Here is a 144,179-nt window from a genome sequence, read left to right on the forward strand (position 1 = left end):
AACTACAAAGATACTAAATGTGGATATCAAAGCTTCTCAATGACAGAAGTCTCTTGAGAGCCCATTCTTATGATACGGAAGAACTAAAAATGGCTTCTTTCTCTGTGACTCATGTCTGATTTCATTTGAACGAGAAACTGCCCACCACATCACCTGATTACACGTGGTCATGTGAGATGCCTCTCTGCTCAACTGTTGAACTTTCCAGTGTGTTCACATCTGTGTGCAGTAAATGTCTGAATGCAGGCTCAGATAAATGAGGATTGTACTCTGGATCTCTCTCCGCAATGACCATATAGTAAAATATACAGCATCCAGAATGAGAAACCCCTCATGAGAGACCCTGAAAGCAAAACTGCATCCTAAAATCACACACACACACACACACACTCTCTCTCTCTCTCTCTCCCTCTCTCTCTCACACACACTCTGACACACACACGCTGACACACACACACACACACGCACGCACACACACTCTGACACACACTCTGACACACACAGAGTCAGACAGACGCACACACACACATACATGTCAACTATGTGATACTGTTATCTGTCATCATTTACTCACTCTCATGTTGTTCCAAGCCTGTATAAGATGATCTCTAAAGAGAAGTTAGGCAGTATGTTAATCTCAGTCACCATTCACTTTCATTGAATCTCCTTTTCCATGAAGTAATTCTGCCTAATATCTCTATTTGTGCTCCACAGAAGTCAGTCATACGGTTTGGAGTAAATAAAAACATGAAATGTGACTCTACCCTCCCTAGCAACCGGGACAATTTGGTTGCTTAGGAGACCTGACTGGAGTCACTCAGCACACCCTGGATTCAAACTCGCGACTCCACGTGTGTTAGTTAGCGTCTGTACTCACTGAGCAATCCAGACCCCCGCCAATAATGCCTTTTAACCTTGTTTTAACATCACAAGACAGCAAAACCTATGAATCTCTGAAACTGGTGTTTTGATTCGCGTTCCTAAGCCGAGAGTTACGGATTTGTGGAATTCAGACCGAAGCTGCTTAACACATGTGACAGGTCTTAAGGGATTTTGAAGTTGTTGCAAGGTTTCATTTAAAGAAGAAGTGGATAAGTGTTGTGTAATTGGGCAGATACTGATATGAGAACTGTTGCTTAATGATAATACACGGTTCTGATTTCAGTGAAGAGAGCATCAAAGAGAAAGTGCCACTGAGTCTTTTGTTTACTAATGAAAGACTACATCAGCATTTCAAAACATTGCCAAATGATCATGCCCAATGCGCCAATGACGGGTCAAAAATGCTGTTTAGGTTGGCAGCACATTAGGGTTTGGGACAGTGTGTAAAACCTGGTGCCAGATGCATTTCCACTTTCAGTGGCTGGATGATCAATGACACCGCAATGTGTACAGACACCCCAAAACCAGGCGTCCATGAAGCTACTACAGAGGGTGCATTGACTCTTTCAAAATATTGCATTTTAAAAAGTGGTTTATGTGCATTGTGCGTCATTTTAATTGAATCATTAATCAAATGTAAATCTCTATCAGTCCCACAAACAGTGGTGTGATAACTCAATACTAGTTCAGCATAAAGTAATGATGCAATATTGGATTTCTGACCAAAACTAACATTTTTATATTAAGAGGTCTTCTGGGTTGGCACCCCAAGTTGGATAAAAACACAAAACATCCAAGACTGCTCTGTCAAACCAAAATCAAACATATTAGATTACAAATATAGAAAGTTCAGACATTTCAGGAACTAGGCCGGACCTTATGACACAGCTGTTGCTGTGACCCCTCAATATAAGCATCCAGTTTGGCTTTATCCGAGGCTGTGAGTGCACATTTAACAGATTAGATGGGCTTATGTAACGAGGTCAGAGCTCAAATAAACTCTCACCCCCGTTGAATCTTTCACGAAGTAGCTGCCGCTGGATCCCTGATAGATGCGCTCCGGGTAGATGCCCTCCTCGATGGCCTGCTCCGCCTTCCGGATGATCTCCCTGAACTCCGGGTCCTCCGGGAACTCGTTCCTGTGTGGATCCCGGAGACACGCACCTCGATCTCGGTCCAGCAGCGGCTGCCGCTCTCGGCTACGCCCGGGACTCCCCGCCGGCAGACGCACCACGGAGCCCGGCGTGCCTCCAAATCCACCCCGAGGACTGGTCGGCTCGGCGGGCCCGTAGCTGAGTTCGTTGGATTCGCGGAGAGGAGACACCAGCGGGCTCGTTTCGTCCATGTCGGAGAAGGGAAAGAGCGGGGAAAGGGGGAATTATCCGAGACAAGAGTCCGTTTGTTACAGTAATGAAATGAAATGATGCGGCAACAAACAAATCACATGACAATCAGCTTCCGGAAAGAGGAGGGACTAATGGGTGAGTGCAGATGTACTGGCCAATCAGCGCTGGTAAATGAGCTTGTTTTCCCACATGCGCACTGTGATTGGCTAGAATCATCCCACCCACTTCGACCATGTGACAAAACACAACATGCCCAACGTGACCAGTTAATCCACTTGATGTGAATTCACAACATTTAGTGTGAATTATTAAATAGTTAAGTGTCACGATAACATAGTCAATTATTAGTTTAACCTAAAATCTAAATCTATAAAAATAATTAATTACATTTATACATTTGAAATAATAAATTGAGAACTGATACCTTAGTAATATTGAATGGTATCAGATATAATAACGCATGTTAAATATTAATAATAATAATTACTAATGATGATTATTTGCAAATGCATTAATATATAATTTATACATGGCTTATTATGTATTAATGTAAAATAATTATTAATAATAATAATAATAATTATAATGTATTCTATTAACAGTACAGATTTATGAAGATTTATATTTATCATATATATGAATATATAACAATAAAAATATTCATTATCATGATTACTAATAATGAATGTCAGATTATATGTTTAAATATTATTAAGTTACTATGTGCTTTAGCCCACTACGCCACCACCACACATACTCCATGCCAGTATCTTCGGAGGTTGGACATCCGTTTAAATGCTCAGGTGTATCCAAACCTGCACTATCCACTGGATACAAACACATACCTGCTATCCGGTACAGTATAATGCAAAGTCACTGTTAAAAACAACACTTTACCTGATCACAATACACCCAAGTATCTCACTTATGCAGGTGCTTGTAGCTACAGAAGCTCGATTTGTTTTATACATTTTGGCATTCAAAAATGTGTCTGACAGCATTTGATAACATAACACATACGCATAACACAAGCATCATCGTTAGCGCACACGCCTCCCAAGCCGGATGGGAGTGAGGTTTAGGGGGGTGAGTGTAACGGGGGCCAGCTTGTACGTGATAGCTGTGTAGTATGTGTAAAGCTCACTCCCCTGACCTCAAGAGGCGCATTAGTGACTGACGCTAGAAGCTGAAGCCTTTAGCCTCCTCATTAGCGTGCCCGCATCCCATGCTGGCTGACCCCGGTTTGAATCCTGCTTGGAGCGAGTTGAGCAGTTGGACAGACTTTTTAAGGTAAAACTATCACCCCCTTGAGGACTGCGGTTTGTTACTGCCACAGTAACGCAAGAGCACACATTGCAGTGAGGTGCGATGGCCAAATGCTCACATTTGCATCCGAATACTTGTGTAAATATATTCATCGAGACTTGGAAATAAAGAATGTTTATTGCATGGATATGCATCAAACACTTCTAAAAATGGCAGGGAATAATGTCCACAGTGAGCTACGAGCCTAAATAGCTCAATACATAGACGTTAAAATATCTATGCAGTGCAAAAGTCCAGCAAAAGTTACTGCATTTTGCCTTTGCACATCAGTACAGTATAGCATCATAATCACAGTCTCTCTGTTTTAGGACCTGTGTGATCCCTGCGGTTATGTTCCCATGTGGCACTGTTCCGGGAGCAGCTTCACAGGTGCCACAGAAAAAGATCCACTGGACAAGGTACCGGCCAGAACACACCAAAGAATGACACCTTAAAATGACAGTGTGTCTAGAAATTGGCTGCATTGCAATTTGCATACTTCTACTATGCACTAAAGTAGGCCATGCACGGCACTGGTAATGTGATTGCACTTATTTATGTAGTATGTACATTTGAGTTTATGCATATGGTGTATTGTGTCCACAGGTTTTGCGTCAACCCTCTTACCATCATATTTCCTGCTTTTAAAGTAACAGATTATTCCATACTGACATGGTCTTCCTTTCATCTTTTCACTTTATAAATTGACAGATAATCTGTAGACCACCATAGTCAATCCAACATCAATAAACTATTTCAAAAGCAGACTGTGATTTCAGTTGTTTGTTTCTGCACAGTTGATTGTGGCCTTCCCAGATTGGAAAGATCTTATTGTTAGTGACTCTAGGTTGCATTGATATTTTTTAACAACACATTTCAAATGTGTTCCTTAACGACAGCTATATGATTCCCCATGCATTACTTTAATAAACAACATTAGTAAATTAGTGTGACAGGCCACGTTTTAGTATCACGCTGTAATAATCCCAAGTGCGGAAGCGCGCGTGCTCTTCCTCCCCCAAGCACGCGAGAGCGGCGTCTTATTGGTCGCGCGTGCAGCAGGAAGCGTCTCTCCTCGCGTTGCGCAACTTTCACATTCACAAGCGACAACCTTCAGAAGCGGGGTCGCAACATTACCGCTCTGTTCCGCCTCCATTTTTCGGTGCACTTGAAAGCGTTTGCGTGCAGCACACCGCGCGAGATGGCCGCGTATAAGCTCGTGCTGATCCGCCACGGCGAGAGCTGCTGGAACCAGGAGAACCGATTCTGCGGCTGGTTCGATGCCGATTTGAGCGAAACCGGAGTCCAGGAGGCCAAGAGGGGTGGACAGGCCCTGCAAGGTGATGCTGTTTTAAATGCATGCGTTTATCTCGATATTCTCGTGTTCTCTTGTATTGCATTGGATTAGTGCGTGAGTCATTATACACAGGAGACAATCAGACAACACTACTGCGGCATTACAGGCCAGTGCAGACATGGATTTCACTCGTGCATCATTATTACTGGTGAAAAAACATATTCTTTAACATGTCCTCCTTTAATAATTGCCTTGCATGCACTAGGTTACATGAGTATCTTCTAGAGCCTGCTTTTGCATTGAATGCATGATTCATTAAATGATTGACACATGCACTGTTGCATCATCACCCAGAGACATGTCTGCCCAAGGATAGATTGTCTACTGTCCCTGTGTCACTATAAACCTGCTTTGACTTAAATACTGTAAAAACCTTATTGGTTGCAAATGCCTTTTATTAATAGGTTTCATTGATTTGGCCTGATACACTATTTTCCATTATAGAAATGCAAATAATGATATGCTTAAAACTTTGATAATCTTAGCAAAAAGTTAAATGAGCTATTTCAGTATTTATATACATTTTTCAAAAATGATGCCAATCCCACAGACAACAAACTATTTTTCCCCTTTCCACAATTTTGTTTTATTTGGTGCATTTAAGTGATGTTTAAACTTAACAAAGAAAATTAAAGGTAAATTTTTATCAGCTGTATTTCTATTTAGCAAAGAAGTGTGACCAGATTGTTTTAACAGTGTTTTTAGGATGCAGAAAATGTTAGCGATGAAATTAGCCTCAGCAAAACAAACAAGTCGACCACCTAATTTAAGACGTTAAAGGTGCACTCAGTCATTTCTTCTCCATTAAAGCTGCACTATGTAACTTTGTGCTCTCTAGCGACATCTGTGGTTGAAATGTAAAATTGCAAGACATTCGCTGAAGAACACATTACGTCCGTCGTGTTTTGACCAAGTGTGCCGCACAAGCCCTAAAAATTGAAGCATAAGTATAGGTCATAAGCCCCGCCTCCCCATGTTATTCAACGGGACGTGAGACCAACTAAACAATTAAATTACACTTCACGTATCTTTTTTCCAAAGATAGTTTCTGTCATTTACTGTCGTTTCTATCACGTTGATGTCATTTCAAGTGTTTGTTTTCAAAATAAGTTTGTTTTTAGTTATTTGATGCTATAAAAACGCTGCTGTGACATCATGATTGACAGCTGTGATTGACAGCTTCTCTGAGCGAAGTGATCACTGAAGCACCAACTGACTTTTTTTCGGGATCTTCGGAGGACTGAGGAGATTGGAGCTTTAAATTTAATATCTAAATTTCTATAATTAATTATTTCACACTGTCAAAAGTGCAGGGGCGTGTCCTTGCGATTGATTCAGCGAGAGTGAGGGCGGGCCTTGATTTCGTGGCTTTACTTCCTGCTCACTACTGCGCAGGTCTGGTCCCGAAATCGCAACTGCGCAGACTCAAGTCCCAAGATGTCAGCGGAAAAGAGCGAAGGGGCGTCGGCCATCTTTTTTTACAGTCTATGGTTTTGACGCGACTGCTCTGGCGGGTGAATCTCGTGATTTGAGGTTATTTGGACATCGCCTGTGTGTGATCATAACTGGGCGATATTCAGAGCCGCAGTTATAACGAGCTATTTTCATGTTGATAACATTTAAAAATGAAATATTACTTGCTTTGATGAAGATAAACAACACTCTTATTTACACATTTTTAATAAACGAATTGTACACTTTTCTGACACAGCACTGATTTATAGGAAACGGAGGACTCTCCTGAATCGCCACCAGTATATTTAAATTTGATTATTCAAGTGTTTTATTGAATATTAATGTTTGTATTGTATTATTAATTTAATTTTATGTTATTAATTTTGTCAACAAACTCAGTGATGAAAACGTTTGTTGACGAAAGACTTTTTGATTTCGTCAATGATAACGAAGACGAAAAAGGCGCATCATGAAGATTATTAAATTATTATCTTGATAATCTGTAATTAGAATAAGATATTAGACATGGATTAATTTAATCCAGTGTGTTGGGCATTTTATTAACCGCTTTAAAATGGGGTAAATAACTAATTCAAATGCATCCTATTTATACATCAATATATCCACAACATTTATGGAACAACTTGCATCTGCACAACGAAACAATTTAACATGTGAACTTGAATTAAATGATGCGCTAGTTAGAGTAATCATGATTTGCGTTGCGTAAACATGCAATGTAATCTCCTTTCAAAGGTAATGAATAAGTCTCTAAAGCGTGCAGATTTCAGAATACAGGCTAACTTCTGAAATGTAATTGTGTAAATGTAACTAATACTTCGGTCTATTGGTTATTATTTCACAAGCTCAGGTTTTTCACAACAAGGACCGTATGTACATTTATACTGTATGTTTGATACATGTTAACATTAGAAAATGTTTATAAATGTTTTCTAAATATTAGATAAAAGTTTGGGCTGTTACAGTTTGACACAATTTTGCGTTTCATCATTTAAAAGATATTATTATTGTTGATAATGGGGATAAAATGTACTTGCATCATTTTATAACGACATAAGCCAGAGATTTCGCACCAAATCAGACCTGGCAGCTCAAAATATGAATTAATTTTATGGGCTTACCGAAATGAATCGGGGTAAGGTAAGGACATTGTTTTTAACACTGATTGTTTATGTACTTGATCAAACATGAGATGAGGTCTCTAGTCATATCAGTGCCCTTATAAAAGCTGTTTTTATTCTACATGGGGCAGGGGCACCCTCATGGGGGCTGCCATTTTAGAATCACATGACCAGATGAAAACTACTCACTTAATCTCAGTACCGTCTTGTTATTGGACACTTTCACTCTTGGATTAAATTAATCATGGCTGACTGTGAATACTAAATTTCTACAGTGGCATCACTAACAGAAAACTATTAAATTTGATGCAGCATCCACACCACTAGGTGTCACTAAGTCCAAGATGACATGAGCAAAAACTTACTGGGTGCACCTTTAAAAATGGTCTCAGTGGAAGGCTGCATGCTAGGTAGGACGTGTCCTGTGAAGGCTGCAGAAAACCGAGTGTCCTCGTTTAAACAAGACGGCCTTCGTAGGACAAATGGAAACTGAACGTAATATGGTTGCTATGACAACACGCCACAGAGCGCTTTGAGAGAGAAGGGAACAAAGTCCCTTTAGAAGGGAATTTATGAGGTACATTTTAGGAGAGTTATAATGATGTAAAGAGAAAATAACAGCTTCAGCGTTCCAGTGCTTCCTTTCCAAATGGTAACCGGTTACAAAGAAATCTATTATCATTACCTTTAAAATGGCATTATACTGTGCCAGGGGTGGGTGATATCGCAATAGAAACAAGCAACCTGTTCTAAAAAAAAAACAAGCCCAATATAAGCAACTTGCCTCACCAAATTAAGCAAGAATAAGTTAAGAAATATAAACTAATAATTGAAAATAATGTCACAATGTTTTCTTCAGATGCGGGTTATGAGTTTGACATATGCTACACATCTGTGCTGAAGCGTGCCATCAGGACCCTCTGGCTGGTGCTGGACGGTATTGATCAGATGTGGCTGCCCGTGCATCGCACCTGGCGTCTGAACGAGCGCCACTACGGCGGCCTCACAGGCCTCAACAAAGCCGAGACGGCAGCCAAACATGGCGAGGCTCAGGTGAAGATCTGGAGGCGCTCCTATGACATCCCGCCTCCTTCCATGGATCCAGACCACGACTTCTACACCGCCATCAGCAAGGTGAGGAACGAGGAGGACTGAGCACAAAGTACTTAGCTCATCCATTTACACATGACTCCCTTTCCCACTTACAGTCCTGGTACTTTCCCTTAGTAACTTTCAGATGAGAACTCTTCAGATGAGAGGAGACTTTTCCCCTTTTGCATTCGCACTCACAAATTAAGCTAAAAATGTCCCCTAAAACGTCTTCGAGGATCTATAGTTCCTTGAGTGTGAAAGTGGCGAAAAGCACTTGTCCTGGGGAAAAGTACGTAAAACAGGCTTTAGTACCACCAGTGGGAAAGACCCTATGGTGTTATAGGCAATGCATTCCTTAAAATACCATGAAATCAAAATTGGGAGTTTTAGTCCATGTCTATTTGCAGGACCGCCGCTATGCTGACTTGACGGAGGACCAGCTTCCCTCATGTGAGAGCCTGAAGGACACCATCGCTCGAGCGCTGCCTTTCTGGAATGAAGAAATTGTTCCTCAAATCAAGGAGGGCAAGAGAGTTCTCATCGCTGCCCACGGCAACAGCCTGCGAGGCATCGTCAAACACCTGGAGGGTGAGAAAGCCCTGACGTTGAAACTATGTGTTCTTTTTAAAATCAGTGAATATGATATTGTTTCCCAAACGATCAGATTTCACATTTTTACCTGGCAGAAAGTTATACACCCAAAATCCCATAGACTTATATTGATGGAGGGACCCGAGCCATCAAACTACATGATTAGAGCTCACAGTTTTATAGAGACTTGGATGTGGGCCAGAAAGCAAGCACCCAAAAAACCTAGCAACAAGCAACACCCTAACATCCACCTAGAACACCCTAGCAACACACTTAAAGACCAGTCAGAACATCTTAGAAACTGCATAGCAACACCTTGGCAACCACAAACGACTCACTAACAACACCTTAAAAGCCAGTCAGAATATCTTAGAAACTGCATAGCAACGCCTTGGCAACCACAAACAACACCTTAAAAGCCAGTCAGAATATCTTAGAAACTGCATAGCAATGCCTTGGCAACCACAAACAACACCTTAAAAGCCAGTCAGAACATCTTAGAAACTGCATAGCAACACCTTTGCAACCACAAACGACACACTAACAACACCTTAAAAGCCAGTAAGAACATCTTAGAAACTGCATAGCAATGCCTTGGCAACCACAAACGACACACAAACAACACCTTAAAAGCCAGTCAGAACAGCTTAGAAACTGCATAGCAACGCCTTGGCAACCACAAACAACACCTTAAAAGCCAGTCAGAATATCTTAGAAACTGCATAGCAACGCCTTGGCAACCACAAACAACACCTTAAAAGCCAGTCAGAACATCTTAGAAACTGCATAGCAACGCCTTTGAGCAAACCTACAAAGCTGCACACACAACACAAACAACACCTTAAAAGCCAGTCAGAACATCTTAGGAACTGCATAGCAACGCCACAGCAACCAACCACAACACCCTAACAGTGCTCTAAAAACCAATAAGAACATCTTAAAAACTGGATGGCAACGACCCTGCAATCATGCACAAATTATGGGCTGCAACATTAGGTGCTGGGTTTGTAATCTGACCTTTGTGTGTTTTCTAGGTATGTCAGAGGAAGCGATTATGGAGCTGAACTTGCCCACAGGAATCCCCATCCTCTATGAACTGGACAAGAACCTGAAGCCCATTAAGCCCATGCAGTTCCTGGGAGATGAAGAGACCGTCCGCAAAGCCATGGAAGCCGTGGCTGCTCAGGGCAAAGCCAAGAAGTAGACTGAGACATTGTACATAGATGCCCCCCACAAGCCTCCTTTAAAATGCAATTTGAACCTAGAACCAAACCAGTGACCAATAATTGATTTGTTAATACTCCTGAGTACCGGGACCATTTTAAGGGGATATTTCACCCGAAAATGAAATTCCTCATGTTAGCACAAACCCATCGGTCTTCTGTGGAACACACAAGGAGATGTTTTGAACAATGCTGAGATGCTGCTCTTTACCATACAATGAAAGTGAATGGTGACAGATTGAAAGTCCCTGACCTCTCCTTTTGTGTTCTGTGCAAATACAAATGTTATACGGGTTTGAACAACATGAGGATGAGATTGTTGGGTGAACTTTCCCTTTAAGTAAACTTTTTTTTTTTTTTTTTTTCCCAGAAAAAGCCACTTGCAGACTTTACTCTCACTTTAACTGCTTGAGTATGTAAATAATACATGAAACTGAGCCAGATTCACACATTTGAGCTTTATTTTGTCTCTGTGCTGAAAATCAACAACCTCACATTTCAAATTAGGGCACTTGTGTTTAATTTGTGATGGCATTGCTTTGACAACAGTATCCAGGCAATAGCTTATTAGTGATTGGGAGGTTATCTGAAACTGCATTTTCAAAATGTGTGTGATTCATGCATAATGCCGAAGCCCTCTATCTTTATATATTCTGTGCTTTTAAAGGCACTTCTACAGAACGGTTTTCATTGAGGATGCTCAAGAGTCGAGATGTGAGTTTGATTGGTGATTAGCATCCGATCATATTCCAATGAGATTTTTGGAGATGTTTATGGAGCGAGATGGTTTTGTCCTGTGTGTGTGTGTGTGGTAAATGTCACTGTAATCCTGCTGTAGTCTGTCATTTTCACTGTATTTTAGCCTAAGTTTTGATATATTCCACAAACAGTCACCCCTATGTGAATCTGAAATTATATTTTAATGTTTTGCTCCAGAAAATGTTATTTTTCGCATATCGTCTCTTCCTTCGCATAGTAATTTGGATTGAAAATGTTGATTATTTTTGCTTGACTGAAAGATGCTGTTCTGTGTACACTGAAGCGTGTTTAGTGTGCAATCCTAATAAATGTTGGCTAACTTAAGCAGAAAGAAATTTGCATGGTGTTTGTGTTTTTTGTTTTGTTTTTGTGGTTCCTTTAGCATATTGGTTATATACAGTATCTCACAAAAGTGAGTACACCCCTCACATTTTTGTAAATATTTGATTATATCTTTTCATGTGACAACACTGAAGAAATGACACTTTGCTACAATGTAAAGTAGTGAGTGTACTGCTTGTATAACAGTGTACATTTGCTGTCCCCTCAAAATAACTCAACACACAGCCATTAATGTCTAAACCGCTGGCAACAAAAGTGAGTACACCCCTAAGTGAAAATGTCCAAATTGGGCCCAATTAGCCATTTTCCCTCCCCGGTGTTTTTTGACTCGTTAGTGCTACAAGGTCTCGGGTGTGAAAGGGGAGCAGGTGTGTTAAATTTGGTGTCATCGCTCATACTGGCCACTGGAAGTTCAACATGGCACCTCATAGCAAAGAACTCTCTGAGGATCTGAAAAAAAGAATTGTTGCTCTACATAAAGATGGCCTAGGCTATAAGAAGATTGCCAAGACCCTGACACTGAGCTGCAGCACGGTGGCCAAGACCATACAGCGGTTTAACAGGACAGGTTCCACTCAGAACAGGCTTTGCCATGCTCGACCAAAGAAGTTGAGTGCACGTGCTCAGCGTCATATCCAGAGGTTGTCTTTGGGAAATAGACATATGAGTGCTGCCAGCATTGCTGCGGGGGGTCAGCCTGTCAGTGCTCAAGACCATACGCCGCGCACTGCATCAAATTGGTCTGCATGGCTGTCGTCCCAGAAGGAAGCCTCTTCTAAAGATGATCCACAAGAAAGCCCGCAAACAGTTTGCTGAAGACAAGCAGACCAAGGACATGGATTACTGGAACCATGTCCTGTGGTCTGATGAGACCATGATAAACGTATTTGGTTCAGATGGTGTCAAGCGTGTGTGGTGGAAACCAGGTGAGGAGGACAAAGACAAATGTGTCTTGCCTACAGTCAAGCATGGTGGTGGGAGTGTCATGGTCTGGGGCTGCATGAGTGCTGCCGGCACTGGGGAGCTACAGTTCATTGAGGGAAGCATGAATGCCAACATGTACTGTGACATACTGAAGCAGAGCATGATCGCCTCCCTTCGGAGACTGGGCTGCAGGGCAGTACTCCAGCATGATAACGACCCCAAACACACCTCCAAGACGACCGCTGCCTTGCTAAAGAAGCTGAGGGTGAAGGTGATGGACTGGCCAAGCATGTCTCCAGACCTAAACCCTATTGAGCATCTGTGGGGCATCCTGAAATGGAAGGTGGAGGAGCACAAGGTCTCTAACACCACCAGCCCTGTGATGTCATCATGGAGGAGTGGAAGAGGACTCCAGTGGCGACCTGTGAAGCTCTGGTGAACTCCATGCACAAGAGGGTTAAAGCAGTGCTGGAATATAATGGTGGCCACACAAAATATTGACATTTGGGCCCAATTTGGACATTTTCACTTAGGGGTGTACTCACTTTTGTTGCCAGCGGTTTAGACATTAATGGCTGTGTGTTGAGTTATTTTGAGGGGACAGCAAATGTACACTGTTATACAAGCTGTACACTCACTACTTTACACTGTAGCAAAGTGTCATTTCTTCAGTGTTGTCACATGAAAAGATATAATCAAATATTTACACAAACGTGATGAGTGTACTCACTTTTGTGAGATACTGTGTGTATATATATATATATCAGCCACAACATTAAAATCACCTGCCTAATATTCTGTATTTTTTGTGTGTGTATTTATACTTTAAATTACTATAATTCACCATCATCACAGAGAAAATTTATGTGACTTAGTAGTAATTTGTATGAATACAGTACTCAAAATATCCTGTAATGGTAGACTTATGTAGATAAAATGATTAATTGAAACGAAAAAGAAAAAAAGACGTTTTTACATATAACTCGGTATTTAATGACCCTATGCACTTTTGGAAATGAAGCAGTAACATAATTTTTTGTTTGTTTTTGTTGCAATTTTGACATTATTATTAGGATTTTTCATAATTTTATTCAGAAGAAAGAGGTTAAGAAATACCAAAGAGATGTGGGCATAACTCCAAAAATGGATGAGTCACAGGGGGTGGAAAGAATGCATTAAACTTTAAATGCATTAAAGTGTGCCATGATTAAAGGGTGTAATGAATATGCTGGCGTAGATTTTGGTTAGGTGGTTGAGACAGAGGAATGTGTCTCCCCCATATAAAAATATAAACTTGAACATCAACTTTTGTAATATAAAAAATATAAGCTAAATGACATTTTCCTATTTTTGTAAACACTTTCACTGCCACAACAAAGATGGCGCTTCACATGCGCCACACGTCATAAGATGACCAATCAGAAGGCGATTTGGCTTCTGTCTAATATCCAATCACAACGCTCCTCCCGTTTCTTGAAACATGTCGCCCATGAAGCTGTGTGTTCCAGGTGCGTTGCTGTTATTAACTTGTTATATTCGCTTGATTTCGGTTTTTTGATATAATAATTTGTAGTGCTTGGTTAATTGCTTTACTTAAGCTCGGTTTGTCATTTCGTGAGCTTTGGTTTTAAGTTCAAAGCAGTTTGATCACAGTGTTCACGTGCAGCACAGTGTAGCATTGCAATGCTTGAGGGCTGATTCATCCGCACGCGCAAAACAGTTGTAAATTATACGTGAAATTATGAACATCAAAACATTTTCGACCGCAATCAACATTTGTCAAAAACTGATACTGATCATTTTTTGATCATATTGACATACTTTGAATAAGTGAAGTTATGGAGGTGTTTTGGGTTTAAAGACTCGTTTGGCGAGCCCTGCCCACCGCCCGGGGCGCGAACGCTGCTGTCATGCATACCTGCCCTGAAACAACTATGAAAACACTCACAAATGTGCCCGTACACGAACTAGAGCTGATGTGTGACTCGAGCTCTGTTTGTGCGGATGTGCCATCAGTTTGTACGAGCAAACATAATCGTGTTTTCTGTCATGCTCTCACAGTGCTAGTGTAGCGGAGAGTTTAAACGCATAAATGAAGCTAGCAAGGGCGTAGAATTGGCTTGAAAATTGGGGGGTTACAGCGTGAAGAATTTACATGTTTCCATTGATCATGGTGTAAATATTGGGGGAATTGTACGTGCTTGTTTTGATTATTGGGGAGGGGGGTCAAATGTACAGGATATTAATTATAGATATCATTAAAATTTCAGTAGTTAAAATTAAAATTCTAATACATGATATTAGCAATGGAGCTACAACCCCAAAAAGGAGAGCTTTGTAAATTATATTCACCCTTTGCTATTTCGAAAGCTCTACAACTGCACATTTTAAGATGTATTACTTTGTGAATTTCATTGTTTTTTAATGTACAGTAATTCAAATCAGATGATTGTGACATGCTCCCAAAAAGTTGGGACAGTGGAAATTTAAGACTAATAACAATTTGACAAGTTACATGTTACGAAAACATGTTAAACGGGTGATGCCATCATGTCATAGTCTATAAGGAGCCTCCAAAAACAGCCGAGTCCTTCAAGAGCAATGATCATTCAAGACTTGTCAATTTGTCAACAGATGCCTCAGCAAATAATCCAGCTCTTTCAGAACAATGTTCCCCTAAAACAAACAAATTGGAAGTATTTTGGGCATTTCACCTTCTACAGTGCACAACATAGTTAAAAGATTCAAGGAATCTGGTAAAAGTTTGGTGCGTAAAGGGCAAGATGAAAACCACTTCTGAACGTACGTGATCTTTGATTCTCAGACGTCACCGTCTTGATAAACCTCATTCATCTGTAGTGGATATCATGAACATGGGCTTGGGATTACTTTAGTAACCTTTGTTAGTGAACGCCACTCGCCGCTGCTTCCACAGATGCTAGTTAAGACTTTAGTGTGTAAAGGAGAAGCTGTACATCATCACTGTCCAGAAGCGCTGTTGACTTCTCTGGACTCGGCCTCATCTCAGATGGACAGTGGAACTGTGTTTTTGGTCCGATGAGTCCACAGTTCAAAGTTTTTGAAAAACACAGCCTTCATGTTCTCCGGGCCAAAGAGGAAAAGGACCATCCAAGCTGTTATTAGCTTCAGGTCCAAAAGCTAGTGTCCGTATGGGCCAGGGGTGTGTCAGTGCCCATGGGCACATCGGTGAGAACACCATGAATGCAGACAGATATGTGAACATTTTGGACCAGCGTTTTCATCAGGACAACTTCAAACCACCTACTGGCCGAATAATCAGATGGGGTGCTAGATTGGCCCGCCCGCAGTCCTGTCCATCTCCATTTGAGTATGTGTGGTGCATTATGAAGTGCATTAGATGGCAACGTACAATTGTGCAGCTGAAGACCTGCATAATGGATGGGGGGAAACTCCACTTTCTAAACTGAACAAACTTGTGTCTTCAGTGCCCAAATGCTCAATATGTTTTATTAGAAGAACTGAAGATGTTTTACAGGTAAACACTCGACTGTCCCAACTTTTTTGGAGCATGTTGCAATCATCTGATTTAAAATTCCTGTACCTTTTAAAAATAGTAATGAAATTCACAAGGTAAAATATCATATAATGTTTAGTCGTAGAGCTTTCAATATAGCAAAGGATTCATTTAAATTACAAATCACTCATTATATTTGTTTATTAGGATTTTTCATACTGTCCCATCTTTTTGGAATTGGGATTGTATTATTCGTGGAAAAAGTTACTTTTTTATTACAGTATTATAGTGAAAACATTTAATTCTTTATCCAAATTTTTTTAATTACATGCAAAAATACCCATTCTTGATATCCAAAATTTAATTTCAACTATTAAATAGTTTTTCTGTAACTGGTTTTTCACGAATATAATTTCATGCACTCCTGTTCAAAACTCAATCACAGAAATGAATTAATTTCATACTAGTTAAAACTCCAGTTTCATATGTACCACTTTCTTTTAAAAACAATAATTTATTATATCATTACATTGTCACTAGTGCGTCCATTCCTTATATATAAAACGTAAGTACAAATAGTTAAAATGCTCATTATTGATATCGATAATTTGGTTTCTACTAGTGGCAATGTTCAGACAGTTATAATGTCATTGTAACTAGTAAGAAAGCTCTTAAGATATCTTCAATTAATTAACATCTGAAATCCATTTCCAGATATATGAAACACCAAATCTAACCGGTCAAAGCACATTTACAGATTTTAAAAATAAGCGTTTTCATTTGCTGGAACTTCGCTTTCCCAGAACTTCCACAATGTGAAGTATTTCCCAGTGAACGTTTACTCGATGAGAAAAGCTGAAGGGAGGAACTTTATATATCGAGAGTTGACTGGTTTGTGAAAATGGTCTCTCTATATTAAACATGGATATTTACTGTTTGAGCAGGTGAAAGGCTGTGCAGTACGGAGGACTGTATCCCCGGTACCGGCACGTACCTACGGCACGGCTACATCTTCGCCTCGCTCGCGGGATATGTGCTGAGAAAGAACGAGGGAGAGGAGGTGTGTTTATTTAGCTATTGCGCAGTCACACTTTGGGGACTTCGAGCCTAATTCAGGCTTCACAACAATCCAATGGAAATTAATGTTATCCAAACTTTTCTTTTTAAGCTCCCGGTTATATCCGTGGTTAGAGAAACGGAAGCACAACTTTTGCCCGATGTTGGTGCCATCGTCACCTGCAAGGTAAGCCACATGAAACGTGACATCATTGGGGCGTTTAGTGAGAAACCGTCATTCCTGTAATCCGGACTGACACGCTTATCTTTTGTGTGTGACTGTCTGTGCCTGTACAGGTGACCAGTATCAACCCACGGTTTGCTAAAGTGCACATATTATACGTTGGGTCAACACCGCTAAAAGATCGGTTTAGAGGCACAATCAGGTAGTCAGTCCTTAATTATGACATTTCTATCCATCAAAGGTCTTTAAGTATGTTTTAAAAGCTTGTGAATATAATCAAAAATGCAATATCAACAACAACAAACATTTTGTTTATTTGTTATCTCCAGGAGAGAAGATGTGAGAGCGACAGAGAAAGATAAGGTGAGTTCATGACAAATGAGGCATATTCATTGTCATAAAACTGCTCTTTAATGACAGAAAATCTGTTTTATTTTTCTCTTCAGGTGGAGACGTACAAGAGCTTTAGGCCAGGTGATATCGTCCTTGCTAAAGTGGTATCCTTTAAATCAAACGTCAAATAATAAAGGAATATTCCGGGTTCAGTATAAGTTCAGCTCAGTCGACAGCATTTGTGGCATAATGTTGATTACCATAAACATTAAATTTGACTTGTCCCTTTTTTGGGGGGTTACTCCCTCTTTCTCTCAATGTGTAACGGCCAATTCCCAATGCGCTCTAAGTCCTTGTGGTGGCGTAGTGACTCGCCTCAATCCACGGAGGATGAATCTCAGTTGCGTCCGCGTCTGAGACTGTCAATCACGCGCATCTTATCACTTGTTGAGCACGTTACCGTGGAGAATAGCATGAAGCCTCCACACGTGCTATATCTCCATGGTAACGTGCTCAACAAGTGATGAGATGCTCGGATCGACGGTTTCGGTGGGGCATATCTCACCACGCGCCCCACCGAGAGCGAGAACCACATTATAGCGACCACGAGGAGGTTACCCCATGTGACTCTACCCTCCCTAGCAACCGGACCAATTTGGTTGCTTAGGAGACCTGGCTGGAGTCACTCACCACACCCTGGATTCGAACTTGTGAACTCCAGGGGTGGTAGCCATCGTCTCTACCACGGAGCTTCCCAGGACCCCATCCAGTGAGGCCCTTACAATGGAGGTTAATAGGACCAATTCGTAAACATTTAAAAAATACTCATGTTTCAAAAGTATAGCCACTAGACGTAAACAATATGTGTGTAAACATAATTTTAGTGCGATAAAATTGCTTCTTTGTAATGTTCGATCCAATTTAACTTTTTCAACTTTGTTGCCGTAATGACATAACGCTGCAAACCCCTAAAAACGTCAATTTAACCCTTTTCAGGTCATTTTTGACCTCAATAACTTTTTATTTTTTCAAAAGTTCAATGCTTGGTGACTTTTCCTAAACTTGTCACCTGAACACACCCAAAATTTGGACTAGATTCGATGAGTCTAGGTTGTTTTATCAAACAGACCCCCATTCGTATTGTTGGGGTCAAATTTGACCCGCCATGGGGAATGAATGGGTGAGACTGTAACACAATAGTTTTTTAATTTATCAAGAATATTAATATCAAGAAATCGGACACAACGCAGAACACACACTGTCATCTCCAATAGAGATCAGCCAATGCATGAAGCACTGAAGCCATCTGCTGGCCATAGATGTCATATAATTGTTATTATTCCAGCCGAAATCACCAGAGACCCCCAAAGCATGACATCATTTGATGTTTTGACCATCTTTCAGTTTACTGAAATTAAGTTTTTTTTAAGTGAATATAACATGAAATGTACTTATTTTATATAAACATGAATGGAGTAATTTAGAGGTAAATAAGGTCAAAAATACTTGGGATGCACCGATATCACTATTCCGATTTCGGATATCTCAGTATCGGCTGATCTGATACCAGTGTTGCATAACCAGTTTAGAATATCTTAAATATCATTATTGTGTGGAATTAATTGAGTACACTTTAACATGAGAAGAAACACAAACCTCTAACTACATATTATTTCAATATAAGCGTATAGATTATTAAGAAACACTTTATTATCACGTATACTGGATAATGTAGCAGCAACAATAACAGTAATTCCAGTCATCAAGTCGGTTTATTATTATTGACTTTTAATTTGAAATACAACAGTAATATATGTATATTGTGCACTTTTTAAACCATCACGCTTTTCTGAACTCTCCAGGACGTCCTGTATGTGTCTGTGGGCAAGGTCACAGTAGTTTAATTCGCTTTAATTCAAATTCTGGTCAAATGTTCCTCCGGTGCTGTTCTAAATGCACATTATAAGTGAACCGAAATATTGAGCATCTACATCTGAGATGTTGTTCTTGAGGAGCGCTCAAATATTGCGCCGTGTGTGTGTGTGTGTGTGTGTGTGAACAGAGCAGCAGCATTCACTAACTTGCTGGCGCTGCACATAATAAATAAATATATAATAAACAGCGTTTTGTGATTCACAGCTGTCGCACGTCTTCAAGAGGCTTTGAATAAAATGCATGAGTCACATGAACATCTTTAATGGTGTTTTTATGGTTCTTTTATGTCATTGTTTGAGCTCGACAGTAACGAACACGAGTAACACACAGTATTGGATTTGGATCGGGCTCATCAGTCCGGATCGGTGCATCCCTAAAAAATACCATAAAATCCCCAAAGAAATGCAGAACGTTGTGTTTTTTTACTTTCGTGATGAAGATGGTGTTATTCAATTTCCACTTGTGATGTTTCTTTTTGTAGCTATCAACATAGTCACAAATGCTTGTATTGAACCCAATATATTAGTAATATACTATATATCTCCTGTAAACGTTACTACCGGTACTCTAATATCCAGAATGTGTAACTGATGACCCTTGACCTTGGCTGTCAGATCTCTTTGGGTGACGTGCAGTCGAACTACCTGCTAACCACAGCGGAGAATGAGTTGGGTGTGGTCGTGGCCCACAGTGAGGCAGGTGAGCGGGTTTCTATATGTTTAGAGCGTTCTATGATGATATCAAATGTCTGATAATTTGAACACTTTCTTAAATCTTCACGCAGGTGCACAGATGGTGCCCATCAGCTGGTGCGAGATGCAGTGTCCTCGCACACACGCAAAAGAGTTTCGCAAGGTTGCGCGGGTACAGCCGGAGTATCTGCAGGCCTGAGCCACGCCCACCACACCCTTTAACCACACCCACTGGAACACACAGCTTCGAAGACACGCCCTCCTGCTTTACTCATGCACAATTCTCAGCCAAATAATGGCGTTTGGAATTCTGTAGATCAGTTGAATCTATTCTTCCACACTGCCTTTGAATTACGCATTATTCAGAATATAGTATTCTGGCATTCGTGATGCTCTCGGTGCGATTACAGTACAACATGTGTTCAACTGTTGTAGAGCCTCTAGAAGTGTTGCAGAACATGAGGAATTGTGTAAACGGTCTTCTGTTACCCTGAATGTCCAACGTTGAGAGCTTGTGTAAACACAAATGTACACCGTTGGAACAAATTATGGGTGAATCTCAACATGTCCAAGTCCCACTTCACCCCAAAATCTAAATATAATTCCAATATTGATAATTTCAATAAACAATTTTATACATTTCTCACCCAAATTCTCATCACCGTTGAATTTCATTAAGCAGAATATTTCTTTTCTTTTGGATTTAGTGGTGAAATGTGACCTACAGAGTTTGTGATGTTTCACAACGGGATTTTGAAGTAAAGTTTGAGTGCTAACGTGTGGCGGCACTGTTTTCAAACGCATAAAGCGCATGATAGTCATTGAAAGCACTTGTTTTCTCTTGCTGCTTTTATTCAGAATATTTGAAAATGTGTCTATGATGCTTTCCTTATTCTGTCCTTTTGTCTGTAAACGTTTGAGGTCATGTTTACAAGAGACAAAAAAAATAAAGTGTTTTATAGAATACAAATTTAGCGCCATTGTGTCATTTTAGTTTGCTATAAAGACTGAGAAACTTTGCACTTACAGGAAAATTCTGTGTTCATTACAAGTTCAGCTCAATCGACAGTATTTGTGGCATAATATTGATTACCCTAAAAGTTAATTTTGACTCGTCCCTCCGATTCTTTAAACAAAGCAGAAATCCGTGTTACTGTGAGACATGTTCAATGGAAGTGAGTGGGGGCCAATTTTTGAAGGTTAAAATACTATTTCTAAAGTATTTCAAGACATTATATCTGTGTTAACATGATTTTAGCGTGCTACAATTTCTTACAATTTTACAACTTGGTTGCCAAGACGATGTTATGTCAACAAACCCTAAAATTACTGTAAAAAAGTATGTAAACAACTTAAAAGCTCAAGTAATATACAAGATTAACAGAAGAATTAATGCAAGTGGTTTTATAACATGATAAGCTTCACATTTCTGCATTTAAACTTTATAACAATTGTCCCCATTGACTTCCATTGTAAGTGCCTCATCGTGACTCGTGTTTTGCTTTTTTTATTTAAAGAAAAGTAAGGACAAGTAGAAATAAATTTTTGTGGTATTCAACATCATGCCAAAAATGCTGTGGATTGAATTTGTATTGAACCCGGAATATTCCTTTAAGAGTTTACCGCCATATCAAATTACATCATCTGCACTTTCACAAATCTCAAAAGCATAATGCATATGATTATATAACTCTTTGTGATTGAGTGCCTTTTTACTATACCTACAATTGTTATATGAACAACAGGAATTATAGATTTAAACGGGCTGTACGTGATTTTAGCCGTTGGGACTTCGACGACACCAGCCGTTTATACGCGTTGAATTTTAGCGCCAATTGTACAAAGGGGCCTCAGATTGTTCCTGGCAGGCAGTTGAAGGTCTAACCCCGCCCCCACCCTAATCCTAACCAAATGGTGCCTGTAAGACTGAGAAGCCTGCCAGGAACAACGCATAGCACCTGTATGTCATCGCGAATTTTTAGCGGGTTGAGTTAGCCACGCCCCCTCTTGATTAGCTAAACATGTTCTGCCCGCGACATTTCGCCGCTGTTTACCAAGACTGGGGCAGTTAAAGAGACAGGTGTGATATTTCATCCCATCTATTTCAATTATATCTGACATATAATAAGGACGTTTTCAGCATGTAAATTTAATAATAATATAAAATAAATATCACTAACACGATAAAATGAACATCACTTCCTTAAACCATCTTTAAATGGTTTGTTTTCAAAGTTTTTCTCTTATGTGAAACTGTATTTATGAACATTTTAGTAAATATTGCATAAAACAAGTGTTTGTTCCACTTTAGAAATGTTGTGTACATCTGATTTGCTGTTGTAAAATTGTATTATGTTTATCAGCATTTATATCGGCCATCCTGCTCTATACATGTCAGCCATTGAATATCCCATCTCGGTTGACCACTAGTTATAATGACTTATTAGGAAAGTGCTTCTGGAATCTTATAATACAAAGATGTTATTTAGACCTCAAAGTTAACAGATATGGACCAAAATCTGCCAAACTCCAGTTTTGGGGTCTCTAAAATTGTAATTAATTGTAATGAACCAATTGCTGTGTATTTGTTTTTTTGTTCTGCGTGAATCGTGATTTTCATTATTCAGTGACTGGTTGGTTAGAGACGTAAACACATCAATAATGTGCCAGCTAACAGCTGGATTAATATAACGTATTTGCCTTTCGTGTGCACGACACAACAATGAAGAGACACTTCTTATTCGTATCATTTATTTTGAAATATAAACATTAAATATAGCCAGAAATACAACCATTTCAAGTTTGTGCAAGTCATGAAATCTCCACTTGATAAAGCGAAATGCAAACACATCTTTCACCCTGTTCAGACATAACCATTACAATAGTGATGCTATGTGTATACCTTAAACTGTGCAAAGGATTATGGTCAATAAGCGTGCAAAGTTTGGTGAAAGAGTCACATTTATTTGTGATATCAAAACAAACAAACAAGCAAACAAACAAAAAAAAGATGCAGTTTAAAAAGAGACCAATTTAACAATTTCATACAAGTTTAAATACGCAAATTAAGTTATTTAAAGGGATAGTTCACCCACTCACATAAAAAAATTATGTAAAGGCATAATAAAAATAATCCATAATACTCCAGTGGTTTAATCCATGTCTTCTGAAGTGCTATGATAAGTGTGAGTGAGAAACAGATCAATAATTACGTCCTTTTTTACTATAAATCTCCATCTATGACCAGCACCAACCAGTAGGTGGCGATATGCACAAAGAATGCTAATGGCCAAAAAGCAAAAGAAGAAGAATGTGAAAGTGAAAGTGGAGATTTATAGTAAAAGAGGACATAAATATTGATCTGTTTCTCACTCACACCTATCATATGACTTCTGAAGACATGGATTAAACCACTGGAGTCGTATGGATTACTTTTATGCTGCATTTATGTGCTTTATGGAGCTTCAAAGTTTTAGTCACCATTCACTTGCATTGTGAAATATTCTTGTAAAAATCTTAATTTGTGTTCAGTAGAAGAAAGAAAGTCGCTCATCTGGGATGGCATGAGGGTGAGTAAATGATGAGAGGATTCTATTTTTTGGGTGTACTGTCCCTTTAAATAAAGAGATATAGAAAGAAATAGACTTTGATTATATTTTTAAAAGTGGAAAGCAGGAATATTTGCATTAACTATAAGGCTAGGAATGAATTAATACTCTCTCGTTTTTTACTCCATTACTGTTGTTCTCTTTCCCTCTTTAATTCACTTCTCTCTTTGATTATGTAAATAAATACAGGCCCTCATCAGTGTGTGATTTAATCTGAACACTTTCTGTCATTTGTCCAAAGTGCTTTGAAGGTGAGCCACTTAACAGCCGAAGTGATTCATTATTTGCATTAAACAAAATTGTAAAAATACTGCAGGATCTGGCCCGCCCCCTGTCAGACTGCTCAAACAAATAGAGCAATGTTTTGATAGCGCCACAGTGTTTACACTTTTTGTGGGCATTAACCTACAAATAACTTATCACAGTTGACTCTGAGCAGAAAATATTTTAGCCTGCTCCCCACATTGAGAACCTTTAACTTTTATAACAAAATCATTTCCAAATGATCAATATGGAACCTCATTAAAGTCCCTTTTGACTCTGTTAAGTCACCCAAAGTGCCGTCTTCATGAGGGAGAAGGGGATGTTATTGCTACGGCAACCACTCTCACCACAGATGCCTCCCTGTGAAGTTTGGAGGGGCAGATGGGATCTGAAACACAAAATGTGAGGTGCATTATATTTGGGTGTTTGTGTCTCTGTGCAGTTTCATTGACACAAACAGATGTCACTGTTCCTGGTTCATTTCTTTTTGGCATAATGTTCATAACCACCGAAAATGATCTCAACTCGTCCCTCAGATCGTAACTAAACAAAAATCATGTTTACAGTAATGTACATAAAATAGCAGTCTATGCGGCCAGCTCATATTCTGTTAAAACACTTGAATTATTCCGTAAAAACCTGTTTATTCTTTAAGCTTTAAATTTGTCTATATTGTACTTTTTGAGATTGGACTACTTTTCTAGGAAGCTGAAGCTCTGTTTGTGCACTGTAGACATAATTTCTGTGGGTGGAGTTTACTGGTATCCTTATGCACATCATGTAAAGGAGAAGCTCATCCAAAATGAAATCCTCTCATCATTTACTCACCCTCATGCTGTCCCAGATGTATTTGATCTTCTTTCTTCTGCAGAACACAAATTAAGATTTTTAGGAGAGTATTTCAGCTCTGTAGGTCCATACAAGGCAAGTGAATGGTGACCAGAACTTTGAAGCTCCAAAAAACACATAAAAGCAGCATAAAAGTAATTCATACGACTCCAGTGGTTTAATCCATATGTTCAGAAACTATATGATAAGTGTGGGTGAGAAACAGATCAATATTTAAGTCCTTTTTTACTATTAATTCTCCTCCCTGCCCAGTAAGTGGCGATATGCACAAAAAATGTGAATCGCCAGAAACACAAGAAGAAGTATGCGAAAGTGAAAGCGGAGATTTATAGTAAAAGAGGATTTAAATATTGATCTGTTACTCACTCCTATCATATCACTTCTGAAGACATGGATTAAACCACTGGAGTCGAATGGATTACTTTTATGCTGCATTTATGTGCTTTATGGAGCTTTAAAGTTCTGGCCACCATTCACTTGCATTGTGTGGAGCAACAGAGCTGAGATATTTGTCTAAAAATATGAATTTGTGTTCAGCAGAAGAAAGAGTCACAAACATCTAGAATGGCATGAGAGTGAGTAAATGTTGAGAGAATTTCCATATTTGGGTGAACTGTCCCTTGTGGTAATACCTTTGAAAGTGTGTGTTTACCTTACCACATGTCAATCAACATATACCAAAAATGCTGTTGATAGACCTTAGCGTGTTCTGAAACATGTGTGTGTGTGCATGTTTTCACCATAACACACACTCACCGTTCCTGCATTCATGAGCAAGGCCATCTCAGTGGGCTGATAAACATGACTGCGAAATGGCACAGCGGGTCGTATCAATCCGTTATGGAAACCTCCAGCCTGCAGAACTGCAAAAAACACCATAAACCAGAGAGACCAACACGCACAAATGTACACTCAGAAATAAACGCATGTGTTTGTCAGTACCTGCACTGTGCTCCTCTACAGAGTACGCCTGACTCTCTGTGTACGGAGCTCTGGGATTGGTCGGCCGCTCGTCGTCATGGTAACCCTGCAGTGTTGTAAGCTGAGGGGCATCGTAGTAGTTTTGCCCCATGTCTGCATTCCTCTGAGCGGCTGGACGCAAACACAGGTGGGCTTCTGGAATGGCATGAAATAACAACAGCACCCACCCCTCTGTTACCAAGGCAACTGCCAGTGCTGGCTCATCCCAGTCCTTCGCAACGTTCACGATGGCAGCGTTGCCATAGAGATACAGCCCGAGCCAGGCGACCCAGAGGAGAAGAGACGAAAGACACGAGAGAAAGAGCCAGACGCCGTTACACCTCCATTTCATCCTTTTCCGGTTTGACTCCTCCCTGTTGCCCCCTCCGCACAGCACAACGGCCAACGACAACACAGTAGCCGCCAGCAACAATGCTAGAGCATAGCTACACACTAGCACAAAGTCAAAAGGGAGGTAATCACATGCTGCATGTCCCTCCCGGACCACCGTAAGCAACAGCCACTCTCCAGCGATGACACCCTGGACCGCGGTGAGTGCGAACGCCACCCCGGCGAGACAGCTCCCAGCTGGGCTCCGCCTTCCCATGGCTAGCTTCTTCAGTCGCACCCCCTGCACCAACAAACACGAGAAACATAGCGCAAACAGCACCCCCCAGAGCCCACGTCGAACCACGCAGAGCACCTCGCCACGCCCCACCAGGAAGACCAGCGATAAGCTAAAAAGACCCACCGTTCCGGCCAATAGGAGGAGGAGGGGGCCCACGCCGCATCGCTTCTTTGGTTCCGTTACCGTTTTTAGTTTAGCAAGGAGAATCGCAATTAAAATCAATGCCGATACAGTACCACCGCACGCTATGGCTTCTAAAACTACTCCCCAAACAGACTCCAGGTCGCACAGAACTCTGTAGGGCGTGTCGACGGCAGTGCCACACCCTCGAGGAGGGGGCAGGGCTGTAACTTTGGGTTGCTCCTCAAGAGCGCAGCAGCCAATCAGAGAGAGAATGAAGATAAGGGTGGGCCGTAGAGCCATGGCTGTAAAAGAAAAGAGAAAATCAATGCTGAATACAATGAATAAAACACTCAACGCTTCCTTTAAAATGCCCCCGCGACAACAGAACGCATCAGCCCGGTTGCGGAAGTAAAAACCCCATTCATTTCTCAATAACTTAAAGACACTAAATACTGTAAACCTTTAAAGACAGACATACCGTGAGCTCTAAGGCTGTTAAACAAATCATGTTTAAAGGAGCAATATGTAACATTGACATCAAGCATTTAAAATGGGTACTGCAGTCCACATTCAAAATATTGGAGAGAGTTGCCTCCCCAGACTCGAAGCTCACTCGGATTGCCAGGTTGAGGACACGCAGCAGGAATGAGTATACTGACAATGGCAAGTGACGAGCCTTACACTGAGTTGATCAGCTAATGTATACGTTTGCAATGTTTTTATTGTTTGCAAATTATAAACCAGCTCATGTGGATTTTTGATATCTCTGTCAGTGTAAGCTAGGTGTCGAAATACTATTGGGAAATGGGCAGTGGGCGGGATCACGCAAGCCAAAACACAAACAGAACTTCCGGCCCATTTCAAAGTAGAATATTCTGACTGTAGCATTGTTATCGGAGAAGCCAGTATTTCAATTTAGCATGATTTATATATTACATATTGCACCTTTAATTGAGCAATGTCTGGTGAGGAACTACACTACCCATAATTCTGAAGGGAAATAATCCACCAATCAGAGAATCGCAGGAAATGAAGCTCATCAAAAGAGCTCTGCAGCAACCGTCCACTCCCTTGATGCACTGCGAATGACACAATTAAGTCAGTCTCATGACTACTTAAGTATTTGTATTTTGCAATAAACTTACAGTACAATATATAGTTTCTTTGCTTATAATGAACGACTTTAAATCAATAGTTTTATATTTTTCCACCATTTGATTACATCATTCGCAATGCTTCATGGGATTGTAGTTCATGTCTTCATTAGGTCGTTAAGTGCACTGTCCTGTACCTTTGTCTTTTTATCCGATATTCAAACACTTTGTGCTTCAAATCAAAGTTTTTAATGTTGTGATTCACCTTGGTACAGGTTGGCTTTGTTCATAGTTTAGAACCACTGATGTATATATATATATATAGAACTGGATTGCTGACTATTAGTTAAATTCTTTATATTTAAAGTGTTTGATGAAGCTAAAATATGTCATAATGTATCATGGAGGGGTGGTGGCGTAGTGGGCTAAAGCACATCACTGGTAATCAGAAGGTCACTGGTTCGATCCCCACAGCCACCACCATTGTGTCCTTGAGTAAGGCACTTAACTCCAGGTTGCTCGGAGGGATTGTCCCTGTAATAAGTGCACTGTAAGTCACTTTGGATAAAAGCGTCTGCCAAATGCATAAATGTAAATGTAAATCATTACCCCTTTAAATATATGCATGTTTACACATTTATTACACATATTGTTACATTCGTATTTGTTGTATGTATAATTTATAGTAATTACATTGAGTTTACATTCTGTATAACAAACATTAAAATGGTACTGTCTCTTTAAGAACAGGGGCTGTTCAACCTGTTTCCATTGAGCGGTTACTTTATCACAACTGTGCTGTATGTTTGAGTTAATCTGAGGATCTCAACCTTGAAAGGGGGGGCCCTAAAATAAAATTGGCCCCGGGGCCATTGCGAGTCATAATCCGCCCCTGTATATATTTCAGTGCTTAAAACCATATGGGAAAATTATTATGGGAAAAATACTAGCACTGTTGCGCTCTGTTTTCTCTGTAATGATAAAAAAAAACTATTAATAAATACACCCAAAACACTCAAGCTAACTATTTAGCAACGTCCTGGAAACAACCCTTAAAAAGTTGTCTTTGTGACCATACATTATTGAAGACATCCTCACTATGCAACTTTTGCACAGTACTGCACATCTCCGAGATTAACAAACATTATAGAACACAAACGCCTCAAAGACATCTGCTGAATGTCTTATAGACGTCCGAGAGGAATCTGCTCATTGCAGATGAGCAAACGACCTAAACGAGACGTCCTGCAGATGTCCATTAGTTGCTATGGCAACCAGAGGCGCGCGTGGGCTGGCCGAGATGGAGCCGCGCGCAATTTATATAAAGAACAGAAACACACGCACACACTCACAGACACACAGACACACAACTCCAGGGCTCGTTTCATCGTTCAACAGCACAATCACGACTAACTGCAAAGGTAAAATCAAAATGTGCAGAAAACGCGTAAATATCATGATAACAGTGCTTTCACGCGCACGCGGACTTTATATAAACCACATCAAAACATTGACAACAGTGGATAAAATACGTGTTACTCACCTCGCAAGTGCAGATTTTGTTAGATAAAGCCTTAAAAGCACAAGTCTGGATTTATGTGTTCAAATGGCTTCTTCGCGTCTTTTGACGTGTACGCACTCCTTTAACGACATGGCAACCAAACGCAGCCTTTCCTCGCGTGTCTTCCGGTTTATTAGTCGAACAACTGTGACAGCAAAGCCAGAAATTGTCCCTGATGTGCACCAGGCAGTTTCACACCTACACACTACCATACATCTGTGAGAGAGCCTTTCTTTTCTTTTCTCTCCTTCAGTCTCTTGCGTTGAGTGTCCCGATAATGCGTCTCTTGTATTGGAGAGCTGTTGTCCCTGTACTTGTCCCCTGCTGTCTCCTCTTGTGGGTAACATTCACATCTGATTCAATATAGACTGCACTGGACTGTTGTGGTCCACCGTTTCATGCATCCATCTCAGAATTACTTCTGTCATTCAGAACCTATAATTAAACCAACTCCACAAACTCCTCAGGACACAAGAGTCGTGCTGGTCACACTGTCCAGATGATCCAGATGTCTTCTGGCCTAATGATTTCCATTCATACATCTATGAGTCCTGTGGGTGCTGTAGCCCAAACACACACATGCAGCCCGGTGTGTGTCCACGGGGAATGTCTTAAGGGAGTCTTATGCAATGAAGATCTCAGCGCTTCAGGTCATCCGTGTGTCTTACTGTAGTGTGTGTGTGTGTGTGTGTGTGTGTGTGTGTGTGTGTCTCTTTAAGTAGCCTTCAGATAATCCTATCCAGTGGAGCAGTGAGCCATCAGAGTATTAACAACACTCTCCTCCACACACATACACACGCAGGGGCGCAACTACCCAATTCTGGGGATGAATGTGAAATCACAATTTGCGCCCCCTTGACCAATGTTGCGTGGGTTGGGGGAGCTATGCGTCTCATTCATTGTATATACACCGACCAGCCACAACATTAAAACCACCTGCCTAGTATTGTGTAGATGCCCCTCATGCCACCAAAACAGCACCAACCCGGGTTACCTTAGGTCTGGCACCAACAATCATCCATGCAATTATCTAATCAGCCAATTGTGTGGTAGCTGTGCATAAAATCATGCATATACGGGTCAGGAGCTTCAGTTAATGTTCACATCAACCATCAGAATGGGGAAAACAGAATGCTAACACGGTACCCTCCTCCACCCCACCATCACCTGTTGAGTCCTGTTCTGCATGGGGGTATGCTGTTCTGAGATGCGGGTTGGTGCTGTTTTGGCGGCATGAGGGGCACCTACACAATATTAGGCAGGTGATTTTAATGAGAGATAAATCATTGCTAATGAACATGGTTCTCGACTTTTAAAAGTGAGGAGAAAAGGCGTCCCGTATATTTTGCTGTTGCACGCCCAATCAATCTGAATTGGTGTCTTAGCACAAATTTATCGGTCACTCGCCAAATTAGGTAGATGCCAACATGGACAGGCCCTCATCCTTGAAAACCTTAAAAGAAATGATAAATTGTGTTGATGTTCAAAGTCCAAAAACCCAAAGTGAATATACAGATGATCTGCCTAAAGCAGTCGTGCATGATTTTAATGCAGTGGAACAGGACCTGTTAAACAGATGCTTAAAACCAGAAGATCATTTTATTGACCGTATGTTTTAAAATCTAATGATTTTAGGATGTTTAAAATGCAAAGGACTTTGTGTAACTTCAGTATGTCTGCAGAGCAGTAAAGATGCTGAGGTGGTAAAGCCGTAGTGTCTTAATTTTACAATTAAGAGATTATCCTCACTGCTGTCCTGAATACTGAAGGGTCATTAGGACACAGAGATCTAACCTAAGGCCAGCTGTCATAATCCCAAAAACAAACAAACAACATCAAGTGACATAACATAATAAAACAACATGAAACAACATTAAATAAAATAACAAAGTAAAAAGCATAAAATAATCAAATAAAACATAAAATAACATAAAAAACAACATAAAATAAAAACATACAAGAATATAAAATGTAACAAAAATAATACATAAAATAACATAAAATAAAAAACATAATAACATAACATAAAATAAATAACATAATAAAATAACATAAAATAAATAATATAATAAAATAGCATAAAACAACATAAAATAAAATAACAACGTAAAACTTAAAATAATATAAAATAAAAAACATAAAAATAACATAAAATAAAATAACATAAAATAAAAAAACATAATAAAATAACATAAAATAAAAAAACATAATATAACAACATGAAACAATATTAAATAAAATAACAAAGTAAAAATCATAAAATAATCAAATAAAACATAAAATAACAGCACAACATAAAAAAAAAACCTAAAATAAAAACATACAAGAATATAAAATATAACAAAAATAATACATAAAATAACATAAAATAAAAAACATAATAACATAACATAAAATAAAATAAAACTTAAAATAATATAAAATAAGAAACATAAAAATAACATAAAATAGAAAGTGCACAATAACAACAATAATACATAAAATAATATAAAATAAAAACAGAATAAAATAACATAAACAATTTAAAATAAAAAGCATAAAATAACAAAATAAAACTTAAAATAATTTAAAATAAAAAACATATATAAAAGAACATAAAATAAAAAGTACACAATAATACATAAAATAACATAAAATAAAAACATAATAAAACAACATAAAATAACAAAATAAAACAAAGAATAACTAAGCAACAAAAAATAATATAAAAGACCGTAAAATAAAAGAGTGTGCAGGTGATCTCCACACAGGTGATTCAGTGGGATGTTCCATATAAACGCTTCATTATATAGATTAACAGTGAACACAGCTGTACTGTATATACAGTTAAACCTACATCAAACCATGCTTAAACACTTACATTAAATCACTGCAAATAAAACTATATAGTTGACAATTAACATGGACATTTATTTCACCATGAAATGTTTTGATTAAGTTGATTGGACTGTAAGTGTGTGTTTGATGTGCCGTGACTGATCATTATTTTGCATTACGTTGATTTTATTTACAGCTACTTCAGCAGTTAAATAGTCCCGTAGTGTGACTAGTGAGTTTGTAAACGTATGAATATTATAGATAAAGTAATTAGGGCTCATAAAAATTGTATGTATAATAAAATACATTTCTATATAAAACTGGAGGAAATGTGGCTTCTGGATCTTTTTGTACAAAGGGAAAAGGACACAAATTCAAGTACATTGTATTAGGTGAAAACAAAGAGTCCCAGCAGACAGGGGACCAGTCTATTTACATCAGACACTTTCCTGTCAGGTCGAGTCATATTCCAACAGAGATGAGAGAGGAAACCCCTCCGGCTCTGTCACAACTCTCAGAGCTCAGTGTTCAGCGGGCACACCCTATATGTGTACAGAAGGATGTATGGCATAAACACATTCACATTTAGCAGACGCTTAAAAGTGACTTACAAATGAGGAAGCTAACAAGCAAATTGTCACTCAAAAATGTCCCCCACATCTCAAGACATTGAATAAAGTTCCTCTGCAGTTTCATTCACTGGCCATTAGATAGAGTCCTACTGCTTCATCTTTATGCACTGGAGTGTCACGTGTGTGAACTTTGAAGCCCAACTTGTGTGATTGTTGTGTGATGCCTCCAGTCCGCTATAAACTCCAGAACTGTCCGGTGAGCTCAGATACTCTACATGGGCATTTTGATTCATGCATTTTATTTGATTCGGTAAATATACGGTTTAATGTTTTGACACTTTTGTTTTTGTCTCTGATTATTTTACATTCATCAATATGTGTAATTTCCCGCCAAAATGTGTTAGGCTGATGACACACGATCTAACATTTAGCATTTTACTACTCACAACCCGAGATGTCTGATTCAGATCTTTTCATCTGGAAAGCATCACAATCTAATTAACATCTGATAAACATCTTAAAAAGATCAGATTTACAAACACTCTAAATCATACCACACACACACACACACACACACACACACACACACACACACACACACACACACACACACACACACACACACACACACACACACGTTGTGTTTCCATGTTTTATGGGGACTTTCCATAGACATAATGGTTTTTATACTGTACAAACTTTATATTCTATCCCCTAAACCTAACCCTACCCCTAAACCTAACCCTCACAGAAAACTTTCTGCATTTTTACATGTTCAAAAAACATAATTTAGAATGATTTATAAGCTGTTTTCCTCATGGGGACCGACAAAATGTCCCCACAAGGTCAAAAATTTCGGGTTTTACTATCCTTATGGGGACATTTGGTCCCCACAAAGTGATAAATACACGCTCACACACACACACACACACACACACACACACACACACACTTCACACACACTCACACACACACGCACGCACACACACACTCACACACGCGCACACGCACACTCACAAACACGCACACAGCGCACACGTACACTCACAAACACACACGCACACGCGCTCACACACACACGCACACAACCACACGTGCACACGCGCTCACACGCACACAATCACACACACTTTCACACACACTCACACACACACACACACATGTTGTGTTTCCATGTTTTATGGGGACTTTCCATAGACATAATGGTTTTTATACTGTACAAACTTTATATTCTATCCCCTAAACCTAACCCTACCCCTAAACCTAACCCTCACAGAAAATTTTCTGCATTTTTACATTTTCAAAACACATAATTTAGTATGATTTATAAGCTGCTTTCCTCATGCGGACCACACAAAATGTCCCCACAAGGTCAAAAATTTTGGGTTTTACTATCCTTATGGGGACATTTGGTCCCCACAAAGTGATAAATACACGCACACAATCACACGCGCACACGCGCTCACACACGCACACAATCACACGCGCACACACACACACACACACACACACACACACACACACACACACACACACTAAATGAATTTATCTTTGCAAGTTCAAGCGAGTGCAAAATAATTTTTTGTGGGTTCAAAATTTCATCTTGCAGAATTATGGCACATATAATGTGGCACAATATAGTGAACAAATCATTTGATTACAGTATTTCTTTTTGATAGAGGTTGTATTTACAAATACATACATACATATGTTTGACCGCATGTAAATCCTCCTGACTCTTTGTCAGTAACTAGTTAGACTAGTTCAATAAATGACTTCACATCATAGATATTTGGGGAATGTAATGTGGCTCAGACATGAATGCTGAGTGCTTTCCGTAATTGTAAAACAGTGTGTGTTTATTGGCAGTCACTTGAATGCTTGTCATGTTTGTTATGTAAAGATACTTAACATGCTGCTACTGTTATTTCCTGCAATACTTCAACATATCACTTTATATTCCCTTTTCATATATGAATGTTATTTTATTAAATATGAATTTTTATTTCTTCATTATGATCTCAGAACAGAATACCACTAGATGTATTCTGACCCTTTCTCCGTAAATCTCTCTCTGTCGCTCTGCCATCTTCGGTTGGACTTTATCCCTCTCTGAGGCTTGATTAGCCTGATTAGGGGCCGGCCCTGTCCTGCCACATTAAGGTTGTCATCATATTATTGTTTTCTCATTATCTTGTCAGGTACACGGGTCTAAACCTGCGGGTCATTATTGCCGCTGCACTTCCATCAGTGCCTTCAGTCGTCCAGCAATGGGGTCATCAGTTGGGTGCCACCAATCTTAGATGTGATCTGTTGGGGCAGCTCCTTGCACCTCTCCACAACTGGACACACGATCCTTTCCATTGCCACTCATTCTTGCTTTCCAATGTACAGCCAGGGATCAATAACCCTCCAAGAGTAAGAAAAGACAAGTTTCCAGACTAAGCCTGCCACCTCTCCAATGGCTATCCAATACCAATGCATCGGCATCCCACCAATGCCTAGCTTGGCATAGTGTCGCTCCCCCACATAATCCTTATCCAGAAAACCCCGGAAAAGAACCGAGTGGGTCAGCAGAAATCATTCTTCTCCGCTCCGATCCCTCTCCACACACATAGCAAATGTTCCCAATTCCTAGATTCTCACCCCTGCACACCCCACGTTTCATGCTTCCTTCTTAACCATAGCCAGAATCTCCCTTTCTCGGCTTCCTTCAGAGACTTCTTTAAAGCCGATCCAGTGATACAGTGTATTTCAACTGCATTGATGTTCCCCTAAACCCTCAACACCTGACCTCCACAGAGTAATGCGCTGAAATGCGGCGGGGTCCACGGGTGGGGAGTTGCTCGCTGCCGACCGCCTGGAGCGGGCGAACCACTGCCAGGGGTGGGGGAGACCCCTTCTGTTCCCCAAGAACGCGGCGGGGCGTTCCATCCGCCAGGGGCTAGAGGACTGCCTCCGATCCGCCCGGAGAGGCACGGCTGTTGTTCGTTAGAGGGTGGAGGAGTAGCCGAGGAACATGCTACTGGCGAGAACCGGCTTGTCAATATAAATAATAGTTTAATGAGAAACTTAAACAAAAGACAAACACACACATGACGGACATGTCCATAAACGATCTCTCTCTCCAGCACCATCCTCCGCAGTCGGCCTTTATCCCTCTCGGAGGCTTGATTAGCCTGATAAATAGAATCACGACCCGGCCCCGCCCTCCGCCCTGCCACAACACCCCTTGTATCTCCAACAGCTCGCGTTGGACCTGATCAAGACGCCAACCTTGTTTCAAGGTGGTCTTGCACCCAGCCAAATGTGCTGCAGATTTGCTCTTGGGGCCTCACAGAGGGGACACTCTCCTCTTTGCCATACCACAGAGACAAAGATCCTGGGCTTGGAAGAGAATCATAGGTGGATCTTATTAGAAAACATATCCTGGCCTGAGGTGTCTTCCACAGGTCATCCCATCCTAAAACTCAATCGGATTTACCCTGCCATACTGTCCAGCACCCTTGCTGCTGGCTGACTGCTCTAATGATATAATCTTCTTCATCCTTCCTAGATCCTTCTGTTTCTACCGTCACTTTTCTCTGCTTTCTGGAGGCTGCTGACCACAGTTTGGGAGCCATCCCCTATCCATGGCCTGCTCTTCTTCACTGGGTTCTTCCAACAATCTTTTGGTGCTTCAGTCTTCAAACCGCCCTGTTTACAACCTACTCTGCCTTCCAAGAGCGACCTGTTAGGACCTGGGCTTGACCAGCCCTCATAAACAGTTTGCTCTGTGACTGAGTCAAGACTTACTGGGTTTTTGCCACATCAAGTTTGGTAATTTCATGAGCCCTGTTCCCTTTATCTGAAGACACACAAAACACACACAGACTTGTCAAAGTGTATGGCCACTTAATTCATACTCAAGATTCAAGAAAACATAATGAACTAACCAATAACCAACCAACCAAGCTGATCGGTTTTGAGGTTTACAGAGAGGCCAAGGTGTTTTTTTTATTTTATTTAAAAAGCATTTAGCATTGACTGTCTTTTCTTAATTTATAAAAATATTTGCCCCAAGCAACGAGTGGTGGGGGGAATCATAGTGAAGAACTAGTTATTTTTCCGCATACCAGCTAAAAGTTGTTCTGCAGCTTGTGTGTTAACTCTGTCAGCTGAATATTTTCCTGTCTCGCACATGATTTGACTAATGGAATTTGTCATACAGGGTCATCCATCCATCCATCCATCCATCCATCCATCCATCCATCCATCCATCCATCCATCCATCCATCCATCCATCCATCCCTCTGTCTGTCTGTCTGTCTGTATCTGTCTGTTTATCTATCTATCTATCTACTGTATCTGTCTATCTATCTGTCTGTCTGTCTGTCTGTCTGTCTGTCTGTCTATCTATCTGTCTGTCTGTCTGTCTGTCTGTCTACTGTATCTGTCTGTCTATCTATCTATCTATCTATCTATCTATCTATCTATCTATCTATCTATCTATCTGTCTGTCTGTCTGTCTGTCTGTCTGTCTGTCTGTCTGTCTGTCTGTCTGTCTGTCTACTGTATCTGTCTGTCTATCTATCTATCTATCTATCTATCTATCTATCTATCTATCTATCTATCTATCTATCTGTCTGTCTGTCTGTCTGTCTGTCTGTCTGTCTGTCTGTCTGTCTACTGTATCTGTCTGTCTATCTATCTATCTATCTATCTATCTATCTATCTGTCTGTCTGTCTGTCTGTCTGTCTACATCCTTGCAGCCGTGCACACAGAAGGGAATCAAACAAAATGGCCAGATCCTGCAGAGACAAAATAAATACTTTCAGTCATTTTGTGTGTTTGTACTGGGAAATAAAAGTGTTTTCTCAAATCAATAATAATATACAGTATACTGTATACTTTGATTTCATATTTAGCATTGTGCTAATTCAATATGCACCCAATCATTTAGAAGTTTTTCTTCACACTGGTTTATTGTTTTGATATGAACTATTTCAGATAAATCCGGCCTTAAATGCCACAATATAAAAAATAAAATAATAATACGATTATTCATTTTTAGGGCTTTAAATAGATGATATGCCGATTAATTAATTGATTCAATCGCATGTAGAAATATTTGCTGAGAAACGCCCTCAAATAACAATTTATTCAATGCATAATAATTAAATATCTATAGTTTCGCTTACTGCCCCCTGCTGAATACAGGTGCAACTTCTAGCTTGAATTGCCCCGATGGTAGTAATAGTCCTTAATATGGTCCAGGGACATGATTAATTGCGTTCATATTTTGACTGTGTTATTTGTTATATACTTAATCACACTGAATTAATGCATTAAAACACGTGACACTGTCTAAGTGGCCGATTCTTGGCCAGAGTAAAGTTTTATGGGTATCGGACTTTATGCCGATAGCAGCCTGATATCATAAAATGCGTGACCGCGGCAACCTTATGACAATATTAAATATTACGTGGTTCATCACACGTATTGTGGAATTTTATTTTTTTTACCAAAAAATACAAATATTTAAAAATGAATGTTAATGTCTGCTATAAACTGCATATACTGCATTATAATCAGTTTATATGCCATTTCAAACAAAAGACAATATGATTGTAATCACTGAGATAGATGATAGATTTTTTTATAAAATATTCTGATTATGCAAGACAGTGTTGAATATGGTTAATTATAATAAAATGCCAAGACTTCCACAGATGACCCAGACGAGCAGACCATTTGTGTGTGTCATCTCCGTGACAACCTGTTGTTGGCAGTTGGGCATTTCATCTGCCCCGGGACATCAGTCAGACAGGGGGCACCACTACCCTCTGTGGGACTAAAAAAACACACAAAGACACAAAAATCGATTATATTTATGATCACAGTTCATTATTACAGCCTTGACATTTTAAGAGAGGGGCATTGAGAGTAAAGTCTCAACAGATCTTTCCACACTCAAAGAGTTGAAGTGTATAATTTCTGCGCCAGCAGCGTCACCGAATGGAAGTGCAAAAATAGTTACTGTTTTAAAACTGATTCCAGAAAACTCCCCCTGTCTTCCACTGGTTGTACAAACAGAATATAGCAGCATAAGCACATTCTAGTTAGACTTACAGAATAATATAAAGTGAAACTAAGGCATGATCACTCACCTACACCGGGCATAGATGTTGACTGAACAGTTTGAGTCACAGTGGATGAAGCCATGACTGGCCCTTGTAAAAACATGAACAACATATTCGGTTAATCATTATTCAAAATAAGGCATCTGAACTTACAAATTCTGTAAGCCACTTTTCAGGGAATGTACCTTTTTCATATACTTCATGTAAGTCAAGTCAAAAATTAATCATCTGAAATCGGTCTATGCTTCGGAAATTCAAACCACTGCCCCCAGTGGCCAAAGATGGAACTTTTGTTGAACATATGGGCATGAATGAGCTCCAGATTTTGGGTGAAATGTCAACAGAGTGGCGCCAAACACGAATGTGTTTATGTTGTAAATGATGTAAGCCCAATGTACAGTATACGTAATTGTTTTGGCGCGTATGCTAGCGTATGTTTACAGTCGAACTCTCTAGCTTTTCAAACTATCCTCCGTTTGACCGCGTGAAAACTAATGAGTGCCGAATTTGCGGCAAGTTTGTGGTAACTCTAGATTTTGTTGTGAGGGAAAATCCTAACTGTGAGTGTTGCCACTGATTACTTCAAACAATTCCAAGCAAATGTGCAAGTACATGCGGTTAAAATTGCCCCGTAGGCGTACAGGTGTCAGGTGCCCAAGAATACTTTGGGCTCTACAGTGGAGTAAAAATGACTAGCTAAAATACATGAAAGAATGAATGTAACATTTATATAGCGCTTTTCTGATACGACACTCAAACGCTTTACATAGTGAACAGGGGACCCTCTTCAAACACCACCAGTGTGCAGAATCCACCTGGATGATGCCACGGCAGCCATAGTGTGCCAGAGCGCTCACCACACTGGAGCAGAGATAGTAGAATGATAGAGCCAATTCACGGATAGGTATTAGGAGGCCATGATTGATAAGGACCAATCGGGGTAGTTGGCCAGGACACCGAGGTTACACCCCTACTCTTTACATTGGAAGTTTTAATGCCCACAGAGAGTCAAGATCTCGGTTTAACGTCTCATCCGAAGAACGGGGCCTTTTTGAGTTCCCGTCACTATTATGGGGCATTATGAGCACCCCCTGCTGGCCTCACTAACACCTCTTCGAGCAGAAACCATAGTTTTCCCCAGGAGGTGTCCCATCCAGGTACTAGCCAGACTCAACCTTGCTTAGCTTCAGTGGGTAACCAGTCTGGAGCTGCAGGGTGATGTGGCTGCTGGCAAATACAACCTCCAAATTGCCTTTACCATTGTTTACAGGAAATGTGTTTATGCTGGAATTGATACAAAAAAATATTTTTCAAGCAACATTTCCTATGTGATCATTTTGGAAAGTCTCATTTCAAGTTTCTGTCACGGTATTTAATCCTATGTCTCTTCCTTGTCTCGTGCCTTGTTCTTAGTGTGTGTTGTGTGGGTGCGTGAATGTGTGGGCGTGTTGTTTGTACCATGATTAGCGCTCTGCCGCAATCACTCCTCTCACCAGCTGTTACTCATTCCCATTCCCTTTAAATTCTCACCACTCTCTCATCTCCTTGTCAGATCGTTGTTTGTGATGTCCGGTGTTGTTCGCTCTTCAGAGTTCCAGTCCAGTTCTCTCGTTGTCCCTGTTTCGTGTCCTGTTTGCTGTTACCCGGATTCGCCGTGTCTGTTCAACACTTCTCTTCACTCTTCTCACCACGATCATCTGACCATTGGAGACTCTGCGCCACTAGACCATCACCCCGGACTTTTCCCCTATCTTCTCAATTTGACTGTCAATAAACTAATTGTCAACTTGCAACTTGCTTCCTAGCTTCATTACGTCACAGTTTCTTTGAAAAAAGAAAATAATATGGGGTCTGTGAGTAATTGAGGACAGAATTTTGTTTTAGCTGGTTGAAAGCGTATCCGGATCTACTCGTCCCGCCCCGAGCGGGATTGGAACCGGGAGTCGGATGCGCTAGCTAGGAGGCTAGAAAAGCTATGGCCTCAAGCCTTGGTCGTTAGGTCACCTATTAAGGCCAGGAGAGTGAGTTTTACACACTGCACAGCTATCACGTACCAGCTGGCTACCATTACTAAAGCATGTAGTGACCATCTAGTTGCTACGTATGTATCATACAGCACCAGCCATTTGCTCTGTTGGTTGAAGGTACAGAATATTGGAACCATGGCCAAGGAGTTTCATATATACCGTAAACTTTATTAAGCATTTCACATTATGGAACATCTAAACGGCTGGTTTGCATCTATACACAAACTGAGCCACAGTAAGTGTAAGCATCAACTCTCACCTACACCAGGCTTAGATGTAGACTGGACATGTTGAGTCATAGTGGATGAAGCCATGACTGGCCCTTGTGCGGGTTGTTGAGTGTAAACTGTACTCACTGGAACAGAAAGAAATTTCAAAGCACATGATGAACTTGCACAACCCTGAGAAAACCTTTGTGAGAAAATGTTATGTCGCCATTTGCTGCACAGAAGTGACACGTCAAACTCAAACAACACCCACTTTCCAAAATGATGGTTTGTTTATCTGTACTTAGCATGTGATGGAATAGTTTTGGAATGCCGCAGGGCTTCTAATGTGTCGGACGCATCGTCTACAGGTTTCAAATTAAGGTGTTATGCAGGAAACTTCATGTTAACTCCAAAACCAAAGTCTCGTAACACAATGTGAAACTAAGGCATGAGCACTCACCCGCGCCAGGTGCAGATACAGACTGGACTGTTTGGGATACGTTGGGTGCAGCCATGCCCGCCCCTTGTATGGGTGGTGGGGGGAAAGCTCATGATGAAAAACTAGAGCACAATCTGAAATTATTGATAGTTGTGTTCTGATTAAGTAATCAATGAACCATATTCTCCTTTGTTTCTCTTTGTGTGGTTGAGTTAGAGGTGAGGGTCAGCAGACCTTGTTGAGGGTGTTGAGCAAACTGCTGTTCTGGGAAGGGAAAGCTGCCTTGGCCCAATGGCGGTCCGGCATACGGAGGAGGAGGACTGATGATGAATCCTTTGTCCATTATCAACAATCTGTGAACGTAAAAAGAGCACAAGAGGGAAATCAGTATTTGATCTATTTATATATTTACATTTCAAATCCATTTAAAAGTACTTTATTGACATTCATTCATCTTAAAGTGTGCATATTAAATCTCGTATAAGATTCACTCAATCTCTACTCTTTCGATTGCCGTACAGCTGTGTTGGCATGAGATCAACTGATGGCAGAGCCCTGATCAGCCAGTTTGCCAACATGTTATCTGTCAGGTTTCCAAGGCTGGTCCAGGGCTGTACTTTTTAAGGTGTTAGCAATGGCTCTATTTGGCTTAAAGTTTACTGGCAAAAAGTTAAATGCATTAGCATACAGAAAAGTGTGTTCATAATGATTTCCTCATTATTATCGAATTATCTAATGTGGTATGACATGAGCTGCAAAGTGGTAGCTCATTTAAATAATCAATCAAATAATCTGCTTCGAACAATGGACTTCTCTTTAATGTTTTCAAGTTCTAAGACTAGTTCTTCCTCAGAGATGCTCATTGTAGCAGCACGGTAACATAATATTTAGTGCTTTGCAAATATAGTAACTAAAACAAATGAGAGAGAGAAAATATCGATCACCTAATTGTTTAGAAGCAGACCATCCATTTTTGGAAGAATATCTCAGCTCTGTAGGTCCATACAATTCAAGTGAATGGTGACCAACATTTTGAAACTCCAAAAATGGCATAAAGGCAGCATAAAAGTAATCCATACAACTCCAAACTTCAAAAGTGATGTGATAGGTGTGGGTGAGAAACAGATTAATATTTAAGTCCTCTTTTAATGTAAATCCTCCTCCCTGCCCAGTAGGTGGCGATATGTAGTAGCATAAATGTTCATCTAAAATTCTTTGTTTGTGTTCAGCAGAAGAACGAAAGTCATACACATCTGGGATGTTCTTGAGGATGAGTAAATGATGAGAGAATTTTCATTGTTCCGTGAACTTCCTTTAAACGCGACCGTGCGACTGCAGTGTACTGGCGCACTATGGCTGCTGTTGCATCATCCAAGTGGACGCTGCATACTGGTGGTGGTTGAGGAGATTGCCCCCTGTTATGTAAAGTGCCTTAAAGTGCCTAGAAGCGCTTGCCACACCTTTGATGTTGTCAGATTCATGGTGTGTTTCATTACGAAGGCTGTTGCTAGCTAGAATGTGCCTTTGTAGGCAGTGGTCTATAATGGCACGTGTCCAGCAGCCAGAAATCCAGCTCTAGACTGGTTGCCCACAATTAGCCTGGTCAGTACCTGGATGGGACACTACAGTACCTGGATGGGACACTACAGTACCTGGATGGGACACTTCCTTGGGAAAACCTGCAGTCTGTGTGGGTCCTAATGCCCCAATATAGTGATGGGGACACTATACTGTAAAAAGGCACCGTCTTTCGGATGAGATGGTGAACCGAGGTTCTGACTCTCTGTGGGCATTAAAAATCCCAGGGCATTTCTGATAAAGAGTAGGGGTGTCCTGGCCAAATGCCCCCATTAGTCCCTATCAATCATGGCCTTCTAATACCATCCATGAATTGGCTCTAAAACCCTACTACCTTCTCTCCACCAACAGTTGGTGTGCTGTGGGCATACTGGCGCACTATGGCTGCAGTCGCATCATTCAGGTGGATGCTGCACACTGGTAGTGGTTGAGAAGGGTCCCCCATTCTCTATGTAAAATGCACTAAATAAGTGCAATTATTCATTCAACGTAACATTGTTGCTATGACAGCAGGCATCGCTCTCAACCAGAACAAGCTCATCTGCAATGTGTCTATAAGACGTTCCTCTCGGATGTGAATAAGACATTCAGAAGATGTATTTGAGACGTTTATAATTTAGAGTGTTTGTAAATCTGATCTTTTTAAGATGTTTAGCAGATGTTGATTCGATTTTAGAAGGAATTAGAAGGATACACATCTTGCATCCTCAAAATACTGCTGAAAGAAGGCAAGATTCGGAGCGTCCTACTGTTACAGAGACAGGTGTGATATTTCAACTATTTCAACAATATCTGACAGATAATAAAAAAAGGCCTTTTGCATGTAATTTAATACAAAAAATAAATACGTAATTTACAGCATGGTTAATACCGGGTTCACTGTATTTCACGAGTCAATATATAGTTTTCATTTAAGTATAATCATTGTACAATTATTATTGCAAAATAAATAAATAAATAAAATACTGTAAAAGTAAGGAACTACACATGAATATATTGTGTAGTATAAGTGTAACACATAACACATTTTTAACACATAAGAATATTGCACATACCTGGAGAACTTGGGGAACTCTGATGCTCTTCTTTATAAACTCACTGACAGTATAAAGAAAATACAGGCTGAATTCAGTGATATAACAGAGAGAGGGTGGGTGGAGCTGGAGCCACAGGTATGAGAGCTGCTAATGCACATTAAGAACAACTGTGTGATATCATGCGGTAATAATGCCGTTCCTGATGAACAGTGTGTGGTGGAACATGGTTATTAAATCCCATTAATTCCAGTGCTATTATAAACAGCCACTTACATCCCAACCCATCACAACCACCCTTTCATCACAGTGAGGTCATCCATCTTTGACCTCATCCTTTGACTTTCCTCGTTAATGCTTGACATAAACACTTAAACAAGCGGGCAGCGGGCATACGTAATATATTTACCCAGAATAATCTTAGGAACACTCATATGTAATTGGAGAGTAAGTCTAGAGAATGAATCTGAGCATACTGGTATCCTTGATGTTGTCTTTGTAGGTATGCTGCCTTAATCTGCTATTCTAAATGGTGTTACTTTTATAAATGAATTTACATTTAATCAATTATTTGATTCAAAATGATTTACAAATGAGGAACATAGCAAGCAATTTGTCAAACAAATGTGAACAATATCTGCAGAATCGCACTGCCAGAATATTATATTGTGTGTGTGTTGAATGCATTCTCATTCTCCCTTTTATTTCATCTTTAGTGTTCATTCATTCATTTTGTCCCAGTTTCCCTCCCCTAGTGGGACACACCTGAGACTCTCCAGGCCAAGTACAGTGATGGCCAAAAATATTGGCACCCTTGGAAAAAATTTGCAAAGATCACCATTGTTTTTCCTTTTGATCTTTCATATAAAAGAAAACACAAATCTAACATTTAATTGAAGTAAAGCAACTGAAAGAGGGGAAATATCTCATTATTAAATAAACTTTCTCCAAAAACGCATTGGCCATATTTATTGGCACTCTTTTATTCAATACTTTGTGCGACCTCCCTTTGCCAAGATAACAGCTCTGAGTCTTCTCCCGTAATGCATAATGAGGTTGGAGAACACATGACACATGATCTGAGACCATTCCTCCATACAGAATCTCTCCAGAGCCTTCAAAATCTCCTCTTCAGCTCACCCCACAGGTTTTCTACGGGGTTCAGTTCAGGGGACTGGGATGGCCATGGCAGATCCTTGATTTTGTGTTCAGTGAACGATTTTTGTGTTGATTTTGTTATTTGTTTTGGATCATTTGGCACTTTTCCACTGCACGTTACAGTTTGACTCGCCTCAACTCTTCTCGCTTTACTTTTCTGAGCTTGCTTTTCCACTGCAGTTAGTGCCGCCTCAATGTGGGTGGATTATGGGATGATCGCCATAGTTGCGCCGCCTCTACTGCCGTGACATCATCTTAAACACGACACAAACTGACCAAAACAATAACACGACCGCTAGCTGTTAGCTGCTAGCTCATTGTGCTGTATAAAGCAGTTGTTGAATGGTGATTTTACACAAGTGTAACAGTTAAATTGGGCTGGTTGTTTTAGAAGCTTCCAGTAGCTGCTCAAACTAAATAAAGTGAAGCTTTCAAGCAGAGTATAGAGTTAACATAACAAAACGTACCATCCTCCATCTTGGAGGCCATGGCACTCTCTTTCCCATTGCTCCCCACTTTAGATGGCGTCCATTTGATCGGACCACTTCCACTTTCCCTTGATGGTTCTGTAGTCACTTAAGTTTTTTAACTTTTCCCTACACTGTTGGTCAGTCCGGTGGTAGCCGTGTGCGGCCAACAGCTGAGACACTTCCTGAGAGACTTTATCGTTAACGAGTGGACCGTCTGCACCTCGATTATTGAAATTGTCACCTTGGCTGTTGAGCTCTTCAACGGGCAGCAGGCTGCTTCAAACTCACACCACTCCTTTTAGACTCAAAGCTTTCCACGAATCTTTGATGCAGGGCACACTTCAAGTGACGAGTAGTACTCCCTCTCTCTCTCTCTCTCTCTGTGTCTTTAGGTGGTGGAGGATCCTTAAAGGAACATTGTGTTGAGTACCATTCGTCATGTGGCATCGTCATGTGGGTACGCCTAGGTCATTACCAAAGCAACCCATGCAGATAGGTTGGCTATGTCTGAACACGCAAATCTGATTTGATCACTTGCAACTAATAGTGCGGACAGTCTGCTCGAAAAGATCTGACTTGCCTGCAGTCTGAACACACGTCCTCTTCCAGGCCGATGCTTAAGATCTCCAGTTGATTGGCACTTCTTACTTATTGTCCCGATGGTGAAAATGGCTATTTGGCTGCATCTCGTTTGGAAGGATGACTACTCCTGAGGTCGCATTTGTTGGGCGCATACGTCATCAAGGCTGTCTCGTTTCAGAAGAGCGAGAAGGACACTCTGAATGCAGCCTTCGAATGCGACCTTCTTTCACGGGAATTCGGAGGATGCATGAGGTGTTTCATTTGTGGGCACTCACAACCCACAATTCTTTGCTTCTTCAACGGAAATGTCTAAAAAAAAATTACGCCAATTTGCCCGTAAATATGATGTTCAAACGCAAGGAATGTTAATTCCCAAGTTGAAGTACTTCGATAGATGGGTGCAGAGTATATCATATATATAATATATTAATATATCATTAAAATAATTAAAATATAGTATTAGACTAAAAGTACACGTGTAAAATCTATTTTCTTTTCTCTTTACATAATTATACCTTCCCTTCTAAAGGGACTTTGTTTCCTTCTCACTCAAAACGCTCGCGCTTGTTGAAGAGTGGCGTGCTGACATAGCAACCATATTACCTTCCGTTTCCGTTTGCCCTACGAAGGCCGTCTTGTTTAAACGAGGCTTGTTTAAAGGAGGACACTCTGTATACTGCAGCCTTCAAAGGACGTGTCCTACCTAGCACGCAGCCTTCAAAACGAGACACAGCCTAAGGGAATTTGGCTTATGTGTTACTTCATATTTATTCCCCTGTGAAACAGGAAGTCATGGCTGAACAATTTCATGTTCCTTGTCACCCAGGTGCACTAAATAATTTAGAATATGAATGAGAATATACTTCAGGTATATTTTACTCTAGAGGTGCCAATAATTGAGCCAATGTGTTTTGAAGAAAGATATTTATTTAATAATGAGATATTTCCCCTCTTTCAATTGTTTTACTTCCACTAAAGGTTTGATTTATGTGATTTTTTTGAATGAAGATCAAAAGGATCTTTCTGCCTTCTTTGCTCATATTTACCAAGGGTGCCAATATTTTTGGCAACCACTGTAGTTGGTTCATGGCCAGAAGAAGAATTATATAAATATTATGATCATTATAAATATTGTTATATTTTTAAAATTAAATTTAAATAAGAGTGGTGGGGGCACAAGGCAGATATGGGAAGAACCAAAAAGCAATGTTCCCAAAGCTTTTTCTATGGTTCTTGGTGCTGAGCATTAACCTATAGGGATGACAGTGGGCAGGACTGTTGTGGGTGGAACTCTGAATCCATATGGGGGTGATGGAGGGTGAAGTGAAAGTCAGGAATGTCAGTCATCGGAGTCGCCTGTGGTACTGTATTTATTTGATCTAAAATGCCAACTCATCTCAGTGCTCGGACATTAACAGAAAAAACTTTTTTTTTTTTTTTTTTTTATTATGTATGAGGTGAACAAGTGTTTGCTTATATTGAGTGATTGAACCCAAATGTTTAAATTAAGAACAAAATTGTAATCAAATAAACAAGCTGTCTGTCTGTCTGTCTGTCTGTCTGTCTGTCTTTGAGTGATAAAGAAATAGAAACAAATGAAAATATATCTAAAACAGTTCTATACCATTAAGGCTGAACCAATTTTTAAGGATTTGGGACACTCTTGGTTTGAGGTCTCTTAAGTCTGCTGAAGTTTTTATTAATATTTTTTATTTATCTTTGCTCCGGAACCATTTACATGCGTTTGTGCACGTAGACGAGGGTCTTGCAGCTAGGACAGCGATGTTCTACATCCTTGCAGGCTTCCACACAGAATGGAATCAAACAGCATGGCCAGATCCTGCAAAGACAAAAGACTGTCTCTATCGAAGTGATTCTATGAGACCAGGTTGGTTGGTAGTAAATTCGGACTATGCAAGACTATAGTGAATATGGTTAATTACCCGAGAATGCCAAGACTTCCACAGATGACCCAGACGAGCAGACCATTTGTGTGTGTCATCTCCGTGACAACCTGTTGTTGGCAGTGTGGGCATTTCATCTGCCCCGGGACATCAGTCAGACGGGGGGGCACCACTACCCTCTGTTGGACTAAAAAAATACACAAAGACACAAAAATCGATCATATTTATGATCACAGTTCATTATTACAGCCTCGACATTTTAAGAGAGGGGCATTGAGAGTAAAGACTCAACAGATCTTTCCACACTCAAAGAGTTGAAGTGTATAATTTCTGCGCCAATAGCATCACCGAAAGGAAGTGCAAAAATAGTTACTGTTTTCAAACTGATTCCAGAAAACTCCCCCTGTCTTCCACTGGTTGTACAAACAGAATATAGCAGCATAAGCACATTCTAGTTAGACTTACAGAATAATATAAAGTGAAACTAAGGCATGATCACTCACCTACACCAGGCATAGATGTTGACTGAACAGTTTGATTGGATGAAGGCATGACTGGCCCTTGTGCGAGTTGTATGTTGTAAACTGTATTCACTGGAGATGAAACAAAAAAGATTAAAGCTCATGATGAATGTACAGAACCAACTGAGTATTCAGTGACATTATGTACATTATGTTTGAGAATAACACCCACTTTCAATTTTTTCTTTTATATTCATAGAGTGTGATGACAGAGTATTATATATGTTGTTGCACTAGTTCAAAGCTTTAATTTTGTTTTAAACTTGGGGTAAAGGAAGTCTTACAATGTAAACTCTTATCAGGCTAATCAAGCCTCCGAGAGGGATAAAGGCCAACTGCGGATGGCGGTTTAAGAGAGAGAGAGCATTTACGGGCAGCTGTCCGACACCTTTGTGTTTGTGTCTTTTGATTAAGTACTTCATTAACTATAATTTATATTATCAAGCCGGTTCTCGCCTTCTCCTTTCCAGTAATCCCTTTACATTGGTGCCGAAATTTGGGAAGGAGGAGGGATGCACCATAGTGGAGTTCACACCGCTACCATCCACCCCAAAGGAGCAGCCGCAGCCAAACACCGGAGAACGAAGGAGCCACGACCGCCTGGAAGCGGAGGTACGGCCACTGACCACGAGGGGAGGAGACACCTACCGGCAACAAAAAATGCGGCGGGGCATTCTGTCCGCCAGGGGCCATAGGACTACCTCCGATCCACAGAAGAGGCGCAGCTGTTGTCCACTAGAGGGTGGAAGAGTGGCCGAGGACCAGACTACGACATATCGGAGAACCGGCAAGTAAGTGTTAATTTCCCTCTCTCTCTCCTCTCTCTCTCCTGCTGTCGCAGTACTGCACTGTTACAGGGAGTACCCCATATTTTATTTATTACTGTTTCCCTCCCCCTGTCCCAGTATTATCAAGCCGGTTCTTGTCTCCTCCTCTCCATTAATCCTTTTACAGGTGAGAACAATAGGGAACAGCTGGAAGTGATCAGAGCAGAGGATTATGGGAAGTGTAGTCTGGGAGGAACAGATGACAGAGGCAAAACACAGGGCAGACAACAGTGAATTGTAACATAACCCTCCTCCCCTTAACAGGTGGCACCTGATGCCCAAGGAGCAGATCAAGCTGGTGACCAAGAGGTCCTAGGAGACCAGATCAGATCAGGCAGATGACCATGTGACCAAGGAAACCAGTCCACATCAGGCAGATAACCAGGGAACCAAGGAAATCAGAGCAGATCAAGCGGACAGTCAGGAGATCCAGAAGACCAGAGCGGATCAGACAGATGACCATGAGACCAGAGATACCAGAGCAGATCATGCGGACGATCAGGAGACCCAGAAGACCAGATTAGAACAGTCAGATGGCCAGGAGACCCAGAAGACAAGAGCAGATTAGGCTGATGGCCATGAGACCAGAGTGGATCAGTTGGTTGGCCAGGAGACCCAGGGAAGCACCTCAGGGTAGGGACTGGATCAGGAGGTCTGGTTGATGGCCTGGAGCCATGGAAAGCAAAGCTGTTGCAAGCTCGAGGGGTGGAGCAGTGGCAGGCGGAGCCATGGGAGGCTCAAGGGTGAAGCCGTAGAAGGCAGAGCCTATGCAAGTTCAAGGCAAAGAGTTCAGGGTGACTGGGAATTACCTCAGTGGTCGTGAACATGAGCAGAGTCTCGGGAGCGACCTCTGTGGTTGTAGGCATGGACATAGTCTCTGGAACAACCTCTGTGGTCATGAACACTGGCAAAGACTTGGAAACGACCTCTATGGTCTTGAACACTGACAGATACTTGGAAATGACCTCTGTGGTCGTGAACACTGGCAAAGACTTGAAAATGACCTCTGTGGTCTTGAACACTGACAGAGACTTGGAAACGACCTCTGTGGTCGTGAACACTGGCAAAGACTTGGAAATGACCTCTGTGGTCTTGAACACTGACAGAGACTTGGAAACGACCTCTGTGGTCGTGAACACTGGCAAAGACTTGGAAATGACCTCTGTGGTCTTGAACACTGACAGAGACTTGGAAACGACCTCTGTGGTCGTGAACACTGGCAAAGACTTGGAAATGACCTCTGTGGTCTTGAACACTGACAGAGACTTGGAAACGACCTCTGTGGTCATGAACACTGGCAAAGACTTGGAAATGACCTCTGTGGTCTTGAACACTGACAGAGACTTGGAAACGACCTCTGTGGTCGTGAACACTGGCAAAGACTTGGAAATGACCTCTGTGGTCTTGAACACTGACAGAGAATTGGAAACGACCTCTGTGGTCGTGAACACTGGCAGAGACTTGGAAACGACCTCTGTGGTCGTGAACACTGGCAGAGACTTGGAAACGACCTCTGTGGTCTTGGACACTGACAGAGAGTTGGAAACAACCTCTGTGGTCGTGAACACTGACAGAGTCTTGGAAACGACCTCTGTGGTCATGAACACTGGCAGAGACTTGGAAACGACCTCTGTGGTCTTGGACACTGACAGAGAGTTGGAAACAACCTCTGTGGTCATGAACACTGGCAGAGACTTGGAAACGACCTCTGTGGTCATGAAAACTGGCAGAGACTTGGAAATGACCACTATGGTCGTGAACACTGGCAGAGACTTGGAAATGACCTCTGTGGTCTTGAACACTGGCAGATACTTGGAAATGACCTCTGCGGTCGTGAACACTGGCAGAGACTTGGAAACGACCTCTGTGGTCATGAACACTGGCAGAGACTTGGAAATGACCACTGTGGTCATGAACACTGGCAGAGACTTGGAAATGACCTCTGTGGTCTTGAACACTGGCAGATACTTGGAAATGACCACTATGGTCATGAACACTGGCAGAGACTTGGAAATGACCTCTGTGGTCATGAACACTGGCAGAGACTTGGAAATGACCTCTGTGGTCATGAACACTGGCAGAGACTTGGAAATGACCTCTGTGGTCATGAACACTGGCAGAGACTTGGAAATGACCTCTGTGGTCATGAACACTGGCAGAGACTTGGAAATGACCTCTGTGGTCATGAACACTGGCAGAGACTTGGAAATGACCTCTGTGGTCATGAACACTGGCAGAGACTTGGAAATGACCTCTGTGGTCATGAACACTGGCAGAGACTTGGAAATGACCTCTGTGGTCTTGAACACTGGCAGAGACTTGGAAATGACCTCTGTGGTCATGAACACTGGCAGAGACTTGGAAATGACCACTATGGTCATGAACACTGGCAGAGACTTGGAAATGACCTCTGTGGTCATGAACACTGGCAGAGACTTGGAAATGACCTCTGTGGTCATGAACACTGGCAGAGACTTGGAAATGACCTCTGTGGTCATGAACACTGGCAGAGACTTGGAAATGACCTCTGTGGTCTTGAACACTGGCAGATACTTGGAAATGACCTCTGCGGTCGTGAACACTGGCAGAGACTTGGAAACGACCTCTGCGGTCATGAACACTGGCAGAGACTTGGAAATGACCTCTGTGGTCATGAACACTGGCAGAGACTTGGAAATGACCACTGTGGTCATGAACACTGGCAGAGACTTGGAAATGACCTCTGTGGTCTTGAACACTGGCAGATACTTGGAAATGACCTCTGTGGTCGTGAACACTGGCAGAGACTTGGAAACGACCTCTGTCGCTCCTTGGCCATGGAAGGCGTAGGCATTGGCTCATTGGCCTGGCATGGAACAGACTCAGGCATGACTATGACATGGCATGGAGCAGATTCAGGCTTGGCTGTGTGGGAGGCTTGGAAACCAGGTTCAGGGTAGGGAGAGGAGGATCCTCTGAATTAAGAGTTTCTAGAGTTAAACTCACGATTCCTCCCATATATAGTCTCCTGTAACTGGCAACTCCCTCCACTGGTGTGCGATGAGTCCGATTGAGTACATGGACTTCAGGGTTGAGTCGGAATGTCTGTGTATTTGGCAAGGACACAAAACATACAGGAATATTCCGGGACGGGTAAGTTTGCTTGGGCAGCTTATTGAAGGGTGCTGCTAGATCCATTTTGGCAGTTCAGTTACAGGGAAGGAGGTCAAAGGAGCAAGATCTAACTGCATCTTAAAGTATTTTATAAAATAAACATAGTACAGATTAATGGTGTAACAAAAGAAACATCCACAATTGGAGAAACACAGGAATACAGGAAACATCTACGATTGGCTCAGAAAATACACGGGAGGTCAAACACATAACAACTGACAAGGACTGAACAGAAATAAGGGCATTATATGCAAACTGACTAATGAGGGAATGGAACACAGGTGAGAACATTAGGAACAGAGGATCAGAGCAGAGGATTATGGGAAGTGTAGTCCAGGAGGAACAAATGATAGAGGCAAAACACAAGGCAGAAAACGGTGAATTGTAACCGTATGTTTTCCTTTAAGACACCTTTTCACTGTCTCTGACATTAACAGTCGAATTTTGTATTTCTCCCCCTAGTGGCAGTCATAATGAACTGCAATGTTTCTCACAATGGATTTAATTAATTAAGGGCAACCAAAGATTTGCTATCAAACCCCAGAATGACATTACTGTGTGATTTTTTGAGCAGATGGATGAATTCAGTGAAATTTGTGATTAGTATTCACTCAGTATTTATTGTTATTATCATTATTTATTATTAATACTGTTTTTATTGTTAATTGTAAGATAATTAACAACAACCATACAGGAAATAGAAAAGTTGCACAATCTTCAATCAGATTTAAATGTATAATCTTCAAGTAAGGTAAATCTTCCTGTACACCACATGAAGCCTTTCACATTAAGGTGTTATGCAGGAACCTTCATGTTAACTCCAAAACCAAAGTCTCGTAACACAATGTGAAACTAAGGCATGAGCGCTCACCCGCGCCAGGTGCAGATACAGACTGGACTGTTTGGGCTACGTTGGGTGCAGCCATGCCCGCCCCTTGTACGGGTGGTGGGGGGAAAGCACTCATTTGAACTGTAAAAAAGATGAAAGCTCACAATGAAAAACTAGAGAACAATCTGAAATTATTATAGTTGTGTTATGATTAAGTAATCAATGAACCATATTCTCCTTTGTTTCTCTTTGTGTGGTTGAGTTAGAGGTGAGGGTCAGCAGACCTTGTTGAGGGTATTGAGCAAACTGCTGTTCTGGGAAGGGAAAGCTGCCTTGGCCCAATGGCGGTCCGGCATACGGAGGAGGAGGACTGATGATGAATCCTTTGTCCATTATCAACAATCTGTGAACGTAAAAAGAGCACAAGAGGGAAATCAGAAGAGTAACCACAGGTACCGTTCAACACATTAACTATAAACCTATGAGAGGCCGGTTAGGGCGAAACTAGTAAAACATGTGCATAGTGTGATTGACACACACACACACACACACACACACACACACACACACACACACACACACACACACACACACACACACACACACACACACACACACACACATGCAGCATTTTTTGGCATTCCAAACCAAACAAACATCTTTTATTAAAATGTTTTACTTGAAATGTGTACTTGTGCTTGTTATATTGTTATTTTGGTATCTAGTGCAATGACATTAATACATTTTAAAGTGTTCCTTATGTGTCCAAATTCTCTTTAGGGTCACTGCCAATCTCTCCAAAACTACATCTCTAAGATCTTCTCTCGATCTCGTTCGAGCATGAGATCTAATGTACTGATAACCGAGCCCAGACAAACAGGTTTGTCAACATGTTATCTGTCAGGTTTTCTGTAAATGAAGAGATACGCAAGTCAGCAGAATAAGTTTTGGTCTTCTCTCAATCTCTACTCTTTCGACTGTCATACAGCTGTGTTGGCATTTTTGTTGTTTAGTTCTAACTGGTTGCGATTTGTGTGAAATCACCATTAGGGTGACTAGTTTTACTAAATTGAATGAATTGTTCGCTACTCAATTGTTTGGGGCATATATAAAAAGGGCATATTTCTGTGCACTAAGAAGTACTGGCTGACCCAGAGCCCAATCATAATTTCCCTCATACTGTTTAAGATGTGCTATAACTCAATATAAACAATGAAATAAAATAATGATGCTTTAATAACAGATTAGTTAAGTTTTACTAGTTAACTGTATTTAAAGGGACAGTTCACTCAAAAATGAAAATTCTCTCATCATTTACTCACCCTCATGCCATCCTAGATGTGTATGACTTTCTTTCTTCAGAACACAAATTAAGATTTGTAGAAGAATATCTCAGCTCTGTAGGTCCTTAAAATGCAAGTGGATGGTGATCCGTCTTTTTTTGTAGCTCCAAAAATCACAGATAGCATAAACGTCATCTATACGACACCAGCTGTTAATGAATACATTCTAAAGTGACACGATTGCCTTTGGTGTGATAAGGATCAATATTAAAGTGCTTTTTAACTATAAATAATCGCTTCCATCAGCAGCAGTATGCGTGTCTGACGTAATCACGTTGGCATGTTCACGTGAGAACTGACGCATGTGTGTAACACCCGGAAGAGCAGCGCTGTTTACAACTGAGGAACGCTGTACAGAAGCTTCGTTGGTTTTGGTTTAGATTCGTATTTTTATCTGTTTGTTTTTCACAATGATGCATTTGCATGCTTATCCTGGATAAGAACGAGAGATTACGTCTGTAACATGCCAACACGAATATATCACACGAGAGACCACGAGAACTCAGCATAAGCGATGGTTTATAGTTAAAAGGTACTTAAATATTGATCTTTTTCACACCAAAAGCAATCGTGTCACTTTAGAAGGCGTTCATTTAACAATCCACTTGCATTTTAAGGACCTACAGAGCTGAGATATTCTTCTAAAAATCTTAATTTGTGTTCTGCAGATGAAAGTAAGTTATACACACCTCGGATGTCATGATTGTGAGTAAATGATGAGAGAACTTCATTTTTGGGTGAACTGTCCCTTTAAATGATGTAGTTCACTGAAGTGTTCACTTAAAAAAACATGCAAACTCACTGACCTAAAATATACAAGTAAGGTCAACTAATTACATTTTAGTCTATTTTGTATATTAACGTAATGTGGTTTAACTCTGTGTTTGTTTTCTGGTCAACTTTTGGTTTGGGGTTTCAACCCAGCATGCACAAATATCAACACTGGGCATAAAACCCTCAACAATGGGGACAATAAACAAACATATATACAGTTTTCACCTAATTATGGAAAATGTATTTGTAATTTACAGCAACTACACAAGAACATACTGTACAATTACACTGAAATGAGTAAAGTCAAAACATCAAGTGTTTATATATCTATTATCATGAACTATAATGACTTCAATAGTGACTACAGTACACCAAAGTAAAAAACACATGAGGATATTACACATACCTCGAGACCTGATGCTCTTCTGTATAATCTCACTCAGAGAATATAAAGAGAAAGCAGAACTTACTGATCTTATAGCGAGAGAGTGGGTGGAGCTGGGAGGTATGAGGGCTGCTAATGCAAATTCAGATCAGCTATATGATGATATGCAGAATAACTGGCATTCCTGATGAACAGTGAGGAGAACATGTTATTACAGCAAAGCTGTTTCAGTTCTTCTTTTTTTTAAATTTTCTCCCCAGTTTGGAACGGCCAATTCCCAATGCGCTCCAAGTCATCGTGGTGCCGTAGTGATTCGCCTCAATCCGGGTGGAGGAGGACGAATCTCAGTTGCCTCCACGTCTGAGACCGTCAATCCGCGCATCTTATCACGTGGTTTATTGAGCGTGTTAACGTGTAGACCTAGCGCGTGTGGAGGCTTCACGCTATACTCCGCAGCATCCACGCACAACTCACCACACACCCCACTGAGAGAGAGAACTACATTATAGTGACCACGAGGAGGTTACCCAACGTGACTCTACCCACCCTAGCAACCAGGCCAATTTGGTTGCTTAGGAAGGCTGACTGGAGTCACTCGGCACACCCTGGATTCAAACATGCGAGTCCAGGTGCGGTAGTCAGCGTCCATCTTTGTCCTCCTCCACTGTGGACTCCAAACCTTCATATCTTTGGTAATGCTTGACATAAACACTTAAACAAGATGGCAGCCGGCAAATGTAATACATATAATGAGGATAATTCCAGATAGACAGGTGTTTTTTTGTTTTTGTGTATCTTTGTAAGAAACACACATAATTTTAACGCTAATTTAAATAACGCTTTTATCCAAAGCGACTTACAAAAGAGGAAAACATAAGCGAATCATCTTAAGGAGACAGAGGTACGAAAAGTGCCATAATACGAAGTTTCACTAGCACATGAGTTATAGTTGGTGGACTTTGCAATAGTTCTGTACAGCAGAATAGAATATTTGTAATGTATGCAAAGTTTGAGAAAAAGGGTTGAGATTTTAAGTGGTAAATGTCTGCATTATATAGCACCTTTTTAACATTAACAGTATCCAAAGTGCTTTACACTGTGACTCACACACCCATTCATACAACAATGGCGGTACAATGCAAGGTGCTAGCCTGACAACTTGGGGTGCAGTGTCTTTCCCAAGGACACTTCAGCATGTAGTGTCGTGTGAAAACCCTGCGATTTGTGGCTGACCCGCTCTTCCAACTGAGCCACAGTAAGAAGTCTTCTTTTTAAGAAAACTGACTTTGTATCTGCAATAAGATCCGAAATCCCTGTTTGAAGACGAGAAGTGAAGATGTAAGTCAGGAGTTTGTAGTCTGAATTTCTGAGTGTAATGGGTCTTCTGTTATCTATAATTCTGGGATCTTTCCCAGGTTTTGGAATTGAGACGATAACCCCATGTCTCATTGTTGGTGGAAGCACACGTTTCAAATATTTCAGTAAAAACTTGTAGGAGCAGGTCTCTTAAATCTACCCAAAAATGTCTGTAAAAGTCACCTGTGAGACCATCGGATCCGGGGGCTTTGTTAAGAGAGAGACGACCAATTACTGCATCAAGTTCTGTAATTGTTATTTGATTATCACATGTTTGTTTGAGGCATCCTCTACTTTGGGAATATGTTTTGCTATATCCTGAAAAAAATGTTGACAGTCCACATTAGAAAATGTAGAGCTGTCTATAGAATTTCAAGATTTCTGAAGAGATCAATTTATCATCTGTGACTTCATTATTATCAAGCATCAAGGATCTGATTATACCCCCCCCCTCCCCCCTATCCATTTGCTCTGGATCTAATGAAGGCCCCTTGGGCCTTACGACTGCAAATTTCATCTAGTTTAGGTTGGAGGTTTAATATCTTCTGTCTATCGTCTTCAGTTGGGTTTGGTTTATTGCAGTACATATTTAACTGATTAATAATGTTCTTGTTTTTCACTATCTTTTTAATTATTTTACTGAATGAGATGGTAAATTGACATATTTTATATTTTAGGAATTCCCACTTTTTGGTAGCAGTTGTTAGCGCCTCAGAATTGGCCATTTCTTTAATTAATAATTAGATTATTTGGCAGTAGTCATTATTTTTGAGCAAACTGAAATTGAACTTCCAATATGTGTGTGAATGGACATTGTTGTCATTGGGTTTGATCTGTAGTAAAATAACACTATGATCTGTTAGTGGTGCAGCAGAAATATCAGAGCTAATATTATAAAAGAGTAAAAGAGTTTAATCAGTGATCAATTCTGGATTTAAAATTGTGGTTTGAGCTAAACCAGGAGTATTTAGATATTCCTGGATTTAAGTGTCTCCAAGTATCAGCCGAATTATGTTTTTTGCAAAAGTTTGTGAATATGGTGTTTGGATATTTATCAAAAAATTCATCATGAACTAGGTTTAGATCGCCTCCAGTTATGATGGTATCAGTTGAGTGTGTTCATTTGAGAGTGTCTAAATCTAAGCCAATTTGTTCAAGTAGGTTTCGGGTTTCGCTGCTGATGTTATAGCCATAAATGTTGATTAAGATGAATTTCAGACCATCAATGTTTGTGGTAAGAATCAGCCAGTGACCAAACTCATCTGCCATATGGGACACAATATGGCCTTTGAAGTTATTTAGGAGGATGGCGACTCCTGCTGACCTTGGAGTGCCATGGCTAAAGTAAGCTTCATCTCCCCATTGTTTAGACCAAAATATAACAGCATCAACCTTAGAATGTCTTTCCTGCAAAACAATTATACTTGACTTCGTCCCTTTACAAAATAAGAAAATACTTTTTCTCTTTGTCATGTCTCTTAAACCCCTTGCATTAACAGAATTTAGAGAGATGTTACTCTTTAAACTGAACATAGTTTCCCATTAGGAATATATAATAGTAGTTGTGGAATAATTAAGGCTTCTCAACAACTTCTCTGGGGCATGTAGCTTGCTGTGACATCACAAAGCAAAGCTTCTCCTTGTTCAAAGGATGTGTTCTTAGGAATGTGTTTCTGTCTCTACTCTCACGTTTCACACGTAGCTCAAACATGTATGTCACCCCCATATAAGTAAATAACTATTTCATTGGTGGGGGTCCAGTGGAATGTGGTTTTTCTGGACCATATAACAAAGTGCTGAACAATAAACGTGGAAGAAGGATTTGATACCATTGGGTGTCTGTGTCATTTATTTCTTCCCTCAGCTGAGCCGTACCGAGACGGGGATTACAAAATAAATTAAATACATTGGATGACAAAATTATCTAACAGTAGCAAAACCCTGAGAATACATTTTCATTCAAATTCACTTGTTTTCGGGATTCAAAAACCCTGGATAGTTGTGTCTATGGTGTCCATTAATGAAAGCATGAGGGCAGCGAAACATTGTATTTAGTCCTGCCTTCCTTGCTTGTTCAACTTTCGGCCACACAGCCCTCCGTGTATGACGTTAAAGGGGTCATATAATGCCATTTTTGTACAAGTTAATATGAATCTTTAGGGTCTAAATGAAAACTTTGTAATATACTTTTATTAAAAATTCTCATTAGTATTTTAAGAAAACACTAATTTTACCTGCTCAAAAACAGCTTTGTTTTCAGCACGCCGTTTCAGTGCATATGACTTTAAATGATAATGAGCTTTGGTCACCCCGCCCCTCCGCTCTGGAGTTATTCTCCGTATAACTGTTTTTTTGACATTACTTCTAATCAGTAACATACAAGTAAACCAGGTGTAACTTAGTGTTACCATGTTAACTGTAACACCTGCGTATACAGTTTTTAATAACACAATAACCATAACGCGTTGTTCATTATAAACGTGGATTATGAATTATATTGAGAACGTCAGTAACGTTATGGAAAACATGCCGTAATGTACCCTGAGTGTAAACATTAGCCACATTCATTGTGAAGCTGCAAGCGATTTGCAAAGATTAATATAAAGGTTAATAAAACGCTACACTTACTTCTTCTGGAGGTGCAGAGGGAATATAAATAGTTGGTACCGAATCTTTTTCAGCAGCAGCTTCTAGCAAAACCAGCTTTATACTGACCCTCGCTTATAAAGCAGTCTGGTGAAAATGATTCGCGCAAACATGAACGCATTGACGCTGCTCGTGGGGAATATTCCCATCGTAAACAAAACTCAGCCACCGCGCCTTCAGCGGTTCAGATTTAGGAACATCAAAATGACTGCTGTGTTCGTTATTACACCGAAGAACAGAACACCACAATCGCTTAGGCGCCATTCTGCTCCAGTGTATCAACAATGATGACGGACTATGATTGACAGCTCGCTCACGAGCGAGGGCGGGTCTGTGTTGAAACACTGCTGTCAATCAACAATCCTGAGGGCGTCCGACCGTGGACGTCACACGGTCGAACGGCTCGATTTGAGGCAGGGAAAATATATAAGGAGATTAAAACAAAAACACTGGATGGATTTGTATCATAATAGGATGGTTGTGTACAGGCACAGCCAACACACATTTCAGTACAATCAACTTGAAAAAGTGCATGTACCATTATATGACCCCTTTAAATGTTGGACAAAACAGCGCAAGCGCATAAACACAGCACGCAAGTGAATTACAACAGTGTGAACACCATGACACAGTTCGTACGTAAAATGAAAACTTGCAGAACTTGCAAATACCAAATTCGAGCTAAAAAAAATATGATTGTGCACACAAATGAACAACTCGCGAGCAGAAATAACAAAACCGCGAGAGACAAGTCCCACACACGCGCGCGAGTTATTTTCTGCACACGCGCAGCTGAAATCTTTACGCACACAAGTCGGTTTTGACACTCAGGGGCGGGGCCCAATCCTTTCTGTTAACAAATGCTATTGGCTGTTGATCAAATCCTGTATTGATTGGCTGCATCTCGTCGAGTCTCTCGTAAGTGGGAACTTACAAAACTCTCTTAGTGGAGAAATAAGAAATATACATCAATTGGAACAATACAATTATTGTCAGTGTAAATTAAAGAAAAGCGTCCCCTACACTATACTAAATCAAACAACAAGGGGGTATTAGTTAAAAAAAAAAAACAAATGTCTCGAGAGCGAAGTCTAGAAAAAAATAAAAATAAAAGCATCCTTTAGACGTAGCATACAAGTGCATATTTATCAAAACAATTGTCTGGATATATCGATACACATCTTTCTTGCAATTTTACTAGACATTACTTTTTCAGTGAGGAAAAATAAAATGTATAATCATTCATAAACCTTGAAAAAGAAGGCTTCGAATATCTCCACTTACTACAATGAATATGAAATTTACACATGAGAACAATCATATTAACCAAATCAGAAAGGGATGAATCTACATTATGGATCCATATAAAAGAGAATATGTGTGATTAGTCAACGGGATGTCATCAATCTTAAATGACAGCCGATTATGTAAATCAGACCAGAAGCTTTTGGCCATAGGACATACAAAGAACAAGTGAGTCTCATCAGCTGCCTTACAAAATACACAGGGATCTACTTCCAATTTAAACCTCTTTCTAAGAAAGTCAGCAACCAGATATATTTTATAAATTATTTTAAAGTGAGTCTCTTTGACTTTAGGGGAAATGGGCCATTTGATGAATTTGAAATGTGGTTTATCTATGGACAAGGCATTCATATTTGGTACTTGTACACACAATCCTCTATTATAATACAAAAACATTCTAGATTTAAAAAAATCATTAATACATTTGTTATTACATTTACTGTAATGCAAATTACATTCATTAATTACTAGATTTGGTAAGGTTGGTGAAAGTCTTAAAGTCCCCATGAATTCAAAATTGACCATACTTGCTTTGTTTGCCTAAATTGATCGTTTTGTGGTGAACAATCCATCCATGCAAGTCAATCCACACCAAAATCTTTTTTTTTTTAATTCCACCCCCCTCTGCATTGGAGGACCTTGCCTGATGACGTAGGTTTGACGGTTTAGGTGTCTCCTTAACATCCGTAACCACGCCCCTCCAACTGACAGTAGACAGGCTGCCTGTGTGTTTGCGAGCATTGACAGCGTGTGAAAGGAGAGATGGCAAGGAGGTGCATTTTTGGTTGTGACACTCACGGAACACTTTTTACCATTCGAACCCTCCACATGTAACGGCTCAAACATGTAAGGTCTGATTCCCCCCGTGACGAAATGATCCTCCGTGTGTTCCTGTTCATCTTCATCTTCCTCCTCCTGCTGCAGGAAGGGGACTGCTGGCGGTGTTTCAGGCGGCGAGTAATCCTCAACAACCGATTGTAAACTTGCGTTAAGATCTGCCTCCATTTCTGAATGAAACACCTACTTTTTTAGATCCAATCAGGTGCTAGTTGGAAAAAAAAGCCACGCCCACTATTTTGCCTCATTTAGTATTCCATTTCTCTCGGAAATACGTCACAACACTGGAGAAAAGTCGTTTGCAACTTCCGGTTCACGGGGACTTTAATGTGCGTACACACTGCCAGTGACTTTGTCGCTGCAGGTGAAGTCGCTAGTGGGCGTTCCCACTATGTTGCCTAGTAACGTTTATAAATGACATTCACGGATGCCATTCCATTGCTGTTGACAGCAAATCGCTTTTCTTAGCGCTAAAAACAAACATTTTGGAGGGAAAAGACTAAATATAAATGGAATCAGTACATAAAATGCTTTATATCAAAGATGAATGAGAAACAAGGCGTGCTGTTTGCCATAGCGGCTGTTTATCTGCGCGTAAAATGCAAATGCCGGTCTGTCTGGGTCCATAAAATCCCCGCGATCTCAGATACACCTTTCCACGCAGTATTTTTCTTAAAAATGTCCTTGTACGTGGGAAGAGACATATCATAGAGCACTGGAAAATTTCTAACAGCAAGAATTAGCCTTTCATCCATCTTTCCGTTACTGCAGGAGCTGAGAGAGAGAGATCACGTGAGCTCTCCCGTCTTCTCTCCTATTGGCTGTCGCTTCCGTTAGTCGCTCTTCATTTGAATAAAGTTGAACTTGTCTCAACTTTGTCGCGTCGCTGGGCACGCCCACATCTAGTCGCCAAGGGTCGCGACAGCTCGTGTCGCCGGAAGTCGCTGTGCTCTCATTGAAAATGAATGGTATTGAGTCGCTGTCGCGCGCGATGTCGCTGGCAGTGTGTACGCAGCTTTATTCTCACCTATGAATGTGTTTTGGATTAACGGTAATAACGGTATTGATTTACACATTTTATTATATTCTCTATAAGTGCGGTTAAGATTATACTTGAGCAAAAAGCCAAAATGTTCCAAGAAGTTACTATTATCATCTAATATATCATTCACAAACACAATACCTGTTTCATACCAATCACTTTTAAACAATGATTTCCTATAAATAATAATGACCCTGTTAGGGCGGATCCATGGGGAGAAAAGTTGTGGGTAAATGTAATTTTACAGTATTGGAGAAGTTGTTTCTGAAAGTTTGGTAATTTAATAGGAATCTTAGTTGATTTCAGCCATTTACCCTTAAATGCCTCATACATTGATTCAAAGTCCAAGGCGTTGCTACCACCCTGTGGCAGGGCGGAGGGCGAGTCGTGATTCTACACACCCGGTCCCTTATCAGGCTAATCAAGCCTCCGAGAGGGATAAAGGCCGACTGCGGAGGATTGTGCGACGAGAGAGAGAGATCGTTTACGGACATGTCCGTCATGTGTGTGTGTCTTTTGCTTCAGTTTTATATTAAACTATTATTTATATTATCAAGCCGGTTCTCGCCTCCTCCTTTCCATTGACTTCTTTACACACCCTTATTACTCTTTCACTAACTGTGATTTCCTAATATAATGTGATTTATTTTTCCAAAGGAGGGAACTGGGAAGATTGGGAAGTGGATGATGGCAGACAGTAAAGAGGTTATGGTTTCTTTCTAAATTTCTCCTTAATTTCTTGTAGCTGTAAGATGTTTTGTGCGTGTGTGTGTATATACGTTTATATACATATACACATACACATATATATATATATATATATATATATATATATATATATATATATATATATATATATATATACACATACACATAGTGTTGTTAAAAATACTGTACCCTGGTACCAAGTCGGTACTCAAACAAAAAATGATTTACTGATACCAGAATTTCTGAAGGTACTGGGTAAGGAGTACCGGGTCTACCCGGTACCCATAGGCGGAAATCGCGGTGGGGTCGGGGGTCAGGACCCCCATCTGAGGGTTGTCCCCCTAAAATATAATAAAAATATGTGTATTGTAAATAATATAATGATATATTGTTAAAATAATTGTTTAAGATAAATAAAATAATGCAAACAGGGCAACAACAAAAAACCCCTTGGTGTCCCCTTCAAAAATTGCTCTTGAGAATTGTTATGTTTATTGTCCCCCCCAACATTTTGATGATATTTTCGCCCCTGCCGGTACCCATGCAGAAGCGGGAACTTTCGAACGCTCACAACAAGCAAAAGATGACGACAAGCTGCTGCTGCTGCGGAGCCTCAACTGGATCATGTCGAAATGAAAAGTGGAAAAAGCAGGTAATTTGCAAAAACCTGTTTGTAAACGCTGCTTTCACAATTTTCTGATGAAAGGAGGAAACACATCAAACTTAATAAAGACAGACACCCGGATTTATTCAAGCAACTAAAGCAGGTGAGTTTAAAAGCATATTATCATTTGCATTAGGGCTGAAACGTTTAGTCGACATTATCGACATCGTCAAATACAAAATTGATGAGAAAAATCGTTCGTTGATTGATCTCATTTAACGTAAAATGAAATCACTTTAAACTGTAACGATATCGAACTTTCACAGTTTATTTTATGTAGATCCCAAAGTAGTCGGGAATGATTAAAAAAAAGTACATTCAGAAGCATGTACCGTTGTGGAATAAGCGGAGGCGGAGCTCTTTAAAGGAAACATCCCGGCGTAACATCTTAAATGCAGTAAAATTGCGTTATTAAAGTTCAAATAATACAGAAGCAGGTCATGTTAATAACTATAAACTCAGAAACTGGCATTTATCTGTGTGGTCAGCGCCTCTTCTATGAGTTGCGCGAATGTCCCGATCTAAGGGGAACAGATTGAAACTGCACCCGGCTGAGAGACTCTATGGCAAGCCGTTTTAACTTTTATTCATTTCCAGGAAATTCATTCTTGATATCAACAATTCAATATTCACTAGTTAAAATGTCTATTCTTGATATCAACAATTGAATTGCTACTAGTAAAAATTATAATTTATGATATCTGAAAATGTATTTATGATGTCAACGTAATTTCAGATATCTAAAATGGCTTTCTTACTAGTAACAATCACATTCATGATAGCAGAAATTAACATTGTCACTATTGAAAATGGAATTATTGAGATCAAAAATGAACATTGTTACTAGTAGAAATTCAATTGTTGATATCAAGAATAGACATTTCAACAAGTAAGAAATCAATTCTTGATATCAACAATTGATTTTGAATGGCAGCCTATGGTGACATTTCACTAGTGAAAATACAATTACAGATATCAAGAATGATAGTTTTTACTAGTTGAAATACAATTCCTGATATCTAGAATGAGCATTTTAACTAGTAAAAATGTAATTGTTGGTATCAAGAATTAGCATTGTTACTAGTGAAAATGTAATTTCTGATATCAAAAATTGCCATTGTTACTAGTAGATATCGAATTCCTGATATCAATAATTATCATTTTACCTAGTGAAAATTGAATTGTTGATATCAAGAATAAAAGTTAAAACGGCTTGCCATAGAGATTCTGCCTCGGGGAGATCATCCCTCGCGCACGCGCTAAATGCAGCTAAATTAGAACGCGATTGCTCGCGACTTATTTAATCATAATATAAGTCACTGTGCATTTCTTATCATGAAGAACATTGGCAATATGTAGCTTTATTTATAGGAGAGCACTTTGCACATTAGTTTGGAAGTAGTTTTTTATTAATTATATTGTGTGCTTGTTTATTTAGGCTTTTTTAGTACTTGGTAAAAACTTAAATTAAAAGTTGCAAAAGTTGAAGCAAATCTTATATAAGTGTTCATGAATACTTTAAGCATACATTGTTCAGTTTTGTTATAATTAAAAAATAATATTTAAATTAAAGTGTTGCTCAATGGCATATTTTTGTTCTTAGTTCTGCTGCTAATGTTTTGTAGACTTTGTTAATAAAAGTGTTGTTTAGTAACATGTTTTTACTTTGGTACCGAAAATGGTATCGAGGACCGTGAAATTTCACTGGTATTGGTACCAACTACTGAAATGTTGGTACCGTGACAACACTATTACACATAGGCTACATATACACATATACACATACATACATAGGGCCTACATATACACGCACAACACATCTTACAGGTACAAGAATGATCCGATTCCAAATCGTCCCGCTTTCTGTCTGTGCTCGTCCAACCACAGCCAATCACGAGAGACTCGACGAGATGCAGCCAATCAATACAGGATTTGATCAACAGCCAATAGCATTTGTTAACAGAAAGGATTGGGCCCCGCCCCTGAGTGTCAAAACCGACTTGTGTGCGTAAAGATTTCAGCTGCGCGTGTGCAGAAAATAACTCGCGCGCGTGTGTGGGACTTGTCATTACTCGCGGTTTTGTTATTTCTGCTCGCGAGTTGTTCATTTGTGTGCACAATCATATTTTTTGTGGCTTTTTTAGCCATGGCACTCCAAGGTCAGCAGGAGTCGCCATCCTCCTAAATAACTTCAAAGGTCATATTGTGTCCCATATGGCAGATGAGTTTGGTCACTGGCTGATTCTTACCACAAACATTGATGGTCTGAAATTCATCTTAATCAACATTTATGGGTATAACATCAGCAGAGAAACCCGAAACTTACTTGAACAAATTGGCTTAGATTTAGACAATCTCAAATGAACACACTCAACTGATACCATCATAACTGGAGGCGATCTAAACCTAGTTCATGATGAATTTTTTGATAAATATCCAAACACCATATTCACAAACTTTTGCAAAAAACATAATTTGGCTTGTATTTTTCTCATGTAATGTGATACAGACATTTTGGTGTGATATACATAAATGGGTTAAGCAACAGTCAAGTCAAGTCAATTTTATTTGTATAGCGCCTTTCACAACACACATCGTTTCAAAGCAGCTTTACAGAATATCAGCATTAACAGACGATAAAACTGTAATGTCTATAAAGTCGATTAATCTTCATTGTGTAATTTAGATAAAATACGTTTTTTAATAGTGTTTAAAAATAATTAAATGATAATTTTATTAATAACCCCAGTGAGCAAGCTGTAGGCGACTGTGGCAAGGAACACAAAACTCCATATGATGTTGATTAATGGAGAAAAATAACCTTGGGAGAAACCAGACTCACTGTGGGGGCCAGTTCCCCTCTGACTAACCCCACCCTAACCTTAAACCAGACTCACTGTGGGGCCAGTTCCCCTCTGACTAACCCCACCCTAACCCTAAACCAGACTCACTGTGGGGGCCAGTTCCCCTCTGACTAACCCCACCCTAACCCTAAACCAGACTCACTGTGGGGGCCAGTTCCCCTCTGTCTAACCCCACCCTAACCCTAAACCAGACTCACTGTGGGGGCCAGTTCCCCTCTGACTAACCCCACCCTAACCCTAAACCAGACTCGCTGTGGGGGCCAGTTCCCCTCTGACTAACCCCACCCTAACCCTAAACCAGACTCGCTGTGGGGGCCAGTTCCCTCTGACTAACCCCACCCTAACCCTAAACCAGACTCGCTGTGGGGGCCAGTTCCCTCTGACTAACCCCACCCTAACCCTAAACCAGACTCGCTGTGGGGGCCAGTTCCCCTCTGACTAACCCCACCCTAACCCTAAACCAGACTCGCTGTGGGGGCCAGTTCCCCTCTGACTAACCCCACCCTAACCCTAAACCAGACTCGCTGTGGGGGCCAGTTCCCTCTGACTAACCCCACCCTAACCCTAAACCAGACTCACTGTGGGGGCCAGTTCCCTCTGACTAACCCCACCCTAACCCTAAACCAGACTCATTGTGGGGGCCAGTTCCCTCTGTCTAACCCCACCCTAACCCTAAACCAGACTCACTGTGGGGGCCAGTTCCCTCTGACTAACCCCACCCTAACCCTAAACCAGACTCATTGTGGGGGCCAGTTCCCTCTGTCTAACCCCACCCTAACCCTAAACCAGACTCACTGTGGGGGCCAATTCCCTCTGTCTAACCCCACCCTAACCCTAAACCAGACTCACTGTGGGGGCCAGTTCCCTCTGACTAACCCCACCCTAACCCTAAACCAGACTCATTGTGGGGGCCAGTTCCCTCTGTCTAACCCCACCCTAACCCTAAACCAGACTCACTGTGGGGGCCAGTTCCCTCTGACTAACCCCACCCTAACCCTAAACCAGACTCACTGTGGGGGCCAGTTCCCTCTGTCTAACCCCACCCTAACCCTAAACCAGACTCACTGTGGGGCCAGTTCCCTCTGACTAACCCCACCCTAACCCTAAACCAGACTCACTGTGGGGGCCAGTTCCCCTCTGACTAACCCCACCCTAACCCTAAACCAGACTCACTGTGGGGGCCAGTTCCCTCTGACTAACCCCACCCTAACCCTAAACCAGACTCACTGTGGGGGCCAGTTCCCCTCTGACTAACCCCACCCTAACCCTAAACCAGACTCACTGTGGGGGCCAGTTCCCTCTGACTAACCCCACCCTAACCCTAAACCAGACTCACTGTGGGGGCCAGTTCCCCTCGGGCTAACATCATGAATATAATGTAAATATTAATTATGTATAGGTAAAATCATGGTTTAAAATAATTAAACTAAGTGTTAAGGGTCAGATGTCTTCATTCCCAACCTCTATCTCCAGAGACGACATAAAATTTGGATTGATATTGCAAAGCAAGGGTGATGAGCTCTGTAGTACAATTGTATATCTAGCTACATTTTTTATTCACAAATGTAGAATTGTGAAATCATCTCCCAAATTTGTAGTTTTTTTTAAATTAATTTAAATTGTATATAAAATCCTTAAAAACTCTGAAAGGTCCTAAAGCACAAAAAAATATATGATACCCTAAAACACTTCCCAACTGAGGTAAATAGCTGAGCATTATATTTACATTTACATTTATGCATTTGGCAGACGCTTTTATCCAAAGCGACTTACAGTGCAGTTATTACAGGGACAATCCCCCCGGAGCAACCTGGAGTTAAGTGCCTTGCTCAAGAACACAATGGTGGTGGCTGTGGGGATCGAACCAGCAACCTTCTGATTAACAGTTATGTGGTTTAGCCCACTACGCCACCACCACTCACAAAGTGGTGAGTGGTGGTGCAAAGACTGAATTCTCCCCTTATGTTATAATTTCCTACCGTTTATTTATTTGAATTTATTTATTTGAATTTATTTATTTGAATGTTTCTCTTTCCTTTTATAAATCATCCTTATTTTTGTTACTAAGACTACATATACACTCACCTAAAGGATTATTAGGAACACCATACTAATACTGTGTTTGACCCCCTTTTGCCTTCAGAACTGCCTTAATTCTACGTGGCATTGATTCAACAAGGTGCTGAAAGCATTCTTTAGAAATGTTGGCCCATATTGATAGAATAGCATCTTGCAGTTGATGGAGATTTGTGGGATGCACATCCAGGGCACGAAGCTCCCATTCCACCACATCCCAAAGATGCTCTATTGGGTTGAGATCTGGTGACTGTGGGGGCCATTTTAGTACAGTGAACTCATTGTCATGTTCAAGAAACCAATTTGAAATGATTCGAGCTTTGTGACATGGTGCATTATCCTGCTGGAAGTAGCCATCAGAGGATGGGTACATGGTGGCCATAAAGGGATGGACATGGTCAGAAACAATGCTCAGGTAGGCCGTGGCATTTAAACGATGCCCAATTGGCACTAAGGGGCCTAAAGTGTGCCAAGAAAACATCCCCACACCATTACACCACCACCAGCAGCCTGCACAGTGGTAACAAGGCATGATGGATCCATGTTCTCATTCTGTTTACGCCAAATTCTGACTCTACCATCTGAATGTCTCAACAGAAATCGAGACTCATCAGACCAGGCAACATTTTTCCAGTCTTCAACGGTCCAATTTTGGTGAGCTCTTGCAAATTGTAGCCTCTTTTTCCTATTTGTAGTGGAGATGAGTGGTACCCGGTGGTGTCTTCTGCTGTTGTAGCCCATCCGCCTCAAGGTTGTGCGTGTTGTGGCTTCACAAATGCTTTGCTGCATACCTCGGTTGTAACGAGTGGTTATTTCAGGCAAAGTTGCTCTTCTATCACCTTGAATCAGTCGGCCCGTTCTCCTCTGACCTCTAGCATCAACAAGGCATTTTCGCCCACAGGACTGCCGCATACTGGATGTTTTTCCCTTTTCACACCATTCTTTGTAAACCCTAGAAATGGTTGTGCGTGAAAATCCCAGTAACTGAGCAGATTGTGAACTACTCAGACCGGCCCGTCTGGCACCAACAACCATGCCACGCTCAAAATTGCTTAAATCCCCTTTCTTTCCCATTCTGACATTCAGTTTGGAGTTCAGGAGATTGTCTTGACCAGGACCACACCCCTAAATGCATTGAAGCAACTGCCATGTGATTGGTTGATTAGATAATTGCATTAATGAGAAATTGAACAGGTGTTCCTAATAATCCTTTAGGTGAGTGTATATTTCCTATGTTTGTATTAAGAGCTGCTCCCTCTGGCTATATTTCTCTGTATCCTATTCTGAAGAAACTGATTTTATGCAGCCATGTTTGTTTGTAATTTTGTATATTTTCTTCGGTAAAAAAATAAAAACACTACTCCGAGTAGTGACATCGCTCTCGCAATAATTTGATGTCATACGTCGCGGCAATGGCACCGATTCTAGTCGGAAAAAATATATAACTGATCTCAAGGACTTAAAACACTTATTCCAAAACATAGGAAAGACCCGCTATGTGTTGACAACTGGCGGACAATTTGCCTTCTTAATAATAATTACAAAATCCTAGCTCTAGTTTTTGCCAAAAGATTAAAAGCGGTTTTGGACCAAATTATTGATGAAAACCAAACCGGGTTTATGAGGCATAGACATATATCCAATAACATCAGGCTTGTGCTGGACCTCATTGATTATGCTGATCTTAGTGATGATGAAAACTGTAACATTCCCGTCTATCCATTCCAGTGAAAGAGTCCATCACCTACCGACACCAGATGCTCTTTGAATTTCAACCCAGTCGTAGGAAAGGTACAGAATTTTTTTTTATTTTTGGCTTCAACGAGACTTATCTCTTAAAGGAAGAATTTTGCTAACCAAAGCTGACTTACTTATGCAGCCTTATCTCTAGATGTCAACAAACGGACCTCTACGGTCATTGATAACTTACTATACAACTTTGTATGGAGAAATAGAATCCATTATGTTAGAAAATTAGTATTAATGAACTCCTATGTAAATGGTGGTCTAAACTTTCTTGATTTCTCTACCCTCAACAATACCTTTAAGATAAATTGGATAAAACAGTTTAAAAAAATTTAAAAACTCAATCTGGAATTTTATTCCCAACTACCTGTTTTCAAAGCTTGGAGGTCTTAAGTTCCTCTTACTTTGCAGCTACAATGTGGAAAAAATCCCCTTAAAACTATCAAACTTTCACAAACAATTGCTTCTTTCCTGGTCCTTAATTTAGAAACATAACTTTTCCCCTCACAAGTACTACATCTGGAACAACTGAGACATATTATATAAACAAAAACCATTGTTCTTGGAAAACTGGTTTGTCCATGGAGTTTATCTGGTTAAACAGCTCCTCAATTGAAGTGGTGAAGTAATGTCATACTCCGAACTTCTAGACAAGTATGGTATTCTTTTGTTTTTTTGTCAGCCCTATGCTCCCCTGGTATTGTCTGCCCTTGTGAATTATATGTTTTCCATACTGTTTGTCAATGAAAGCATCAATTAAAAAAAAATGTGTTTGGCTTCGCTGCATGAAGTCGAACACACCTAATGGCTTTGATTCGTCTCATCCAATCAAAATTCAGTGCCGGACCTGAACAAAGAAATGGTACAAAAGTCTTTTGGCGCATCCCAAACTACACACATCTGAATACACAGATCAGATTTACAAACACTCTAAATCATAAACGTCTCAAAGACATCTGCTGAATGTCTTATTGACATCCGAGAGGAAACGGCTTATAGACTAATTGCAGATGAGCAAACAACCTAAACAAATACATCTTCCAGATGTAAACTCACACATCAAACTGATGTCTGATGTACGTGTGCTGTCAAGGTGGACGCCACTTGTGGAATTAAACATGAGGTCATGTGACAACAATACAGAAGACTACTGTTAAGAACATTTAGTGCTGTGGAATATACTATATGCAATGTCCAGTAAGCAAAAACTCCAGTATTTTATTGAGAGTAAACAGCTTGTACCTGCTGTATTTTTATACAAGCTTCTGGACTTGATTTCCCACTTTCAGTCAATGCTTCTTTAATAGCTAATTTCTGCTTCAATGAAACACTGTAAAATTATATACAACAGCAGATGACTTTCATGTTGACAGAAGTTGTCTTTTTACATTAAAATACTCTTTCCATAATACATGCATGATGTTTCAGCTCCTGACATGTCAATAACAGTGAAGTCATCATTTTTTACCAGTTAGGCCAGTTCAGTCAATGGATTGTGTTGTGGGTCATTAGTCCTGTTGAGGATTTATTTTCCATGACGTCACATCACAAAGTTTTAAATTGATGACTAAAATGTCAAGTGCCCTGTAGCTTTCAAGTAAAAAGTAAAAACTCATTCCTTACACCTTAGATGTGTGTGAGAAGCTTTCTCGAGGTTATAACATTTAACATTTGACATTCCAAACTAGACCTACCATGCCATAAAAGGTAAATTCCTGTTTGATGGTTAAAATTGCTTCCTGCATGGTGGTTATGCCACACAGACTTTGATTTAAAAAAGTTAAAAATATATTTTTTCAAATATAAATAATATTTTAAATTAAACTTTGTCATTGCTTAAGTTCTAAGAATTCAAATTAATATTGTGTTATATTTAATTTATTAATTATTAATCTTTCTAATGAGATTGTTTATATTCATTATGATTACAGGACAGAAACGCCAACTAGAGATTTAATATTTTATGCCACTCAAAATGGAGTATTATTGTATTCCTAAATATATTAGTAGATGCAGAGAAATTGTCTAGGTTACGGATGTAACCTCCGTTCCCTGATGGAGGGAACGAGACGTTGTGTCGGAGAAGCGACACTAGGGGTCTCTCTTGAGCACCGAATATACCTCTGATCTATGAAAAAAGGCCAATGAGAAGTTGGCAGCTAGTATTTGCATACCCCGCCCCCGGACATATGGGTATAAAGGTGAGGAAATACTAGAGTTCATTCAGGATTTTTCTGAGGAGCCGGAAATGGTCCGGCCACTACAGCGGCTCGGCTCAGCGACGTGGCCGGGAAGACACAACTTCTTATTCCCTCCATTAGGGAAAGGAGGTTACATCCGTAACCTAGATGTTCCCCGTCTGCCGACGTTGTGTCGGAGAAGCGACACTAGGGGTCCAATTTAAATCACGCCATGTGCTGAGCCGTGTACGTGTTCTGACACAGGAGCGGGCAGGTGTTTTACGTGCCAAGACGACCGGCTGTATCAGACTGAACGTACCCCTCCCCAATGCCCCAAAAAAGTCGTCGGAGTCCTTCTGATTACCCTCGACAGGGGAACAAGGCGACGCTTACCAACCAGGGAACGGGCCAAGCCTGTCTGGGCCTCTTTTCTTTCTATGTTTCTCGCATAGAGCAATAGACGGCCGGGGCCCTTACATGCATCGAGGGAAGGGGGTCTTATCCAGTTTCCTATTCTTTCAGGGGGAAAAGACCCTGCGGAGACCACACCTAACCGGAGGGGAGGTAAAGTGGTGAATACATCACATGTGTTTTTAGGCGACACGTGGGAGTGGCGCGGTGGTAGATCCAGCCTCTGCGAGGGGGAGTTGAAATGCCTAAGGAAAATGCGGGTCCGCTTCGTAAGGGGACCGTATCAGGGATATTACACACAGGGGAAGTTCGAGTTGGAGTCCTCACCCTTTGGAGCACCTATTCCAGTACAGGGTAGATTGAGTACCCGCAGTGGATTGGTTCGGCAAGTTCCTCTGCTGAACTGTCGACCAGGGATTCGACCAGGGATTCGAGGAGTGGAATCTCCTGGGAAAAAAGACGAGGACGCAACACTCCTTGTTGAGTGAGCTCGGACCCGCAAGGGGGGGGGGCACGGCCTGGGTGTGATGGGCCAATGAAATGGCGTCTACTACCCAGTGGGAAAGCCTCTGTTTGGAGACAGAGTTTCCTTTCTGCTGTCCCCCAAAGCATACAAAGAGCTGCTCAGAACATCTAAAGCTCTGCGTGCGGTCCAGATAGGTACGCAAAGCATGTACCGGACACAGCAACGAAGGGGCTGGGTCTGCCTCTTCCCGGGGCAGCGGTTGCAGGTTCACTACCTGGACTCTAAAGGGCATGGTAGGAACCTTGGGCATGTAGCCCGGTTGCGGTCTTAGGATCACATGAGTACCGGACCGAACTCCAGGCAAGTGTCGCTGACAGAGAACGCTTGCAGGTCCCCGACCCTCTTGATGGAAGCGAGCGCGATCAGCAGGGCAGTCTTAAGAGAGAGGGCCCTAAGTCCAACTGATTCTAGCGGCTCAAAGGGAGGTCTCTGGAGGCCCGCAAGGACTACCGAGAGGTTCCAGGAGGGGAACAGGCTTGGCCGGGAGGGATTTAACCTCCGGGCACCTCTTAGGAACCTGATGATTAAGTCGTGCTTACCAAGGGACTTGCCATCTACTGCGTCGTGGTGGGCCGCGATAGCAGCAACATACACCTTTAGGGTGGAAGGAGACAGCCTCCCCTCCAGCCTCTCTTGCAGGAATAAGAGCACTTACCTAACTGCGCACCTCTGTGGGTCTTCGGCCCGGGAAGAACACCAATCTTCCAATCAAGCGCCACTTCAGGGCGTAGAGATGCCTGGTGGAAGGGGCTCTGGCTTGGTTGATTGTGTCTACGATGGTAGGTGGTAGACAAGCTAGATTTTCCACGTCCCATCCAGGGACCAGATGTGGAGTTTCCAAAGGTCTGGATACGGATGCCAGAGCGTGCCCTGCCCCTGAGAAAGAAGGTTCATTTGTGGGCCAGATGACCCAGAGACAAAGAAAATAGCTCTTTTATTGAGAATTTGGATAGCTCATCATGCACCCTGGGATAAATCGGACCGGGGGCGGCGATGCGGCCGTGAGCGGTCCAAATTCTCAATAAAAGGAACCAGTCATCCAGCCACAATGGCTGTCGGGAGGACGGAGGGTTCCAATCCAAGCCCACGCTGGCGGCGGCCTGGGAACGCATGTCGGACATCTGAGCAGCAGCCTCAGCTTGGGCGTGCTGGCGCGAAGGCGGCAGCCCAAGGGAGTCATCCGCGTCAGACACTGCGCTCTCCGATGCAGCGGCGAGCTCATCTGCTTCGAGCTCCAGAGGATAGGCAGGCTGGCTGTGAGGCGAGCCGCTGTTGTCTCGAGCACGGACGGGAGGTCCGAGGGGGGATACCCGCTGCCATCCCCAGATCGCTTCTAGCACCACTCGTACCATCCTCAATCCTGTGGGAAGAAGGAGCAATGCGGGGGGCTGCTGGAGTGAATTCACTATCCAGTATTCACTTTCCAGTATTCACTTTCCCAGACGATTCCAGTAAGCTGGCAGACACTTATCAAAGTGACACACATTTAGGTGTTTTCCTCTAGAGAACATGTTACTGTATAACTCAAATCCTGATAACTTGTGATCATAACAACATAAAATTGTTTTATGGAAAAACAGATGGATATGTTGTTGACTCCCCCGTGGTAGAGGGGTTCTGTGCGGTACATTTCTGCTCACTCTTCCTTCTATGTGACATTACCTACACAGTTAACAGTGAATCAATGAACGCTGTATTTACATGTACTTACAGAAATAGCTCTGATCCTCTGAGCCTCGAATTCAACACTCACTGTAAACAATGTCTGTATTTAACAGTAAAAGACACAAACAATTTTTAATGTGTTAATACCAACGCCATAAATTTGTGTTGTGTTTGTGTGTATTGATAAATGTGTGTGTGTGTATGAGTGTGTGTGTGTGTAAAAACAACAGTGGCATTATATAAACAAACTGGCATTTAAAGGGTTAATATACTGTAAATGAATGAATATTTAGTAGTTATGATCAGGACTGATGTTGTTTAAAAATATGAACTCATTGAAAGTGGAAAATAATATTAATAAAATTAAGACAGTTTTTTGATGCTGACATTTATGTCCTCAAAGGACCTCCGAGTAAATTTGTTTTGGTAAATGGTAAATGGTCTGCCCTTATATAGCGCTTTTTTTTTAACCTTAGCGGTTACCAAAGCGCTTTACACTGTGTCCCAGTCACCCATTCACACACACACTCATACACCAATAGCGGCAGAGCTGCCATGCAAGGCGCTAGCCTGCCTGTTTTATTGACCACAAGGGTTAAAAAGACAATAAATGTAGGTTTATTAAAATTTTGTAAAAATAAACATTTTTAGATGTAAAAAGTATGATTTCCCATATAATTAACGGTTAAGATTTATATTATGTTTAACAAGAGAGTACATGTACTTTTTATGGTAAACTATTGTTCCCTAAATTCTCTGTGTGGCCCTTTACATTTCATTATATTTTATGGGAATAGTTATGTTTCTTCATTTTTAATATCAGTTATGTACATTGGGGTGATCTGTGTTATATTTGATGTAGTTTATTGCATTATTTTAACTTTACAAGCATTATCCTGATGGTGTTTAGTTTTACTTTTGGTTCTGTTGGATCATACTGTAGATGTTTTGCATCCCTGCAGAGATGTACATAAACCAGAATCAAACAAAACAGTCAGACTCTGAAGAAACATAATAGACACTCTCCATTATATTGTGTGTGTGTTGAATGCATTCTCATATCACTTTAGTGTTTCATTCATTCATTTTGTCCCAGTTTCCCTCCCCTAGTGGGACACACCTGAGACTCTCCATTATATTCACTTTTTGCATTTATTTCATCTTTAGTGTTCATTCATTCATTTTGTCCCAGTTTCCCTCCCCCAGTGGGACACACCTGAGACTCTCCAGGCCAAGTACAGTGATGGCCAAAAATATTGGCACCCTTGGTAAATATGAGCAAAGATGGCTTGTGAAAAAAAAAATCACCATTGTTTTTCCTTTTGATCTTTCATTAAAAAGAAATCACAAATCTAACATTTAATTGAAGTAAAGCAACTGAAAGAGGGGAAATATCTCATTATTAAATAAAATGTCTCCAAAAACGCATTGGCCATATTTATTGGCACTCTTTTATTCAATACTTTGTGTGACCTCCCTTTGCCAAGATAACAGCCTTCTGTCGTGGCACGTTACATCCAGGGGAGAGTGGAGGCTCCACCCCCAGGTGGTTCAGCTTATCTGGAGTCGATTCGGCCAAGCGCAGGTAGACCTGTTCGTTTCCCCGGAATCCTCCCATTGCCCACTATGGTTCTCTCTGACTGAGGCCCCCTCGGCACAGATGCCTTGGCATACAGCTGGCCCCCGGGGCTTCGCAAGTATGCGTTTCCCCCAGTGAGCCTACTTGCACAGACTTTGTGCAAAGTCAGGGAGGATGGGGAGCAGGTCCTCTTAGTGGCCCCTTATTGACCCTCCCGGATTTGGTTCTCTGACATCACGCTTTTCGCGACAGCCCTCCTCCCCGGAAGGACCTTCTTTCTCAGGGACGGGGCACCATTCGGCACCCGCGACCAGACCTCTGGAATCTCCATATCTGGCCCTTGGACGGGACGTGGTAGACTTAGGTGGCCTACCACCCGTGGTGGTAGACACGATTACTCTCAACGAGGCGCCTTTACGGCCTGAAGTGGCGTATGTTCGCTCAGTGGTGTTCTTCCCATGGTGAAGACCCCCAGAGATGCGCAGTTGGATCAGTGCTTTCCTTTCTGCAGGAAAAGTTGTAGGGCCGCGTTCTACCAGGGGCGTTGCAGCTTCTTGGCCGTTGTCCCACGGCGCCTCTCTAGCAGACATATGTAGAGCCACGGGTTGGGCAACACCTAACACCTTTGCGAGGTTCTAGAACCTCAGGGTTGAGCCAGTCTCGTCCCGTGTGTTATCAGGTGACACAAACAATTAAGTTCGGATCAGCTGGCAGGGTGTATCGCTTGTGCTTAGCACCATTCCCCTCCCTTGAGGTGAAGATGTGTGCTCTTTCCCCAGTTGCGTTCGTAGGAAGTGTGAACCCTGGACGTTCTTCCTCTCTAGCCTAGCGGCCGTCGAGTCTTCGGAGAGGCTTGCTGCCGCCCCGGTATGGGCGTCACTAGGCCCCCGTACTGAGGTAAGTGCTCCACATGTGCTGGTTGTCCCCTTCGACAACCCCGTGTGATGAATATCCCACAAAATGGTTTCTCTGCCGGTGAACCGCGTCTTCTTTGGACAGAGGACCCACTGCCCTGGGTCGCTGTGTTTGTAGTAACTCCACCCCCGTCTACCACGACACCGCCCCACACGATGTGCTTCCGCTCCTAACCGGTAGGACTGTGTGTGTATTCCACCTAAACCCCCCCCCCCCCCCTCGGGGCCGGGTGTGGTCTCCGATGTGTCCTCCTCTTTGGAGGGACACCACCCCCAGCTTGGACAATATATTTGGCCCCCAGCCGAATGATTTAGTTCCTTTACAGGGGAGATCTGAGCAGTTAGCCATTTCCCTAGGTGCAGGGGACTGCTTCATGCCTATTTAATAATGAGATATTTCCCCTCTTTCAATTGTTTTACTTCCATTAAAGGTTTGATTTATGTGAATTTTTTGAATGAAAGATCCAAAGGATCTTTCTGCCTTCTTTGCTCATATTTACCAAGGGTGCCAATATTTTTGGCTACCACTGTAGTTGGTTCATGGCCAGAATAAGAATTATGTAAATATTATTATTTAAATATTATTATCAATATAAATATTGATATCCATCCATCCATCCATCGTCAACCGCTTATCCTGTGTACAGGGTCACGGGGGGCTGGAGCCTATCCCAGCTAACATTGGGCGAAAGGCGGGGGACACCCTGGACAGGTCGCCAGTCCATCGCAGGGCCACACATAGACAGACATACACTCACGCTCACCTCCACATCCACATCCACACCTAGGGCAATTTTTTTTTGGAGACACCAATTAACCTAGCCTGCATGTCTTTTTGGATGGTGGGAGGAAGCCGGTGGGGGCACAAGGAAAATCTGGGGAGTACCCGGAGAGAACCCACACAGACACGGGGAGAACATGCAAACTCCACACAGAAAGGCCAGGGCAACCAGGGTTTGAACCCACAACCTTCTTGCTGTGAGGCGACAGTGCTAACCGCTGCACCACCCTCTAAATATTGATATATATTTTTTTTTATTAAATTTAAATAAGAGTGGTGGGGGCACAAGGAAAATCTGGGGAGAACCAAAAAGCAATTTTCCCAAAGCTTTTTCAATGGAACTCTGAATCCATATGGGGGTGATGGAGGGTAAAGTGAAAGTCAGGAATGTCAGTCATCGGAGTCGCCTGTGGTACTGTATTTATTTGATCTAAAATGCCAACTCATCTCAGTGCTCGGACATTAACAGAAAAAACATGCTCTGAAATTTTTATTTTTATTATGTCTGAGGTGAACAAGTGTTTGCTTATATTGAGTGATTGAACCCAAATATTTAAATTAAGAACAAAATTGTAATCAAATAAACAAGCTGTCTGTCTGTCTGTCTGTCTGTCTGTGAGTGATAAAAAAATAGAAACAAATGAAAATATATCTAAAACAGTTCTATACCATTAAGGCTGAAACAATTTTTAAGGATTTGGGACACTCTTGGTTTGAGTTCTCTTAAGTCTGCTGAAGTTTTTATTTATTTTTTGGTCATTTGTTTAGATTTGCTTTGCTCCGGAACCATTTACATGCGTTTGTGCACGTAGACGAGGGTCTTGCAGAAAGCACAGCGATGTTCTACATCCTTGCAGGCATCCACACAGAACGGAATCAAACAGAATGGCCAGATCCTGCAAAGACAAAAGACTTTCTCTATCGAAGTGATTCTATGAGACCAGGTTGGTTGATGGTAAATTCGGACTATGCAAGACTATAGTGAATATGGTTAATTACCCGAGAATGCCAAGACATCCACAGATGACCCAGACAAGCACACCATTGATGAATGTCGTCTCCGTGACAACCTGGTGCTGGCAGTGTGGGCATTTCATCTGCCCTGGGACATCAGTCAGACGGGGGGGCACCACTACAATCTGTGGGACTATAAACACACAAAGATCGATCATATTTACGATCACAGTTGCTGTTCATTATTACAGCCTTGACATTTTAAGAGAGGGGCATTGAGAGTAAAGTCTCAACAGATCTTTCCACACTCAAAGAGGTGAAGTGTGTAATTTCTGCGCCAGTAGCATCACCGAATGGAAGTGCAAAAATAGTTACTGTTTTCAAACTTATTCCAGAAAACTCCCCCTGTCTTCCACTGGTTGTACAAACAGAATATAGCAGCATAAGCACATTCTAGTTAGACTTACAGAATAATATAAAGTGAAACTAAGGCATGATCACTCACCTACACCAGGCATAGATGTTGACTGAACAGTTTGAGTCACAGTGGATGAAGCCATGACTGGCCCTTGTATGGGTTGTATGTTGTAAACTGTACTCACTGGAGCTGAAACAAAAAGTTTAAAGTGCATGATGAATGTACAGATCCATTTGAGTGAAACTGAAAACAACTTCCATCATTTGTAGTGACATGTATATCATTATTGCGTATAGAAATGGGTCGGTAACGTGATCCTTTCTCGTCCAGCTCTATTAAGTTTCAAAATTATATTTAAAAAGGCAATTCATATAATGACTTCTCTTCTATGTTCAATACAATTAAATTTTTTGGCATTTTAATATATTTATTTATAGTAATATCTTGTTTTAATATTTCATAAAAAAAGGGCAATTTAGTTTTTAAATACTATTAATATACAGTATTTCTTATAGTGCTCAAAACAACGCTAGCTCTTGCATGAAGACATGAAATATCGCTCATGAACAACATATTCTGTTACAGTCATTATTCAAAATAAGGCATCTGAACTTACAAATTCTGTAAGCCACTTTTCAGGGAATGTACCTGTGGAAGGGCGGAGGGTGGGGCCGGGTCGTGATCCTACACACCCGGTCCCGTATTAGGCTAATTATGCCTCCGTGAGGGATAAAGGCTGACTGCAGAGGATCGTGTGGGAGAGAGAGATCATTTACGGACATGTCCGTCATGTGTGTGTTTATGTTGTCTTTTAAGTTTATCATTAAACCATTATTTATATTGTCAAGCCAGTTCTCGCCTCCTCCTTTCCATTGAATCCCTTTACACTGGTGCCGAATCCCGGGAAGGAGGAGGGATATGCCGTAGTAGAGTTCTCGCCACTACCGTCCACCCCAACGGAGCAGCCACGGCCATCTGCAGGGGACGAGGAGCCCAGCCGCCTGAAAGAGGACTATGGCCGCCGACCGCGAGGGGAGAAGGGGCTCCTAGCCGACCGCCTGGAGCGGTCCGGGCCGCTGCCAGGGGCGCAGGAGTCGCCTACCGGCCGCTGAAACGCACCAGGGTTTAAGACCGCCAACCGCGAGCAGGGAGGGGCTCACTGTCGACCGCCTGGAGCGAGAGAACCGCTGCCAGGGGCGGGGGAGACCCCTTCTGTTCCCCGAGAACACGGCGGGGTGTTCCGTCCGCCAGGGGCTGGAGGACTGCCTCTGATCCGCCCAGAGAGGCGCGGCTGTCGTCCGATAGAGGGTGGAGGAGTGGCCGAGGAACAAGCTGCGGCGTATCGGAGAACTGGCGAGTAAGAGTTTTTTTTTTTTTCATCTCTCTCTCCTCTCTCTCTCTCTCTCTCTCTCTCTCACTGTCGCTCTGCGTTGGCCTTTTCCCTCTTTTCAATTTTACAGTGTTTTTGGGGGGGTACTACACTGTTACAGGAAGTACCCCCCCCATTTTAATTGTTTCTGTTTCCCTCCCCTTGTCCCCTCCCTCATCCAGGTAGATGGGGATGACCTGCCGGCAGACTGGACTTAAAGCACGCCCTCCTCCAGGGAATGAGCTCCAGATTTTGGGTGAAATGTCCACAGAGTGGTGCCAAACATGAATGTGTTTATGATGTAAGCCCAATTACAGTATACGTCATTTTTTGGCCCGTATGCTAGCTTATGTTTACAGTCGAACTCTCTAGCTTTTCGAACTATCCTCCATTTGACTGCGTGAAAATTAATGAGTGGCGAGTGGTGACTCTAGATTTTGTTAGCAAATGTGCAAGTACACGCGGTTAGAAAAATTGGCCCGTATGCGTACAGGTGTCAAGCGCCCAAGTATACTTTGGGCTCTACAGTGGAGTAAAAATTACTAGCTAAAATCCACGAATGAATGAATGTAACATTTATATAGCGCTTTTATAATACAACAATCAAACGCTTTACATAGTGAAACTAAGGCATGAACGCTCACCTACACCAGGCATAGATGTTGACTGAACAGTTTGAGTCACAGTGGATGAAGCCATGACTGGCCCTTGTGTGGGTTGTATGTTGTAAAATGTACTCACTGGAGCTGAAACAAAAAGTTTTTTTTTTTTTATTATGTTTGAGAATAACACCCACTTTCCATTTTTTTCTTTTATATTCATAGAATGTGATGGCAGAGTATTATATGTGTTGTTGCACTGGTTTAAAGCTTTAATTTTGTTTTAAACTTGGGCTAAAGAAAGTCTTACAATGTCTAACTCTGGTAAGTTATTCAAAATATATTTAAAAAGCCAATGTATATGATGTATGATGAATAGAAATTAATTTTAGTATATTTTTTAATAATTTCTTTAAAATATGAAGTATGTGTCACAATGAAGGAGGTCACAGGAGCAGGATCTAGATGCATCTTAAAGTATTTAATAAAATAAATAAAGTACAGATTAACAGAGTAAACACAGGAACAAAAGAAACATCCATGATGGGAGTAGGAAATACACTTGAGGTCAAACACATACAACTGACAAGGACTGAACAGAAATAAGGGCATTATATGCAAACTGACTAATGAGGGAATGGAACACAGGTGATGTGACAGGGCAGAGTGTGGGGCCGGGTCGTGATTTTACACACCCGGCCCCTTATCAGGCAAATCAAGCCTCCGAGAGGGATAAAGGCCAACTGCAGATGGCGGTTTGAGAGAGAGCATTTACGAGCAGCTGTCCGACACCTGTGTGTTTGCGTCTTTTGATTAAGTAGTTAATTAAATATCATTTATATTATCAAGCTGGTTCTCGCCTTCTCCTTTTCATTAATCCCTTTACACTGGTGCCGAAATCCAGGAAGGAGGAGGGATGCACCGTAGTGGAGTTCACACCGCTACCATCCACCCCAAAGGAGCAGCCATGGCCAACCACCGGAGGATGAAGGAGCCACGGCCGCCTGGAAGCAGAGGTATGGCCACTGACCACGAGGGGAGGAGGGGCTCCCAACCAACTGTCTGGAGTGGTTACCGCTGCCAGGGGCAGGGGAGACCCCTACCATCTACCAAAAATGCCAGGGGTTGTAGGACTAAACCGTCTACCAGGGGCTGTAGAACTACCTCCGATCCATCCTGGGAGGCCCGGCTGTCGTCCACTAGAGGGTGGAGGAGTGGCCGAGCACCAGACTACGACGTATCAGAGAACCGGCGAGTAAGTGTTTATTTCCCTCTCTCTCTCCTCTCTCACTCCCACTGATGCTCAGTGTTGGCCTTTCCCTCTCTTTGAAATTAACAGGTGGAACCTGATGCCCAAGGAGTGCAGGAAGAGGAGGTAGGGCCAAGATGGAGCTGAAGAACAGAGATTCCAGAGTAGATCAAGCTGTTGGCCAGAGGCCCCAGGAGAACAGATCAGATCAGGCAGATGACCATTTGACCAAGGAAACCATGGTAGACCAGTCAGATGACCATGGGACCAAGAAAACCAGTCCACATCAGGTGGACGACCAGGGGACCAAGGAAACCAGGGCAGATAAGGCGGACGACCAGTGGACCAGGGCAGATAAGGCAGACGACCAGGGGACCAAGGAAACCATGGCAGATCAGGCAGATAACCAGGGAACCAAGGAAACCAGAGCAGATCAGGCGGATGTTCAGGAGAGCAGGGAGATCAGAGAAGACCAGGCGGACAGTCAGGAGACCAGAGCAGATCAGACAGATTGACATGAGATACAGAAGACCTGAGGAGATCAGACAGCTGGCCAGGAGATCGAGACGACCAGAGTAGATCAGACGGATGGCCATGAGACCAGAGATACCAGAGCAGATCATGCAGACAATCAAGAGACCCAGAAGACTAGAGCAGAACAGGCAGTTCGCCGAGAGACCCAGAAGTCCAGAACAGATGAAGCAGATGGCCAGGAGACTCAGAAGACAAGAGCAGATTAGGCTGATGGCCATGAGACCAGAGCAGATCAGTTGGTTGGCCAGGAGACCCAGGGAACCACCTCAGGGTAGGGACTGGATCAGGAGGTCTGGTTGATGGCCACAGAGCTGAAAAAGGGTCAGGAGAACTGGGTGGTGACCACAGACTAGAGACTGGAGCCATGGAAAGCGAAGCTGTTGCAAGCTCGAGGGGTGGAGCCATGGCAGGCGGAGCCATGGGAGGCTCAAGGGGCGAAGCTGTAGAAGAGCCGTGGCAAGTTCAAGGCAAAGAGTCCAGGGTGACAGGGAAATTACCTCAGTGGTCGTGAACATGAGCAGAGTCTCGGGAGCTATCTCTGTGGTTGTAGGCATGGACATAGTCTCGGGAACAACCTCTGTGGTCATGAACACTGACTAATACTTTGAAACGACCTCTGTTGTCGTAAACACTGGCAGAGACTTGGAAACGACCTCTGTCGCTCCTTGGCCATGGCAGGCATGGGCTTTGGCTCATTGGCCGTTGTAGGCATGGGCATTGGCTCATTGGCCTGGCATGGAGCAGACTCAGGCGTGGCTATGACATGGCATGGAGCAGACTCAGGCATGGCTATGACATGGCATGGAGCAGACTCAGGCTTGGCTGGGTGGGAGGCTTGGAAACCGGGTTCAGGGTAGGGAGAGGAGGATCCTCTGAATTAAGAGTTTCTAGAGTTAAACTCACGTAATCCTCCCATATATAGTCTCCTGTCACCGGCAACTCCCTGCACTGGTGTGTGATGAGTCCGATTGTGTTCATGGACTTCAGGGTTGAGTCGTAATGTCTGTGTATTTGGCAAAGACACAAAACAGATGGGAATATTCAGGGACGGGTCAGTTTGCTCAGGCAGCTGATTGAAAGGCGCAGTTCAGTTGTTCTGTTACAAGGAAGGCCGTCAAAGAAGCAAGATCTAACTGCATCTTAAAGTATTTTATAAAATAAACAAAGTACAGATTAATGGGGTAACAAAAGATACATCCACAATTGGAGGAATACAGGAAACATCTACGATTGGCTCAGAAAATACACGGGAGGTCAAACACATAACGACTGACATGGACTGAACAGAAATAAGGGCATTATATGCAAACTGACTAATGAGGGAATGGAACACAGGTGAGAACAATAGGAACAGCTGGAAGTGATCAGAGCAGAGGATTATGGGAAGTGTAGTCCGGGAGGAACAAATGATAGAGGCAAAACACAAGGCAGAAAACAGTGAATTGTAACCGTATGTTTTCCTTTAAGACACCTTTTCACTGTCTCTGACATTAACATTCGAATTTTGTATTTCTCCCCCTAGTGGCAGTCATAATGAACTGCAATGTTTCTCACAATGGATTTAATTAATTAAGGGCAACCAAAGATTTGCTATCAAACCCCAGAATGACATTACTGTGTGATTTTTTATTTATTTATTTATTTTTATTTTTTGAGCAGATGGATCATTTCAATGGAATTCGTGATTAGTATTCACTCAGTATTTATTGTTATTATCATTATTTATTATTAATACTGTTTTTATTGTTAATTGTAAGATAATTAACAACAAACATACAGGAAATAGAAAAGTTGCACAATCTTAAATCAGATTTAAATCTTCAAGTAAGGTAAATCTTCCTGTACACCACATGAAGCCTTTCACATTAAGGTGTTATGCAGGAACCTTCATGTTAACTCCAAAACCAAAGTCTCGTAACACAATGTGAAACTAAGGCATGAGCGCTCACCAGATACAGACTGGACTGTTTGGGTTACGGTGGGTGCAGCCATGACCGTCCCTTGTATGGGTGGTGCGGAGAAAGCAATCATTTGAACTGTAAAAAAGATGAAAGCTCATGATAAAAAACTAGAGAACGATCTGAAATTATTATAGTTGTGTTCTGATTAAGTAATCAATTAACCATATTCTCCTTTGTTTCTCTTTGTGTGGTTGAGTTAGAGGCAAACTGCTGTACTGGGAAGGGAAAGCTGAATGAATTGTTCGCTACTCAATTGTTTGGGGCATATATAAAAAGGGCATATTTCTGTGCACTAAGAAGTACTGGCTGACCCAGAGCCCAATCATAATTTCCCTCATACTGTTTAAGATGTGCTATAACTCAATTTAAACAATGAAATAAAATAATGATGCTTTAATAACAGATTAGTTAATTTTACTAGTTAACTGTATTTAAAGGGACAGTTCACTCAAAAATGAAAACTTGCATTTTAAGGACCTACAGAGCTGAGATATTCTTCTAAAAATCTTAATTTGTGTTCTGCAGATGAAAGTAAGTTATACACACCTCGGATGTCATGATTGTGAGTAAATGATGAGAGAACTTCATTTTTGGGTAAACTGTCCCTTTAAATGATGTAGTTCACTGAAGTGTTCACTTAAAAAAACATGCAAACTCACTGACCTAAAATATACAAGTAAGGTCAACTAATTACATTTTAGTCTATTTTGTATATTAACGTAATGTGGTTTAACTCTGTGTTTGTTTTCTGGTGAACTTTTGGTTTGGGGTTTCAACCCAGCATGCACAAATATCAACACTGGGCATAAAAACCCTCAACAATGGGGACAATAAACAAACATATATACAGTTTTCACCTAATTATGGAAAATGTATTTGTAATTTACAGCAACTACACAAGAACATACTGTACAATTACACTGAAATGAGTAAAGTCAAAACATCAAGTGTTTATATATCTATTATCATGAACTATAATGACTTCAATAGTGACTACAGTACACCAAAGTAAAAAACACATGAGGATATTACACATACCTCGAGACCTGATGCTCTTCTGTATAATCTCACTCAGAGAATATAAAGAGAAAGCAGAACTTACTGATCTTATAGCGAGAGAGTGGGTGGAGCTGGGAGGTATGAGGGCTGCTAATGCAAATTCAGATCAGCTATATGATGATATGCAGAATAACTGGCATTCCTGATGAACAGTGAGGAGAACATGGTTATTACAGCAAAGCTGTTTCAGTTCTTCTTTTTTTTACATTTTCTCCCCAGTTTGGAACGGCCAATTCCCAATGCGCTCCAAGTCCTCGTGGTGCCGTAGTGATTCGCCTCAATCCGGATGGCGGAGGATGAATCTCAGTTGCCTCCACGTCTGAGACCGTCAATCCGCGCATCTTATCACGTGGTTTATTGAGCGTGTTAACGTGTAGACCTAGCGCGTGTGGAGGCTTCACGCTATACTCCGCAGCATCCACGCACAACTCACCACACACCCCACCGAGAGCGAGAACAACATTATAGCGACCATGAGGAGGTTACCCAACGTGACTCTACCCACCCTAGCAACCGGGCCAATTTGGTTGCTTAGGAAGGCTGACTGGAGTCACTCAACACACCCTGGATTCGAACCGGCGACTCCAGGTGTGATAGTCAGCGTCCATCTTTGTCCTCCTCCACTGTGGACTCCAAACCTTCATATCTTTGTTAATGCTTGACATAAACACTTAAACAAGATGGCAGCCGGCAAATGTAATACATATAATGAGGATAATTACAGATAGACAGGTGTTTTTTTGTTTTTGTGTATCTTTGTAACAAACACACATAATTGGGAGAGTAAGGCTAGAGAAGGAATCCGAATAACCCGACTTATGCTGCCTTACATGTATTCATTTGGCAGACACTTTTATCCAAAGCGACTTACAAAAGAGGAAAACATAAGCGAATCATCTTAAGGAGACAGAGGTACGAAAAGTGCCATAATACAATGTTTCACTAGCACATGAGTTATAGTTGGTGGACTTTGCAATAGTTCTGTACAGCAGAATAGAATATTTTTAATGTTTAATGTAAAAAGGGTTGAGCAAAGCATTGAGATTTTAAGTGGTAAATGGTCAGCACTTATATATACCTTAGCGGTATTCAAACCGCTTTACACTGTGACTCGTTCACCCATTCACACACACATTCATACACCAATGACGGCAGAGCTGCCATGCAAGGCGCTAACCTGCCATTGGGAGCAACTTGGGGTTCAGTGTCTTGCCCAAGGACACTTCGGCATGTGGAGTCATGTGGGCCGGGATTCGAACCACCAACCCTGCGATTAGCAGCTGACCCGCAACCGCCCCTAAAGTTGAAAATACTGTATGTAATATGACCCATTGACACATGTACGAACACACCTATTAAAGACTGAACAAATATGAAAAGGTCAACCAGTCATGACTGTCATATTCCCTCCAGTTTAAGCAAGGAACCACATTAATGTTCCCAAAACTCAGAGTTTATTGTGATCATTCTAGTACATGATAGTGTTTTATTCCCAGAGAAAAAAAAGTCCCAGTTTTATAACACTAGAGAACACAGGATTGGATTTAAATACATGTAGACAGGTCACTGGTGCTGAACACTCACCGAAAGAACCCGACCTGGCGACAGAACTTTTTATCAAGCAGACTTGATGTGCTTTTTAAATTTTTGAAGCCTCCAACTCAGCAGGGAGTCCTGAAGGTCAAGAAATTACAACCTCCCACTGGCAGACATTAATGTGCTCTTCATCTCCCGCCACAAGGCCAGCAATTCGGTTAATGAAGCTCAAACCTGAAAAATCGGCTAGTGTGGGACTATGGTGCACTGAACTGTGGTTGGTGGAACCCCGAACCCAAATGCTGGTGGTAGGGGGTAAAGTGAATCTGACAAACATGTAAAGGGTCAGTTAATCTTAATGCCAAATCATATTAAAGCACTAATCCATGAGAGGCCGTGCGTTACAGTGGGGGCGTTCTTAGGCACGACACAGAACGGTGTTCGGTAAATAAAACAATGCCGACAACAGCAATATGATAACATTTTTAATAAACAGTTTAACGCATTATTAATAATAAATAAACAATTATTCCACCAAGTAATAAAGTATATGAAGCCCTTGATAGGTTCCCCACAGATCAACGGTGAACGGGGCATTTCAAAGATGCACACAGAGGTCTCAGGAACGTTTTAAAGCGTGTTTTTATCCCCTTTTTCTGCCCAATTTGGAATGCCCAATTGCCACAACTTAGTAGGTACTTGTGGTGGCGCGGTTACTCACCTCAATCCGGGTGGAGAACAACTCTCAGCTGCCTCCGTTTCTGAGACCATCAATCCGCGCATCTTATCACGTGACTCGTTGTGCATGACACCACGGAGACTCCCAGCATGTGGAGGCTCATGCTACTCTCCATGATCCACACACAACTCACCACACGCCCCATTGAGAGAACCACTAATCACCACCACGAGGAGTTTACCCCATGTGACTCTACCCTCCCTAGCAACCGGGCCAATTTGGTTGCTTAGGAGACTGGAGTCACTCAGCACACCCTGGATTCAAACTCGTGACTCCAGGTGTGATAGACAGCATCAATACTCGTTGAGCTACCCAGACCCCCTATTTTGAAGTGTTTTTAATATTTGGGCAACTGTAAGGCCAATGCGCACAGCATACAATTCTCAGAACCAAGCTTGGACTTACTGTGCATACTCCTCTGCCCTCAACTCTCAGCAAAACTGAGGGGGATTTGTCCATGCCTCACCCCCAGGAGGTCTGGAGGGAGACTAATGTGTCAGTTAAATGTTCTGGTAATCAACATTATGCCACAAAGGCTGCTAAAGGAGATTAACTTGTATTGAACCCGAAATATTCCTTTAATTGCATTAACATGTAACTGATCAGTCCATTAAAACATAAATCTTCAATCAGAGTCATGGCGCTCCAACAGGGTCACAGTTTTAAACTATACATAATATAACAGTGTAAGCATACAGTAAATCCAGGTATGTCCAGTAAAGGCTGAATTATTAAGGCACTGGAACACTTTTGGTTAATGTTTAAGAGATCTCTCCTAAATTCTCCAAAATAATATTTCTGAAGATTTGTCCAGATGTTCTTTACGTCAGAACAAGTTACATTCGTTTGTACAGGTAGACGTTACTTTTGCAGTTTGAACAGTGATGTTCTACATCCTTACAGGCATCCACACAGAACGGTATCAAACAAAACGGCCAGATCCTGCAAAGACAAAAACACACACTGTCAGTTTGTAAGGGTTTGTTTTTATTGCTCCTACTCTCAGCCTGAAACTGAGACGTTTGATGTCCTTCATGGTTGTTGCATGTCAGATTGTACAATATATGACCCCAGTGATATCTGTACAACATCTGTACTTTTTTGTTAGACTGTATTGATTATAGCACTGCCTGGACGTTTTGAACATCAAAACATGAAATGATGCCGTGCAAACAAAAGATCTTGCAGGAAATTGACATGTTGGTTCTGAATTGTTATGCCCCCAAATTTGGCCCCTCTGTGTCTAATTTTGGCCCCTCGGTGCCTTTGACGTCCAGGGACATATTACCTATCAGGCCAATGGGGCCAGTGCCCTGGGGCCTTTGACTGCCCAGGGGTGCCCTGGGCTTTAAGGCTGTGCAATATAGTTTGGTGATCCCCCCGCTTGAAAACCCTTTTGGACATGAACACAACTTTTGGGTGGAGGGGGGCCATTGGAGATAATTGGCCCCAGGGCCTTTGCAAGTCATAATCCATCCCTGTTGACATCACATTCCTTTTGATTTCCAGCTAGCAAGCTAATAAATTTGCAAAGAAATGTCAAAAAATAATTACAACTTAATTGTTGCTCTCTGATGTTTGCTCACGTCTTGCGCTTGTGTAGTGTGTACCGCAAAGGTGCGCATTTGTTCAATTGTAGTTCCAGAAATTATGGCAATAGTCAAAAGTCTAGTTAGGCGAGACTAATATGCACCTCACACGAGCTTTTGACACCCCATTGACACTACCTATGAACTTCAGTGTGTGTGAGTTTGTGTTATCCTATTGAGTAATAATGAACATGGTTCCTTACAGAAAAATGCCAAGACTTCCACAGATGGTCCAGGTGAGCGCACCGTTGACATATTTCGTCTCAGAGACAACCTGCTGCTGACAGTGAGGACATTTCATCTCCCCCGGGACATCAGTCAAATGGCGGGGCAAAGCAATCACCTGTGTTACTACAAACACAGAGACAACATATCATATTCTTGATCATAGTTATACTGTAGTTCATACTGTAGTTACAGCCTTGGCGTTTATGCTGGTGTTCCAACCTGGCTTCTTAAAGGTACATAACAGAATTATGTGCTCTCTATCGACATCTGTGGTTGAAACATAGAACTGCAATTATTTTTATTATTTTAAATAAGCCGACAAGATGTAAGGTCATGTAAATGGCTTAAATGGTTTTATTTTATGGGGGTAAGGTCATAAACGGGTTAGAATACAAGAACCAATCGGCATATGTAGATGTATGTGTAGGTTCCCCCTTTGCTTGTTAACGTCGCCTTTACCGGCTTATCTAATGTGTGCTATGCGCATGCCTCTTTAAACCTGTTGATGTCGAAAGCAAAGAATATCCAATGATTTCAAATCACATGTAAACGCAGTTTTCTTGCATTGTCGGCTTTTTCAAAGCCGAAGTTAAAGTCAAATAAGCTGAAGTTAATTGTGTATTGGTGTGAATACAAAATTATTACTTAAGGCTTACCGTAGTAAAGGCAAGAACATAATTTTGAACACAAGCTGTTATTGGTCTCAATATTGGTATTTTGTTCATTTCTAACTAGAAATGTATGACTTTCACCAGATAAACATCCTGGAGCTGAACACACTCAGATGATAGTGGACTTTAGGAGGAACACCCCAACACTGACCCCCCTCACCATTCTAAACAGCACTGTGGCAGCAGTGGAGTCATTCAGGTTCCTGGGCACTACCATCTCACAGGACCTGAAGTGGGAGACCCACATCGACTCCATTGTGAAAAAGGCCCAGCAGAGGTTGTACTTCCTTCGCCAGTTGAGGAAGTTCAACCTGCCACAGGTGCTGCTGAAACAGTTCTACTCAGCAGTCATTGAGTCTGTCCTCTGCACTTCAATAACTGTCTGGTTTGGTGCAGCTACGAAATCAGAAGACTACAGAGGACAGTTCGGACTACTGAGAGGATTATTGGTTGCTCCCCTGCCCTTCCTTCAAGTACGGTACACTTCCAGAGAGACGAACAGGTCTGGAAAAATCACTCTGGACCCCACTCGCCCATCCCACTGTTGCCTTCTGGCCGGCGCTACAGAGCACTGAGCACCAGAACCGTCACAGGAACAGTTTTCCATCTCATGAACAGTTTAAACTGCCCCATTGAGCAATAATTAATATGCAATACAAAGCTTAATCTATTTATATTTATCCAACATACCACACCTCTTCTGCCATTACATTCCCTCGCTTCTGTATACAATAGATTTGTATTTGTACATGCGTGTAACGAATGGTTGCTGAGATGTAGGATCTATTTGCAGACTTTAATCAAAATGATGACAGTCAAACAACAAACGGGAACGCAAAACAAGAACTGACAAACAGTGCAAAAACTAAGGGGTATTTATACAAACAGAAGCTAATGAGGGAATGGAAAACAGGTGAGAGCAATCAGGGACTGATGAGGGCAGTGCATGATGGGAAACATAGTCCCGGGGAAACACTTTAAAATAAGAGTCCTAGGAAACATGAGGGAGACTGTGACAATATATATAAATATATTATTTTGTATTTCTAGATATACTTATATTTTCTATTCGCTTTTTATTTTTATTCTATATTTTTATTATAATCTCTGTCTTGTTGTTGTATTGTTTGTGCACTGGAAGCTTCTGTCACCAAGTCAGCAAGTGGAGTGGTGGTGGTGTAGTGGTCTAAACCACATAACTGGTAAACTGGTAATCAGAAGGTTGTCGGTTCCATCCCCACAGCCACCACCATTGTGTCCTTGAGCAAGGCACTTAACTCCAGGTTGCTCTGGGGATTGTCCCTGTAATAAGTGCACTGTAAGTCACTTTGGATAAAAGCGTCTGCCAAATGCATACATGTAAATGTAAGTCAAATTACTAGTACGTATGCATACTGGCAATAAAGCTCATTCTGAGTCTGATGAACTAATTTCACCAAAAAGACCATGCTGGTTGACCGGCTTCTCCAGCTGAGTTTCAGTTGTGACATAATGACATACCTACGGCATACACAGGTTGGACTGCTTGAGCTACAGAGGCTGAAGTCATAGCATCCTGCTGCGTGGGTAGATTGGGGTACCCCAGACCTGTAAAAACATTAAAACACATGGTGGAAACCAACAGAACCAGTTCCATTTTATATGACCAGCCACACCATTTGGACCAGATATATGCGGATAGTCAAAAATCCAGCTATGTGAAACTTAGGGTCAACTGACCTGGTTGAGGTTGGTATGCAGGTGGTTGTCCGGGGTAGGACATGTTGGGTTGGTCCGCCTGAGGACCAGGATACGGAGGGGGATTGTGGCCTTTCTCCATTAGTAACAATCTATTCATGAGAAAGAACAAAAGAATTTAGAATTGATGACTCAACAATCGAACATGAATTGGAGCAGTTTTTCCACATTGCCCTGTGCTTAAAGAGCAAAAATCAAATAAAAAATACACTCGGACAGTGTCCCCCCTCCCATGGTCAAAGACAGACTGACTTTAATGGGTTCACTGGAAAATGAAAATTCTCGCATCATGATATCCCGTGTGTATGACATTCTTTCTTCAGCAGAACACATTTAAAGAAAAACTCACTGAACTCAGCGCTCTCGTGAATGCGTGTACTACTGATGACCAGAAGCGATCATTTATACAGAGTTAAAAATACTTAAATATGTATCTTTTTCAGACCAAAACCTCCAACCTCAACCACACATTTAGCAGCATTATTTTAGGAACATAAGGGAAATTATTAGGCTTTATTACTATGATAATTATTATCTTTACATTATAATTGTCTTTAGTTCTTAATTTGTAGGTTATTAGTAATTTTTCACCTGTTGTGATACTTGCGTGATGGCAAATTGGGCCGTTGGGACGGTAAATAGTCTGGATTGGGGGAGGTGGTTAATTATAAGATTTTTTAATCACTTCGTAAGTGCTTCGAAAGTGCAATTTGAATTTAGAAATGTCTTTTGTTTAAGATTTCATGTTTCAATTAATTAATTAAAATCTTTAAGTAAAATCAATAAGGCTAAATTATTCACCGACCCTTGGCAGGGGGTTGATGATGTAATTGGATATCAGGATATTTTAAAGGCAATTTTTGAGTAGTCTATGGGAAATATAAACATTTTATATTATTGAAAAACTTTTTTTTTTTTTTTTAAATAGTACATAATTCGTTTGTGCTATGGCTCTGTCGAAAAATAAAATAATTGTCCTTAGTGAAAAACTTTCTAGACCCCTGGTCGAAACCATTCGAGCGGGGAGAGAAGGTAAATGAAACCCTTACATATGCAAAGTATACATTACAGGATCAAATGATCCAATAAACAAACATTCTCAAAATGAGAGGAAATCAAAAGCAATACACACACATTTAAACCACATCTCAAAACTTAAAAGCAAACAAGCTTTGCATTCCCCCCGCCCGCTGAAGTGGAACCCCCTCAGCCACGCCCCCTCCAAGGACGCGTCACTGGAAGCAGGAAGAGCCGGTGAGAGAAACACACAAGTTGCTCAGTGTTGCCAACTTAGCGACTTTTATTAAAAAAAACGCGACTAGCGACAAATCTAGCGACTTTTTGGACAAACCTTAGCTACTTCCGTAGAAGAAAGTCACCAATACTGTCCTTCGAGGGCGTGGTCTTGCTTACCTGCCCGGACTCGGAGGCACACCTCTCTCTGCGTCTACTATGTTCAGTGAGACTGACAGAGAGGCCCTGTCCCAAATGGCACACTCCGGACTTGTGAACTTCCTCAGAGTCCACACTTCGGTGACGTCATGTAGTGCAGACTTATAGGGCCCCTCGCGCAAGTCCACAAGGGCGCATTGAGAAGTATTTTTGGGACAGACTCGATCGTGAAGCGTGGTTATTGTTGGACAGGAGCTGCAGGTTTGGTTCGGGGAAATATGCTGCCTATTGTTGTTGTTTTTACTATTGTGTTTGCAAGATGGCTTGCCATGCAGAGAAATCACATTTATACGCTCCGACGTCGTAGAAGACAAGATTATTTTTCATGCATACAAATGCTGATGTTATGCACGGAGGAAAGTAAATGTTATTGACTTTGTAGATAAACATATAACTTGTCAAAAGTCGTTAATGCATTAAGTCATTATTATTTGATTTACTGTTTAATTTTCTTTTTCTTTATATACATATATATATATATATATATATATATATATATATATATATATATATGTATTTTATATTTTTTATGTGTACCTTGTTTTTTTATGTCGTTTTTAATTTACAGGTTTAAATATCCATACTTCACTTCCATATGACTCAGTAAAGCCCTGCCATTCGGTTCTATATAATGAATCGTTATGCGATCAGCCTATTATTCAGCGCTATTACTATGTTTGAGACATCAACCACTGGTCGATGACCATAATGTTTGTATAAACTGTAGGTAACAACTGGTAAAATGTACACAGTCATAAAAACCATAATGATACTTACACTTAAATATTTTCTTCTCAGCCATGTTATCAATTGTCTGTGTCCGTGAGCGAAAGCGCTCTTCACACCAGTTGTCTGATTGGCCTTTCGCAAGGACTCCTGGGTACTTGAAGTGCGTGAAGCCTGGATCTATGCGGGCTTCGCGGAAGACCGCTTCAAGGGTACAAAGGGGGCGCTGCTGAGCACACTTCAGAGCGTTAAAATGCTAAATGGGACGGCCTACGGACTCGTAGACTCAGCGAGCACGCGCAATTTAAGTCCACGAGACCGAAAGTCCGCATGAAGTGCGCCATTTGGGACAGGGCAAGAGAGGTGAGCAGGCGAGAAGGCGGAGCAACACAATCAGTTGACCGCACGGCACCTGACATAGACGTGAATGAGCTGCGCATGTGCAAACAGCGTTATCAAGGACCAATCACGAGTCTGTATTGTCTGCTCCTTTAGTTTAATTTGACCGTTTATTTTTTTTTCTTTTCATGCACTTAATTACAGGAGATTTTTAGATGGTTGTTCATTCCTGTTTCTGAACTCTCTGAATTCAGACACTTGTTTAAATATGCAAAAAAAATTGTTAAGTTGCACAGTTTTTTTTTCTATAAATCCACATAGATTTTTGTAAATATGCACATAGTGGTTTGTAACGCTCTGTGAGAGAAACGATAAGAAAGTTACCGTCGCTTCTAACTTTCTGAGTGATTGATAGATATTTGGAGTTAATAGGGTATTACAGTATGTACGGTAAGCACAGAGAAGAAAACATATGTAAAGGGCGGACACTATGCTAAATGCAAATGAGATGTGTAAACGTCACGAATATGCTAATTAGCGCATGACGACATTTAGCGACGTTCTTTCCATTGAAACTAGTTGTCAACACTGAAACCGATTGAATTGTCGCTGATCATACAAACTTCACCGTGACAGTGCGATATCAGCTGATTCTGACCAGTCCACCAAAATAATAAACTTTATCTACTTTTTCAATGTAAAACACAAACACTTACCTGTGTGTTTGTGATCACTAGAGAACTGGGAAACGCTGATGCTCTTCCTTCCTGATCAGTATCAATGAAACAGGCTGATGTGACGGAGAGAGAGGTGGAGCTCAAACTATGGACATATAACCATACCCAACTATTTTATTAAATATATATATATATATATATGTTTTAACACCTCAAATAAAGAGCATGCTCCCCCACGAGAATTTATTAGCAAAGCATTCAACAATAATTCAAAGCAGTCAAGTACAATCATTTTGGCATTTTCTTGAGTACAACAGTGTAATGTAAATAATATGGACTACAATGCATCTCTAGATGGCGCCATGTGATATTTTAAAAGACTTCTGTTTAACGTGAGGTTTTCATGGTACTTTAAGGCACACGGTAATGCCGCGATACTTCGATACTTTAAAGGGACAGTTCACCAAAAAATGCAAATTCTCTCATCATTTACTCACTCTCGTGCCATCCCACATGTGTGTGACTGTCTTTCTTCTGCAGAACACAAATTAAGATTTTTAGGAGAATATCTCAGCTCTGTAGGTCCATGCAATACAAGTGAATGGTGACCAAATCGTTGAAGCTCCAAAAAGCACATAAAGGCAGCATAAAAGGAATCCCTATATTCTGAAGCGATATGATAGGAGTCGGCGAGAAACAGATAAATACTGAAGTCCTATTTTTACTATAAAGCTCCACCTTTGACCAGCCCCGACCGGTAGGTGGTGATGTGCATGAAGGATGCAATCGGCAAAAATCAAAAGAAGAAGAGTGTGAAAGTGGACATTTAAAGTAAAAAAAGGAGATAAATATTGATCTTGTTTCTCACATATACTAGAGACAATGGTTTGCTCCACTAGACCTGCTGTTACAGTTAATCCTGACAAACCTATTCCACATCCCTCATGCAGAAATACCAATGAAAGATAGTGTGCCCACTAGTAATGGTGTCCTGGATGACTTTCTGTGCCCATAAGCCTTGACAGTCAGAATCTATTTGCTGGTGCTTATCTCCATCTTCCATAGACGACTTCTTCATTGGCTCTTATTATTAACAAGACGTTCTTCCAAAGTTCCCTGGCATGAGGTATCAAATATGAGTTGCAACAGTTTTCACCCACGGTTTTTTGTTGTGCCAACCTTTCTGTGCCTTTTACCAGATCTCTACTGGCAACCTGATGAGATGTGTTAGCACATCTACTGGTACGTTTCATTTGTTGTGGAGAAGAACTGCCAACTGGAAGTTTCAGGTTTGTATGTAAAACACATCAAATGATGTTCCACAGCAAATAGAGCTAAAACAAAAGGTATTTTATTCACATAGTACCAAAAAATAATAAATTTACAATGAAAGTGAAGCTAATTTATGCGCAGAATTGTGAAAAATAACATTGATTTCAAACAGCTTTCTGAACACACCCTTCTTCTCCCATTGGTTGAGCTAACTTAGTCCCGCCCCAAACTCGCCATTGGTTGCGTCAGGATGGACGGGACCCTCAAAACACACAGAGTGCGCCATAGAGACACGTGTTTTCAGACCTTAAACTATGCATGGCTTACATATACATTTCTCTTCATATTAAGATGGCATAAGAAAAATATTTAAAGAGTGAAAAAGTTACAAGAAGTTAATCAAATTAGTTCGTATACATTACATAGCATACATTCTATCATTCTTCGCATCGCTTCGAACCGTATCCGCCACATGTTCACAATAAGGTTGCATGTCTTGGAAAGTCTTTGCTGTTCCTCCACGTTCTCTGGTGCAGGAGTTACACACGCTTGTAAATGTGAATGACTTTCTTGCAGTTTGGACAGCTGTGCTTCACATCCTTACCTGCGTCCACACAGAACGGAATGCAACAACATAGCCAGCACCTGGAAAAACACAGCAGACACATTCTAATAATAAGCTTTTGTTTGATTGAGCAATCTGTGTGTGTATTTATCTAGTACATGAATACCCTGCGCTAAGGCTGTAGTTGTAAAGTTATTATACTCACACAAAGAGAGCAAGAGTTCCACAGATTAACCAGGTGAGTAAACCACTCAGGTATTCAGTTTCCGTGATGACATCTTGCAGGCAATGCGGACAGGTAATATGACCCGGTACATTGGTGAGTGAAGTCACCATTACCATATGCGTAACTAGGCATGAACAAACACATCTATTTAAGGAACAAGTTCCTTATAAATACAAGGTTCAATACAAGTTATAAATATCATCCCTCGCTTATATAACGTATATATTGTAGTTACAGATATGGGCACTTAGTATAGAAGTGCATGGAGCCAGTCAAGAAAAGCTAAAGTAGCTATAGACCTGTAAAGGGATCAATGGAAAGGAGGAGGCGAGAACCGGCTTGACAATATAAATAATAGTTTAACATAAAACTGAACCCAAAATACAAACACACACACACAGGTGTCGGACAGCTGCCCGTAAATCTCTCTCTCGGTCGCACTGCCATCTTCGGCCGGCCTTTATCCCTCTCAAGGGCTAATTAGCTTGATTTGGGCCCGGGTGTGGGGAATCACGGCCCGCCCTCTGCCCTGTACCATTCCCAGGGAGGGGCGTGCCTTCCACACCATCTGCTGGCAGGTCATCGCCGTGGGATGAGGGAGGGGACAAAAAAAAGTGTGGCACCTACACGCTGTAATGGCGATTGTGCCAAATTAACAAAACATTTTAAAAAAGAGAGGGGAAGGCAGTGGTGGAGAGAGAGAGAGAGGAGAGAGAGACACATACTCGCCGGTTCTCCGATACACCGTAGCTTGGTCCTCGGCCACTCCTCCACCCTCTAATGGATGACAGCCGCTCCTCCCCGGGCGGATCGGAGGCAGTCTTCCGGCCCCTGGCAGACGGAACGCCCCGCCCTGTTTTTGGTGGACGGTAGGGGTCTCCCCCGCCCCTGGCAGCGGTAACCGCTCCAGGCGTTTGGTTGGGAGCCCCTCCTCCCCTCGCGGTTGGCGGCCATTCCGCCACTCTCAGGCGGCCGGGCTCCTCCGTCCTCCGACGGATGGCCGCGGCTGCTCCTTTGTGGTGGATGTTAGTGCCAAGAACTCCATTACAGCGCATCCCTCCTCCTTCCTGGGTTTCGGCACCAGTGTAAAGGGATTAATGGAAAGGAGGAGGCGAGAACCGGCTTCAAAATAATAAGAAACTTAAACAAAAAGACAAACACACACAGGTGTCAGACAGCTGTCCGTAAATCTCTGTCTCCCTCCGGACGGCCTTTATCCCTCTCAAGGGCTAATTAGCCCGATTAGGGGCCGGATGTGCGGAACCACGACCCCGCCCTCCGCACTGCCACAACACTGTTTCAAAAAGCCACACGATGTAAACATTATACAGCATTTGTTAATAGAATTGATTATGAATAGCTAGTATGCCCTCTAGTGTTCAACAGGAAAATTACATCTCTCAGCTCCTCAAATCCAAACTTCTAGAGGTTGCTTTACATTAGTAAAGATATTAGGTCATTATTAGTAATATCTGTGTGACTTCAAAATTAAAGAGATAGTTCACCCAAAATACAAATTCTGCAATCATCATGTTGTTCCAAACCTGTGTGATATTCTTCCTTCGATCTAACACTAAAGGAGATGTTAGTCAGAATGTTACTATTCACTTTCAATGAAAGTGAATGTTGTCTTATACTAACATGCCGGTGTAAAATCTCCTTTAGAAATCCACAGAAAGTTCTTCGGTGTTGGACACTCACCTACAGGAACAACAGTGGGCTGGACTGTGATGGGCGGAGCGCCAAACCCATATGGTGGTGGTGGAGGGTAAAGTAAAGTTGACTGATCTGTAATAGAGTTATAAGAGAATAAACCCACAGTGGATTAGCTGGTCTGTACCAGATCATCATATTCAGTGGCGTAGCAACGGATGGACTGGGATGGGCCTGGGCCCACCTAAACTAGACCCAAGATTAGTCTTTGAATATACATTTATATATTTAACAAAAAAATCCTATTTTTTTTATATTTAATAGTTAAAGCATAAATTCTGATGTATAAAAATGTATAAAATCTGTGTTACTGATAATATTAAATAAATAAATAAACAAATTCAACGTGTCCTAATTGGCCTTCAGTCAACTCCTCCAGAAACATCATCAGAGCGGTAATCAGCCAGTAAATGACAGTGCGATCGTGGTGAAGTAAGCATTACGTTTTGAGTTATATTTTATTTTCTTTTTAGAAAAGATTATTGGAATACAGAATTAGTCAAATGAGTACTGGACATTGTCATGATTGCACACAAAACGAGAGATCTGCCATCAAAGGCACAGAGAAACTGATGTATGGAAATTAAAGGGACAGTGCACCTAAAATGAAAATTCCCTCATCATTTATTCACCTTCATGCCATCCCAGATGTGTGTGACTCTCTTTCTTCTGCTGAACACAAATTAAGATTTTTAGAAGAATATTATTTCAACTCTGTAGGTCCATTCAATGCAAAATTGCAATACAATGCTCCAAAAAACACATAAATGCAGCATAAACGTAATCCATATGACTCCAGTGGTTTATTTAGAAGCAACATGATTGGTGTGGGTGAGAAACAGATATATTTTATGTCCTTTAAATTCTCCTCCCTGCCCAGTAGGGGGCGTATTCATGAAGAATGTGAATCACCAAAAACACAAGAAGAATGTGAAAGTTAAATTGGAGATTTATTAAGCAGAGAGGAGAATTTATGGTAAAAAAAAAAAAAAAGCTTTTGTTTCTCACACCTATCATATTACTTCTGAAAGCATGGATTAAACCACAAGTGTCGTATGGATTACTTTTATGCTGAATTATGTGATTTTTGGAGCTTCCAAATTTTGGCACCCATTCACTTGCATTGCGTGGACCTACAGAGCTGAAATATTCTTCTAAAAATATTAATTTTAGTTCTGCAGAAGAAAGTTATACACATCTGGGATGGCATGAGGGTGAGTAAATAATGATAGAATTTTCATTTTTGGGTAACTGTCCCTTTAAATCAAGTCAGTTTTATTTGTATAATATTGCTTTTCAATCATGCAATACACATGCTGTATTTAGTGAGTTTAAAACAAATGTGGCCACCCATTTTTTATCGTGTCCCACCCAAAAGTAATTTCCTGGCTACACCACTGATCATATGCACACTGTTGGAGATTGTTCTGGTAGTCGATGACTCCGCCCCTAGAAATTCATGGACGTTAGTAATGTCACGTGCGCATAGCAAGAGTTATAGTTTAGAGTTATAGTCAGAAATAATCCACGTACTACCATTTTGTCGATAAAATGTCTTCTTTTAATCTTGATTCGTAAAATAAATCAAAACAAACAAAATGGAAACAAATATATAATCTTAAATATCACAGATGCGGTAAAGAATCTGTGATGTCACTCTTGGCTATCTGCGCACTCCCCCCTCCCTTCTGTTCTTAAAGAGACAGTACTCAATTTAAACATATTACACATTTCAATACAAAGTAACACATTTTCATCCAAATAATACACATGCATCAAATTGGTCCCACAAATGCAAACAATCAAAACACAAACATCAAAGGGCATAATGCACTACATATACAATGCAAACATGCGGATGCATTTGCAAATAGGTCACTACACACACACCTTTAGTGGGGCATGACATAGGTGAGTCCTTTGAGTCACATGTGGTTTTACATTAATTTGATAAACTATTAGATTAAAAACTGCTTGTATTTACTCTATTATCAATAATTAACCAAATTTTCCTGTACCAGTCGTTTAGTCCTCTACATCAATTTGGCTTCATACAAGCTACTTCAAGGTGAAAGTTGTTGTTGGTCAGTTGTTGATTAAATTGTGTCCCGGGTCATTGCCACGCTATATTATCCGCAGTCTTGAAGCCTTGGTTGATACATGGACATCCTAATGATGATCTGGAATGAAGTGTTTTGCGAAGCTGAGCTGCCCAATTCCTGAAACTCGAAAGCATTCGCCAAATGTAGGTTGAAAGTTCTGCTACTGAATTCGGTCTGTGCTTTCCGATATTTGAACCACTGCCCCCAGTGGTCAAAGGGAGAAGTGTTTTAGAACGAATGGGAACATGTGAGCGCCAGCTTCCGGGTGAGATGACCACAGAGGGGCGCAAAAGTAATTCGCAATTAATCACGCCCCCGATCCGCATGCAAGATCTTTAACTCTTTCCCCGCCAGCGTTTTTAAAAAAGTTGCCAGCCACCGCCAGGGTTTTTGACGATTTTAGCTAAACTTTAATGGCCCGCAGAATATTTTCTTCCATGAATATATGAAGATGCTATATATCACAATAAAGATCTGAGCCTCTGCTTTTAGGCAAAAAAAACGATTTTATTTTATCTTCATTTGTTCTTTTTTTATTGCCACTTGAACAGAGGTAGGTTTTGTCAAAAACAACATTTCGGACAAAAAGCTGAGAAAAAGGCATTTTTATCAAACAAGTGCTTTAGTATTAGTATGGTGTTCCACTTCACGTTTGAGACGATCGCAGTCTGTTTCTTTGATCAAAGAGTTGCGTACTCTTTCAAAACATGCGTGCGGGTCTTCCTTACCGTATACCACCTAAAACACGGATACCCGGAAAATTCCGTGTTTGGCGGGGAAAGAGTTAATAAGGAATGTTCCTATCAAACCAATTGAAGCATGACGTACCACCTTGTGGCAGTAGGGGGCAGTCAGCGCTCCAGCTCGAGCGAGCACAACAGAGTTCAGGGTTCTCCAGATGCATTTTTCAGACTATGTTTAACTTGACACAGCATGCTCATGAGTACTCACTCTGCACGGCAATATATTAAGGCCAAAGTCTTTTGTAGCAGTTTTAGAAATGTTTCTGACACAATCTGGGACGGCAGTGCACAAAGTCTGTTTGTTTGACAGGGAATGAGCTTAAACACACATCTGACGTCCCAGAGTGGAACAGTGCATTGATCGGACCATCTGACTTACTGATAACCACATCCATAAAACTGATTAGCACAAGTTCTCCAACAAATACAAAGTTGAACTGAAGCTTTTAGAAAGATCAACCCACATTTTTGGTCAAATTTACACGGGAACACCGACTTGAACGGATTCACAAAATTTCTTCTACCACTGTAAGTTTCTATCATTTTAATTTGTGCTGAGTAATCATCTACTTTATCCCTGTTCATGAGGTTTTAAAGGCAGAAGGGAGAGACGGATCAACTGACCTGCTTGAGGTGGGTAGTCTGCCGGCTCTCCGGGGTAGTTCATGTCTGCTGGTTGTGCCTGAGGACCAGGATATGGAGGTGGATTGGGTTCTTTGTCCATGATCAAACACCTGTGTATGAGAATAAGGGAACCGTTTGAATTCAGTGTGGAGAAAGTGGATGTAATATTCTCTGAGTTTCATTCTGCTTTTCATTTCCATATTTTCAGTAAACAACACACAGTGTCACTCTTGTGAGGGTGATTATAAATGCAAATCTGAATGACATATACATGCAGCATTAGATGAGTTAATCACAAACCTCATCATTTAAAACTTCATTTTAAGTGTACAGACACACACACACACACACACACACACACACAACGCACCTGTGAGATCCTGGATTCTGTGTCTGTGTAGTTTGTTCCTTGTTTGCTAGTGAGAGGACTGTGAGAGAGAGAGGGTGTGTTTGAGGACTGATGAGGTCAATGATGTTGGTCAATGAGGAAGGCAGACAGTCATAAATGTGGGCATAAAACTATGACATATAATTATGGGGAAGATAACTGTGACACTGACAGTGTGGGATATGTTATCTTTAACTTGTTTAATTACAGCCAGTGAACTAAATGCCCCAGCAGTTTTCCATGACAATAAAGAAACAGACGGAGAGATATCAGTATTTTTGGGATATAATCTTTGCTGATAATGTCGCAATATAACCGATCCTCAGACTCATGATTCAGATATCATTTACACAAATAGACACCTGATGAAGCTAAATAGCCTGAAATGTTACTTTACTAAAAATATTTAAAGTACATTTTTTCAGGAAACAACAGGTGTGCAATCATAAATGTGGGTCTAAATACAAGAACCATAAAATGTGATTTTACACGGTAAATAAACATAAAAATTTAATAATTTATAGAATATAAAATACAATTATTTTTTTTATAAAATAGTGTAAAAATGTTATGTGATTTTAAACAGTTAATAAACATAAAAATTAAATAACTGATTTATAAATTACATAAAGTAAAATTTATAAAATAATGAAATAAATATTTGTGTGATTTCAAACAGTAAATACAAATAAAAATTAAATAAACAATTTATAGAATAAAAAATACAATTAAAATAAAATAAAAAATTGTGTAAAAATGTTGATTTATTAAATAAAAAAGTAAAATTAATAAAATAATGAAATAAATATTTTTGGGATTTTAAACATTAAATAAACATAAAACTTAAATAAACAATTTATTGAATAATAAATACAATTAAAAATAATAATAAATTAGTGTAAAAATGTTACGTGATTTTAAACAGTAAATAAACATAAAATTAAACAACTGATTTATAAAATAAAAAAGTAAAATTAATAAAATAATGAAATAAATATTTGTGTGATTTTACACAGTAAATAAACATAAAACATAAATAAACAATTTAAAGAATAATACAAATTATAAAAAATTAAATAAAATAGTGTAAAAATTGTATGTGATTTTAAACAGTAAATAAACATAAACATTAAATAAACAATCTATAAAATACAATTAATACAATTAATAAAATAGTGTAATAATTGTGTGATTTGCTTAAAGGAATATTCCGGGAAGCTCAGTCGACAGTATTTGTGGTATAATGTTGATTACCACAAAATGTTTTTTTGACTCGTTCCTCTTTTCATTTACAAAAAAGCAGAAATATGGGTTAGAGGGGACACTACTATGAAAGTGAATGTGGGACATTTTTTTAACGTTCAAATGTTTAGTCATATGATATAAAGAAATGTGTGTAAATATGATTCTAGTGTGATAAAATCACTTATTAACCTTTTCTGTGTGCCAATTTTACAACTTCATTACCATGACAGTGATGCAAACAAACCCTAAAACCCTAAAAAGATGATCAAAATGACAATTTAAACAACTGTATGCAGTTAATAGATGAAATGATACACATGTTTTAACAGAAGTGCTTTTATTAAATTATAAGCTTCACATTTCTGCCTTTAAACCAAATTAAAATGTACCCCATTCACTTCCATTGTAAGTGTCTCACTCTAACATAGAGTTATTGATCCTTAAATATCACTCTGGACCCCTCTCACCCCACTGTTGCCTTCTGGCCGGCGCTACAGAGCACTGACCACCAGAACCGTATATTATAATGAATATTATCTCCATCCTGTTAGATACAAAAGACTAAATGGATGGAAAGTGATATTGATATTAAAGGAAAAAACCTAAAGATTGATTAGAAATTCAAATGGTTTGTTTCAATGGAAAAACACCTGGAATGTGCCTTTATATACAGGGTTAGAAGGATTACTTTGGCAATGTATTCCACTACATTTATACATTACAGATTGTACTTACATGGCAACATCCACTCAAACCAGTGAAATAATTTAAAATTCACCCTTATGTTCACTTAATCGTAATACTGCGATTATAAGATATAAGTTATTAACATAATTTCCATCTTTATAAATTATAAATTAGGTCCTGTTTTAATCCAATAGGCCTAAGACATGATGGGGACATGATTAAAATGAGTTTGATCTCTAAATAACCAAGAATTAAAAGAAACATGTTCATGAAGCAGCTTATTAAATGTATTCAAATAATTCAATTCTATCAAACTAATTGAAATGAGTAGAATCGGTTCATTTGAATTGAAACTTTGAAACTTGACACTTGATGGAACGCGTCCTTAGAAACCGGCGGTATCCAGGCGACGGAGCGTCCTTAGAAACCGGCGGTATCCAGGCGACGGAGCGAACACAAACATTCTGTTCAACATTTTTTGCCGCAGCAGGAAACAATAATACATTTATAATAATTAAATACATGATATATTTGCCCTATATATATATATCGGTTAAATATATGATTTAATTTTACACAAAATTATAAAGATGTCGTCTCAAGTGTTAGTCTCGCGACCCCGTTTTGACACTCGAGCTGTAGCGCAGAATGGCTCACAACCGCCGATCGAACCGGAGACCTCCGTTAAGGAAAACCTGTACGCCGGTACATCCGCCGGTCTGGCAACGGCGGGCTACCGGAGCGCCAAATACACCACCGACGAGTGGTTCGCCAATAACTCTGCCCTGCTGAACCGGGCAGTCACAGACCGGAGCCTCGCGGAGAGAATCCGCCACGAGTCCAAAGCGCTGAAAGCAGAAACCGACACCGGGACTTTTCGCATTCAGACCGAGGGCACCAAACACCTGGGCGAGCGCCTGCAGGACATCCACCGCTGGAGATCCGAGCTGGAGCGCTTCATCGAGCGCCTGGCCGCAGAAACAGACCTGCAGACGCGCTCCAGGAGGCGGCTGGAGAGAGCGCTGGACGCCACCGAGATCCCGTTCGCCATCGCCATTGATAACCTGACCTGCCGAGAGAGACGCTTCGGGCCGGACCTGGTGCAGGATCAGGTGGAGGAGGAACTACTGAAGGTATGAAAAAATATTGATCACAGAAAATAAAAATAAACAGCATGACAAAATGTTTTTAATAATATTGTTATATATTAAAATGTCATACATTTTAGTTGATTCTTTACTTATTGATCAAGGTCAGCAAATTGCAGGTTAATACAATATTATTTTAATAAGATATTTTCATATAATATTATATATTTTATTTATAATAATAACAACAATAATAATAATAGTAACATGTATTATTATTATTATTACTATTATTACTGTTGTTGTTACAGCCATAATAATAATAATAGTAACATTTATTATTATTATTATTATTACTATTATTACTGTTGTTGTTACAACCATAATAATAATAATAATAATAATAATAATAATAATAATAATAATAATAATAATAATATTTATTATTATTAAAGAAAAATTACATACAATTTATATCTATTATAATATAAGGAAAATATTACTATTTATTATTATTATTACTATTATTACTGTTGTTGTTACAACCATAATAATAATAATTATTATTATTAAAAAATACATAACATTTATATGTATTATAATATAAGGAAAATATTATTATTTATTATTATTATTATTATTATTGTTATAATAATAATAATAATATTTATTATTATTAAAGAAAAGACATAAAATGTATATATATTATAATATAAGGAAAATATTATTATTTATTATTATTATTACTATTATTACTGTTGTTGTTACAACCATAATAATAATAATAATAATATTTATTATTATTAAAGACAAATACATACAATTAATATATATTATAATGTAAGGAAAATATTATTATTTATTATTATTATTATTAATAAAGATAATAATTATACTGTTAGTAGTAGTATTAATAATAATAATATATTTTATTAAATAAAATACTAAACATTAAAAAACTATATCTGAACAACACATAATGAAGATGTCAAATTATTTCTAACAGGAAGTGGAGCTGATCAGAAGCATTCAGGCCCTGCTGAAAAAAACTGTGGATCAAACTGTCAATCAGATAAGGTCAGTTATCAAATCTATTATTAGTTATCCACACTATGAATCTCCCAAAAAGTATTCAAACAAACAAACAAACAAACAAACAGTATCAATCTCTGGTAGTTTGGCTATAAAATAATTTTAGAAAAATCAGAATGAATAATTTGTAATCTTTTAGTCTGATTATAATAATAAACCTGTGTTTGTGTCTGGTAGGCTGAACCAGGAGGTAAAGCAGACTCTTGAGTTAGACTGGTCTGATAAACAGCAGGCCTACAGTCTGGACGATCAGTGTGGTCGCTATAACAACATGAGCACAGACACACAACAGCATCCCAGCTCAGCGGTGCTGCAGGACCAGTAAGTGCAAATCAAACACAGAACAATGACATAAACTATTTTTCACACATATCTTACACAACTTTCCAAAACATCAAAGGATGTCCTGGTGGTTGCCTGAAATTCACCTTAAAAAAATCAATAATAAAATCAATCAAATACAGTGACCGGGTTTTAGGCATTGTTATGTAATTTTGGTGACTGTCTATTTCACAGTTCACTCCTGTATACTGTATATCATCAAACATAGATTGTATTAACCTACTGGAACTACAAAAATCACATGATAAGGTAACGAGTTAACCAATTAACTGTCACATTTTTACATTCTATTTACATTTATTAAAAATACGAAGAATTAAAACACTAGACCATCGATAGTTTTCTATAGAACGACAGTAGAACAAGTTCTTATAAAAAGGTTCTGGTAAAACTCATCATTTTATTCTAATTAACATTTATACAGTCTATCTGAGTCACTCTATTCTTTCTTTCTATTCCCTCACTCTCAGCTGAATTAAAGCTGTTTTATGGAAAGTATATATAATGAATAACATTGTCAAAGCTTTGAGGTCACAGCCGTAGTGGTGTAACACACTCAGTGATGCTGCTCACAGATGTGTGTCTCTGTAGGGTGAGTGATCAGGAGGCATGGCGTAAGTTTACTCAGGATAACTTGCGGCTGGCGGAGCGAGAGGAGGCGGCGAGTCAGGCCCTGCGGCAGCTGTCTGAGCGGGTTCTGCGGGACACTGCTGAGGACCTGCGGGCGCAATGTGCCACTGTAAATTGGGCATTCACCCAGCGCTGCATGGAGCTGAGCCAGGCCAAAACACAGCTGGAGCTCCACCTGACACAGGTAATCTCTTAAAATAAAGCACTTGGTTTGATATTTTGGTATTTAATGACATCAGCCATTTATAAGTGTCCAAAAACTATTTTGGGTCACTGTGTAATATATCATTATGGGGCATTTAATCCAATGTGATCACACGAGAAGTCGACATGTTGCTACCGAGTGTTCCAGCACCCTCACATTGACCCCATTCTATTGAGTTACTGACAAGTGGTATGTCCCATCAGACATCTTTACATCAATTCATATGTGTTTACCTTTTCTTCTGGCACTACTGATTGTGTGTTACATGAGTAGTCTCAGAGACATGCGTTCCCATGGAAACCAGGAAGTAATCGCATTCACATAAACAATGACAAGCGCGATTCGGAGTTTGCATTTTCGCTCTTAGATTACATTTCTACTCCACTGATTGTTGGAATTAGGATTGTTGGGGTTTTGGGTAAGGGTGGTTTATAAAATATGCATTCCTGCTGACTGTATTGCATCATTTTACAACTAAAAATACTACTCGCTTTTGGCGCCACCCTGTGGACATTTCACCCAGAAACTGGAGCTCACTTCCATCTTTAGCCACTGGGGGGCAGTGGTTTGAATTTCAGTTAACACAGTCCGCTTTCAACCGGAGAACTTTCGACCTACTGTTGCCTAATTCACATATTTTAAATACAAATCTTATCTTTGCTAATGTCTGATTCTGTCAGTTTGTATGTAATGGGGTAAAACGTTCTTGAGTTAATGAATGTTCAATGTGTGTGCTGTAGATTGTGGAGCAGATCGGGGCTCAGGAGCGGAATATTTCGTACCTGCAGCAGGCATTGTACGATAAAGAAGCTCCGCTCAGAGTGGCCCAGTCCAGACTGCATTACCGGGCCATTAGACCCAATATGGAGCTGTGCCGAGACCAGCCACAACTCAGGTATACATGTCAAATTAGGTTGGATTATTACTGTGGTCTGTCCTCATTCCCTTTTGTTTGCTTTTATGTTGAAGTATCTCGTTTCATGTTTGGTCTGATCCTCTAAAGCAAACATGACTCAAACGCAGAGATAAAGAACGGGACTCGAACCATGTCTCCGGCTTGGGAGGCAGGTGTTCTAACAAGGAGGCTAAAGGCTACAGCCTCTAGCATCAGTTGCTAGTGCACCTCTTGAGGTCAGGAGAGTGAGGTTTACACACTGCACAGCTATCTACCAGCTGGCTCCCGTTACACGTGCATCAGGTGCGTCGACCAAAAAGTCTTCTGCATACAATGCTCCTTTGCTTCTTCACTCAACCATCCTCGAGAAGTTTCATCCGTCCTTGTTAGTTGCCTTCTCATGGTGCATTTAGAGATTTGATACATCCTTCATGATGGTGGACTTTAATTGGTTTCTGGGTCACAAGCGAGAAAACCAGGATGCACAATTGAAAAAATTAAATGCACCCAAAGATAGTTGCTCCTCTGGTGCATGATCCGCGGAAGTACATATTTTGGAATCTTACATGCAGGGCTCGACTGGTAATCTGTCTTACTGCCAGATTACCATTCGAAACGGGCCGCGATACGCTAAAATGAGCCTTCACGTTATACAGAATGGAACACAAAATGGCAACCGCGATATGCAGAAAAGGACAGCGAACAAACCCCCCCGTCTGCATGTTGCTCTCATAATGGTGTAGCAACAGTACATACCAGCAGGGGCTAACTGCGTCATGCTAAAAATTAGCATTAAGCTTCGTTCACACTGCCAGCGACACGCTTTGACAAAACGACCTCATCTCATTCATTTTCAATGAGAGCTGGCGACTTTCGGCAACACGAGCGACGGTCGACCGTTGGCGACCTGATGTGGGTGTGTCCAGAGGCGCAACGAAGTTGAGAAATGTTTAACTTTATGCAAACAAAGAGCGACTTTCGGGAGGGACAGCCAATACGAGAGAAGATGGTAGAGCTCACGTGATCCTAATATTTTAATAATAATATTAATTGTAAAGAAACAGTGATGTTTAGGCTCTCCATACACACCACTAGCGACCTAACCGCTAGCTACTGGCAACATGCAGCGACAAAGTAGCTGGTAGTGTGAATGTAGCTTTACACGTAATGCACGTGTACGCCTAGTGTTCGTGTCTGACTGAAGTGCACTTGGTCAGACACGGTCCGGAACTAGGACAGAGGATACAAATCAAACCTAGAGACCCTTGTGTACACTAATGAACCCATCTGACAAGTGTGTTTGTGCAGTCTGTTAGGTGAGGTGTCAGAGCTCAGCGGTACAGCATCAGCCCTGCAGCAGCAGCTGTATGAAGCTCGCAGATCTTTATCTGACCTCGAGGAGAGCAGACTCACACTGGAGAAAGACATCGCCTGCAAAACCAACTCCATCCTCATTGACCGAGAGAAGTGTATGACACACCGCACACGATACCCTACTGTTACAACACTGTCTGGATACTGACACGCTCTCAACAGGACGGGAGATCTGGACCAGTTACAGTTATTTACTGTTGTTTGTAGTGCCTGTGCTGGTTATTATTGTGTGTATTTGCAGTGATTTCAAGGCATACAAATAAAAAGGGAGCCTGTGAACCAATGAGACACACAGACACACCCAGAAATGCCTGCAGTACTATGTTTGAACACAAGGTGGCCATAGAGTGCCATGCAAGTTTAAACTGAACCGACATTATCACACCGCACGTTTACAATCACATCCTCTCTCTCTCTGTGTGGGAAATTGGAAGGAGGAAGTCCACATGAATGTATGTATAATGTATGTGTGTGAATGTGAGAGAAATACTGATAGAGAGAAACAGGTAAAAAGGGTCTATTATTATTATACACGACTCGCCTCACTAACAAACTCATGCGCAGATGACTTGTTTTGGTCATCTTTGCTCTGCTTATCTCTTCTAATTCCTTTTCAGATTAAATGAGATGTGGAGATGAAATCATCAAGTGGTTCTTTAATTTAGAGATGTTGAAAACTCATCGTATCTGGAGTCTTGATCGGCAGTTGTTTGGCTTTACCAGAGAGCACCGATAAAGATGAGTAAGTGTGTGTTGAGGTTACATGCAGGGCTTTTGGACCAAGGGATGGGAGAAGACGAGCAATTTAGATAAGAGATAAAAACCCACATTTCCTGTGTCTCTTTCTTTCACACACATCTTCTGTGGGGAGTTCTGATTTCACATGTATAAATTTAACTTTTTTACTATAAATATCACTTTTGACATTATTATTTATGATCTGAGACCTTATTTAGTCCCTTTACAGACATTTCGTTGTAGTTTAATCCTTTTGCTATTCAGTGGGGGACAATTTCATAAATGCATTTCCCATAAGCACAACAAAAGATTGAAGGGAAACACACTCTGGCACAATTCTAGTGTTTTACTTTTCAAAAAAATCCCTCGCTCCATTGGGTTTAACCAATACATTTCTCCATAAGAATAATTTCACTTTTTATTCATTTCATTATCTTAAAGGTGCAGCATTTTTCGTCATTTAAAAAGTTTGACTTCTGAAGAAATTAGTTGTAATTTTAAAAGGTGTATAAAATCATGATGAGGACTCCCGTTGTATCAGTAACCTTATAAAAGTGGTTTTATTCTACATGGAGAGGGTCCCCTCGTGGGGGCGGCCATGTTTGGATCACATGGCCAGCTGAGAACTATTTGCTTAATCTCATTAACAGCCCCGCTATTGGACACTTTCATGCATAGATTAAATTGATCACGGCTGACTGTGAATAGTGAATTTCTACAATGGCATCGATAAACAAAATTTATTGCGTTTGAACGATCCTGCATCCAGGCCCTTAGGTGTCAGTGATAGTCCAAGACGACAAATTCTAAATATTACTGAGTGCACCTTTGCCTGAATCCAGGGCTGGATTGGTAATCTGGCATTTTCCCGGTGGGCCGAAACACTTTGGGGCCGATCAGGGGCGGATCGGGAGAACCGAGCAGGCCGGTGTGTCGGCCGCGATAAGCTAAAATGAGCCACCGCATTATGCATAACGAACCACAAAACGGTGCCGCGATATGCAGAAAAGGACAGCGAACACCCACCCCCCCGCTCAACTTTTGGGCCAGTTGCTGTGTAAAATCCCAGTCCGATTTCTCTTCCCAGTCCAGACTGAATCAATGATTTTAATTGATAGTCAGCTTCATGAGTAAACTAGATTTTTAACATTTTCTGAAGCAAAAACTAGTCATGCTTGCCTGTGCAAAAGATGCTGCTCCAATGCAGGGTGTTGTGGGTGGTTGCTAGGATGTTGTTATGCGGTTGCCAAGGTTTTCTGGGTGTTTTTTTAACAGAGCAAATCAAAACAGCTCACCACCAAGTGTTTATGATATGCTGGTTTTTAGATATGGATCAGGTCCCTCCTTCAATGTCTATGCGATAGTTTTTGCCTATTTTATCATTCTCCAGCAGAAAACTGTTGTCCAATAGTTTAGAAAGTAAAAGCACATGCATCTTAAAAATGAGCTGTGTTAGAGGTTTGTTTAAATCCACTGTCCCTTTAATTGTGAACAACAGTAATAGTAATACTTGCCTTTGCAAACACCATAAACATTTTTTAAAGGGACAGTTCACCCCAAAATGAAAATTCTCTCATCATTTAAACACCCTCATGCCATCCCAGATGTGTAGAACTTTATTTCTTCATCAGAACACAAATGAAGATTTTTAATATCTCAGTTCTGTAGGTTCATATAATGCAAGTGAATGGTGATCAGACCATTGTAGCTCCAAAAATCACATAAAGGAAACATAAAAGTAATCCATAAGGCTCCATATCTTTAGAATCAATATAATAGGTGCAGGTGAGGAACAGATCAAGACCTTTTTTACTCTAAATCTCCACTTTCACTTTTACTTTCAGATGTGAAAATGAAGCTAAGCAGGCACCACATGTGACATTCAGATGTAAAATTGAAAATGAAAGTGGAGATTTAGTCTAGGACTTTTATCTGTTTCTCACGCACACTTATCATATCGCTTCTGAAGACATGGATTAAACCACTGGAGTCTTATGGATTACTTCTATGTTCCCTTTATGTGATTTTTGGAGCTTCAAAGTTCACCATTCACTTGCATTGTGAGGATCTACAGAGTTGAGATATTCTTCTAAAAATCTTAATTTGTGTTCTGCAGAAGAAAGAAAGTCAAACACATCGGAGATGACCTGAGGGTGAGAAAATGATGAGAGAATTTTCATTGTCCCTTTAAATACAGTTGTCACTTTATTCCTCTTTCAGAGGTGAAATAAGAAGTTATGCTGAGTTCCATTCAAAATACTTGATATTTCCGATATTGCATTGCTTTTTAAACAATGCTATTCAATGCTAGTATTTGTACTACAGGTGTACGATTTCCAAAAGGGAGTATAATGTACCATATTTTATGCACCTTCCTCTGCAACGTTTTTAAACAAGTTTTATTATAATTAAATCAATGTAGGAACTTGGACTCATTTATTCATTTTAGGTGGATAAAAGTGAATGTTTATCATTAACTGTGTATCATTAACTCTACCCACGTGGTGGCGTGACGTCACACACCTACATCTCGGCCAAATCAGGAGTTAAAGATTTCTGCACGAGTTTCTAAGTTGGAAGTCCCACTTCAGTGCAGCATTAGTCTTGTTTAGTAAATCCTCTTTTGAATCTAATCAGTAAAGTTATCTTTAAAATCCCTTTTAATCTGTCTTTAAATCAAGTGTGAATGTGTGTGATGCATCTGAGGCCCATGTGAGTGTGTGTGATGGCTGTATATTGTTAAAGCAGTCTTTCTCTCGCTTCACTCTCCTGGATATAGACTTTTTCTTTTTCCCGTTACTGTCTCCAAGCGGATCTTTATTCTGATGTACAGGACAGTCCAAAACTTCACATAGATTTCCTTATCAAAGTGAATACTGTGACTGGAGGGTCTCAGCAAGACACTATTCTCTCTCTCTCTCTCTCGTGTGTGTGTGTGTGTGTGTGTGTGTGTGTGTGTGTTACCACATTGGCCACTCATTTCACTTCAAACCCTCTCATTCCAGCCTTTATTCTCTCTTCTCTGCTTCAAAGCCATCATTATATTTATTTATATATTTATTTTTGCCGCATCTTTCTCTTTGTTTACTCTCTCCTGCTGTTCTTCTCTTCCTGTCTTTTCCTGACTTAACTTGTATTTCCTCTTTCTTTGCCACTTTGTCAGTTTCTGTCAGTTACTGTCACTTTTATTGTTTTTATTTTAGGCTAATTATATTTGCTATATCCTAACCTTACTCTAAACCCTTAACCCTTCTGGCATTTTTAGATTTTAATTGAAGTCAATGTGAACGCTGTGCTTAACCCATTTTACTTAAAAATAAGGAATAGTTCAGAGCATTTCTACTTTGTGTGCTTAGCTCATACATTGTGTGTTGCTTTGTAAAACTTTATAATAAGCAGACGAGGCGCATTTGCTGGTTTTACATTCTTTACTCAACAGCTTTCACATAACACTCCCGGGGCTTCCGCCCATGCCCGTCACCACCTTGGCCTGCTGGGTAATGAAGTTCTTAACCTACTGTACTCATAACATCACACATTGGGGACAAAATCACTGAGAAGAGTCCTTGATGTTAACTAAATCTGACTAAACATCCTTTTGGGAAAATCTTAAAAGGGAAAAGCAACCCTTAGATAAACTAAATGTTTCTCTCTATCTAAAAAAAGGTTTGGATTAGTCTGATGGGTTAATGATCATTGGTCCATCCAGAAATATCTAATGATCTATTCCATGTTTCATTTAGTTCATTTTTATTTGTTGTCTGAAACTTTGCTCTATGCTTTTACTCCATATGTAAAGACACTTATGATCTGAGTGCACAGAGACCTTAAAACCCACCAGAACACATTCACCACAGTTCAACAAGCATATCATGAACATGAGACCGTGAGAACCATTTGATGTGTGACACATGTGCTTCTTTTACACAACATGAATCTGTCCACAGCCCTGATAATGCCGTGTTTGTGAATGATGCTAATGTGCATGCCTGTACAGCCGTGACCAAAAGTATTGGCAGTGACATCAATTTTGTGTTTGGCAAAGTTTTCTTCTTCAGTTGTTGTGGTGCTGATTCACATTGTTTCTAGATTATTGTGCAGAGTGATCAGATGCATTTTAAATAATTGCAAAAAGCTTCATTGGCCAAAAAATTTACTTTATCACAAAAACCCAAATTTGACAGTTTTTTGGCCCTGGAACAAAATGACCAGCTAACATAATTTCACGAATCATATCAGCAGCACCTGGGAAAGTGTGAATGAGTGAAATCACTATCATTCTGATTGGATTATAAGAGCAGACTGATTGCTATAAAAGGAGGGAAGAATTGCTTCCAAACATTGTGTTCTTGTTAACAATGGTTACCTCTAAAGATAGACGTGCAGCCATCATCACTTTGCATCAAAATGGCCTCACATGCAAAGAAATTGCTGCAAAGGATATTGCACCTGAAAGAACCTGCAACTTCAAGGAGAGAGGATCAACTGCTGTGAGGAAGGCTTCAGGACGTCCCAGAGTGTCCAGCAAGCACCAGGACCGTCTTCTCCTGAGGTGTCGCTACGGGATTGTGTCACCACCAGTGCAGAGCTCAATATTGGCAGCAGGTTGGTGTGAGCGCATCTGCATGCACAGTGAGGCGAAGACTTTTGGACAGTGGCCTGATGTCAAGAAGGGCAGCAAAGAAGCCACTTCTCTCCAAGACAAACATCAAGGACAGACTGAAATTCTGCAGGAAGTACAAGGATTGGACAGCAGAAGACTGGTGCAAAGTTATGTTCTCTGATGGAGCACCCTTCTGACTGTTTGGGACATCTGGAAAATCGATAGTCCGGAGAAGAAAAGGTGAACGCTACCATGAGTCCTGTGTCATGCCAACAGTGAAGCATCCTGAGACACTCCATATGTGGGGTTGCTTTTCATCACAGGGAGTGGGCTCGCTCACAATCCTGCCCAAAAACACTGCTATCAGTAAAGAATGGTGTCAAAACGTCCCACAAGAGCAACTTCTCCCAATGATCCAGGAGCAATTAGGTGATGATCCGTGCATTTTCCAGCATGATGGAGCACCATGTCACAAGGTAAGATTGATACTGAAGTGGCTTGGATATCATTACATTGAAATTTTGGATCCGTGGCCAGAAAACTCCCCGGATCTTAATCCCATAGAGAACCTGTAGTCAATCCTCAAAAGGTGAGTGGACAAACAGAAGCCCACAAATTGTGATCAAGAATGGATCATCAGTCAGGATTTGTCCCAGAAGCTGATATCCAGCATGCCAGAGTGAATTGCAGAGGTGATGAAGAACAAGTGTCAACACTGTAAATATTGACTCTTTGCATTTATTGAAAGTTTTTGCCAATAAATCCTTTTAAACTCATGAAATGCTTATCATTGTTTTCCAGTATTCCATAGAAATATGTGAAAAAATGATCTACAAATTCTGAAGCAGCAAACTTTCCAAAGCACAAAATGTATTTCACTGCCAATCCTTTTGGCCACGGCTGTGCATAAACTGTTTGTGTTGCGATAATAAACAATATATGAACATTATCAATGATAACAACCAGCATGTGAGGGTCCAGACTGATCTCACAGTGAGATCTGAAACAGTAGGTTGACTCATCTTTAGCTAAAATTGGTCTCTGCTTACCGAAATGTGAAACTCTGCTCACAGTGGCCAAAGCGGTAAGTGTTGTTGGGCGTATGGGCATGTGTGAGCTCCATTTTCCGAGTGTGATGTCCACAGAGGGGCGCCATAGCGAGTTATTATGCGAGTTGTTTTCAGCTTTATGGGCTGTAATACAGTAAAGAGGAATGCATGTTTCATTAACTTTACCCCCAAACCAAAACCTAACCATCAGTGGAGTAAAAATTTAATGTTAGAGGGAAAAATGCAACCTCGGGAATCACGCTTGCCTCTGATTAAGCAAATCACTTCCTGGTTTCAAAGCTGGATCTGAACCCGGGTCTTCCACGCTGCTGATTTAACATGCTTCCAGCTACACCACAAGGGAATGTAAACACTTTGGAGCAGATGCAAAACATTTCTAAGGGGAGATGGTGCTTGTCGGTGAATCGATCCTAGAGAACATAAACTCTTGAAAAAATGGCTTGATGAGGGTTGATTCCTTTCCTGTGTTTATCTTTCGTTTGTATGATTTTCTACTAGTCAGAAGTAGATGGGACATTTTCATTCTAGAGAGCATTTGATTGGGCAAAATGAGTGAGTGCAGCATGAGTCATCAATAGTTTTTGGTCCATATTCTATAGAAAAGATACATTTTAAATGTGCATATTCGCTCAAAGCGATTGCAAGAGACATGGACTTAAAGACAGAAAACCCCAATTTTGATTTCATGAGGTCTTTAAGCATCTGAGTACATTTAAATTTTTCCAGTTCTCTTTGTTTCCAAGCTCAACATAACAGTGACATGTTGTGTAGTGTCTCATGACCTCGGTGTGGGCTTCAGGGGTCTCCAGGGTGTCGTGGGTTCACTAAATTCCCCCAATGATGGTCTTTAGGCCACATGGCAGGATCACAGCTAATGAAACATTGAAATGACAGACATCTTACCTGATGCAAACCAGCCAAAGCTGGTTTGCATTTAGAGGGAGTTTGGAGACTTGTCAGATGGGGGACCAGTTGAAGACCAGCTTAAAAATTAAGACCATCAGCTTCGGCTGACTTAAGCAGTTGAGAGCTATGGTGGAGGCAAAGATTTGGTGCATTTATTCTCATAAAACTATCATGGCTTCCAAGAAGGCTTAGAACATAAACACAAGTAGTACGAACTACTTCTATGGTATTTATTTATACTTTTTGGGGCACGACAGTCAGACTCAGATTTCGTGAAGCTCAGATATTCTGCTAAACTTCTCTGCTTTTGTGGAAGAAAGAAAGTCACACATTTTGGAACATCAAAGCTAATTACAGGAACTACTGTAACGTTCCATTACAGGGATGAAAATAAAACGTCCTCTGCTTTGTCTCCATCAAATCATCTTTTCTCTGCCTGACAATATCATAATTTCTCAGATTTATCTTGCTTAGAATTGCATCTCATTCCAGAAGCCTCTGTCAGAACTGAACCGTGTCACTGTTTCTGTCAAGAGGGAGATCATGCACCTCTGTCCATCTTATCTCAGGGACCTGCTGGCCGACAGTCACGGAACGATTTCACCTTTTCATTATTTTCATGATCATTCAGATGCCCCAGGATCTGCTAATGTTGAAGAGATATCAGCTTCTTCCTACCAGGGGAAATTACAGATCCAAGAAACAATCCATTCAGATCCAGAGACATGGAGCAACTTCCTCTAGCACGGGAGCGATTCATCCATCAGCACCAAAATAAAATGTGTGGACTGGGGCTTCGCTGAGGTCCATTATTGAATAATTGATGAACCAAAGGGGTTATTACACTCATCTGTGTGCCAGTAATTAATACAAAAACAATTAAAACAAACCGCTTTCAGATGGCAATGGGAATTTAGTCTATTTTAAGAGTTCTCTCTCGTCACACCACCATCTACCATCGGCCTTTATCCCTCTCGGAGGCTTAATTAGCCTGATAAGGGACCGATTGTGTATAATCACAACCCGGCCCCGCCCTCCACACACATATTGAGCTACATATAACACATAATCTACACATAAGATACACATACGTTACACATATGTATTTCCTCAAGCACATAGTGAGTGTATATAGATGCACAACATACATTATTTCAGTAGCACACCCAAAAATGACAATCATACTGTTCATGTGTTAAACTTGCTATAGTTTACATCCGTGTTGTTTCTTCATCAAATATCAATGTTAAATGTAAATAAAGTCAATCACTGAAAACATCAGCGCCACCTTGAGTAAGAACCTGGGGGGCAGTGGTGGCTGGGGGGCAGTGGTGGCTCAGTGGTTGAGGCTCAGGGTTACTGACCAGAAGGTCAGGGGTTCAAGCCCCAGCACCACCAAGATGCCACTGTTGTGTCCTTGAGTAATGACACTTAACTCCAGGTTGCTCCGGGGGGATTGTCCCTGTAATAAGTGCACTGTAAATCGCTTTTGATAAAAGCGTCTGCCAAATGCGTAAATGTAAATGTAAATGTAAAGAACCTTGAGTGGAATGAGGTCTCGTGTCGCTAAAGACCCGAGGTAAGCATTTAAAGGTGAAATAATTCAGTTAATACAGTAACTTTTACTGACAAATCTGATGTTCTGATAGTACTTAAATAAACAGTGAAACTTAAGAGATCATTTTATTAGAACATTTCAAGCTTTTCGTGTACCACATGACATACGATGCCTTCCACAGGAAAGCTTAATGCGTGTTGTGTAGTCTATTAGACTACATCCCGTTGCATTCACTGGTGATGGAGTCAAGGTAAAGAGCACACAGACCTCAAGACTTGGTGCATAAAACACGATGGCAGTAACAAGCAACAGATCAGACTTTTTGAATCATGAATGGGTCATTTTGTGTCGAAAATTACCTTCAGGGTGTGTTCACACTTGGCAGGTTTGGTTCGATTAATACGAACTCTGGTGCGATTGCTCTGTTAGTGCGGTTCATTTGAACAAGTGTGAACGCTGTCACCCAAACCTTGGAGCGTGCCAAACAAGCAGAGTGAGACCGCCTGAAAAGTGGGTCTCGGTCCGCTTACAAACAAACTCTGGTGCGGTTCGATATAGGAATGCAAAATGGACCAAAAACAGGAAGCAATTTGCCTAATACTGACCTCAAGCATACCTGGTTCTTCTCATCATAGGAGCTATGTTGCCCATTACAGTTCGGTACTGGCGTCCCCCATAGGATTGAATGTTATCGTCATGGCTCTAACCATAACAAAATGCACTGGAACAAAGGTCATGCTCACACCGGTCGATGGAAGACCACCAACAGTACTCGCACCCCCTTTTATGTTAACTGTTAATGGTTGATGCATTGTGGATCTATTCTGTGCACACCAGAAATGGACAATTCTGCCCTGTTAATCAAGATCTGTTCAATAATCAATCACGCATCCACCATAGCCAATGTCTGAGGAGAAACCTTTATTATTGTAATCTGTTCCCCTTCATTTATCGCGAGCGTCACAGTGTTCACACCAGTGATACCGTATGATCCAGCTCTCATGGGCCAAACACATTTAGCCACGGCATTTTTATTCATGGTGGAGACATATCTGAACTCTCAGAAGAGATCTTTATAAAGTCTGCATGACTGGAATGTACACGAGTGTCATTCTCTAGTATAATCAGTCCTTACCGTTTGTGGGTCTGCGGAAAGATTCATGTAGCGCTAACAGACCACAAGTGACACTTTGCTAATGGAGAGTGAAACAGCTATCGATTTTCAGTCTGTTTATGTTCCTGAGGAATGCTAATATTTAGTTTTCAGTCACATTAATCTAATTTAGCTTTATGTGGTGGGTTACGAGGCATCGGAAAACATTGCCCTCTCTCACACACACATGTATATTTATCCTTTTATTGGGAGTGCTTCCTAAAGCAAGCATCACTCTTACAGTTGCTTATACTTTTTTTTGTTTGTTCTGCTTTTAGACCCAAGTGATTACCAAGATAAACTTTGTAAGTAGATTCACAGTATCAGAAGTGAAGTTTGACACAGAAGGTCAAAAACAAATGCTGGTAAAAGTTTTTTTATGGCATTAATTAAAGGTGCAATATGTTAAATTTTTAATGTAATATTCACCTATTTTTTGCCCATGTGTGAACGGCTTGTAATGCAACTTATAAAATTAGCCCTTCCCAGACTTCCTAGGTTGCCTATTAAAGCCTGTAGACTGATTTTCATGTGAAGGGAGCGGGTTGTTTTGCCGGGACGTTTATGCGCGCTCCCGAGAGCCTTGCCTCAGACGGTAATAGCGTCTCTTCCGCTATTCAACAGCGACATTATCTTAGAGATGAAATCCAGTACATGTCCGGCTCCCAGCACAACACCGACTCCTACACAAACTCAGAGTAAGCCAAAAAAATTACAAATGTACCTACTGAATCCCGTCTGGCTAAACTGGAACATGATCAGTGTCGGGCGAAAACTAGAGTGAACATCGGCAGGGCATTTGATTCCTGGAGGGACCTTCGTTAGGTTTTGGGGGATCAAAACGACCATGAATAGTCATTCTTCTTATTGGACAGGTAAACTTACATAACTGCAAAGCCTGTGAAATATAGTGCCATAAGGATTGATCTGTGTAATGTTAGCTAACTTGATCTTGCCTGCTAACGCTGACGAATTGCAAGCTACCTATAAATAATTTAAACGATCTTCTCTTTATACTAAAAATCAGGTTCACAGTGATTCACAGTAACTGTCATAATCAATGTTAATCTGTAATTATTCAGCAAAGTAATTAAGCAATATCACACTGGCAATCATGCTATATGGCCTTAAATCAGCACTGCTGTGATTCGGCCGTAGGTAATTACGTCTCTCGTCCAATCAGAGATGCTGTCAGCTTTCTGAAGATCAGCTTTCTCAGTAGAAAATATACGTCCAAGTGGGGGTATTCCTCTCTATTTCGCGGTAGCCTGTCCGCAAGAGTCTTTCACTATAGAAACAGCGATGTCCGCCACCATTTTAAACAGTATGCATCCAATGTGGAAACTCTGATAAAAGATAAGCACATAAGTTCTGTAATAAATCATTCAGTTGTGTCTCTCAGCTGTGATGAGCCTTAATCCTGAAGTTGTCCATTTAAAGCCATTTAAAGCTATTTCCTAGCTTTGGTAATGTATTAGTAATACGAGCGATCACGGAGTGCTGTTCTATGTAAAGAATGACTAACAGATTCACATTACGTCACCAACTGGCTCATATTACACACAACAAATTAAATTTTCCCACCACCTGCTGGCTAACATATGTCATTTCAAAAATAAAGGCAGTAACTCTTAACACATCTGCACTACTCATACACTTTAGTTTAGAACAGCACAAACACAAGCGGTGTGATACACACAGTGAAGTGTCCGAGTGCTGATGCTGTCAGACCATCAGTGCTCATGGAACGTCTCTCGTCCAATCAGATTCAAGGACCAGAACTAACTGTGGTATATACTACAATAACACATGAAATGAATGCTAGGCAATGTTCAAGATAATGCAAAAAGCTCCATTCATTAGTGTAACATAACTTGGTTATAGTAGAAAATATAAACAAGTCTACAATAATAAAACAATAGTGCATCGATATATCAAAATGACAGTTGTGATGGAATCACATCAATACTGAATTGTGTCAAAATATTTATAATGTACAATCTATTTTAAAACAGCTACTATCATCATCCACCAAATTTAGCTAACAGAGGTTGATAAACTGGGCTAGCTAGCTAACGCCGACATAGGCTATTGTATAAATGCAGTTAATGTATCGTGCAAAAAAAAGTGATTAATTCAAACTACAGTCTTGTATAGTCCTATATCCACACTGTGTTTTAGCCCTGTTCCAGCACTGGAGACTCAAATATAATATAAATTCTCAAAGTTTGTAGTAAAACAAAATTACACAGTAAAAAACTGTGTAATTTTAATTATGCTACCTCATCTGTCAGCATGATGCTGGTGAATCACGTTCAGTCTCTTTGTACATTACGTCATTGTTTTGGTCGATGCTCGCTCGCTCGCGTCCCAATGGCGTGTGTGCACGAGCACGAGCAACAGGTAGCTGCTGCAGTTCACTTAATGGCCACAGGTGTCATTAATAACAAGCGTTTCTGAATCTCACATACTGCAGCTTTAAGATAACATAAAAACTCTTAAAGGAACAGAATTTTCATTTTTAAAGGGAATTATTCCTTAAAGCTTAAAGCTCAAATCAAAGCAGTTCATCTATGCTGCAGGTCAATTGCTGCTAGGCTTTTTATTTCAGTTTTAATACTACATGACAGAATTTTGAATTATATATATTACATGTTGGCTCTTGTAGAATTTTTCATCAAGCCTTGCGGCACTCATATTTGACATCAAGGTGAAGTCCAAAGCATGTGTTTGAAAGGAATACATCCACTTAATGTTAGAATAAAGAGTCAAACAAAGATATTATGAGGCTGTATAACAAACTGTTCTGAATCAGTCATAACACGGCTTTTGCTCCTACATCAAAGTGACTGTAGGAACGCTTACTATTTGGGCAGGAACATCTGTGACGCACAAAACTCACTGACCTGTAAGACAAACCCCAGAAGATTGCAACATTAAGATAAAAAATTACTATTAGCTATTATATATAACTATTAGCCAGCTATTACTTATGATACATTCTTATTTCTCAACTATGATTAAAATTATTTCAAATGACCCTTTTACCATAAACATTATAATGTAAGTCTCTGCAACTCTTTAGGAGAGTGTAACTCTCTCAGCATGCAATATGACAGGAGTGTAATTCAATAGGATGTAATGTAACATCCTGAGAATGTAACTCTATAGGAGAGTGTGAATCTATAGGAGAATGCAACTAAATATGAGAGAGTAATCTATAGGAGAATGCAACTAAATAGGAGAGTGTATCCTTACAGGAGTGTGAATCTATAGGAGAATGTTACACTATATGAGACTGTACTTCACTAGGAAAGTGTAACCCTATAGGTGAGTGTAATTCTATAGGTGAATGTAACTCTATAGGTGAGTGTGAATCTATAGGAGAATGCAACTAAATATTAGAGTGTAATCTATAGGAGAATGCAACTATATAGGAGAGTGCAACCTTACAGGAGTGTTATTCTATAGGAGAATGTTACACTATATGAGACTGTACTTCACTAGGAAAGTGTAACCCTATAGATGAGTGTAATTTTATAGGAGAATGTAACTATAGGAGATAGTGAATTTATAGGAGAATGCAACTAAATATGAGAGTGTAATCTATAGGAGAATGCAACTAAATAGGATAGTGTGACCCTACAGGAGTTTTATTCTATAGGAGAATGTTACACTATATGAGACTGTACTTAAATAGGAAAGTGTAACCCTATAAGTGAGTGTAATTATATAGGATAATGTAACTATAGGAGAGTGTAATCTATAGGAGAATGTAACCTAATAGGATAGTGTAACCCTATAGGAGTGTTATTCTATAGGAGAATGTTACACTATATGAGACTGTACTTCAATAGGAAAGTGTAACCCTATAGGAGAGTGTGAATCTATAGGAGAATGCAACTAAAGAGGAGAGTGTAATCTATAGGAGAATGTAACTCTATAGGAGAGTGTTATTCTATAGGTGAATGTTACACTATTTGAGACTGTACTTCACTAGGAAAGTGTAACCCTATAGGTGACTGTAATTCTATAGGAGAATGTAACTATAGGAGAGTGTGAATCTATAGGAGAATGCAAACTAATAGGATTGTGTAACCTTAGAGGAGTGTTATTCTATAGGAGAATGTTACACTATATGAGACTGTACTTCAATAGGAAAGTGTAACCCTATAGGAGAGTGTAAATCTATAGGAGAATGCAACTAAATAGAAGAGTGTAATCTATAGGAGAATGCAAACTAATAAGATTGTGTAACCCTACAGGAGTGTTATTCTATAGGAGAATGTTACACTATATGAGACTGTACTTCAATAGGAAAGTGTAACTAAATAGAAGAGTGTAATCTATAGGAGAATGCAACTAAATAGGAGAGTGTAATCTATAGGAGAATGCAACTATATAGGTAAGTGTGACCCTACAGGAGTGTTATTCTATAGGAGAATGTAACTATATAGGAGAGTTTTATTCTATAGGAGAATGTTACACTATATGAGACTGTACTTCAATAGGAAGTGTAACCCTATAGGTGAGTGTAATTCTATAGGAGAGTGTTACCATATAATAGAGTGTAATTCTATAGACAGAATGTAACTCTATAGGAGGGTGTAATTCTACAGGAGATTTTGATTCTATAGGAGAATATAACTATAAGGTATTTTAATTCTATATTTGAGTGTAACCATATAGGAGAGTGTGATTCTATAGAGAGTATAATACAATAGGAGATTGTGATTCTATAGGAGTGTCCTATTCTATGGACAATGTAACTCTATATGAGATTGTAATTGCATTGGTGAGTGCATCCTTTTAGGAGTGTGTAAACCTAGGAGAGTGTAATTCAATAGGGGAATGTAACTCTTTAATTCTTTAATTTAACTTTTGTAATTGTAATTCTATAGTTTCACTCTATAGGAGTCTAATGTTTTACTGCAAATAAATGTGGCTCTCTGAGAGAAGTGCAATTATATGAGTGAATGTATCTGAATCAGAGAGTGTGATCCTGTCGGAGTGTAACTCTGGATTAATTTAGCAGTGGTAGCTGTGTCAAGCCCATATATTGCAGGGCACTCTTGCTACTCTATATCTTCACAAAACAGCTTGAAATGATTAATGCATAAACATTATTTGGTGCCCTTCCCCATATTTCACAATGCCTCTTATGTGAGTATAACTTCTGTAGTTAGTGTAACTCAGTACAGGATAGTTACACTTGTTGCACCTAAATGATGTTGTAGGGAATTATTAAAATACACTATATCATCAGGGCTCTTCATCCTTGTGATATGAGTTGTGGGTATGTTATTAGAGCTGAATGTCCATCCCTTCACATGAACATTAGCATCGTCTTCCTCTCCCTCTCTGCATCCTCTCATTACAATGATTCTAACCCACCGGCTTCATATTCTCATCATCTTCCTCTCCTCTCTTCAATCCATTTTACCTTTCATCCTCAAAACCATCTCATTTTCTTCCTTGCCTTTCACCTCTTCCCCCTTTATCTGCTCATTTACTCTCTCTCTCTCTCTCTCTCTCTCTCTCTCTAAAGCAGTCAATCCATTCGTTTTTTTCTTTCTTACTATTCTCTCATCTTCACCTCATTAAAATGGAAATGAGTTTGACTGCGGTGTGCTAACATTAACTGGTTGAAATCATCATTGGTACACGTTTTGATTTACATTTTTACATGAGAAAAGAGTGGGAGAGTTTCAGTGGCAACACAGGTGAGAATTCAGCAACATTATTCCAGTACCATTAATGCAATCGCAATTATGAAGCTGTTGATTAATAGAGTTCTGGCAGTCTGACATTAATAGAAACAAGGTCACCTGACACATGTACAATTTAGAGGTATTTTGTAATGGTAGTGCACATGTTCGGCCACATTCAACCGTGATGTCGGCTCACATCCAGGTCAAGACATTTTAAGTTAGCTATTAGTCGTGTTTGCTAAGGTAATTTACAATTTTCTTCTGGCTGACAATACGTGAAAGAATCCCATAAACGTATCTATGTAGAGGCCATATCATCAGACACTTAAGTGCTATTTTTGTAGTACATATTGCATGAGTTTTATAGTCCATTTCAGAACTTGGGAGACAGGATGATTAGCAGTGGACATCGACTTAATATTGGGTCATTAGCTACTTTTCCACTATTGGGCCAATGCGAGCCAATGCCATATACTGGTCATCTGGGGCCAATAGCCTTGGATCCCAAGCCATGAGACCAAAATATCTCTGCATTCCCACCAGCGGGCCAAAACCCCCACAGCGTTGCCCTAAACCCCGCCCTTAATACGCCACTGTGGGGCAAACGTCCCACACCCCTCCCATTTCACAAGCCCAACCAAATACGCATGTTATCTAGTTATCTAGAATATCAAGTTTATATTGTATGTAAATGTTAGATAGCTAGCAAGATAAGTAACCATTGACAACTCATCAACTTTAACTGCCATGGTGTCCCGAGTGATCACTCCACTATCAGCGGGACGATGTCCCAGCACACCATCCATGATCTCGAACCATGGAAAGTTCTTCCTTTGGGTACCGCTTTGTCCATCGTGCGTCTTAATGGTTTTGAAATGTGTCCGCAATTGTTTCCGCTGAGATGCAGGTGCGTGACGTCACACAAACATGTCGGCACCCAGAGACGTACAAAGTTAGTGATAAACATTCACTTTTATTAAATGATATCAATCAATGAGTCAAAGTTCCTACATTACAAGATATTCAAGATATTAAAACAAATGTTTGTAGAGACCGGTGTACAAAACACAGTAAATTGAACTCTCTTTGGATAATCGTACACCTGTAGAACAAATGCTAATATAGTAGCATTGTGTATCAGTTGGGTTGCTAGGACACGCCTCTGGTGACAGTAAAGCCCTTGTTATGCCAATGGGAGCATTGCCGTTTTGGTTGTATACAAATTATTTTCCAAGCATATGGCAATGGAATTCCTTTTTGGTCAGAGATCGGAGAATTCAAGTAGGAATATCCCACATCCGACTTGAATGAAATGCAGCATGAGTATCTCGTTAAACTCCGCCTTTGACATTGACCCTGCTTCAATCACCAGTTAGCCTTCTTTGACCCAACGGTAATCAGCAGGCCAAATGCCATTGGCCGTTGGCCCTGAATAAGCCCTGAGGAGGCACGATTAAGCTCTGGAAGTGACAGTGGGAATGCAACTGGCCCTGGCCCTAGCATGCCCTCATTTGGCCCGAAACTGGAAACATGGCCAATGGCTTCAGAAGACATCACTTTCATTATATGGAGAAAAAAAATTTAATCGGTGAGTATGACAAACCCCTGACAGAAGAGGGCGAGAATTCACCCAAATATATTAGTAACAGCCTAAAAGTAGTCCAAATGATTTACGCTATATTATAAGTCTCCGAAGTCTTTTACAATTGCCTTTATTGATGAACACTAAACTTTAAGTCAAATTCAGGGATTATAACCCTCCGCCAAACTCTGACTACAAAAGTTTTATTGACTACATTAACGCCATTGATGCCAAACGCCATTGGTTCTCACAGTTAAACATCACTGGCGTCAATGTCGCCATGTTTGATTTGAAAGGTACAGTGGAAGAGAATACTTGCAGTGACGAGGAGGAGGGCTTGGATGGGCTGTGAGGGTGCACGGCCGGCGCTGAATCAGCGGGAGAGTGAGATAAAGAGGATCCGGAGACACCAGTTTGGGAGAGAGAGAGGCACGCTTTCGCGCTGCATGTGTGTCTGTGCCCTTATGTTTTATGTTGTTTTAAGTTCATTCATATCATTAAAGTTTATGTTGACTGTTCAGCCGGTTCCCGCCTCCTCCTTGCCCATCCTTGAACCGTTACAATAACAACTTAAATTTTGGTCTGTACCTCACATAAAGCTGTTGTATGGCTTGGAAAATAGCACATGAGTCATCTGGACTACTTTTATGGTAATATTTTAGTGTTTGTTTTCCTTTCTGGAGCTTGACAGGCATTCTTAAACATCTGTTTTAAAGAAAGAGGCAGTTAGAGCAAGAGTTAAGGGTCGATTACTCAGGCTTCCTAGAGTGTAGGTACGCAGGAGATTGAGGTGTTTGATTGAGATGCATCATCTCCTCTGAGAACATTGCTGGCCTTCATCCCACACACTACACTACAGAACACAATCACAATAATCGCACATTATATAAGAGCGTCTTCAATGTTCTGGAGTTCATTCACAGGAGAACATCTCTTACTGTGAGAAAGAACTAAAAATCGGATATAGATGATGTCAGAGAAAAGTGTGTGTGTATATGTACAATACAGAAGCCTTAATGGCTTAAATACTTTCTCCTATCCTAGTGTGGAACTGATTTAGAGACTAGTACTATAACAGTCGTTATATATTAAAAAATATTTATGTGAAGACTATTATTTTGGTAGACCTTTACCTCTCCCGCTCTCTGAGTGCTGACCCCCCATTGGGCTAATCAGCCAAGGAGAGGGATTAGGCCAATAGGGGGCTGGTCATCACACTCACCTAAGCACTTCCCCTCGGGGGAATCCCCTCCACCATTTTGGAAGTCCGTTCTACTCCGTAAAGTGAGGGAAGTTTCCGTTGACAGACCCTCAACCCCTCGATATTGACCGAGGGAGTGAGCCTACTCTGATGTATGCTTCAGGCAACTCCATATCCCACAATGCAACTCGATTGTGATGTGACAGAATTTCTGTCACCTCAACCCCACCCCCACACAACTCTAATGTATGATGGAAGTGAACTTAGTTCAGTTAAGCAGTTTAGAAAAGTTATACTGAGATTTAACAGCATAATACTTGTAGCAACCTTTGTATAAAGCCTAATTAATCCTTTCTAACAATTCGTTGTAATAATTGTTTTTTAAAAATATGAGATTTATACATAAACCTCTGAAATAATCTCCAAAAACATTGTTTTTCTCAGGTGCAAAAATCACTAAATAATTCCACAAATTGGCATCAGCCTTCAACAAGCTCCAAGAGATCTGCACGTCTTCCGCCAGTAGTTTATTTATTTTTATAGCCAAGGAAGAACATAAATAAATAACAAATACAGATGTACAAACTTAATAAAAGTAGTACATGCAAATATAAGAACAAATATAATATAATTATATATATATGATATACTCTGCACCCATCTATCGAAGTACTTCAACTTGGGAATTAACATTCCTTGCGTTTGAACATCATATTTACGGGCAAATTGGCGTAATGTTTTTAGACATTTCCGTTGAAGCTAAGTATTGTGGGTTGTGAGTGCCCAAGAAGGAAACACCTCATGCATCCTCCGAATTCCCATGAAAGAAGGTCGCATTCGAAGGCTGCATTCAGAGTGTCCTACTCGCTTTTTCTGAAACGAGACAGTCTCAATGACATATGCGGCTGACAAATGCGACCTCCAGAGTTTGCGAGGGTAGGGGATAGAAATTCAGATATGGCTAAAAACAGCCGCGGGCCGTGCATTTGAAGTCTAGGCCTTCAGTGCGATTCATGCCATTAAGAAAACACAGTTTCACAATGAATAAGACAGCGTAGGCCTATCATACATTACATGGCAGTCAACTAATATTTTAACATTTTAAAAACACGTCCACGCAAGAATGCCAGAACTTGAAATGACACTTAATGCCCAAGCAAGCCTATTTTAACTGTTTTGTGAAATGAACGTCAAAAATCATAATTTTTCATTTGAATCTAGCAAAGAGGTCTATAATACCTGGAAAAATAGAAGTATAAATAGAAGCCAATAGAAGTCTATGCTGCTGAATTGAACTGCCTTGTTCACAGGCTTTTCCAGGTCATGCCAATAGGCCTTACCATGCACCCCTTACAAAAATGCACCCCCAATTTTGGATAATGGAGCTCATCCTCCTGGGCCTCCATTGGTCTAAGACTTTAGTATACATCGATGATGTTATTGTCTTCAATGAACACATCAATGTTCTCACTAAAGTCTTTTTGGCAGACTGCGCCAGGCAGGTCTTGTCCGATTTTCTGTTTCTAGGACACGTTGGGTCAAATGTCGGTATTCAACCTGACCCTAAAGTCACTGAGAAAGTGCTGAATTGGCCTCCTCCTACTACAGCAATGGAGGGTAGAGCTTTCATAGGCCTTTGCTCGTACTACCGCAGCTTCATCAAAGAGTTCGCAGAGCAAGCAGGTCCTTTACACACGCTCACCCAAACGCATGCAAAATTCTCTTGGACTGAACAATGTGAAGGGTCCCATTTTGACCTACCCTGAGTTCATGAGAACTTTTGTACTCTACACTGATGCCTCTCACCATGACATTGGCTCTGTTCGTGCCCAAGAACAGCATTGAATGGAAAAGGTAGTAGCCTTTGCCAATCATGTGCTGAACAATACTGAGGAAACTGGTCCACTTTTGACAGAGAACGGTGGGCGATTGTTTGGTTAGTCAGACATTATTCACATTATTTGCAAGGGTGCCCCTTTGTAATTGTCCTTGACTAGGCCTGAAGAAAATGACAATTGATCGAGGATGCATGTTGGGCCCTAGAGCTTGATGTCTATGATTGGGCCATCAAGCACAGGAGTGGTACAAAACACAGCAATGCAGATTCCCTTTCCAGATGTCCAGATCATGACTACGCTCCGCCTAAACCTAATTCTGACCACAATTACCAAACTAAAACAATGTCTCCTGTTCCCAAGATCCCTATTATGGTTCATTCTGACTAGATCTCTCTCAGACATTGTCAGTAAATATCCTCGAAAGCCAAAAAGATGACACCACAGTGTGAAAGTGGGTAGAAGAAGGAACGAGACCTCCAGCACGGGCTCTAAAGAAAAGTTCCTCGGAGATAGACTAGGATTGCATGATGACAAAATATCCCGTCTGTCCTGCAACACACCTAATGAGGCACCTACACAGTTTACCTTCTGTTATCTTTGCTGGTCGTGGACATGGTCAGAGACCAGCCAGGGACATTGCATTGAAACAGACTCATTCAAATACCATTCAAGCAACGGAATTGCAAAATGTCACACAGCCAAGTGACATGGACACAGTTTTGCAAGAGGTGAACTCTACACACATTTCATCTCCGACCATTGTTCAGGACTCTAGACCTTTAGGTTGCAGGCCTGTTAAATTGCCTGCAAGGTTCAAAGATGTTGTTTCTGACAAGACTCAAGAGGCCATCTCTGTTATACATACACTCGTACACCCTGTGGAGAGTTGCCTATGTTTTGAAACACTTGTTGATATCTTGTAGTGTAGCACAGAGAGGCCTGTGATTGTTCCTATACCAAGGCTGTTTCTAATTGAAGAAGAAGTGCAGAGAGATAGGGATAGAAAGAGGCCGAGATATATAATAGAATAGGCGAGTAATCCTTAGGATTGAAAATGTCAAGGGTACTTTTGTGCTGCTGTGTGTTTGGCGGATTAGTGTTGCTCTCTGTCAAACTTAATGAACCACAATTACAAGAAGAAGTCTCACACAGTCATAAATTACACAGTAAATCAAACCTTGAACATACAGTGCTTCATAAAGGTCAGTCCAATCAAAAGGAAAGCTAGAAATACATTTATCAGTTTCTCTTTGATTTATTCCAACTCTGTAAGTCTGTTCGTTGTTGATTAACACATCTGACGAAACAAACAAGTGCTGTTTAAAGCCTGACTGCATGCATAAGCAGCCAGACTGATCTCTCAGTCAAATTGGAAACAGTAGATTTACTTTTCTTTAGCTAAAATCGGTCTGTGATTACTCAAATGCGAAACACTGCTCAAGTGGCCAGAGCTGTAAGTGTTGTTGGACGCATGGGCACGTTTGAGCTCCATTTTCTGGTTGAAATGTCCACAGAGGGGCACCAAATTTGAGTTGTTGTCAGCTGTTCAGACTGTAGTGTAGAGGACTTCAAACTTTATGAACTTTACCCCCCCCCAAACCTAAACCTAACCATCAGCGGACTACAAATGTTATGTTACAGGGCAAAATACAACCGCAGAATCCCGCCCATCACTGATTATGCCAACATCAGAGGTGGGTAGAGTAGCCAAAATATGTACTCAAATAAGAACATAAATAATGACTTGAGTACGAGTAAGAAAGTATCCAATTAAAAGAGTACTCAAGTAGTGAGTAACACGTTACTTTCACAAATGACATAATAGAGGTACTACAGAATTATTATTATTACTGGAAATTCTGTCATCATTCACCATCATGTTGTTCCAAACCCGTATGGCTTTCTTTCTTCCGTGCAACACCATAAGGAGATAATAAACAGAGTCACTATTTACTTTCAGTGAATGTGTTTTTCTCTTTATATTTTGAAAGTGAATGGTGACTGAGACTGTCAGTGCCTAACATTCTGTCTATCATATCTTGTGTTCCACTGAATACAAAGCGTCACACTGGTTTGGAACAACATGAGGGTTGGGAAATTACAGAATATTAAATTATGGCTGAGTTATCACTTTAAAGGGAAAATTCTCTCATCATTTACTCACCCTCATGCCACCCCAGATGTGTGTGACTTCCTTTTCTTCTGCAGAACAACATTTTTTAGAAGAATATCTCAGCTCTGTGGGTCAGTTCAATGCAAGTGAATGGGTGCCAACATTTTGATGTTCCAAAAGCACATAAAGCAGCATTAAAGTAATCCATAAGACTCCAGTAGTTACATCTATATCTTCAGAAGTGATGTGATAGGTGTGGGTGAGAAACAGATCAATATTTATCATTATTTGCTAGACGTTCTTCTCCCTTCCCAGCAGGGGGCGATATGCAGAGAAAATGTGAATCACCAAAAACACAAGAAGAAGAATTTGAAAGTGATATGTTTCTCTATCACATCACTTCTGAAGATATTGATTTAACCACTAGAGTTTTATGGATTACTTTTATGCTGACTTTTATGTTGTTTTTAGCTTTCAAATGTTGCCACCCATTCACTTGCATTGTATGGACCTACTGAGCTGAGACATTCTTCTAAAAATCTTCATTTGTGTTCAGCAGATGAAAGAAAGTCATACACATCTGTGATGGCATGAGGGTGAGTAAATGATGAGAGAAATATGCATTTTTGGGTGAACTATCCCTTTAAGGGCTCTTGCCAGATCTGTTTGAATTTGTCAATAAGCAGAGAGGTTTGGAAACGATTCTAGTAAGTATTACGGTGAAAACGAGAAAATGTCCCACAGGAACATTATATATAATGCTGAAATATAAAACAAAGTAAGATCATGTTTTATTAATGCCTACTTTCACTATGTCATAGCTTTTAAAGTCCTGCATGTATTCTTCGTGCCCCTCGCTGTGCACGTGCAGAAATGCTGGCTGTTCATGCTCCAGTTGGCAATCACGTGAACAGCAGAGCAAAAGGCATTTACAATTAACTTGGATGTTTACATGGATCGATTCAGTTAATCAGCCTGAAGTAGCTGTGATGGTTTCCAGTATTCCCACAAGGGTGGGGGGTAAATGCGTAAATACTGCTCATGACATATGGGACAAATCACACTGTACACTAAAAATGTACACTTAAAAACTGATGTCATAAGAGCCCAGTTACAGAATCACCCTGAAAATGACCCATTACACAGAAAAGCCCATGTTAGCATTAGAGCCACAACTGCGACGTGCTGCCTTAAGTTGGAGCTTCAGTTTTAATCTTGAAATATCCTCTTGTCTTTTTGAAGGCATTGCATGATGAAACTATTCTTATATCACTGAGCGAAGAAAGTGTTTCACTTAGTTTGAAGAGCTTGATGCTGCAGCAGTGATGATCTCGGCTTGAGTGACAGTCTGTGACAGCGCGCACAGCTGTGTGAACGTCCGCTGACGTAAAAGTCCCATTCAGTAATCTCTCAATAAATTACACAATAATTAAAATGAAACCCAGTAATGTAACGACAGGATCGCCGCCCATTGTTATGAATTAAAAGTTTAAAAAAAAATCATTAGACATTTATTTGAGTGAGAGTTAAACCTACTCTAAAAGTACATTTGTTTCCAAAACGTTACTCAAGTAAATGTAACGGAGTAAATGTAGCACATTACTGCCCACCTCTGGCTAACACGGTTACTTCCTGGTTTCACGGGATCTGAACCTGCGTCTCCCACGCTGGTGATGCAATGTGCGGTCGTGCCCCAGGTGAAATGAAACACACTGATCCTATTGTAACAAAACATGCAGACTTCCCGTGCGATCATGTTCACAGCACACACGCTGTAAAGTCTGTTGCGTAACAGAGCTACGGCTCTATAGACAAAAGAATGTGATTTCTGAGTTATCAATAGTTGATAACATATTTTGCCAATGTTTTTTCTGCTGGACTGCAGTTTATTTCCCAACATCTGTGATAGAAGATTGGATTATTTTTCTAGGCAAGTTCACAGACTAGTAAAACATTGCTGAGTTTTTGCCACTTTGGGGCTTACAGAAACAGTGATTGGAGCAGACATGAGTAAATGGTCTGCACTTATATAGCACTTTTTTAACCTTATAGGTTACCAAAGCACTTTACACTGTGATTCAATCACCCATTCACACACACACATCTACCACCTCTACCACCTGAGCCACAGCTGCCCACATGAGATGTTTGTCTTTATTGTCTCACAGAGCTCATATTTCTCTTTGTGATTCTTTTGATAATCATTCGAACTGTGGTGTTAGGGCGACAACATGAACTATACAGTAACATTCCTGAGAACGAGGGATTTCAGTTGATATATGACATGACTATGTAAGTGCAGTGTGAAAAACGACATCACCTCTAGGTGGCGCTCATTTGTGAACAATGGTTTTAATGCTCTATTTTGTTCGTTTATGTAACATAAATGTTACAGGTTTTCTTGAAAACATTCAGATTGTAAGCTTTCAAATGCCAGGAGCGTTTCTAAGACTTGAGGAGATTTGGGGCTTAGCCCTGCCCCATTAAAGTGGGTGTGGCTTTAGGTGACCCCCCCATCTATTTTAAATAAACACGCTCTACCTTTATGATTTTTTCTGCACTCTGGGACCTTACTTACAATGAATGTACAGTGATTCCCACAGGATTTTGTGCGAGTATGGGGGGTGGACCTCCGATCCTATAGCGGGGTTCGGGGGCATGCTCCCCCGTAGAACTTCAAATAAAATGTAGCAATATTATTGTGAGTAGCCTACGTTCCTCGAAGACCTGCGAGACAGGTTGCGTCATGAATATTACTGCATATTGTGGCAGGGCGGAGGGCGGGGCCGGGTCGTGATTATACACACCAGTCCCTCATCAGGCTAATCAAGCCTCCGAGAGGGATAAAGGCCGACTGCAGAGGATGGTGCGGGAGAGAGAGATCGTTTACGGACATGTCCGTCGTGTGTGTGTGTGTGTTTGTCTTTTCTTTAATCATTAAAATATTGTTTATAAAGCCAAAAAAAAAAAAAACACTTACTCGCCAGTTCTCCGATACACCGTAGCTTGTTCCTCGGCCACTCCTCCACCCTCTAACGGACGACAGCCATGCCGCGCCTCTCCTCTAGCCCCTGGCAGATGGACCACCCTGCCGCGTTCTCGGGGTATAGAAGGGGTCTCCCCTGCCCCTGGCATCGGTTCTCCCGCTCCAGGCGGTCGGCAGCGAGCCCCTCCCCACTCGCGGTTGCCGGTCTTAGACCCCACCGCATTTCAACGGCTGGTAGGTGACTCCTCCACCCCTGGCAGCGGCACTGACAGCTCCAGGCGGTCGGTTAGGAGCCCCTTCTCCCCTTGCGGTCGGCGGCCATTCCTCCGCTTCCAGGCGGCTGGGCTCCTCGTTCCCCTGCAGATGGCCACGGCTGCTCCGTTTGGTTGGACGGTAGTGGCGAGAACTCTACTACGGCGTATCCCTCCTCCTTTCTGGATTTCGGCACCAGTGTAAAGGGATTTCAATGGAAAGGAGGAGGTAAACAATCTCTCTCTCGTCGCACCACCTTCCACAGTCGGCCTTTATCCCTCTCGGAGGCTTGATTAGCCTGATAAGGGACCGGGTGTGTAGAATCACGACCCGGCCCCGCCCTCCGCCCTGCCACACATATTCATACAGAAATGTTGTTGTTGTTGTTGTTGAGCTGCACCTAAACTTGTGTTGCCTACATATAAAATGACATTCGGGGCTGAAGCCCCAGAGAAATGACCTGGCGAAGCGGATGTCATATGGTGCCACAAATGAATGACTTGAACTTTTGGCTTGCTTCTAGCTCTGCCCACATAACCGCCGGCAAACAAAAAATAAAACACTTCACCTTTAATGAGAGATCCATGCATGCAGTGACAACCTTCACTGGGTACTTAATTAACAGTCGTCATCTGAACAGCCTCTCATGCACTCACAATTCAAGCGTTGACACAGTATATGTTACATCTGCTGACGTCCTTATCTCAGATCAGATACAACGCCTGCTAATTCCCCATTCACAGTGGCTGTACTAAAGCAAACAGGTAGCATTTGAAGGCTGTTAAATTTGACATTTGCTTACAAAGTCTGCAAGTGTCAAACCTGTATCTAAGTTACAGACTTTAGTTTAACTTTTTGTTTGTTTGTTCTAAAGTAATTTTTTTTACCTAAATTCGATTAGCAATATTTGCCATATATACATTGATGTGCTATATTTAGATGTGTGTATATATATACACAAATGAGATTTGAGAGTTCAGCCATTTTCATTGTATGGAAAAGAACAGCATGAACATTCTTTAAAATAACTCCTTTTGTGTGAGTCATACTAGTTTGGAACAGCATAAGGGTCTATAAATGATGCTTAAATGAACTGTTCTTTCAACAGCAATTTGACTCAACATTTGCCCCTCAAATCACCGGTGTTCACGCCGGGAATCACACCTCCAACACGCACCCTGGAGATGTCTTGCTCACGGGGCACAGCGGGACGAAACAACCAAATATTTCAAATGCCCTTCATCTCCATCCAGCTCTCACTTGGTTGAGCTGTCAGGTCCATTTTAGTTCAGTTCAGGTCTGTTCATGTGAGACAATCTCATGCAGGGACATAGATTCCAGGGGGATGGGGGTGAGGCAACCCCCTCAGTAATCAAAACAAGCAAGTACCCCCGGCACCCATTACTTATACCTCGATCAATAGAAACATGGGTAAATGCTTCATGCTGCAACCCCCCCAATATTCAAGCTATTTTGCAATCAGACTTTTCACTAGTTTTACACTAAGAAGGCCGAAAAAACACCATAGACTTCATTTAATGCCATATCTACAGACCGGAGTATCATAGAGACATGGAGATTGGCTCTTTACACATTCAGAACATGCTACCAACCACCAAGCAACACCCTAGAAACTCTAGCAACCACAGCAGACTATGAAGTACCCTAGGGCTACTGGGTAATGATAACTGTAATTTGATTCATTTTACCAAAACATTCGCTCTTCTGCATAAAATGATTTGCTTTTATAGTGACTCACCTGATCAGCATTTTAAATGGCTTTTAAAGATCTCCCTGGTCAACATCAGTAGGCAGTTTCAGGATGTAAAGTGTTAAAATAGAAAAGAAAACATGCCCAGAGTAAAGATCACATCTCTGTAAAAGGCTCTTTAATGCTGTACTGTTGTCTTAAGGAGGGGTTTTGTAAATGTTAAAAGCAGAACAGCTTTGCACCAAAGCCATTCTAGCCAAATGTCATGTAGAAACGTATATTCAGTTTAACAGTTTATATGTGAATTTCTCAATGTTCATGATTCAAAAGTGTATCATCAGACATACAGATGAAGTTTAATGTATATCTGCTGTAGTCTCGATCAGCATGATACATTTGCAAAATCAGATACACCGTAGCTTGGTCCTTGGCCACTCCTCCACCCTCTAACGGACAACAGCCGTGCCTTCCCGTGCGGATTGGAGGCAGTTCTCCAGCCCCTGGCAGCGGTCCTGACTGCTCCAGGCGGTCGGTTAGGAGCCCCTTCTCCCCTCGCGGTCGGCGGCCGTTTCTCCGCTTCCAGGCGGCCGGGCTCCTCCGTCCCCCGGCAGATGGCCGCGGCTGCTCAGTTAGGGTGGATGGTAGCGGCGAGAACTCCCCTATGGCATATCCCTCTTCCTTCCCGGGTTTCGGCACCAGTGTAAAGGGAACAATTTAGTTGATTTAAAACTCAATACAGCATTAAAGGAATATTTCAGGTTCAACGCAAGTTAAGCTCAGTCGACAGCATTTGTGGATTGAGCAATTTGATTCATTTTCAGCAGATTGAACTTAACTTGAATTGAACCCGAAATATTGATTTAATGCTGTATTGAGTTTTAAATCATATTTTAAGAAGACTTTGAGGAGTGTTCTTAAAATATCCTGATAGATGAATATTAATTTAACCTTCAAAACCTCATCAGTTTGGGACAACATCGCTTTTAGCGCCACTTAGTGGACATTTAACATCAGAACTGCCACGATGCACATCATGAACCACGTCATTTCCTTTTTCGGCAATAATGTTGATTATTGTTTTCTGGATTTTTTTATATTGCTTAATCTACAGATATCAGAGCAGATTGTGTTGACTCTTGTTCTGCTGGTGTCCAGTGTAATTGAGGGACGGGTTCTGAGTAAAGGTGAGCTGAAGAACCAACTGGAAGAGGCTCAGTTCAAGGTGATTAAAGACATGGGAAACAACTTGATCGTGGCAGATCTCATCGCCAGACGTGAGTATGACCAGTTCACATATACCATAACACCTGTAAGACCATCAAACCATCTTAGACTGGTTTCTGCTGTTTGCATTTCAGTTGTTTGTAGTGTCGAAAACACTTCAGGTTTCAACACCAGCCTCATCACCAGCATCCAAATCAACCAAGATCAGTCAGGCCTCCAGTCAGACCTCTATTCCGTCCATCTCCCAAACCAAAAGAGCACGATCCTTCCACAAAGAAAGAAGATGATGAAAACTGGAAGAGGAACACATAATCCCTGTTGAACCACAAAGAAGTCCCAAGCAAAGACCCGGGAGACCAGTCCCAGAGGGAAGCATTGTCCTCTGAGAGACAACAAGGAGAGGATGATATCTGGACATGGCGCCACGGTCTGTTCCCAAAGAGTCCCCCGCTGAATCGTCTGGATGCAGTTCAGAGGAGTCATCCATGGAGGAAAGTTCTGGAGACAGCTTAGAGGAACAGCGTGATGATGATGTCATCACATTGAACCAGTTCGGACTCTTCCAGCTGAGCAATCGCGTGGCTTGTGACTCCAGATCTAGTGGAACTCTGAACATCTGTCGTTTGGAGTGCGGTGGTGAGTACTGGCCTAGAGCGGATATTCCCACATGGGTGTTTCTTCAACTTCAGCACAACAAGCATGTTGTTACTTTTTACATCTTTGCGTGTTATTCTTGAAAGCTCTCATAAATGATGACGTCACTGATGACATCACCTGCTTGAAGATTTTGCTGGAAAGCCGTGGCAAGTTGTAAGTTCACGCACACAAAAACACAAGTGCGCCAACGCACCCCTGTGTATTTCATCCCAAATATCTTCTTTGCAGCGCTGGCTCTGGTCCCAAGAAGAGATTCCTCACCAAGATGTGATTATAAAGGCTTATAAAGTCATTGAGCTCTTATAAAGCATTTTATGTGTTACAGGATGGCAATGCTGAATGAGAGTCGATCTGTCGTCCCTTCACATTACTTTGATGAGTGTTCTTTAAATATCCACATAGATGAAGCTTCTCCATCAGAAGGCTTGATAGAGAAACTTCTCCGGCTTCTGGTGGAGCAGTTTTCCACTAGCAGGAGACTTAATGGTTATATTTCCCCAAGCTTTAAGACCCCTTGCTTTTAGTCCATGTATTTTAGCTTTTGAGGTTATCTAAATGCTAATGTTTTCCTAAAAGTTGACAAAATTAGCTTTTAGCAGATATAAACACTTAAAATTGACAGTTATTCTTTGTCTTTCTGTGAAAAACTAATTGTCTCATTGGCTCATTGACTCATTGTCTCATTGGCTCATTGTCTCATTGGCTCATTGGCTCATTGGCTCATTGTCTCATTGTCTCATTGACTCATTGTCTCATTGACTCATTGTCTCATTGGCTCATTGTCTCATTGACTCATTGGCTCATTGTCTCATTGGCTCATTGGCTCATTGGCTCATTGTCTCATTGGCTCATTGGCTCATTGTCTCATTGGCTCATTGTCTCATTGGCTCATTGTCTCATTGACTCATTGGCTCATTGTCTCATTGGCTCATTGGCTCATTGGCTCATTGGCTCATTGGCTCATTGGTTCATTGGTTCATTGGCTCATTGGCTCATTGGTTCATTGGTTCATTGGCTCATTGACTCATTGGTTCACTGGTTCATTGGCTCATTGACTCATTGTCTCATTGGCTCATTGGCTCATTGGTTCATTGGCTCATTGGTTCATTGGCTCATTGGTTCATTGGCTCATTGGTTCATTGGTTCATTGGCTCATTGGTTCATTGGCTCATTGGCTCATTGGTTCATTGGTTCATTGGCTCATTGGTTCATTGGCTCATTGGTTCATTGGCTCATTGGCTCATTGGTTCATTGTCTCATTGGCTCATTGGTTCATTGGCTCATTGGTTCATTGGTTCATTGACTAATTGTCTCATTGACTCATTGACTCATTGGTTCATTGGTTCATTGGCTCATTGGTTCATTGGCTCATTGGTTCATTGGTTCATTGGCTCATTGGCTCATTGGTTCATTGGTTCATTGGCTCATTGGCTCATTGGCTCATTGTCTCATTGGTTCATTGGCTCATTGGTTCATTGACACATTGACTCATTGTCTCATTGGTTCATTGGCTCATTGGCTCATTGGTTCATTGGTTCATTGGTTCATTGGCTCATTGGCTCATTGGCTCATTAACTCATTGACACATTGACTCATTGGTTCATTGACTCATTTGGCTCATTGACTCATTGGCTTGTTGGCTCATTGGCTCATTGACTCATTGGCGCATTGACTCATATGTTCATTGTCTCATTGACTCATTGGCGCATTGTCTCATTGGCGCATTGTCTCATTGGCTCATTGACTCATTGTCTCATTGTCTCATTGACTCATTGACTCATTGTCTCATTGACTCATTGACTCATTGACTCATTGTCTCATTGGCGCATTGGCTCATTGTCTCATTGGCTCATTGTCTCATTGGCTCATTGTCTCATTGGCTCATTGGCGCATTGGCTTATTGTCTCATTGGCGCATTGTCTCATTGTCTCATTGTCTCGTTGGCTCATTGTCTCGTTGGCTCATTGGCGCATTGGCTCATTGACTAATTGTCTAATTGACTCATTGGCGCATTGACTCATTGGCTCATTGACTCATTGAATCATTGGTTCATTGACTCATTGGTTCATTGGCTCATTGGTTCGTTGTCTCATTGACTCAATGGCTCATTGGCTCATTGGCTCATTGGCTCATTGGTTCATTGGCTCATTGGTTCATTGGCTCATTGGCTCATTGGCTCATTGGCTCATTGGTTCATTGGCTCATTGGTTCATTGGCTCATTGGCATGTGCAGGTTTTGACCAGTGAAAGTGCTCTCTAGAATGACAATGTCCCCTCCCTGTTAATTTAATATTTCTCTTGCCACTGACTAGTATCAGCAGACAGCAAATCATGAAACACTCCTGTGATAAAACCAATACATTTTGGATATTTGATGGTGTATCTGTAAACTTTATAGCAGGTGTGGTTGCCTTTAGTGTGGTTAATGAATACTTTCAATATTTGTAATTAAAGTCATCATATGCACAGCCTGGCCTCAAATTACGTTAGAATCATGTTACTATAGGATAAATTTTGGCAAAATAATTTTTACTTGGCTCTTTGTACGTATATACATTTACATTTCTGCATTTGGCAGACGCTTTTATCCAAAGCGACTTAC

The 144,179-nt window shown here is 40.8% G+C and overlaps 9 protein-coding genes across 11 annotated transcripts in view; 3 read left to right on the forward strand and 6 right to left on the reverse strand.

The window, feature by feature from the left end:
• LOC127651896 (phosphatidylinositol 4-kinase type 2-alpha-like) overlaps positions 1-2,337 on the reverse strand; it is a 9,936-nt gene extending 7,599 nt beyond the window's left edge. The window contains exon 1 of the mRNA XM_052137945.1: positions 1,889-2,337. Coding sequence (XP_051993905.1) covers positions 1,889-2,227 — 339 coding nt within the window. The 5' untranslated portion in view covers positions 2,228-2,337. The remainder of the gene's footprint in view (positions 1-1,888) is intronic.
• A 2,243-nt stretch (positions 2,338-4,580) lies between these two features.
• Positions 4,581-11,481, forward strand: LOC127651552 (phosphoglycerate mutase 1). The gene is made up of 4 exons (XM_052137444.1): positions 4,581-4,873; positions 8,347-8,621; positions 8,987-9,167; positions 10,205-11,481. The coding sequence occupies exons 1-4, from the start codon at positions 4,735-4,737 to the stop codon at positions 10,372-10,374; spliced, it is 765 nt and encodes a 254-aa protein (XP_051993404.1). The 5' UTR covers positions 4,581-4,734; the 3' UTR covers positions 10,375-11,481.
• A 2,402-nt stretch (positions 11,482-13,883) lies between these two features.
• On the forward strand, positions 13,884-21,078 carry LOC127651627 (exosome complex component CSL4-like). Its single transcript, XM_052137559.1, has 8 exons — positions 13,884-13,926; positions 16,859-16,974; positions 17,083-17,157; positions 17,268-17,356; positions 17,484-17,517; positions 17,601-17,651; positions 20,037-20,121; positions 20,207-21,078. Exons 1-8 carry the CDS (start codon positions 13,899-13,901, stop codon positions 20,311-20,313), a joined length of 585 nt encoding a protein of 194 aa, XP_051993519.1. The 5' UTR covers positions 13,884-13,898; the 3' UTR covers positions 20,314-21,078.
• Positions 21,079-22,860: 1,782 nt separating this feature from the next.
• Positions 22,861-30,319, reverse strand: LOC127651716 (G-protein coupled receptor family C group 5 member B-like). The gene is made up of 4 exons (XM_052137681.1): positions 29,184-30,319; positions 25,778-26,848; positions 25,592-25,698; positions 22,861-24,374 (listed from the first exon to the last, which is right to left on the reverse strand). Exons 2-4 carry the CDS (start codon positions 26,844-26,846, stop codon positions 24,330-24,332), a joined length of 1,221 nt encoding a protein of 406 aa, XP_051993641.1. The 5' UTR covers positions 26,847-26,848; positions 29,184-30,319; the 3' UTR covers positions 22,861-24,329.
• Positions 30,320-47,293: 16,974 nt separating this feature from the next.
• On the reverse strand, positions 47,294-87,455 carry LOC127651790 (lipopolysaccharide-induced tumor necrosis factor-alpha factor homolog). 3 transcript variants are annotated; one of them, XM_052137801.1, is made up of 7 exons: positions 87,369-87,455; positions 54,187-54,353; positions 53,729-53,847; positions 53,487-53,585; positions 48,618-48,707; positions 48,154-48,301; positions 47,294-48,050 (listed from the first exon to the last, which is right to left on the reverse strand). In XM_052137801.1, exons 3-7 carry the CDS (start codon positions 53,835-53,837, stop codon positions 47,945-47,947), a joined length of 552 nt encoding a protein of 183 aa, XP_051993761.1. In that variant the 5' UTR covers positions 53,838-53,847; positions 54,187-54,353; positions 87,369-87,455; the 3' UTR covers positions 47,294-47,944. The 3 variants fall into 3 exon arrangements, with proteins under 3 accessions (XP_051993761.1, XP_051993760.1, XP_051993759.1); XM_052137800.1 differs by lacking the exon at positions 54,187-54,353 and having other exon boundaries at positions 47,296-48,050; positions 87,369-87,417; XM_052137799.1 differs by lacking the exons at positions 54,187-54,353; positions 87,369-87,455 and adding an exon at positions 55,968-56,016 and having other exon boundaries at positions 47,296-48,050.
• LOC127651794 (LITAF domain-containing protein-like) lies at positions 79,657-86,383 on the reverse strand. Its single transcript, XM_052137804.1, has 4 exons — positions 86,319-86,383; positions 80,706-80,807; positions 80,246-80,393; positions 79,657-80,142 (listed from the first exon to the last, which is right to left on the reverse strand). The coding sequence occupies exons 1-4, from the start codon at positions 86,359-86,361 to the stop codon at positions 80,037-80,039; spliced, it is 399 nt and encodes a 132-aa protein (XP_051993764.1). The 5' UTR covers positions 86,362-86,383; the 3' UTR covers positions 79,657-80,036.
• Positions 87,456-89,462: 2,007 nt separating the features above from the next.
• Positions 89,463-95,630, reverse strand: LOC127651791 (lipopolysaccharide-induced tumor necrosis factor-alpha factor homolog). Its single transcript, XM_052137802.1, has 5 exons — positions 95,303-95,630; positions 93,872-93,981; positions 93,653-93,739; positions 91,457-91,604; positions 89,463-90,606 (listed from the first exon to the last, which is right to left on the reverse strand). Exons 2-5 carry the CDS (start codon positions 93,969-93,971, stop codon positions 90,501-90,503), a joined length of 441 nt encoding a protein of 146 aa, XP_051993762.1. The 5' UTR covers positions 93,972-93,981; positions 95,303-95,630; the 3' UTR covers positions 89,463-90,500.
• Positions 95,631-98,418: 2,788 nt separating this feature from the next.
• On the reverse strand, positions 98,419-105,283 carry LOC127651793 (cell death-inducing p53-target protein 1 homolog). Its single transcript, XM_052137803.1, has 5 exons — positions 104,699-105,283; positions 104,329-104,438; positions 100,848-100,934; positions 99,126-99,270; positions 98,419-99,000 (listed from the first exon to the last, which is right to left on the reverse strand). Exons 2-5 carry the CDS (start codon positions 104,426-104,428, stop codon positions 98,895-98,897), a joined length of 438 nt encoding a protein of 145 aa, XP_051993763.1. The 5' UTR covers positions 104,429-104,438; positions 104,699-105,283; the 3' UTR covers positions 98,419-98,894.
• Positions 105,284-105,790: 507 nt separating this feature from the next.
• On the forward strand, positions 105,791-114,552 carry tekt4 (tektin 4). Its single transcript, XM_052137797.1, has 6 exons — positions 105,791-107,781; positions 108,743-108,813; positions 109,006-109,149; positions 109,762-109,984; positions 110,746-110,900; positions 112,209-114,552. Exons 1-6 carry the CDS (start codon positions 107,239-107,241, stop codon positions 112,420-112,422), a joined length of 1,350 nt encoding a protein of 449 aa, XP_051993757.1. The 5' UTR covers positions 105,791-107,238; the 3' UTR covers positions 112,423-114,552.
• The last annotated feature ends 29,627 nt before the right edge of the window (positions 114,553-144,179 follow it).

Source organism: Xyrauchen texanus, chromosome 11 (assembly GCF_025860055.1).
Source record: "Xyrauchen texanus isolate HMW12.3.18 chromosome 11, RBS_HiC_50CHRs, whole genome shotgun sequence".
NCBI classification, from domain to species: domain Eukaryota; kingdom Metazoa; phylum Chordata; class Actinopteri; order Cypriniformes; family Catostomidae; genus Xyrauchen; species Xyrauchen texanus.

Excerpts from the sequence above, each read along its gene's own strand:
- LOC127651716 (XM_052137681.1), bottom strand. The coding sequence starts at position 26,846 with ATGGCTCTACGGCCCACCCTTATCTTCATTCTCTCTCTGATTGGCTGC. Across the intron at positions 25,699-25,777 it reads TGTAGAGGAGCACAGTGCAG|TTCTGCAGGCTGGAGGTTTC; the intron begins GTACTGACAAAC and ends TGTTTTTTGCAG. Across the intron at positions 24,375-25,591 it reads TGCTCATGAATGCAGGAACG|ATCCCATCTGCCCCTCCAAA; the intron begins GTGAGTGTGTGT and ends TTTGTGTTTCAG.
- LOC127651791 (XM_052137802.1), bottom strand. The coding sequence starts at position 93,971 with ATGGAGAAAGGCCACAATCCCCCTCCGTATCCTGGTCCTCAGGCGGAC. Across the intron at positions 93,740-93,871 it reads TGCATACCAACCTCAACCAG|GTCTGGGGTACCCCAATCTA; the intron begins GTCAGTTGACCC and ends ATGTTTTTACAG. Across the intron at positions 91,605-93,652 it reads CCAACCTGTGTATGCCGTAG|TAACACAGGTGATTGCTTTG; the intron begins GTATGTCATTAT and ends CTGTGTTTGTAG.
- LOC127651793 (XM_052137803.1), bottom strand. The coding sequence starts at position 104,428 with ATGGACAAAGAACCCAATCCACCTCCATATCCTGGTCCTCAGGCACAA. Across the intron at positions 100,935-104,328 it reads AGACTACCCACCTCAAGCAG|ATCAGTCAACTTTACTTTAC; the intron begins GTCAGTTGATCC and ends ACTCTATTACAG. Across the intron at positions 99,271-100,847 it reads GCCCACTGTTGTTCCTGTAG|TTACGCATATGGTAATGGTG; the intron begins GTGAGTGTCCAA and ends GTTCATGCCTAG.
- LOC127651790 (XM_052137801.1), bottom strand. The coding sequence starts at position 53,837 with ATGGACAAAGGATTCATCATCAGTCCTCCTCCTCCGTATGCCGGACCG. Across the intron at positions 53,586-53,728 it reads TGCTCAATACCCTCAACAAG|TTCAAATGAGTGCTTTCCCC; the intron begins GTCTGCTGACCC and ends TCTTTTTTACAG. Across the intron at positions 48,302-48,617 it reads AACATCTATGCCTGGTGTAG|TCCAACAGAGGGTAGTGGTG; the intron begins GTGAGTGATCAT and ends GTATTTTTTTAG.
- LOC127651552 (XM_052137444.1), top strand. The coding sequence starts at position 4,735 with ATGGCCGCGTATAAGCTCGTGCTGATCCGCCACGGCGAGAGCTGCTGG. Across the intron at positions 4,874-8,346 it reads GGGTGGACAGGCCCTGCAAG|ATGCGGGTTATGAGTTTGAC; the intron begins GTGATGCTGTTT and ends TGTTTTCTTCAG. Across the intron at positions 8,622-8,986 it reads TCTACACCGCCATCAGCAAG|GACCGCCGCTATGCTGACTT; the intron begins GTGAGGAACGAG and ends GTCTATTTGCAG.
- tekt4 (XM_052137797.1), top strand. The coding sequence starts at position 107,239 with ATGTCGTCTCAAGTGTTAGTCTCGCGACCCCGTTTTGACACTCGAGCT. Across the intron at positions 108,814-109,005 it reads CAAACTGTCAATCAGATAAG|GCTGAACCAGGAGGTAAAGC; the intron begins GTCAGTTATCAA and ends TGTGTCTGGTAG. Across the intron at positions 109,985-110,745 it reads TGGAGCTCCACCTGACACAG|ATTGTGGAGCAGATCGGGGC; the intron begins GTAATCTCTTAA and ends TGTGTGCTGTAG.
- LOC127651794 (XM_052137804.1), bottom strand. The coding sequence starts at position 86,361 with ATGGCTGCACCCACCGTAACCCAAACAGTCCAGTCTGTATCTG. Across the intron at positions 80,394-80,705 it reads AACATCTATGCCTGGTGTAG|TCCCACAGATTGTAGTGGTG; the intron begins GTGAGTGATCAT and ends GTGTGTTTATAG. Across the intron at positions 80,143-80,245 it reads GGATGTCTTGGCATTCTCGG|GATCTGGCCATTCTGTTTGA; the intron begins GTAATTAACCAT and ends TTGTCTTTGCAG.
- LOC127651627 (XM_052137559.1), top strand. The coding sequence starts at position 13,899 with ATGTCGCCCATGAAGCTGTGTGTTCCAG. Across the intron at positions 16,975-17,082 it reads GAAAGAACGAGGGAGAGGAG|CTCCCGGTTATATCCGTGGT; the intron begins GTGTGTTTATTT and ends TTTCTTTTTAAG. Across the intron at positions 17,357-17,483 it reads CGGTTTAGAGGCACAATCAG|GAGAGAAGATGTGAGAGCGA; the intron begins GTAGTCAGTCCT and ends TGTTATCTCCAG.